The following is a 144,179-nucleotide window of genomic DNA, read 5'->3' on the forward strand; positions in this document are numbered from 1 at the left end:
GTGACGAGTACAGGGACATTTCACTCATCGGCAGCCCATCAGACAGGATAAAATGTTGGCATTTGACATTTCTTCCAACCACTGATAGGTTCACATTTGTGTGTGACTTTCATGTTATGATGCGGAGGGAGAGGTGGTGAAGTCACAGGCAAGAGGGCTGCCAAGCCAATGACCACAGTTCAAGACTGTGTTATGTTTATATATATATATTTTTTAACATTTTATGTGTAATGTTTATAAGCGAGACCTCTGTGGTTGAGCTACAAAAGCAGGATATTTTTGATGGGGCATTGTGACATCTTCAGCTGTGTTTGTGGTGACAAAACAGGCCAAAACAGGATCTTTTCCAAACACATAATTGTTTTTGGTGCCTAAACCTAACCAGAGCATAAGCACAGTGTTGCCACAACATATCATTGAAAGTTTTTACATTTACATTTATTCTGCAGTTTAAATTGGATGTGAATGGAAGTGAATGGAAGTGACGCTATAACCGTATCACAAAGACAACACACTGCAACACAATAATGTAAAAGCTAAAAGAAGAAAGCAGGAAACGCAGCAATTAGCTTATTTAGCATCACATAAGGACTGGAAACAGGACAGATCCAACAGTGAAAAAATCTGCCAACCAGAACCTTTGAATCTCCTGTATCAACACACAACTGTTCTTTAAGCGGTGTTGGACAGTGCTAGGCTAAACGTCTCTATGCTAAGCTAAGATAAACAGCTGCTGTTCTTCATATTTAACAGGCAGTTATGAGACTACATGCATCCACCAACTTTGCTGTGAAAATATATTGTGTGATGTGATAACGGGACGGATTGTTCTAGCTGAGGCTAGACCGCATGAAGCAGTTTGATCAATTGTACAATCAGTTATTCTTACATTTTTTTTTTTTGCATAAATACTTTACCGCACTGCACACAGAAAAAGCTGCAACTTTTCACAAACTACTTGTCGATTCTATCCTTAATACTTAAGTTCAAATTCTTTTGTGATGTTGTACCAAAATTGTCATAGCACCAGACACTTTTAGGAGCAAATCGGACTCTGTGCCAGAAAAGGAAACCTAACACAAATGTATTTTCGTCAAGTGCAGCCTCCCTACCAGTTTGCAGTATCATGTACTGGGGCTGTCTGCATTCAATTTAATGATTTACTCCCACCAAACTTCAGTGGAAACATAATATTTAACATCCCTTTGAATGTCTTGTGTAGTGCAACGGAGCGTAATGTCGACTCTCATTCCTTTTTTTTTTCCAAAGAGTAAACCTTGGAGTTTGTCTTGACGGCCGTGTTGAAATTTGCTGCGTTGATTAACATTTTTTTTTTTAAAAGATGTTACTCACGGTCATTGTCACCACCAGCGATAAAAAGCGGAGCCCAAAGGACATTAAGTGGAGGATTTATGGCCGCCATATATTTGAGTGGAGGGCTGCTAAACATATGAAGTCTGTCTTGGCACTGTGAGGTTTTGCTTTCTCTGTCTCGCTCTGTTGGTTTTTTCCCTGTTGCTTCAGAGTGCCTACAATTTCCCTCTCTTTATTTTCATTGGCATTTAAAGAGCTCGGCGCTCTGTTGAATGTACTCATTCAATAGTGAGCTTTTCAAGACACACACACACACGCGCGTACAAATACATCAGGACGCACACACACACACACACACAAAATGAAAGCAGCAGTGAACATACAGAGAGTAGACCCTGACTCTCCTGCTCAATGCCACAGAATGTTGGAACCCAGCAAGTTTTCAGACGCACGCCGGGTCTGAAAGCATTGCTCCCCATCTATGCTCGTCATTGTAAGGGGGGCATTAATTGATTGGCTTGGTTTCTATTCCCTTTTGTGAAGTGGCTTCAGTCGTGGCTTTATGAAGGTTGCTGAAATCTATTCAGACCATTCTCTTTGCCTGGTGGAGCAGAGCACAGCGGTGGAGCAGCCGCCGTCTCCACCTTTATTGGGGAAATCACCCTTGCCACATTTTAATCTGCCATCTCCTGGGGTCTCATAACACTTTATCGCTTTATATGTCTCATCAGGTTTTATATTCTTCAGGTACAAAAATGACTCCTTCAATCTTCTTTTTGGCTATTCGGTCACCCTTTTTAAAAAATGTTTTAACTCTTGGATATTTGAGCCTTGAGTGGCGTTGAAAGTAAGAAAGACACATTTATGTAGAGTCGTATTAACATAGAAACACCAGTCCTCTAGGCACTGTTAACAAACAGCAGGTTTTCACAGGAAACTCTCACAGTAAACCACTGAACTTGTGCTTTTGCAATGAATGACAGGTCATTTTTTTCAATGCTGAACTGCTGTGAATTTGAATCAAGCAACACTCTGCAGCAGCCATAAAAAAATTGCACCTTATAAGGAAATACTGTACTTAGGGAACAGCAATAAAAGTAATTTAGCAATAAAATATTATAGTTTTAAAACAAGGTATACATGCTGAAATGCTAACAAAATGCTAACAGCCTAACAAGTGTTCCAAAAAGTTACACAGGCTAACATGCTAACAACAGGATAACAGCCTTACAAGTGCTGCAACAAGGTACACAAGCTAAAATGCTAACAACAGGCCTGCAAGAGGACCAACAAGGTGCACAAGCTAACCTGCTAAAAGGCTTACGTGCTAACAAGCAATATGGTTGTGTTAATGTGAAAACACAGCACACTGGTGTAATATTACTGTAAGCTTACCGTAAAGTTGTGTGTATTACAATAACTAAAGATGTTTACTACAGTATCAAAATGTTATTTAACATCAAAATACTTTAAAAATGTGTCTAGTTTACTGAAGAAATACAATATGATTTTATGATTTCCATCTATAATATTGTTAAGTAATGACAGTATACTACTGTGACTTTACTCCAACTACTGTCCAGTGATTTACTGTAAAATGACGGTAATAACTCATACAGCATGTCTGACTATGAATGGAGGCAGTCTTCAGGATATAATTGACCACACATGAGATCAAAGTGTGTTTGTGCAGCAACATTTTATGAATCCGCCTTTTTAAAAAACATTTTTTTTTTAAATGCAGAACTGTGACAGGACGCCGAAAAGTGTATGTACACACTCCAAACTGTGTTCCAGTAATTAAACATGTCCCATAAAACCGTCAACATTCACCTCGAGGCCATCGGGAGCTACGGTGATCCTGGCGGGGGGTAATTGGAGAGGTGGGTGTCAGAATCAAATCATCAAAAATAGAGACATTACTCAGTTTGACTCAACGTACACCGCAGCTTTCAGACACAGTCACACATACACGGACAGAAACAGCTCATGCAGATGGTCCTACATCAACATCTGGCAACAGCTGGAGTTGCGAGCACATCTGTTCCATCCTAGGTGGAAACAGAAAGGGCTTGCTGCTGCTTTAATACTGACCTTCCCTTAAATATTTTAATTTTTTTTCCTCGATACACTGTAATACCACGGCAGCCGAAATCCAACACCAGTGGGGTTCTCTTGCGTCCCCCCCCTCCTTCCCAGATTCAGACAGAATGGCCTATCAAGCTCGCCTGAGGGGAACAAATGTCTGCCCAAATCACATCGTTTACACTCTCATACACATCGTTTCCCCCTCCTTCTTTGTGTTCCTGCTTCTGTGACTTCGCAGGCTTTCTGTGCTGCTCCTTCTTTGTTCTTCTCTCTCGCTGCACTTTCATGTCTGTCTCCTCTCCCTCCTTCACATGTCCGCGTACTATCAGGGCAGCCGATGAATCGCCTTGAACTTCTTAGCTCTGTGGACAACAGACAGCTCAGATCAGAAGCGATGTGTGGGAGATAGACGTCAAGTTATAATTCCTTCAGCTGCGAGCGGGTTTGTGGTCATTTTGTCGACCCCTTTTGATGATGTGTTGCCTCCAGAAACCATCTCGGTGTAACAGACAGTAAAGCAAAGAGAAAGACATACATACAAAATATATTACTAAAGTATCTGATATGACGTGAAGTGTTATAAGTAATTTACTGGCAATAAATGTACTTAAGTTTCAAAAGTAAGAGTGAAAGTAAAGTAGAAATACATTTGCATGCATGATTAAACTGAATGTTGACTAGACTAGTAGTGCTGGCTTGTTGGTGTTACTGGCATTGGCATTTTTGGCGTTATTGGCAGTGGGGTTATCGACATTGGTGATATTGGCTTTGCTGTTATTGGCATTATTGACATTAGTGTTGGAAGTGCTGACTTTGCATCTGCGTTATTGGCGTTGGCGTTTTTGGCATTGACGTTTTAGCTTAGCGTTATCGACCTGGTCAATAAGCGGATCTGTTATTGAGCATTTTTCTGATTATTAGAGACTGTTTTGTTTTGTTTGTGTTTTTTTTATCCTGATTGCGAGTACAATACATTTTTTAAATAAATGTGCTACTTTGGCTCTGATGCAACATCCAATCTGCAAAATCACTAGCAAAGCAACATTTGCCTCCAGATGGTGATGTTGATGTTGAGTGGAGGTATAAAGTAGCATAAACTTGAAATGCTCAAGTCAACTAGAAATAACTTAAAGTTGGACTTAAGCACAGTACTTGAGTAGATGTATTTAGTTACATTCCATCAGTGATAACAGATACAGCTGTCTGACCTCAACGGGCCTGTGCAGGTGGCAAAAATTGATTGAAATGACATTAAAAAAAAATTTTGAATTTGAAATACAGCCCAAGACACATGGCCTGTCTCCTCCACGTTTAATTCCACTCTCCCATTCCTCTTTCTGGAGATCCATGAGACCTATTTCCTTTCTCCTCCATCACCTTCTACTTCTCTACATCTTACTTTTTACTTGCCCCCCATTTTGCAATCAATCTGCTGTTCATCTTATCTAATGAGCTCATTAGGGTGTCTTAAGCAATGGTGATTGATAATAATGGCTTAGAAATGTCCCATTGATTCACTTCTATATCAGGCCCGTAAAGTAAAGGCTTCTCTGCATTAAGACCATGGGTCAACAGAACCCTGTCGCCTATCCGTCGCCTACGTCCGGGTGTCACTTCCTTTGTTTTCAACGCACGTCAGATTCACGATAAGTGAAAAGCTGGTTTGCAGTGAACACATCTGCTACAAATTTCTGCAACAAAAGTGTGAAAAATCATTACGGCTGCGAGGATGAATGACTCCCTTTTGCAGCGTTTTTTTTTTTTACCCCCTTCAACATGCTTAAATTCCGCCGTATTTCACATGTTTACAGAGAGCGGTGAGTGAAACCGAATGTTAACAGTAGACATCGCATTATTCCAGCCAATCAAAACAAAGGAGACGTGTTACAGTTGGTCAGTTTCGCTGGAAGTCTTTAATTTTTATGGCTCGGGCTTCTTAACAGCCATGACTGATGGAGCCATTCGACTTTAAAGCTGTAAGAGCTACTGTTTGTGACGCGGGCCAGTTTGTGAGGCCACTGGCAATATGTCTGAGGATATACTACAGCTTTATGTACGCCATTTGTGGTGTTTGTATGTGTGTGTGTGTGTGTGTGTGTGTGTGTGTGTGTGTGTATGAAGGAGGGAGAGATGGAAAAAAAGAAAGAAGAAGAAGAAGAAGAAGAGAAGGGGGGGGGCAGGGCTGCTAATGATAATTTGGGAGGGGGGGTGTGTGTGACAGAATTTGCGCCCACATGAATAACGCGCAGTCAGCCTGCAAGCTCAAAATCACTTCAATAGTTTCACATCAACCAATTTAATGGCACAATCCCGGGCCAGTGAAGTTTTTATTCCAAATCCTGTCCATAATCTAATGGCCTTTGAAAGTCTGCCACTTCCCCCTGGCTGACAGGTTGTGCATTTGGATCTAATTGAATCCATTTACATCCTGCACAAATGGAAAGCACATGGAGGCCTTCCCACCTGGTTCTGATCAGCTACTGAGTTGGGAGAGCCACACTCCACTCGGAGGACGCCCAGTGCCAGCAGGGGTTACTCTACACAGCGCAGCGAGGAGGGAGAGCACAGAGAGGGAGAAACACCTTTTGATATTACTCTTGGCTCTGGTTTAATTCGGGTTCACTTACCCCCGTCACATTTCCGTGCACTCCTATCCGTCTGCTGCTCTTTTTACAGCTGTGTAATATTTTACCACAAGGGGGAGTCGAGCAATAACCACTCGTGTACAGTATCAGTGTGTCTGCTGAGCATTCACCTACTGTACAAAAGAGAGGAGAGTTTTAAAAAAAGGATAGAATTAATTAAGCATTACAGGTTACCAGCTGGCATCTGGGCCAGGTTTTTTTTTTTTTTTTTTTGTGTTAGAATATTAAAAACATTTTTAGTCAGACAAATTATTCACAGGGGGTTTGGCAAAATACTGCACCAACCAATAATATAATTAAGTGAATGAATTCCTTAATTAACATTTTTCAGGTTGCAACAAAGGTGTAGGGGAATTAGTTTGAAGGCTAATCAGCAGCACTTGTCAGAAACTGAGATTTGACAGCCAACACTTCTGAGTTTTCAAAGCAACATGAGGCGACTTGTTCATTCGTTCCTTTTCATGTTGAGGATGACTGGAGTGTGTGTAGTCTTTAATTCTATCAGCAGCAGTGCTTTATCTTGTGTTCATTCTATTGCATATTTCTGTTTTGTCTTTTGTCAATGTTGACTTGATCACTCAATCGCTGCTGTAACAAGTGGATTTCCCCGGGGAAGGATCGATAAAGTCGCTGTGTTTTGCTCATTTTAGTGTATTTTTCAAAACACTTGATGCTAAAATACTTAAACACATTCCTTAAATGAAACAGGGCCAGGAGGATGGAAAATGTACATTTCTGGCTCCTTTCTTAATAATAAAACACAATACTGTTGATACAGATGGACATCCCTGTTGTGTTTACTCTGTTCTTTTCATAAGTCAGATGATGATACAATCAACATAAATGTTGCTCGATAATTACTATCGTCTCCTGTTTTTTTTTCTATATAAATTCTATTTAAAGTGAAACGTGTTTGAGCAGCATTTCTAGTCATCGTCCAGAGTATTCCACAGTTTCGCTCCATATTCTGAAATACACATCCACCTCAGTGTAGTATGACGTGCATATGGACTTCTAAAATTAATGAATGTACATGTACAATATATAGACAGTCTTTCTTAATCATTAGCATGCAAACTGATATCATGTATTTTGCAATGCATGCATTTTAAATCTTTATCTAGTACGTTAAATGTACAACAAGAGTGTTCAACTAGTTATGAAGCAGACTCAGTTTAATACTGACGCCTCTATATGACCTGCAAACCAGACTGTTATGAGAATACTGGGTGTATTCGTGTGGTTTTTATATTTGTTCTTAATGCCGGTCACCGGGTCAGATTCTGACTTATTTTGGTTTGATAAGTCAGAGTTCAAACTATTTTTCATGGTGGAGTGCCGAGGATCAATTAAGGAGTCTCGCAGCCTGAGAAAAGGAGCTTGTCTGTAGTCGAACAAGGTTCTCTTTGTTTCGCCGTCATCATATTACAGCTATTAATCTTATTAAACTACAGGCAGATACGTCACGTCATCGCCACGCATCCTGCACAAAGCCGGGTTTACAAAAAGAAAAACAGAATTTTAAAAATATCTTTCGTTCGGTTGCTTCCAAAACAAATGCACACGCTGGCCAGTTCAAGAGCTTCACAGTAGGAGGCTGAGGTGCCCATTTTGACCACAGGGGCCGCCAGAATCCATAAAAAAACAAGAGCTCCTCGCAGCTGCTTTAAAGCCTCTTTTCACAAAAAAGAGTACTTTGACAGAGAGTTAGATCAGAAGATAAACACTAGTCAATAATATGCTACAGCCAGCAGCCAGGTAGATAGCCTAGCGCAAAGACTGATTACTCTAAAACGACAACATGTAATCTTAATGTGTAATTTTTATATAACATATTTATCAGTGAGCTGTAGATGTGTTAATATGCATGTTTTTAAGCGAGGCTAGCTGTTTCTACCTGTTTCTGGTCTCGCCTAAGCTAACCAGCTGCTAGCATTAGCTTCCTTACTGCACAGACATGAGGGAGGTATGAATGTTTTGATAGAAGATATTTAAGCTGTGCATTTCCAGGCATTATCCCCTTTATTTTTATATCATTATCATACAGTGTGTTGTCTTTGTGATGCCAGCACTGTCATGAATTCTAGCAGATCGGAGTCCTCATTATGACTAAAGTGTTCCTGGATGCTGGTTGGTGAAGACGTGTGGAAACTTGCCTTTCAGGATTTATTTACGTCTCGGTACATGGCCAACACTCATGTGTGTCAGCAAATGGATATGGTTAATGGGGGCGATGGGTAACATCGTGACCTTCATCAGGTCTCCCTCGCAGTCCATCCCAGCTCCACCTCTCACCACATCTGGTTTGACCATCTCCATCCCCAAACCCCTGCTAGCCACCCCCACCTGCACCTCATCAATCCTCTGTGTCATCGTTGCCACACTTCTGGCTATTGGCAGAGTAAGCCGTGACACGAAGACGTGAAAATGATGAATGGACTTTTCCGGTCAGGAAGCGGCGATGGTTGAGGAGACACCCCACCCTCTCGCTCATCTTTCCGATCCATTTTTCACTTTCTTTCCCCCACTGCCACGTCTCTCCGTTGTCTGTCCCTCTTGAGTCAATATGAGCCGAACGATCATGCTCCACAAATAAAGCCCTCCAAAGTATGTGGTTTCCTTTTTTTCATTTTGTAGAGAAAGTTGAGCCTCCACAATGGCTTCAAACGGCCGACCTTTTTCATTTTTTCAGTTGGTTATGAGCAACTAAAGAAACCCCAAATCTTTTCATGAAAACATTGATTGGATGAAGGGAACACATAATATGCTAGATACAATGAATTCACGTAATCATTTAAAATAATTTTTATTGAGTTTTAAAGGACGCTTGTTCGTTCATACAGCGCTGCAGCACATAACAAAACTGCTGTGTTCCTGAGCATTAAAGCATGGAAACGTATTCTAGTAGTTACCCAAAATTAAATGATGAATCTAAACATGAGCTTTACAGTCTCCTTTATTGATCAAAAACATACTGGTTCCCTCCGTGTTTACACAGTTCGATCTGCAACTACTTTAGCCCTCACATCCCCGACCACAAGAGTTACAGTGAACCTTGAGTTGGCGTCTGTATACCGTCCATTGTTGTGTCTGCCTACCCATAACGTGTCTATTCACTGCTGGACAATACTGTCCATTAACTATTATACGACTTGCTGTAGTTTTATTGGCTGCCGATGTGAATAGAAGTCCCACTGTGTTCTGGAGAGACATTATCATTCTCGATCGCCATAACTATCGGCTTGCGACATGCACTGCCGAGGTTCTCATAATGGCTCATGACTGAGATATTCATGTGAAACTTTGGTCAGACATGGTTATTACCTTTATAAATTGTAGTAATTTTCTCTGTCATATGTCATATGATTTTAATGTTTGTGTCAGGGTGTGTGTTAAGGCTTTAGGGGCATGTTTTCGAACAGAGCCGGCTCTTAAAATCTTTCCACAGTCATCACTTCGCCTTCGTGAACTCTAGCTCTGTAGCTTCCAATATCAGACCAAAGAAACCCTCCCTTGTTTCGATGCTCCCTCGGGGCAAAGTGGCACTGGTAGATATTTAAGAGATTTAGGCCTCCTATGTTTTGGGGGGGACTGAAGCCACTGCTTCCCCTCGCCCCTTAAAGCACAGTGACGCCTCAATATCTTCATCAGCCATGTGTCTAAATTAACACACAGAAAGACTTTTGTTTCGATGAATTGAATTTGAAAGTTTTCCTGGGACCATTTGTTTTCCGGGCCTTTCAAAAAACAATCCTCCGAGGAGATGCACAGTTTGTCTGACATCAATTATTTTGGAATAAGACAAACAGCTCTCGTTAAAGCCGCTGTACACAGCAGGACAGATTTGAATATTCAATAAAGAAAAGACGTAACACTGCAGGTTAAACACTTCCTCGAAGTGGAAGTTTTCTGGCGCTTGTATTTCATTTTCAGACGTATAGAAAAACTTAAATCCCCGGTGTGAATATATTGAGAGATTCTCTTGCATGTAATTTGATTAGTGGACCAGGATTACAGCCGGCCCTCCCTCATTTACTTTGAGTGAGGAGAAAAACAATTAAGCTATACATGTTGGCTATCAAGGAGACAGCACACACACGCACAAGCACAAGCACAAGCACAAGCACATACACACACACACACACACAGTCTCATTTAATCCTTTATGATGCGCCTGGAATTTGTAATGATTTTAATTAGGAAAGGTGCAATAGGAGTCTACTTCGTGGCAATGCTGACACTCCAGGGTGCCGGGAGCCAATTAAAAATATGTGCTGATCAAACAGCCTGCCCTCGCCCATGCACGACTATCCCCGGAGCCTTTGCTGCAGCAGAGGGACGGCCAAGCTCAGGGCCTCCAAGCTCCCACCGAAACAGGCTGCAGAGGAGCCGACGGAGAGCCACAGCTGACGCTCTCCGCCCCGAGATCTGGTTCAAGGCTCAGCTACTCCTCGCCATTAGCTGCGCGCCACTGTGGGCGAGTGGGAGCCCCAGAAGAGGAATCCTCCAGCTCACAATCAAACGTCTGTGAGGAAAATGTCACACACCCCATTTGATCCCCCACAGAGATCCTCCTTTCTTTTCCACGAGGGAACTGGCTCAGCCGAATCCCCCCCCCCAACCCCTCACACACACACACACACACACACACGCGCGCGCACACACACACACACACACACACACACACACACACACACACACACACACACACACACACACACACACTCGGAGTGAGAACGCCACATTAAATTAGAATTATATGACAATTTAGAGTGACAATTAAGCCTGGTATTAATTACACTGTTCCTTTTGTTTCGAGCAATCCCTGCGATGTTGCCAGACCCAGGAGTGCCCAAAATAGACAAATTTAAATGAATCTGAGAAAGCGACTTATATTTTTCCAAATGTTAATATTCATCTCTGTCACATCCACCCTCTGTGAAGTCCCTCCTACCTCTATCATTAGACATCTCTGTCCCCGGTGATTAATGATACTAATGAGCATGTGCAGCCATTCACTCTGCCACACATTATTCTACTCTCTGGCCTAGGCCATGTGTCACGTCCTCCTGTGAGCGGAGAACATGGCTCCCTGATCACATCCAGCCAAAACAATAATATTAACTTATATCTTTTGCAATATCTATGTCAGAGTGGCACACACACAGACACACAGACACAGACACACACACACAGACACACACACACACACACGTGTATTAAACTTGCAGAAACATGCAAACAGCCACATTTCGACGACAAAGATATTAAAAAATCATAATGAAAATGATATTTGCATGCACTGGAGACGCAGACTAATAATCAGACATCGCATTACCGCATCGAGACTATATTCAACGTTAGCTTTATGTTTCTGCCGTATAATTCTCAACACATATCTGCTAGTTTAATCAAATGCGACAACCTACAAGACAGTGAATTAGTCTGAAGCCTGTAGTGGAAAAGGGATGGATCCCTCTTTGGGTTTTTTTTTTAACAGACTTTTATTGGTAGGAGTTATAGAGGACCTTTCGCCATCATATCAGTAACACACGGATGGAAATGAAGAAGATAAAATGGGAATAATAAAAGAGGAAAGTACCATCCATCCTTTCTCAAAAGAGCGATCTCCCCGCTGACCACCCTCCTCCCTCCCCTTGACATCATGCACAGCAGCTTTACTCCATATTGTCCTGCATATAGACATATCATTGATTAGCTATATATACTAGTCACATCATCTTTGACATTTTCCAATAATATGCAGTGATACCATAATAAGAATTAAGTGGAGAAACACAATAAATAGGGAACAGAGTTTATTTTGGAAGGGTGTGGCCTGCAGGAAGTGTTGACCCCTTAAAGCTAACCTGGTGACACTTCAGTACAGTACCTCTCATTACTCTTCAGAGTTGTATTGATTCCTTTTTTTGTTTTTTGTTTTCATCTCTTGTTTGTGACATCTATCTGAAGTTAGCATGCTAACGCTAGCATGCTAGCACTAGCCATATGCCATCATACAAATCACGTAAACACCGACTCCCCCCGTATGCTCAGGGCCCTAACTCTGGGCCGCTAACTGAGCTAACTAGCTAATGGTAGCTACGATAGGCAGCAGTTAGTGGCTACTCTGGTGATAACCTGCCTCATATCGAATTGGACTAAAAAAATTGTCATGTCATGATACGATACGATACGATACGATACGATACGATACGATATGTTATTATATGATATGACGATAAGATCCATACAAATGATATTTCCTTGCCTAATAGGATCACTTTAAGCCTTTGTTATGATTGGTTAACACTTCCCATCTGGCAACTCTGCACTCATGTGTAAATGTTCACATAAAAAATCTCCTGTGTATAAAAATCCACCTTTTCTATGTGAGCCGGTTTCACTTAGGATCTTGGAGCACATGTTGCTGAACTGACTGCTCCCCGCCGCTGTTTCTTCTTCGCTCCACTTCGACTCTGTTGCAGTGATGCAGCATTGTTAAACTTTTATCTTTGGCAGACGTTGCGGGCCTGTCAGGTGGGCAGCGAGAGCGATTACTGCATATTTGAAGATCCATAAAAAACAGGCCCCCGTATCTTTGGGAGTCGCATCAACCGGGACGCTGAAATACGGCTCATCACTTTTATGTCGCGACCACAATCGGCTGTTGGGATGTGAAATTAATATGACGGAGAACCCATCTGGTGAGGGGGGGGGGGGGGGGGACACGGCGGCAACCAGGAAAACTGTTTTAGGCCTTGCACAGGACGTTTTTAATTGCGCGCTTTGTGTGACAAGCATATACATGTCATATAAAATGATTCGCTGGTCTGAAGGCTGAGCTGGATTTATGGCAGCCATCGACGAGAGTTGTTGGGGAGGAGAGAGACGCTTAGAAGAAAAATAAAAGTAATGCATTAGTTAGTTATGAGTTTTCAATGAATGCGAGGAATCAGATGAACCGCAAAGGAACGCTGAGCTTGATTGTGCAAAAAAGTTGCTTGTTATCAGAGACCTTTCAACACGCTCTGACCTCAGTGTGTGCTTATTACTGTTGTTGTTGTTGTTGTTGCTGTAGATAAGCATCAGCAGAGAAGGCTTTTAACTACCTTTTAAGTAAGCCATACATTATAAGTCGAGGCTGCAGCCTGCTGTGCTGCGAGTCCCAAACCCCGACTGATCATTTAACAGCAGGCCCCGGCCTCAGCACCTTCTTGATTCAGAGGGGGGATGATTGGAGGACGTCATTGTTAAACTCCGATTCCATTTTCTGGCCACAAACGACTGTTGCTTTCCTACACTATGGTTCACAGAATTAGATTAATTAGATTTCTCAGAGTGCTCATGCAAAAGTTTGGAGGCGATGATAAAGTTTGAACATCTTCTGTAAAAGTTTATTTTACAGCTGATTTATAAGTTTTACTATCCTCTTTCATTCCAGCGCTTATATGGAGAGGTGTTACTCTTTTCTTTATAATAATCGAGTGTCATCGAATTCATATTGAATAATTTGACTTTGTAGCTTTTTTTCTCAGAAGACTGACTTTTCGGACACATTTGAGAAAAAGAAAGAAGTCAGAACTCCTCCGTGGACATCTGAGCTGTAACTTTTACACATTTTTCCCTCCATAATAATAATCCGCCCTCCATCGCTTGAACTTATCTGCAAGCGGAGGAGTCGACTTCAAGCAGAAGCACAACACCGCTCTTATCACTATATTAGCCGGACAAATACAGAAGCCTCCTTTTGCGCCAATTGAACTGCCTACAGGAATCATGTGTTGTTGTTTTCTCTATCAAACTGGTTATAAAAATGAGGGTCATCCTTATAAACCAGCATTTGACGTGGTGGGAAGAGGAGGCTGAAGCGTGAGTCTGGGACCCTGAACTGATCTACATGATCGCTGCTCCGTCCGGCCATGTGATGCTTATGCAATGCTCCTCCAACCTGCAGCTGGGGGAGAAATCAATCACACCACAGACCCTCTTTCTTCTCTCAAACAAGAGCTTTTTAGTGACAACAGCTATCTTGGTCACATGACCGATGGAAGCATCATGCAAAGACACCCCCCCAGCACCCCCTTGGTGCAGATGTTGGGTAACAACATGGCTGATGAGTTTAACAACGGTGGCACAATGTTGCTCTTGTGCTGTTGACCTCTCACAGTTGTGTTAGACGTCCACCGTCACGAGACTTGGTCAGGGAGCATAATTACTTAATGTGTGATACAGACTCGGGCAATTATCAGTCAGGCTGTTTGAATTGAAACTCAAACAAAACTGCTTCTTGGTTTCAGAGTCATGCCCTTTGTTGCAACACACATGATCACAAACACACACAGAGGTCACCTTTTTTTCTGAGACATTTTCCACAGTGGAGCTGTGGCTGTCAGCCTCTCGCCGCTGATGAACTTTGCAAATGTTGTCATTTCCATTGTGGGCTCACAGGACTGTGAGAGGAAACAGTCCTGGCCTGCTGTAATCCCCACTGAGGTAATGAGGGGTTAAAATCTGATGTCAGGTATGTTCTTTGTGAAGCTGACCTTAAAGGGACAGTTCACCCTAAAATCAAAACTTTTTTTCCCCCCCTTACCTGGAGTGCTGTTTATTCATCTAAATTGTTTGCGTGTGATATTTAAAAATTGAATATTTATATCGTATTAATAATGTACATTTGATAATATTGTTCAAATAAATATCTTAAATAATTTCTTTAAGCTCTCTCACAGTCATAGTATCTAGTGATAATGTACCTTAACCCTGGCTGCCACCCACCATAACATGGGAAAAGACAAAGAAGATGCAGTAATTGACAGGCTGGCCACTACCCGTGTAGTTATCTGGATAATTTTGCTATCGTGAATTATTTTGGCCGCAACTGTATACAAATCTCATATAGTGATAGCCCTGGGAACTATATGGCTTGCTGTCCTCAAGGAACTATTTATTTCTCCGACGAACTACACCGTAACACTGCGCAGGAGGAAGCGTGAAAATGATGTACAAGAGGCTAGCTAACTGAGCTAACTAAGCTAGCTAATGTGCACACTCAGCTGAGGAGGACGGCAACTAATCTTTACATCCCGCAACGCCAGGCGCACAAACCTCTCGTCCAATGCGCAGGCGCACGCTTCCTTCTGCGCAGCGATGCGGTCGGCTGGTGTAGTTCATTAGGAAATAAAACAGTTCCTCCATGAAAAACTGCTCACAACAAGGTCTGTGGATTATCTTGAGAGACCGGGTCATGATTTCTGGACAGAGAAAGAGTTTTTCTAAAAATGCTTTTTTTTTTTTTTTTGGACTATGAGCACCACAAGCCGAGTGCCATCTCATTCTATTATAGTTGAGAGAAAGCAGACATCTCTACGGCGGACATCTCCAAAACTCTGCAGCTCACTCCAAAAAAATCTTGATGGATAAACAGCACTGATGATAAGAGGAAAAAATTTGTATTTTTTATTTTGGGGTGAACTTTCCCTTTAAAGGCGAAGACAAACAAAGTAGCAGAGGATGTCACAGGATTGTAGGCTAGTGCTTTTTAAAAACCACTGAGCATTAAGTGTTATGATTGAGGAAAGTTGTTTGTTTTCTTTAATGCAATTTAATTAATTTGTAGGAGATCAACATGTATTTATTTATTTTGGTGCTCCATTATGCTACAGGCTCTGATGCGTGTCACAGTTATTGTCCGTGCCTATTGTCATATGTATCCACTCATGCTTCCAATGATCTTTTGTTTTTCCGCCGTAGGAAGTATCATGTGAATTAAGGCCACCTGGGTTTTTTTTTTTTTTTAATTTAAAACAAGACTTTTCACTGGCTTGTTGCTAAAAGAAAAGAAGAAGGAAAAAAAGAAAACCTGAAATGTGTTTGAGCTGCCCTTTAGCGAGAGTTACATCTCAGTGAGAATTATCTAAAAATAAAATGAACAGTTTTATTAGTGTGGTGAGATCAGATCCTTGAAGTGAAGACAGATCCGTGTAACAGCGCCAGCCTTCAGGAGGCTTCTGGTTATGCCATATGCCACTACAATTCAAGCAGCAGCACCCCCCCATCACACACACACACACACACACACCACGAGTATGCCAATCCACCCATGATATTCAAAAAAGTCATGTTTTTTGTATTCTTTAAGACCAATCAATGATATTATGTATGTAATGTATTATGTGTAAATATATATCTTAAATAATACATACACTGATAATCAAGCAGCTCATGCCTCCACCAATGCTCTCTATCTCTAACACACACACACACACACACACACACACTAACACACAGAGGTCAAAGGCTAACCTAGGCCTCCTCCTGCAGATGATTTCGTACACTGCGGTCTTAACTCGACCTAACTACATGCATAAAACCAAGCTCAAGTCACGCATTCCCTTGTTAAATATTAAGTGACATTTTCAGCTTTTCAAATATGATATTATCTAATTTAAGATGCTCGTGCATCGTGCATATAAAGCGTGTTTTGTTCCAAACCTTAAACATCCACAGATACATACATATAAATATACATATTTCTAGACAACATGAATCCTCGCCGTCAGATGATCATGCGTGCTTTATGTTTTTTATGTATGGGAATAAAAATCATATAGACGATCGGTTGATCTATCCTTAATACATCCAAGGGCCCTTTCACCGTCTGTAGACGTGGGTGGGAGGCACACACTGTCAATCATCAACGCTTCATTGATCAAGGACAATCCTCGCCGTACAACCGGTCTTTTTCATAAGAAATCACTCACTCTGCATTAATTATCACTCTGCCTGGACCGTGTGTGTGTGTGCGTGTGTGTGTGTGTGCGTGCCACCTCTTTAACTATTTCGCATTGCTTGTGCACTCACTTGAGAGGAGATGAGATGAAATTCCAGCACCCTCTCTGCTAAAATACAAGTTGGTATCCAGGCACAGCAGCCCGACCTTTAGTCGGATCTCACACTGAGCAAATAGCGTCGAAAAAAAAAAAAAAAAATAAAATACAAATCCATTAAATTTATCGTGCAAAAAAAAAAAAAAAAAAAAAATCACAAAAGTATTTTATTCATTTCTTTTTTTTTTTTTTTTTTTTTTAAATAAATGCTAGATGTCTTCATATAAACGTTGTGAATTGATAAATACCAATGAGCCAGTTTAAGGTTTTAATCTGACAATGATTTTTTTTTTTTTAAATCAATAAATAAAGATTTGTATTTTTTGTGCTGTTTAAAAAAATCTCATGTGGGTCAGGGGTCACATCCAACACCAAAAATGTGGTAATAATTTAACATAAATCTTTTTTTTCCCTATGTCATAAATATTAATACCCTCGTTGTATATTTTATTTTCCTGTGATCTGACAGTTAAATAAAACATTTACTCAAGAGTTTAAAAAAAAAGAAGAAAAGGTTGCTCAGTTTGTACAAACAAAACAAACAAATGTGAAGTAATCGAAGACATGTATTTTTCTGACACACTTGGAATAAAAAAAATAAAATGTTTTGTTTGTCAGAGAGTGGCAGATGTTTATTTAGCGGGGGGAGGGGGTAATGGAAAATGTTATTAAATGGCTGCTTACATGGTAAGAAAGCATTCAGATCATGTGAATTATTTGTTAAGGGGGCTGCTGCACATTCACGATCAGTCTCCGCGTCGTCCTCACACACGATCCGTCCGCTACCAAACCTTTCACAGCCTCATCTGATAAACGTCTAAAAACATCCACAACTATTACATACACAGCATCGTCAAACTCCACGTCAAACATAACGACGCTGTTTTTTTTAATTTTCTTTTTCTGACAAACCTCTTGCAGCCGCACTTTTTAAAAGAAAAAAAAAATGGTGAAAGGCTCGGTGCAGATCCTCTCCAGTGACGCGGACTTCTCTCTCAGCCTCCTAAACGTGAATTGTCTCGACTTTACTCGCTCTCGTAAGTTTCTCGCAACGCTCTGCTCCGCATTTATCCGAAAACTAACCTCGATTATTTTGAATATCCAACATATAATTTCCCCCTCTCTGCAGTATTCCCTTTGATTCACGCTTGACTCATATGGCTTCGGGGCCAATAGGGGTCCGCCTTTGGGGCGCCTTGAAACCGGCCCCTTCTTATCCCCTTTCATCATCTAACCCGGGAAGCCTTGAAACCGCAGGGCCAGTTATTGCCTTTTTTTTTTCAGACAGCCCAATGCGGACTGGCCAACAGCCAATCAGAGTCTTGTTTACATTATGTGACTGACAATGCTCTGGCGCCGCGCCAGCCAATCAGAGCATCGCATACAGAGAGAGAGGGGGGTGATGTGGGGAGGAGGGGGGTTCATTTGTAAACATTTAGCATAATGTAATAACCCAGAGTCCATAGTAATAACACCAGAGAAATATTGGAATTACTGTCCTGTCTGCATGATTCAGTGTAGAGTTTCGTGAAATTGGCGTTGAAACCATTTGTCAAAAAAAGCCTCTGGTGGCTCTAAAGAAGGAAAAAATGTAGACGAGAGTACAGTGAGGGTTTGACGTGTGACTATAAATGCCCTGAGACGTTTGCTAAAGTCTTAAAAAGTATATCATATGTATATTTTCTCTTGTGGCATCATTATTTAGCGCTATTTGTGACTGGTTTGAACCTCCTGTTAACGTAACGTTTGTTAATAAAGTATTCTGAATCTGAATCTGAATCTGAAGTTAAGGTCTGTATCAATTTTTCAATGGGGTCTACTGGAGAGCACACATAACTGGAGGACCTTTAAAAATGATTGGTAACGTTTTATATTAACTATCATTAATTAATGGTGAGTTATATGTTAGTTAATAGTTATTTCACTGTTAACTAAAAATGAAATGCTTTACTTACAATTTGTTAAATGATTGTGACGGTTTATGAACATCAGCTGCAACTTTATGATGACCATCGAAAAGTTTATGAATAAACTATTGTAAACATGTAAACAATTGCTTCATGAATAGTTTATAAAGCATTTATAAACAGTGAAATACCTATTCATAATTAACGATGATTATTATAAATGAGTTCCAATTGATTTCATTTTTGTTTGATATTTTACGGGAGCCCAGTGAGGCCTTCATTAAATTGGTAATGTAAAAAATGAAAACTGAAATGTAATACCATGATAGCTTTACAATTTTCCAAATATGTATGTGGAGTTTGAGTTAGGGAAAAAAAAGAAAATATATATATAATATTTTTTTTGTCACATGCCACATTCATATTTGGAAAATTAAACGCTATTGTAGAATTCTATTTTAATTTTCAAGGAGATGTTATCATTTTAATAAAGTCCCATATGGGCTTCCATAATGTGCATTGTTATGGCCACTGAATATATAAATGTTGACAAATAAATTATTATTATTATTTTCTTTTTTTTTTTTTTTTTACCACTGTGCATTTCTGAGATGCAGCCAAAACAATGCAAAGTATGGAAGCTCATATGAGACTTTATTAAAATGATAATGTAAACATGCTAATCAAAATGTAATAACAAAACAGCATTGTAATTTTTTTCAAATATGTGTTATTTTGAATAAAACTAGGATGTTGTGGTCACATTACATACTCATATTTGTAAAATGAAAATGCTACTGTTGAATTTTGTCCCATAAGTCTCATATAGGCTTCTATCATTTGCCTTGTTATGGCTGCTGAATATATAGATGTAGGCAAATAAATGACTTTTTGACCACTGTGCATTTCTGAGATGCATCCAGTCGTAAAGCTTTTCGCTGGTGTCTTATGGGAAATATGTTTGGAGCTTCACCTGAGCTGAAATGTTAGCTCAGTTTGGGTTTTCTCACAAACATGCATGCAACTGATTTGCAATTTTGACAATTTCCCTCTTATTTGAACATTATTTACATCATCGTGAGAACTGTCCGTGTTGATTTCCATCCGGTATCCATTCGAGGCTTGTGCTCAGGCTGCACTGAGCTCCATTGTGAGAGATCCTTCGACCATCCCGTGCTTTAAAATCTGGCGCTTCTCACTCTGCTCAGCGTCGCCAGTCACCACACCATTGGCCTGCGCTGCCGGCCAATCGGAGCCGTGCGTATCTCCGGGCGGGGCGGCATGAGCTCATTAACATGCAGGTAGCCGACCAATGGGAGGGCGTGTTTACCCTGCCCCGAGACGCGAGGTACGCAGTTGCACCGGGAGAGAAACCGCTGCTCGGAGATCCGAGCCGCGATCCAGCCAGGCCGGAAGCCCTGTAGTCCCACTGCTTCCATAGACCGAACCAGAAGGCTACTGCACAGCCTCAGATGGAAATACTGTAGGACCTCACTCTCTGAGCCACATGCGTTATCTCACGTTTTGATTTTAAATGGGCGTCGCACTCGGCCTTGCTCCTTCCCTCCCCGTGTTTTGTGATTTTATAATTTATTGTTATGCAAGGATTTAACATACCAGTAAGTAGTGACATTTTATATACTTTAATTTTTTTATTTTAATTTTTTAAAATCTGTGGAATAAAAAAATATTTCGAGGGCCTGTTTCATTGTTGGGAAATGATAGCGGCTGTATTTAAGGTGACAAGAGAGGGGGAAAAAAAAATAAGATGCTATATGTGACATGCTGTGCATTAAACACAGTACAGTGATACCATTTACTTACCAGCACAACAAAAAAAGCAGCACTTTTGAGGTTTTAATCCTGCGAGGAATGAATGGACGATTTAGCGCGGTGAGCTGACAGAATTAAATTAAATTAAAATATAATTATTATCACTATCAGTAGTAGCCTTCCAGGAGTAGTATCGATTATAATAATGCATCAGCGTCACCGCGTTTTGACGTTGGGAGCGTTTTTGTTAATATGTACAATTTTAAATGATCGACGACTCATTTGCTGGTGTTTTGTTTTATATTATCTTATATTTTTAGAAACGTGACACGCTACGTATTTATTATTTTATTTCATTTTACGATTTGAGATTTAAGAGCCCGTAATTAATTCAAACGTGGTTAATTTTTTGTGTGAAGCCGGTCAGACTTCGGTGCATGCAATTAACACAATATGGAGAATTTGCATTGAAAGCACAGGGTGGTGGTGGCGATGGTGGTGGCGATGGTGGTGGGGGGCGTGTGTGTGCTCTCGCTCGCCCCGGCCGAGGCGCACTCCCAGCCGGCCAGCTCATCCACGGAGGGCCGCCCTGCCTCCTCGCCGGCGCGGGTCCGACCTGCGCAGCGTAATCTGATTTATTATCCGCGTTTCTGCCTTCGATTGGATTCGGTGGATGCAATTGACAGCCGCTTAATGAATTGCATTAGGGGCGTCGATTATTTTCGGACGCTTTTGGTGTATTCGTGGAGGGCTTTCGCGCATTTAAAGGCAGAAATGGGAGAAGGAGGAAAAAAAAAACCACCCGACAGGCGGTGGTGGAGGGGATTTAAGGCTGCTGCACTCACATTAAATCGCACGATTCGAGCGTTTACACGGCAGCAGTGTGTGATCCCCGGCCTCGTGAAATGCTGGATAATTTTTTAATTTTGGGGGTGGGGGGGCAGTGTGAGTGGGCCGAATGCAACAGCATGGCGAGGGGGAAGGTAATGGCTGACTGCAAAGCACTTTCTCAGTACGGAGACAAAGGCAGTCCTCCTGACGGGCGGCCATTCACCTTGGGTCTCTTGCACAGTCCCTCAACCTGGAGACTTCAGCTCTCATTGCATGCAGGAGCAGAATACAACACATACACAATGAAAAAAGGCTTCTTAGCTGTTTCACGTGAAGGGGTCCAGATACAATGCAAGGTTGCTCGGGAAGCCTCCGTTGATCAGATTTGGTCCCAGGGAGCTCCGTATGGAAGGCTTTTTCTTTTTTTTTTTTTTGTATTGTTGTGGATGTAGCTGTGAGTTGTAGGCTGGGCTGTAACCGGCTGCATGTGGAGATAATAGCGCTGAGAGTAAAATAGCACATATCATATACAGCTACCTGTGCATTCGTGCACATTTAACAAAAAAAAAAAATTCTAAAGAGGCTTGTTATCACACCGAGGTACCCTTTTAACCCTTTTCGAGAAACCCTGTAGGGCCCCCCACCAAAAAATTTGTGAATCCATAATGTGAGACCAAACATATAGCCCTTGTGTTGTAGAGAGAAAATCCACTCATGCAGGATTTATTTATTTATTTATTTATTTCTCTATTTGGAGCTGTAGAAATTAAGCTGCCTTCTGTTTGCCTGCTTCATTTTTTTTCTTTTTCAATCACTGGCACAAAAAAACAACAACAAAAAAAAAAAACAGGCAGTCATGTTCAAAAACAAACATTTGCCCACAGTGAAATGTCGTTTAATTGTAATTTTCTAATTTAATTTGGACCTTCAATAATGCTATTTTTTTTTTTATTGTAATTTATATATATTTTTTTGGTGGTGGCATGGCAGAGGATGTAGCCTGTAATGTATTTACTACTCTCATTTGATTACCTGACCTGAAATAGGTCAAGGCAGATGAAGACAGTGAGAGTGCAGTTATTCACACACACACACGGGCGTGCGCACGTGCACGCGCGCGCACACACACACGAAGAGAAAGAGAGAGAGAGAAAGAAAGAGAGGCTTTCAGGGTGCATCTGTGTTTTAATCACGCTCTCGTTTTGAATGCGATTTGTTTGGGGGGGGGGGGCACTTTGCAACTCAAACATCGCTCGACGCACGATCGATATTGCTGCGATTGTATTGTAGTCTGCGAAAAAATGTTCCATATTTAGTGTGTGTGCGTGCGTGTGTGTGTTACATTTTTTTCTTTTAATGCAGCTTGTGGTGCAAAAAATAAAAATAAATAAAAAATACATACATGTTAATAAATACACAAAATAGTGCGCGAGGTGGAAATGAGAGATGGATTGATATAGGTTAGGGGGAAGGAGGGGAGAAAGAAGAAGAAGAAAAAACGGTGGAGACAATAGGACGAGCGAGGGGAGAGGGGGGGAGAAGAAGAAAAAAAAAGAAAAGAAAGCAGGCAGCGTTGTTCACCTTGAGATGTAGGCTTCCATCATCATCATCATCAACGCACAGGACAACAACACTTCCTGCTCTCACACATCACGGTTTCATATACACAACATGTAATAATGGTATTTATGTGTTGCATGTTAATAAGCAGGGAGACGGACAGACAGAGAGACAGCTGGTCACTGCTGACGTGGTATTTGAATTAATTGTTTGGATAAAATATGATGTGAGCGCAATTAAAGAGAGAGAAGAGAGAAAGAGAGGGGGAGATGAGGCTGTGGAGAGAAAACCTAAACATGTGTCAATGTGCTCGTCGTGTCTGTGGAATATGAGAGTGCTCTCTCCTCCATGTGATGTGTATCAGGGCCTGATCAATAGAGCTGAACGTGAGCCCGGCTCCAGTGGGCTCCTGGACGCCTTTGCTCGCCGTTTTCTACCCGCGGTGACTTATTTTGCAGCAGCAGTTTTAGCTGGAAGAAGAAAAAAAAAAAAATAGTAGGTGGGGGGAGAAAAAACCTGGATATGACAGAGAGGTATCACAGCACAATCCAATGGGGCGGAACTAATGATTTGTTTTCTCTTACATTTTATTGGACTAGTCAGTGTTTTTTATTATTTTATTTTTTTTTGCATTGTGTAAATCCAAACCGAGCCTGAAAAAACATGCTCTGATTTTTTTTTTAATTTTTTTTTTTTACATTTTTTTAAAAACATTTTTTTTCTCCCTCTCTTGACAGAAAAGATGATCGGGGGCTTCGTTTTTGGCTGGGGAAGCCTGCGATCGACTGAATGCAACACATAGATCTGAAGGAAAGGATTATTATATGGGTTGCATTTGATTTTCCTGACCTGCCCTATCCGGATTTCGGATTACTCAACATTCTTCGGGAATGGAAGGACGGGATTTCGCTGCTCCGGCGCACCTCCTCTCAGAGCGGGGCGCCCTGGTGCACCGAGCCGCCTCTCGGATCGCTCCCTCGGGCCACAGCTCTGTGCAGCACGCCGGTCACTTCCCGCCGGGAAAATATTACCCCTCGCACATACCGATGGCTCCCCACTCAGGTAAGTCAAACACTACAATAACGAAGCTGTATGGAGATGTCTGCTCTTATAGTATTGTTTTAAAACGCTCTGTGGATGCCAGGCTGTGGCCTGCCTGTGTAGCTGTCCTACAAATCTGACTATTTCCGCACAAACCAGAGGAGCAGAAGCCTGCTCAGGTGTGGCTGCTGACAGACTTTTCAAAACACCAGCTGAAATTTACATTTCATTATTTTATTTTATTTTATTTTTTTTGATTGAGCTGAATCAACATTTTCTGGCTTGAATATCTCGGAGGCAACGGAGGAATCGTTGCTAAAACAAATAGCCATTTGATAAGTTAAGTAAATGCCACGGTATTTTAAAATGGCATTTAGGATCTGTTTTAGCTTGCACGATGGGAGAGTTGGACCCTGATACTGGTTGGCCTCCCATTGGCTGGGAAGGTTGGGGGTTGGGGTGGTGGAGCTGCATTAGAAATGAGATTTCGTCACTTCACGTTACATTGATGGGTGTCACACGGGTGCCATCACTTGACTAAAACCCCGGGCCAAACCCAAGAGCCACAAGCAAAGCAGAGAGGAGGGGAGGGGAGGAGAGGGGGGAGGAGAGGAGGGGAGAGGAGGGGGACGCTGGATGAACAGGTCTGCACGAGTTACAGTGGTAGAAAATCCCACTCCTATATTGGGCTTCAAAGTGTTGGGGTGCAAATGTGTTCACAGTGCATGCATCAGGTTTAACAAGTGACTTGGGTATCTTGTGTACCCGAAGTGAGCACACAGACAATACAAAACAGTGTCAAACCTGCATCATCTAGAACAGCTGATATATATAGATATAATTTTTTATTTTTTTTTTAAATCCAGGAATGACCCTTTAAAATCCCAAACCCTTGTTGATGTTTTACAATGTTGTCATGCACATTTTTTTTTTTTTTTTTTAAATGATGCAGATGCTGGATTAGATTAAATAACAGAAGAAGAAGATAGAAGAAGAATAATTATATTTGTTGTTACATCATCGTAAAGGACTTGGATCACAATTTGTGAGAGATTTCAATACGTCACACCAGTGGCATATTGATTGCATCAAACAGCTCACACATCTGCAACAATGTCCTTTGAAAATATGTTAATGTGCCCGCTCAGAGCACACGTTTATGATGCAGCAGCTGAGGAATCTTGGGTCACCGCACTGCCAAGAATATTTAGCCCCTTTAAAAGTTATTTTATGTAACGGATATCAGCTAAAATTATCACTGTAGGTGGCCGTCGTAGGCGGTTAAACGCAGGATCAAAGTGACCTCTGACAATGCCCTTTTTTATCTCTCCTGCGTCACATTTTTATTAACTTATTTACATTTTGCTAATATCTTATTGCACTACTGCTGTAAAGAAAAGAAAGAAAGGCAGAAGTGTTGTGTTTGGCGGATCAAACATATTTTCCTTTTTGCCAAATTCATTGTGTTCGTAGGGATTCTGAATTCATTTGCAAAATCATGCTAAACACGAGGTATAATTAGGCATTCAGGAGGATTCATGGGCGCCGTTCGCCATTCATCTCTCACCATTCATGTTTGCTTTTGGCAGCGCTCGCACACACACACACACACACACACACACACACACACACACGCACGCACACACACACACGCACACACACGCACACACACTCTGCCGTATGCTTTTTCTTCTTCTTATAGATGTTCTGTTGAGAGCATGAAGGCTAATGTTGGCTACAGTGTACAGGCCCACCCCTTCAACCACATTGCTTTTGTAGTATTGTGCTGCACCAACATGCAGACCTTCCCTCCAAATGTCATCACTGTTCAATGATCAGCACAGGTGGTTTATTGTTCTCCCCCCCTGCTCTCGTCAGCAACACATGGGTGTGACTGGAGAGAATATCCTCAAGATTTTTTTTTTCATTTGGGGGGGGGGGTGACTTAATTCTTTGCGTTTCAGGATTTAGGGAATCATTTCGCACGATTTTCATGTTTAAAAACCCCTCCAGGCGCCGTTAGAATTAGTTTGCTGTTGGGCGCTGCTGATGTTTCAATCTTTGATTTATTGTTTTAATAATATTTGAAAATGTCAAGCATGTCATAACGCAAAAAAAAGGTGGATTAGACGCGAGGCATAATTCATAGTTATTCATGACGTATATTTTCAGGATGGTAATTTGTCACAACAACGCACAATGCACATTCATAATCTGCCTGACATGAGAGAAAAACATTGTTTTGTTTTTTTTAGGTTTTTCACAGCCACGTTTAAAGGAGCACTGTGTAGATTTTGGGAGGACATTTTAACAGGGAGAGAAAAAATCTTATTGATGAATTTTTTACGCTTGAACAACCTAAATTATCAAACAGGTCTACATTTTTAGGACTGATTACGCTGAATAAACAAACTGACCTTAAAGGGCGACACAGTTTCAGACTGTTTTACTTTGTTTATATGTGGCAGACCCTGCCACCTTTCTGGCTTCAGCCAGTGTTCAGGGACCTTATTTTCCTATGAGAACAGCTTGTTATTCAGTTATGGAAAAGATAAATACATCTGAGTTTGTATTATTACCTCATTATTATGTAAATTTTGAATTCTGAGATTTAATTTCACCTCCAAAAAAACTACATAGTGCCCCTTTAATATGAGCAAAAAAACCCCCCCTGTGATTTTCTTTGTAATTTATTTATTTGATCACGCAATCCGTTTTGTCTTTTGTCAGCCAGTTTACCCAGATGAATCCAGGCCGGTCTCTCTAAGTAAGAACAGTCGAGCGCTCGCACGCTGTCCGAGCAAACCGCCGTTGTTTGTCTTGACAGTCCGGGTCATTAGTGTCCCCCCATCAAGTGTCCTGTGCGCTAGTAGCATTAGCACAACTGAGCATGTTGTTTGCTGAGTGTGTTGGATCCCTTCAGTTTTCCCCTGCACTCCCCCCCCCGGGGACTAACTCGCACACTGGTTCACATGAATACTTTACAAAGAGCATGAATATTTCAGGGTTGATGTAAAAATGCATTCAGAGGCAGGTTTCTGATGTGGCTCCTTGAAAGGGCTCCTTCTGACTTTGCAGAGGTATTTATTGTGAGCGCTCCCCGTCACCCTCGCAGCTGAAAAAAGGAGTGATGGCGGTTGCGACACCCTCCCCTTCGCCGTTGCTCCTTGGATTTCGACAGATTTTTTGGAGAAAATTTCATTTTTTTTCTTCTTTCTTTTCGCACACGCTGGTGAGTTTGGTTGCAGTTGGGTAACGACTACCTTCTCACCCACTGAACCATGTTAACTCAGGAGGCAGCGGAGATTCTGTCAGCGTGCATTTGCCTCTGTCCGTCTTCACCTACTACAAGCCAGTCGTTTGTAATGCATGTCAGGTGGTCGATTTATGGTTTTGCACTTGCACTGCGTTCTGGGAATGTGACATTGGAGCAAACTTCTCGCTGATGCAGTGAGACGGAGACCTGGAGACTCATCTAATGCTGCTTAATTCAGCCAGTTCATTTACGAGGGCTTTTGAAACAGAAATTTTATCTTCCGCTGGCTCCGGCGCGGAGTTGGAGGCAATCTTCACTTGGCTGTGAGGCTGGGATTCAGATGTTGGATAGTGTCAAAGGAGGAGAGACAGTGGAGCTGTCTTTACTGCTGGCATTTACGGCGGTGGGCTCATCTTTCAGCCATATTGTTCTGATCAGTGTGCTCCGGCTGAGGTGTGGCTGTGTGAAAGCAGCAGGGGGTTTGGAGGGCCTGTCCGCGGCTCAGCTCTGGATCCAAACACCCCACGTAATCAAAGGTCATATTTGTGTCATCTCGCTCGCTCACGCCTCTCTTCTGTCTCCCCCTTTTTTTTCCATAAGCTGTCCTCTCTCTCCTCCCCTCCATTTCTCGCTCTCCCTTCTTTCCCAGCAGGAAGACCCTTGTGTCTGGGAAGCGGTGGTCCTTCCTGCCATTTCTGTTACAGCCACCCTCCCCTGCCCCGGGCCATTGTTGCAGACCCCAGCTTTGTGTGTGTTTTACGGCTGCTGTTAAAGATAAAAAACAGTCCCTTCCACCCCCTTTATTGTTTTCTGGTAGGATGTCCCTGTCATTCCCTTGGTTTTTATGTCCTAGCTGGATATCCGAGCAGCTTCCCCCTTCAAAGGTTAGCTATGCTGTCTGCCTTCTCCCATTTTTTTTTTTTTCCGAAGGGGAATAAATAACTTTACTGAGACTTTTATTGAACGTCTCATTGCTGGAATATCCCATGGGGCTGTGGTTGTTAGGAAGACGCTTCAAAGACAAACACAGGTGTTTGGTGGAGTTAGCAAAGGGCTGGTTACAACCAGGGTCTTTAAAAGAATAAACCTCAGTGAGTGGGTGAGGGTTGTTTGTGGGAAGGGAGGCTTCTTCTTCTTCTTCTTCTTCTTCTTGGCCTTGTAGCTCTCGTGTTGTGAGTACTCACAGTTCGTACCCGGCCTCCCCCATCGCTGTTGACCCCAGACAAGAGCGGTGGCTGGAGTGTGTTGCGTGCTCAGGGTAATTATTTAGCGAGACAGAACCCAGAGCAAACTGAAAAAAGCCCTGTCCTTTCCCTCCGAGTCTAAAAAAAAAAAAAAAATGCAGGCCGGTGAGAGAAGTTTAACAGCCTCACCTGCCTGAAAAGAAACCTGATGTGTTGAATAAGCCATCTTAAATATTACATTAAAAGGCTACTTGTATCCGGGAGCCACCGTGGTGGAAGTACAGTGACAGAACGTGGGTCTTAGGCCAAGTTCCATTTGGCTCGGGCCTCGTGCGCTCCCTCCCTCTTCTTTTTTTTTTTTCTCTTCTCCCCGCTGCAGCTCTGCAAATCAGAGCGAGAAACCTTGGCCTGTTGTCGGGCTCGTTCGTGGATTGTTGTGAGATGACACAGTTCAGACGCGATATCACAGGAGTTCCCCTGAATAGTGGAGGTGTTGCTTGGCATCGTGCACCTGGCTGAAATAGCACTTCTCCCGGTGCTGCAGCCATCTGTCACCTTCCCCTGACATCGCTGCTGGAGACCCAAATGACTCGCAAGGGCAGTCAGGCTTTTCTTTTTTTTCTCTTTTTTTTTGAAATAGCAAGAAAAATAGTTTTTGGTTTTATGGCTAATGTGAGCTCGCCGTGTTTTCAAGGGGATTCAGGCGTCAGTATCTTTAAAGCCTTTGGTGGTGACGGGACCATCACACCAAATAATTACCAGCATCTGGAGTTCATTATCAAACCGATCTCAAGAATAAATGATAGCAATGCACATTTCTGCAGATCATGTTTCCAATGGGCTACGTACAGTTAGCCACTGTTAGCCGTCAGTTTATCAACGAGTAAAAGCCAGTTTTGAATTATGAGGCTCTGTAAATCACAGAGGGTTCAGGCAGAGCAGCTGGATGACATTAGAGGAAACAAACAAAATATGATCCAGTTTCACCCGAATCAGTGAACAAAGTTATAAATGTGTGATTTTTTTTTTTTTATTGGAGGCCTAATCCCACAAACACATCTTAAATAAAAATAAATATAAATGCTAGATTTTTTTTCTACTTTCTTTTTGGCATATCTTGTCAAACGTGGGATGTGGTCGACCTTTCATTCTTCCACAACATGATAGAGATTATGAACCCATCTGCATTGTCTTGTTGTCCTAGTGGTTGGCTGTTGCTGAACTGGTGAGTTTATCGCTGGTTATGGAGTTTGATATTAGATTTAGGTTTGATTAATTCAAAGGGCACTGTTGGGCTCTGGTGGAGGTATGCACTCTTATGGTCTGGTTAGGTTTTGGAAAAGATCGCATTTGACTTACCTTTGCTCTGCCACACCGCAGGAAGTAGTCCGTACGTCTCAGTAAAAATATCAAACTGTTTGGCGCTTGCAAATGTTGAAACGCTGTCCTGAACAGCGGTCTCTAGCTTGGCAGACATCTTGCCTGGCAGTCAATGTCAGCATCCTCGTCCTGACATTGAGTTCAGCTTGTACATGTTCAATCCGACGTGATATGACATGTGTTGTATAAATGCTGATGTTGACACTGGTGCCAGCCTGTGATGAGACTTTTGGAGCCAATTACAGAATTTAATGTTTACAATATTAACGAGGTAATAATACAAAAACAGGTACTTTTTTTTTTCCATCACTGAATGAACAAGCTGGAGGAAAACAAGGTCCCCAGAAGACAGTTTGAAGCTGGAAAGGTGGCAGGGTCCGCCACATATAAACAAAGTTTAACAGTATAGAATTGTGTTGTCCTTTTGTTTATTCCATTCATTCAGTCATGGAAACGAAGAGATTTTGTCTATTAGGTATAAAAAAATCAGTCACTTAAATTTTTTTCTCTTCTGATTTCTTCCCGCAAACTACGTAGTGCACCTTTAAGTGACACGAACGATGCGTTTGTGTTTCTTTGCTCATCAGCAAAACTGTCCACAGAAAAAGTAAAAGCCTGAGTGAGGGAAAAAAAAAAAAAAAGGATGGATCTGGCTTTGCAAGAGGAATTTGGCTGGTGAGTGGCCACGCTGCCTCAGAGACGGGCTCTTCAAACAGACCGCCACCCACACTACACCGTGTGGCATGGTGCCACAGAGCCCTCTCGTCTCGAGCACGGGGCGTGTACACAGGACGAACACAAAGGAGACCCACGGGTGAGAGTGACGGGCAGGGTAATACCTTCCTGTATCAGATTCCAGGGCATTGGATTTCAAAACCTTTGCCGTCTATTTTTACGCCCAACGCGAGGAAGTGAGAAGTTGCATTAAGAATCCGACGAGGCTATGAATGTCTTTTGTTCGCTTCCCATGACGAACACACACACACACACACACACACACACACACACACCAATGCTTGCATACACACACTGACACTGAAACTTGATGAGAAAAAAAAAATAGCTGGACTAGAAATATATTGTTGTGAGATTGAATTGAATGATACATTTGCCCAAAGTCGACCGCTGCTGTTTTGTTTGTGATTTGGATCTCTCTCTGCGTTTTGCTCTTTCTCTCTTTCTTTTTGTCTCCCTCTCTCTCTCTCTCTCCCTCTCTCTCCCTCCCTCCCTCTCCCAGTATCAGGCTGCTTCTCATCAGGCAGCCCCGGGCCCACCTAAGCGCATGGCCCTATTGCATGTGACAGCTGTTAGACGTTATTAACGGCTCAAGCAGAAAATCCAGATTACTTGTTTTTTAATTTAAATTTTATGATTGTAATCGTTCAGTGAAAAGAACAAAAAGAGGGCCGTTGCCCTATTGTTGTTGGCGGATTTGTGGTCAGCGACAATACTGTATGCACATGAGTGTGTGTGAGCGCGTGTGTGGTTATGTTTGGGTGGGTGGCTGGGTTTGCACGCATGTGTGTGTGTGTGTGCTGGGCTGTGTTCTCCAGGCACCCCCCACTAGAGCCGAGGCACCCTACGGTTGGCTGTGAGGCCTGAGACAGGTGCACCGTTAACCCTCTAACGTCTGAGTCTGTCCCTGCTGGATCTGGATGACGATGGTCCAGCTAGTGCAGTGGTCCCGCTCTGTGTCCGTTCTAATGACGTAAGAGGAGTTTTAAAAATCACTCTTTTCATCCATCGGACCTTAAGAGGCCCGAAATTTGATAACGTACAGACAAAGTTTCTGCTGCTGTAGCACCAACATGTTAACCCTCAAAGACAGAGAATAATGTTGTGGGTGTCTGACTATCTGCTATTTATTTTGCTGTTCACCTGTTCTAGCAGTCAGAATCAACTCCCAATTTCACATTTACTTTGTCTGAGAATGAATGAATAAACAAGAAGAAAAAGAAACTCCAGTTAAAACTTATTTTCTCTGTGAACTAAGACACCGAGAAGACATTCAGACTCAGTATTTTGTTATTTACAATATTAATGAGTAATGATTCAAACTCCAAATGCATTGTTTCCATAACTGTATCAACAGGCTGTTCTCAGAGGAAAAAAGGTCCCCAGAACACTGTCTGAAGCTAGAAAGGTCCGCCACATATAAACAAAGTACAACAGTATGAAACGGTGTTGTCCTTTAAGGTCAGTTTGTTTAGTTTATTTTGCTTTATTGAGTGATGAAAACAAATTTGTTTGTTTAAGTTTGTTTAGACATAAAACAATCAGAAAATGATTGCCTTCAGAATCAAATTTCTTCCACAAAACTGTTAAGTGCACCTTTAAAGTTCTAATTTTACATTAGTTTTGTCTGAGAATGGATGATTTTACCAGAATAAAAAAAAAAGAAAAAGAAATACACCAGTCAAAATGTGGTGCTTTTTGCAGACAGGACCTCAGGAAGTTTCTGTATTATTATTTAAAAAGACATACCTGGATGTTTTAGGCTTCCAAAACGATTTTTTTGTCAACATCTGACACTTCCTGAGCAAGTTACAGCCGTTTTTTTTTTTTTTAAGATTATCCTCAGCGTTTTCTGGAGAAAAACATGTGTAATCCTATTTTTTTTCTCTCCTTTTACTGACCCTTTATCTCACTCACTGCCTATGCAGTAATCCCAGAAAGTTCAGAGAGTAAACAGAAAGGTTATTAAATCAGAACATAGGACACTGACGCAAAACTGACTAGTAAACGTGAACAACAAAAAGACGCGTGGCCACAAAACCACTACCCGTTGGCCCAGGGGAAGAAACTACATGGGCTGCCTTGATGAAAAAATGCTGCGGAGCGCGATGGCGCAATCGACAGAGTTTACGACAGAGTCTCTGACACCCAACAAGTCATGTGTGATGCCACTGAAAAGCCGAGAGACTCCACTTTCCACATGGATGGGATTAGTTCAGAAGTTATTGATCATTTTAGAACAATAGCCTGTCGATGTCTTTGAGGGCTCACGGCTCGGGATTTGTTTTGGAGAGAAAACAATCAGACAGCTCAGCGCCTCCTCTCCGCTCCCGTTTTCTCGCTCCTATTTCGCATCTTCCGAGCTTCCCCCCTTTTTTCCAGAATAGCGCACGGTGAGCCATATGTGTAGATGCCGTGTGGCGGAGGAGACGCAGGACTGAGAGCAGATAAACTCAAATAATGGGCCACAGTTCGGTGACTGTCAGCGGAACAGCGGGCGGCGGTGACACAGTACCCGACAATGAGGTGCGCCGCTAAATATATGCAGAGATTTGCCATTAAATATACATGCAGCATGCCTCTCAAGGATGTGTCAGCCCTTTTTTTGTGAGAAAAACAAAGATTAGCATCAGGAATTCCATTTTAATAAGTCTCTTGGGACCCTCCAACCAGCTGCCTGGTCCTCAATCCAAAGGGGACTTGTTGCTCTCTCCCTCTCCCTCTCTTTGCGTGGATTTCCTGTGCTCCTTCTGACATTGATTAGAGCAAAAAAAAAAACCTCCCCTCTCCCTCCCCTCCTGTCTTTTTTTTTTGTCAAATCACTTGTTTTACACCACAAATGTCGACATGTCCTCCTTTTTTGATGATGCATGTCCGCGCCCTGTCTGCTCCTCCCGCCCTTCTTTTTTCACATTCATTGTTTCTCACACTGGGTGCTCTCTGCCCTTCACCTCGTCCGGCAGTTTTTTTTTGTGTGTTTTTATCCCCGTCCCCTCTGCCTGCAGTGACCACTAGGCTACACTGCCTCCTCTCTCTGATACAGTACGTGTCCTGGGGATGTGGGGCAAACGACTGGCTCCTCGGCAACAGATGTGTGTTTGTCTGCCGGTGCTGCATGCATTAGCTTCTCCGTGCTCGCCATGCACGACCACTGACCTACCCTCTGGTGAACGTTGTGGGGGGTGGGGGGGAGGACTGATGCACGAGAGAGGAGGAAAGAAAAAAAAAGAAAGAGTGCGACAGCGAGACTAGATGCACACTGTCACATGCTGTCATACACTTACTGGTGCATTGCGAGCGGGCGCGCGCACACACACACACACACACACACGCACGCACGCACAAACACACTGGCAGGCGTGCGCACACTCTCACGCGTCTTGCTTCCCAGGAGGCCACGAGGCCAGTGGGACAGAGCAAGCTTGAGAGTCTGGTTGTCTGTTTACATCTAATTATAGAAACAGGACTATTTCTGCAACCGCTGCTCCAGCTTTTTTATATTCTTACAAGAGGGAGAGAGAGCGAGAGGGAGGGAGGGAGGGAGGGAGGGAGAGGAGAGGAGAGAGAAAACAAAGCTTTGACAGCCTTTTCTCACAATGGTGAGCGGTTATCTCATCCCCTCAGCGCTGCTACAGTCTGCAGGCTCTCAGTACAGTACAACAGGAGACAGAGGGGGAGGGGGAGAGTGTCTTGTATCGTAAGCCCTCTCATCCTCATGTAACATGAATGTGCAAATTTACGAGAAGTGAGCAACGGGCAAATAAGGAGATGTACTTTCCCCCCATTAGGGGCTCGCTGATACATTCAGTTGACAATCACCTCGATAAAAAGAGAATCATTCCTTCACCCCTGGCCACCAGGCTCTCGCTCCGGCCCGGCTCAGAGCGCCGTCCATCACGCCAGTCAAAACAAAAGGAAGAAAGAGTTGATGTTGGGGATTAGCGTTGTATAAAATGTATCTAGTAGTAAAGCGACGGGGCCGGTGCTGTGGTTAATCCTCAAGCTTGGTGGCTGATATCCAGCTGAGTGTCTGTTGTTAGCCAGGGGGGCCTGGAGGGGGTGAGCTGTCAGGGAGCTCGGTTGCTGCCCGCTGGCCCGCCTTATGGGGTGCCAGGTGAGGGCCAGGGTTCGGCCCGTGGAGCGGGGCCAGACAGGCTGTAGCCTCTCGCAGGTGCTTTCATAAAGAGCCCCCGAGGCGGAAAATGCACGGCAACCTGAGCCAGGTGCTCCCCATCCCCCCGCCCAAATACATAAACCACTACATAATGTGTGCTCGCATTCACCCCGCTGCCACCGCCCACTCCGCCCCCTTTATTCAGAGACATGGCAGGTAAATTAATTGGCCGTGAGTATGTAACGTATACGCCGAGATAAAGGTGCGCTGTCTGGCCGAGGCGTAGCGTAACGGCCGTAATGATGGCTCCATTGTGTTGATGTTGAGGGGGGGTAGTTAGCGGCACAGCCAGCGGGGCCTTTGCTGGAGGGCTGGATAGTCTCTGATTAATAGTGGGGAATGCTTTGAAGTGACACCCAAGTGCACCGGCTCACAGGCTAATAGCAATACCATCAGTATAGGGAGAGCTCCCTCTTCCTCAGTCTTCATTAGCCACCGTTTCCCCAGCACCCTCCTCACACGCCCGCCTCATCTACAGAAAGCCTTTAGGAGCTTCTTTTTTTTCTTTTTGCAATTGTCTCATGATTTCACTGCCATCTCTCTCTGTCACGTTTGGTTAAGTAGGAGATTTTTGTTTTTTTTTCCTCGACGGCAGCCTCTACCGCTAAAGGTGAACTGTGGCAGGGCCTGAAAGACCCCCTGGGATTGATGTGGCACAAGTGGGACATGACCGGGGACTGTTCCCAGGATCCATTTTGATCTCCCCTACTGACAGACGAGCTGCAGCCGTGGGTGTGTCCGCGGGAGTGTGTGTGTGTTGAGGAAGCCGAGGCGAGCAGGCAGGGCTGGGTCTGTCAGCTGTTGGAGTAAAGTAAACTATTAGCGGTGGGAGAAGGCAGTGTTTCCAGTGAAGAATTAGAACCACTTCTAATTGCAGTGAGGTTGGGCTATGATTACATGCTGGCTAATGCACTGACAGACCTCTCACTTGGCTGGCTCTCAGAACACTGCTGAAATGGCTGAATGCCTTTTGGTTATACAGCATAATGGGAGGGTGTGTGGATGCACGTGTGTGTGTGTGTGTGTGTTTGTGATGTGTGGGTGGCTGCCTGCCTGTGTGTATCTGTGATTAAACTTGCTTCTTAAGTGTGGTTCTCTGTGCTCTTGGCGTGTTTTTGCGAGTTATGCATTTTGCCCGCATACGTGTGTGTTTTTATTCTGGGGTGCCTGTCGTTATTCGTAGCGGAGGTAACTTTTCTTTTCCCCCCAAATCAAAACTCAGCTGGCGCAGCCGTCTCTGAACAGTACGGAATAAAGTGTGTGTGTGTTGTTTTTTTTTTGTGTATGCATGCGTTGTATTCGTGTGTGTGCCCACGGGGGAAGAGCAATCAAAGGAGCTGTGTGGTGGAGAGATTGTATAAAAAGGAGTGAGAGAGGAAACGGAGTGGCAGGCAGCTGAGAGGGCAGCGTGTGGGGGTGGACGGGGGGCTGATGCAGGTGCCTAATTCTACCTCAGCCCTGGGCGTTTTATATTCCATCCACCGCTTTCCTCGCCGCTTCTTCTGCACAGGCCCGTTGTGGTATATGCAGCAAATCCACCTGCTTCAATTACGCCGGTGATTAGCCGATATATCTGTGACAGTAATCAGAATAATAACACACCCAGATGGATTTATAACATATTTACACTGTAAGCCTCCTACATAAATAACCAGGTAACAATTTTAAGAAGCTGTGTTCAATCTTTCTATTTTTCTGTGTGTGTGTGTGTGTGTGTGTGTGAACAGTCTGTTCTCAGGTGTGCAGACGCCCCTGTTTGCAAGAATCTGTTGGTTTACTGTTTTGCAGTTAAGTGCCGTAAATCACGTCACATTCCCAGCATTTGGGATGACAGTTATGGCAGTGTATCGGCTGTTTCCTCATCAGGCCCTCAGGCCCGAGTTATCTTGCTTTTAATGAGATGGGAGGATGAGATCGCTGCGGTTTCTTCTGGGGTCAGGAGGTTGGAGAGAAACGACACAGCAACTGGAATTTTGTTGGTTGCATCACTGCTGGTCACAGATGAGGCCGAGTGTTTCTAGGATTACTCATGGGATTACACAAGAGACCTACACAAGGCATTTTCATTACCAATTATTGTCACGATTAATCACTTAGTCTATAAAATGTAAAAAATAAGTTGTGATAAATGCTCATCACGATGTCCCTGAGCACAAAGTGACGGCTTCAAATCGCTTCTTTTGTCCAACCAACAGTCCAAAACCCAAAGACTCGTCATTTACTGTCATAAATGACAAAGAAAAACAGCATATTCTCACATTTAGGAAGCTGAATACAACAAGTGTTTGATATTTTTGCTCGAAACATGATCGAAACAATTGATTGATTATCAAATCGACTATTTAATTAACCTTCTAAACTCTGCCAACCAATGATAGTTTGGTGTTGATCCTGTGCAAGCGGTGTGAATACCAACTGTCACCCGAGCTCTCAGTCTTAACTGCTAGCTGCATGGCTAACTGAGATAACTAGCTGGGTGCAGCTACAGTTAGCCACAATAAAGTTACTCTGGTGAAATTCTGCCGCTTCTGCTAGTTTAGAGTAGAAATTCATATTGCACCTTTAACTTCTAGTGGAGCTCCAGATAAAGGGGATGGATCCAGAATCTTTTACATTGCATTGATCTTGATACAAAAAAAAAGGCATATTAAGCTGACTGGTGTCCATGAGCGAGTACAATTTGACGGGGATCTAAAGATATTAAATTATGCTAAAGCAGTTTGAGTGATACAGGGCTGTCGATTTGACATTGAATGGAGTCTTGATTGAATTGAAAGGAATCTGGCCAATTAAATGGTGCGTCTCTAAAAAGCATAGCGTCTTTGGTACAAAAGTATCAAATAGCTTCAATGAAGATTTTTCCAAATTGAGAGAACCCTTAACTGAAGACTTCAGGGGATATATTTAGGAGTTTGTCATTATTGTTGCAGCTCTAAACTTCATGCAGGAAGGCTTTCGGAGGTCAGCAGTCATAAATGGACGTGGTCTGGCACGTGTTTGGTTCGTGTGCGGTTGTTAGGGAACAAAACAGGACACATGTTTGTTTTATTTTGGTGATGTCCAGGGCTTGTAGCTTCCTGGCTACTGTGTGACCGAGCAGTGAGGTCTGAGGAGAGAAGTGGTCATTACCCAGACCAGAGTCGTCTGTGCACATGGAAACTGGATGGATCAATACCACTGGCATGGAGGAGGTGGTGTAAACTATGCAGCTGCGTGGGAAGGAGAGAATAGTTTTGCATACTGGAACATGTGATGGTGCTGCAGATGTCTGCTTTTCAGGGGAATTTTTTTCAAGCTATGCGGTCCGAGGCTGTATTAACGCCTTTTTTGTAGGGGTTTGTGTGTGTAAATGTGTGTATCCGCATTTGACAGATCGTCTTTCAGAAAGTGGAACTGCTTTGAGGATCAATACTGACACACTGTCTGCACAAGAACACACACACACACACGTACACACACCCTTTTTACGCCCGCTGTCTCATCTGTCAGTTGACAGAGTTTTCTCCAGCTCTGTGGGTTTTCTTTCCAGCCAAGCAGATGGTGAACATTCAGAATGAAAGCAGATCCTAAGTCTTTTTGGATCTCCATCAATCCGGCAGTCTCTGGGACCGTCCTGCACGGGGCTCAAGTTTCTCGCCACTGACTGAGCCTTTACTGCTCTGCGACCAGGCCGCAGTCGCTGCCTTCCCCTCTGCTGCGCACATATGTCCAGTCTGTGTGCACTGCTTTTAAATCTCACATTCGATCGACGCTCCGAGCTGAAAAGAAGCTGACAGTTGCTCCCGTTGCTCCCCAGCAGATACCTTCAAACCCAGCAGGGTGCCTCTGCGCTCTCTTCTCCCATATCCTCGCCCAGTATGTGGCACCCCTACTGTGTGCGTATAGGAAATGCTGTGAAGAGCTCATTTCCCTCGTCTTCCCTTGTCTGTTTGTCCCGCGTACCTGCAGCAGCAGCAGCTGCACCAGCCAGCCCTCCTCCCCCAGCCCTCCACCCGGTGTGTTTTTATGTGACAGAATGAGCAGGATTTATTTCAGTGCGCGTGCTTGGACCCTTTAACGGGGCTGGTTTTGAAAGCGCGCCACTTTGAAGCCCGCACCGCTCCTCAACTGTAAGTGATTTTATGAGACGTGTTTTCTGTGCCAGTCAAGCAGGCCACCGCGCCACAACCAGATTGGTGGAGAGCAATGTGGATGCCATTCCAGCATACAACCATCTGGAAGAAAGAGGAGCGGAGGAAGTATGCGTACTTGTTCGCATATGTTTGTGTGTGCGTGCATGTGAAGGGGGAGAGGTGGTTAGCGCTGGCTGTGAAAGGAAAGTAAGTTTGGCTTTTCGGAGGAGGCCTCATACTGCCCCGGCCTGCTTCTACTGATTTATGAGCCTGTGAAGGAAATCTCTCATTTGTCACTTTTCATCTCTTTTCTCCATTTCATCCTTTTTTTCTCTCTCTCTGTCTTTCCCACTCGCTCAATGGAAGTTTTTCCCGAAATCTTCCACTCGCTCCAAAAGGCTGGAGAGGAAGAGGGAAGAGAAAAAGGAAAGCAGCCAGGAGGGAGCTGCTTTCTTTCACGTATCTGCTTAAACCATGTTGAACCGACGCCTTGTCTTAGTGGATATGTTTTAGTAAATATTCATAGATGCTGACATGTCAGCGTAATGTATTTTGTTTGCGGTGCGGATGCGTGTCATTAGGCAGTGTATACTTTCTGCCTGTAAATAATTCAAAGCACTTGTTATGGTGCTGTTCCCGCTGCAATGTGGTTTGAGCGTTACTGTAAAAAAAAACAAAAAAAACATTGGGACTGAATCCTCCATAAAAACACACTCAGGTTTCCTGCTAATACCTGCAAACCAGTACATTACCACACCGGGGTCACAGTCAGGTCAACTGCAGTCTGGAGCCTGAGCACGTGTGTGTGTGTGTGTGTGTTTGCACATGAATGTGCACTAATCATGTGTTTATGTGCTGGTGTGCACCTTACTCACTCAGGTGCTAGCTATAAATCTGCCTCACCCTTTCCTGGCCTGCTGAGGACCCGGCAGGGGCAGTTGGGGTTTTCGAGCTTTTTCAAAGCGGGGGAGGAGAGAGGAAAGGGAGGGAGAGTGTAAAGGGTTAGAGGGGAAGAGAGATAAATGAGGGAGGGGGCTTAATGAGAGCCCTGGCTCACATGATTATGGGACTGGCTGATAGAAATCAGGATCTTTCTCAAAGAAGTCAATTAACCCCCTCCCCCCTTCCCTAATTATGCATGGATTGCTCCACTGGCTCTGTACTGATAGGGCTGCTCGGCTCAGCTCAATATGCAGACTCATGCTGCCTCAGTCTACACAGGGTTGTGTGTATTGTGAGAAGCATTCGTCAACCTTTTTTTCTAGAATCTGTCGGCAGTCTGCTTTAAACTGAGGCTTTTTTCAAAGTCATTAGTTATCCCCAGCCCCCCTCATCTTTCTTCTCACCTGTCAAGCTTGGGAGCCAATACCGCACTGAGCCAGGAGGGGGCTCCACCCCGGGAGGCCTCCGGTCATTAGTGCATTAGAAGCTAGATGTGTGGTCAGAGTAAATAATCAGTGTTGTAGAATGTCAACACGACCAGGCGGCTCCTTCACAGCACCCACTGTTGACATAACTGCTCTCTTATCTGAGAAGTGCAAAGCCCAGCCCCACAATAGAAGACTGTGCCAGAACAAATACAGTTAGGAGATAGAAACTGCACACACACAGGCGCACACACACATTTACAGTGGCTGCGAGGGAATGTGTCATATGGCAGTGCAAGTCAAAGCTCCTGCTGCTGCTGCTGCTGATGCCGGCATCAATATGGCACAAAGAATCCTTAAAACAGTGGGGCGTTTGGATCTCGATAATCTGGGTAAAGGACCTGCTCTCACTGCTCAACATGGCAAAGACAGAAGGCCGGCCTGGCGGTCATGAGACATGCTTTGCTATCGGTAAATAAGCAGTTTTTCAGAGTCAGTGTGTGAAGTAATTGGGGAGAAAAGCCATGTTTACACCCAAAGGACCCCCAATTTTGTCCCAGGAACTAGTTTTATAGGAACTATTGTTGCCCCAAGGCTAAACACAGTAACTACGCTGACTGTAAGTCTAAGAAAAATGCCTTTAAAATTTCTTGACTGTCCAGTTATAGTTAGGACAGTCGTGTTCTTATTGAATATGTATTCTTCACATCCTTTTCATGTCTTTAAAATCATTACCTATGACCCTAAAATATTAAAAATGTATATATATACATTAAGCTTTAGTTATTGCTTTGATTTTGTAGTTGCTACATTTTTTACATCACTTTTTCCCTAAAATAGGCCAAGATTAAAAATTTAGAAACATTGTCACAAAATAAAAAAAAAACATTTAAAAGCTCAGTTTCAGTTAATCATATTTACTAACTGATTTGTACCAAAATTGTAGTTACTGTAATTTGGTTTCGTAGGCCAGATTTGGTTCCCTTAGCCCCAGTTTCAGAGATCTGGTAAATTACATCCACTGACGTATGAAAAACGCAACGGCTGTTTTTACAGGTAATTTTGGCACATGACTATAAAACAACAACAAGTTCCTGTGCTTCTGAAAACCTGAGGGGTTAAAATAATGTCCCCAGAACTTGATTTAGATCCTGCTCCCTGCCATGGAAACACACTGAGTTCCTCCAAAGGTTTCGAGCCCTCATGTGAAAGTTCCTGCGGCTAAAGGAAGGAAACAAGGGACAGAGGCTAACAGAATGAAAGATGGCGGTGGTTTGCCTTTCAAACCCTTGTTTAAGTACCTGTGTCACATTTGCTATTTTTCTGTGTCAAAACATTTCAGTAAGCTCTCTTCCCTTCATTGCCTCACATCACCCTAATAACTCTTCTTTATTCTCCTTCCCTGTCCCCCCTCTGCCTCCCCCTTTCTCTCCATTATGGCCTCTGCCAGATCTAGAGTAGGCTTGGCTCACACTGGCGTTGTGATAACCTGCTGAAAGCTGTTGCCCTCCTGCGGATACGAGGGCACCCAGCTGATGTTTCTCTCCGCTGCGTCTCCTCGTGCTTCCTCCCCATGACCCGTTGTCTTCCTTCCACAGACTCCCCAAATCGTTTCCATGGTCAGGCCTGTCACACAGCGTAGCTTCGAGACTTTCTGGCCCAACGCTTAGGTGCTGACATGTTTTATGGCCGGCAGAGCTAAGCGTATATTAAAGAAAAATAAGAAAAGCCAACATGTGCACTCATAGGCACACTGTTCAAAGTCAGTTTAATGGTTACTCTGGGATGTCGGGTTTTTATTTGAGACCCAAAACACTTGGACCACTTGGAAAATGTATGATTTAAATTTCCATGCTGCTAACATGTACATAGTGGTACTTTTGTGGGCTTTTTTCGGTGAGTGCGTCTGCGTGTGTGTGTGTGGTATGGGGGTCTGTTGAAGGGATGTGCTACGGCAGCTGCAGCACATCTGTTAACTTCGATCAGTTGCCGCAAGCCCTCTCATAACCCCACAAGGCCTCCCTCCTCCTATGCCGGTGCTGAATGCGACCTGCAGACGAATACGGAGCGAGTGGGGGCATGGCACGTGACCGTCCGGCCCGCCCCCACCTGTCCGGTAGACTCGATGTGATCACCGCGAAGGAGATAGACGACTGCAATGGTAGCTGTGCAGCCAACCAACCAGACGGACCAGCCATGAACAGTTGATCAAGATGATATCCCTCCCATCCGTCTCCCCGGTCTGACCTTGAATTGTGCCTCCTCCTACCACTAGCTGTTAAAGCCTACATCAAGCTAACCAGCTGGAGAGGAGAGGCGAGGCTGTTTTTATGACCGCCCCGCTCCGTGTTACACTTCATCTGCTCATGTTCGGCTGAGGATGACCTTCTCTCCTCTGTGCAGATTGCAGGAAATGCTCCTAATTTTACTCGTCTCTGCTCAAGTGTGTTGCTGCAGATGTTGAACAGGCCCCAGCAGCAGCATTCCACGGATGACCAGTGTCAGCAGTTGGGAGACATAACTCAACTTTAAAGCCCAAGATTGTCAGATGCGTTTCGCAAAAAAGAATTTCGCTTGTGTAATTTGGCTGACCTCGTTCGCACTTGAAAGTGTAGGCTGAGGAAGAAGGTGGTTACGTGCATGGGCCAGCCGGAGTGTTGTCCTTTGGCTTGGAGGCTTTGCAACAACAGAAGTCAAGGAGATGTACCTCTTATACAGTGTGTTCTTTACAAGGTAACATAGTATATCGTTTGGCCTTGGCTACCCAGGTGCCTTCCCTCCCCTTGTCTGTAGGTTATCAGAACAAAACTGCTTGCATTTGTCTTGGCCAACGCTGCAAGAATTAAACATATCTCCTTTGTTCCCCTCGTGAACCAGCAGCAAATTATATTCAGGGCTGCAGAAAGACCTTGGGCTGGCTGGCTGGCTGGCTGGCTGGCGCGGCGGCTCTCGGCTCCGTTATCTGCACTGTTCTGTCTCTGCGCCTCTGACAGGCTACATCAGACGGAGAGAAGCCAGAGCAGGGAGCTGCCTTCTGTTTCTTTCACACACATCACTCCAGGACTTTATCATATTACGGGCCAATCTGACAGAACTCGGAGGACAACAGCAAAGCAGTCTCTTCAACCACCAGGCCCCTTCACGTCCAGCACTGCTCTCCATGACCTAAAGGAGGCGCCGGGCCGCAGATGTAAGAGGGAGGACAAGAACGGGACATTCCGATGAGCCCCAGTTCCCAGTTGAATGTTGGGATGCTGATTTATGGGCGGTTCTGATGGAGGGAGGGGTGAACCTGTGACTCCCCATAAAACAAGACGTTCATTACCCTCCCAGGCCTCGGTATAACTGATGGACGAACAAGAGCAGAGAAACAGAGCCAAAGTGGGACGAAGGAGTGGGAGGGAAAAGCGGTTTTTAAAAACCCCAAAAATGAAGAGAAAGTGTTTCCATTTTGAAGCAAGCGGATGACGGCAACTGAGGGAAGAGAGCGAGGTGATGAGGGAGGACAGAAATATGGAGCCGAGCAGCAGGGGAAGGAGGCAGAGTGATGGAGGGATGATGGAGAGGGTGTGAGGACGGAAAGGGAAAACTGAGAAGGGGAATGAGTGATGGGGCTCGAAGGAGCAAAGGGAGACGAGGGGATGAAAGTGAAAAAGGAAAGACAGCAGGCAAAATCTGCCCAATGAATCGAGCTGCGTGCAGATTTATGCGGTGTTGTGGGTATCATTATACATCAACCAGAGGAGATGGGGGGACTCGAGCAATGTGACGCCCATGGGCTTGTGTGTGTGTGTTTATCTGTGTCTGTATTGCACCGCACTTTTATTCTCCATCCTCACGCTGCTCATGTCTCCTCCAAAGCAAACTGACTTCTGAGTTCGACAGAACACACTTGCCTGTGGTGAGGTAACATCCACCCACATCCACACTCCACTTTTCCGTAGCCTATCTATCTAACACTGCCGGTTGAGAGAAGAGAGGTTCAGACCACCCAGGACTGGGTAGTCAAAGGACTTCTTTGATGTGGCACAAGCATATGTGCAGTGCATGGGTGCAATCTCTGCTAAAACACACTCGCAAAACACAGTTTTACTGCCTCCTGTGCGGCATCATTACTCCTCGTCACTGGAGCAGTGGGATGCTCAGAATGAGGGAGAGAGTAGAAGAGAGAGGCAGCCACCTCCTGTGCCAGGCGGTGCCAGGCTGAAATACTGGAGCCGTATGGTCACCCTGAGGGAGGGGAAACCTGCCCAGCCTAACCACATCTCAATTAACCAATTAAGTTCAAAAGTTAACAGGGGACTAATTAGAGAGAATAGTGCTGAGCACTTGTTTTAATCTGTCTTTTTCCCACTACCAGGCATGTCTGTGTCCGTGACCTGGCTGGCTGAGCTCTGGCTGCGTCGGCAGAAACATGGCACGCAAGCCGGTGTTAGTCACCCATCCATTCCCATGGCCAGAACATAAAACCAATGGATTTAGACAGATCAGTCATCAGCTGTAAAACAAACCAGACCCCGAAACATTCCTTGTGATGTTTTCCAGTGGAACAGGAGAACCATGAAAATCCCGTATTTGAATCTGGAGATTGAGAGAAGGTCCAAAAGTGGAGGACGGTTTTTAGTCATATCTAACGTGGCTATTTCCTGCTCGCCCCCTCGTATTTGGCCCTGCAGATGGGTTTTAATGGATGCCAAATGGGAGGTTTAGTGCCTCACTACTGGCCTGTTCGAGTCTCCTTTTAACACCATCACATTAAATGACTTGTGTTTAGGACTTGAGGCTACGGCGTGCTCCTCTCGTTGACAATATGCCTCAGGCGGGAAGTGTTTGTAACTTACCACTAAAAGTACACATTTTATCCCTGTGTTCGGGAGGAGGAGGGGGGTTGTTATATTGGCTGCTACCACCAATAAAAGATATGTGGGCTCTATGACACAATTGTAGCGGGGCTGCTTTGAGCCCCGGAGCCAAATGCAGTGTGTTTGGAATCGGGCTGACAGCTAGATAGAGAGAGAGAGGTGAGAAATCCCTCTTTGACTCTACTCGTTTTCCAGCGAGGATATCTTTGTGCTGTGATTTTTTTTTTTGGGGCTTTATTTGAAGGCCGTGACAATTTAAGTTCCTGCATGGTTGATTAGCTGTGCGCGCATGTGTTCCTGCGTGTGTGTGTGTGAATGAGGAAGAGGGTGAGAGAACTCTTGGATGTCAGGATGCAGTTTGAGGGGTGAAGGACTCCCCTGTTGTATGCAAGGCCCTAGAGGATTCCTCCCCCTTTCCTCTCTTCCTCCTCCTTCCTTCTTCAACCCCCCTTCACATTCATCTCTTCCTCTGTGAGATCCACAATGCTGGGAAGAAATGTGTCATTAACAGGGGAGACCAAAATAATGTTTATGGGCTCAAGCAGCACTGAAATCATTTTCCATATCAGTGCAACTGCATGGGCCCTGTGGGGGAGTAAATCTGATTTTCTCCTCCCGGTGCCAATGGGAAACATCATGGGAAAGAAAACAGATTGGATTGTTAGAGAGATGGCCTGACGCAGCTGTGGGCGGCTCTTTTTGTGTTTGGGTGTGTTGCTGTGTGTGTGTGTGTGTGTGTGTGTGTGTGTGTGTGTGTGTAACATGCACGTATGTGTGTGCATCAGGAGGACAGAGACAACTATGGGGAGAAAGAGAAAGAGAGAAAGCAAAATAAAAAATTGCGGATGTTTAGCGTGTGTGCGTGCGTGGATGGGAGAATGAGACGGATGAGCCCCACTATGGTAATCGCAATTTCACGCCTCAGGAATAAAGAGCCTGAACGCAGCAAACGGCCCTGAAACGCTCTCATGTAACAATGGGTCAGTTAACAAGCACACTCACCAAAGTTTGGACAGATAACAAATGGTTCTCCTTGAGGAGTGTGTAGCTGCCCTGTATACAAAGAACAAAGTGTGTCTGGCCATGCAAGCACTCAGCAAAATGTCAGGCCTTTATTGGCCATTTCATAAGAAACACTAGCATTTAATCTGAACCAAGAGACAAAAAAGCAATTGCTTTAGTCGGTCGCGTGGAGGGGGATTTAATAAAGTAAAATGCTGATGGAAATAACAAGGAGGTGCTTGGAGAGAAAACACTCCATAATGAGAGTCCAGTCCAAGGAAAACTGCGTTGGTCTGGTGTAATGTGCACTTCCTGTTACATCATGAACGTTTAAGTTCTCAGAGAAAGGATCGAATGGGAGGAACCGAAAGCAGCGTTTGGTAATTTTGTGTTTTGACATTGCTTTTCTTGTTAAATCCGTGTTGTGGGAGTAGGGAATGCAAGTGTGCATGTGTGGGTGGGTGTAAAAGGAAGGTAATGGGCCTTGAGCTCATTTGTCCTGGCCTGGTCCTGCTGTTGTTTCGAATCTGTCCTCCCACCTTCTGTGTCCCAGCCTGGAATGTCTGCTTGTTGTCCACAGATGAGGCCTGTGACTCAGCAAACTACTGCACTTTCACATGGATCATAGCAAGTACACTTAAACAATGGCGGACAGACCTGGTTCTGGACTGGCGCTAGCGCTGGTTCGGAGTTGGTTCAACCTGCGAGCCTTTTAATAACCGGTTTGCTTTTCCACGGGAATGAGAGTTACTCTAGAGCCACATCATTTAGTCACTGTCTAAGAATGTATCCAATTTCCCAGCATTGCTAGGAACAGCTATGGCGGACTACATCGACTTTTTACCAGTGTTGCTCCTGGCTTTGCACGACTACATTGGCATCCAAACATGACTGGTTATTGGACCACCTTTGCTTTGATTTGGTGTCCATAATGAAAATCTTTTTTTCACTTGTAGATAAGTCAGGACACGGTACACTTGCTCTGTTCCTTGGCTGCTGAAATACAAAGAACTGGCTCCAAAGTAAGTACTAGCAGCTTCTGAACTGACTTGGTCAAAAAGGGGCACATGTTTAGGGGTTTTGCATTGACACTCCTGCCCACGTTGAATCACACCATACCGCATGGATTTGCGTTTCCAAGGGTTGGGTCAAAGCACCTGACCGACCCTACGTGAGTTGCAGTGACATCTGATGGGCATTACCATCATTCAAGGAGTTCCCTTTTCCACTTCTACAGCCATTTTGTCACCCCATCGCCATTTTTCTGCCTGAATATCCATCCAGATAGTTAGCTGGCTACCATTGCACAATGCAATAGTAAACAGCACTAAAGAGCACATTCTTTTGAATGTCCAGTTTTTGTTTTTTTTTAAGATTTTTTTGAGGCATAGACACCTTTATTTGACAGTGGATAGATCAGAAATGGGAGAGAGATGGGGGGTGTGACATGCAGTGCAGGTCCTCCGGTCGGATTCGAACCAGGATCCACTGCGTTCGTGGCATGCGCTTTTACCACTCGACTACCTGTGCGCCCGAATGTCCAGATTTTAAGATCCAGCTCAGGTGGTCCACCAAGCGGCAATACTTGACAAGTATTTGACAAGTTGGGGATAGGACTAAACAATTAACTGCCTTACAAGTTGGACCTCTACATGTCATAGACTCAAGACAAGCAGGTAGCCCTGTTGTAGTGGAAAAATAAACACCATGTGTATTGAAATGGGTTATAGGTCCAGTTTCCTAATAGTACCATGCCATTTGCTTTACCCATAGCCCCTTCCCCTCTACCCCAGCATCTTCTTCCCCTGTAACCTTCATCCTCAACCCTTCAGCCAGCTCTTGCTTTGACAGTCAGAGGTCTTATAGTCTCTTGAACGACACACTTCCTGTCCGCTCTTCAGCAAACAACTGCACCGGTGCTGTGTGTCCAGCCTGTTATTTACAGTGCCCATAAAACGCCTCTTCAGCAGGAACTCTTCCAGACGTCGCTATCTCTTCCTGTTGGCCAGCCCCTGCCCCGTTACACCGCTGTTGGCACAGCAGTGATCTGATTTGAATCGGAGCCCCTTTGTGATGATAAACCTCAATGAAAAGGAGGCTTGATGAATGATTAATTTCAGTAAAACTTGGGTAGAATACCTCTTGAGGAGGCCGGTCAGGAAGTGCCTCATGTGATACCTGCTCTGCCTTGTCAAGAAAGCTGATGTTCTTGCAGACCATTGTACAAATTGTAAAAGAATGTGAGAAAAAAAACTAGATGAAGGGAAACATATATTGGTGGGATGCTCTTTGACATCACTCTCTTCACTTACAAGAACAAAATATCCCTCAGAGACATTGTCTTCTATCTGTTCTGTCGGTTTTCTATGTAGCATCACGGCCTGTGAAGATCCATTATTGTTTTCAGGCTTCCTGCCAAGCCAGGACATGCCAGTTGGACTAATTTGTTTAGGATTAGAATCTCTTATCCCTATCATGTCAACTTGTGTATTGTATAAACAGCTGGGGTGCAGTGGGCGGAGATGCTTCAGCTGACCTCTCCTAACCAATTTTATTTGCATAGCACTTCTGCAAAAATGAAAATGAAAAAAAAAAAATCCCAGATTCCCTTTTACACTGCCATCCCTTCAATCGCGAGTGAGTGGCTGACCACAAAGCCACTCAGCAAACACAGTCTGTCAACTTCAGCGAGACGACCACCATACGCACACACAATCGCACACACAGAGGCTCGCATATGCTCGGCAGCACACACACACTCCCACACACTCTCTGCTGCTCTTGCGCTCTCGAACTTTCTCACAGTTCCTCACACCCTTATCTACACTTGCAGTCTAAACTCTCGCCCCTTACCCCTCCTCTGGATGTTGCCCTGTAGTGCAGACAATCTTTCTCACTCTCCTCCTCCATCCATTCTTCCAACTGCTTCTCCCGCTCCCTTTCCACTTCTCCCACCCCCGCGCTGACCACATCCACTAAACTCACTCCACAGGCACGCAGTGTGGAGAGTGTCGGAGGCGTGCGCTGCTGGCACTTTCCCCCACCCCTGCACTGGGCCCAGCTCCAGGACTGGACCGCCTGCTTTCTCTCTCTCTCTCTCTCTCTCTCTCTCTCTCTCTCTCTCTCTCTCTCTCTCTCTCTCGCTCTCTCTCGCTCTCTCTCTTTCGCTTCAGTATGCTTCTCATCAGACGAGCCTCTGACTACAGCTGTAGAAGGGGCCGACTCCCTCAACCTCACCATAAAACCACCCACCAACCCAAAAAACTCAAAATCAGGGCGGGAGTTTATAAAGCAGGGGGGCAAACAACGTTTAAAAAAAAAGAGAAAAAAAAAAACCTTCTGCTACAGTTGTTTCTGAAAGTGAGGAGGAATTTGGCTACCAGTTCTGCTAATGTTTTCAAGATGACTTTGACTGTTTGAAGGAAATCCCCCCTCTTTAGTAGCCATTTGAAATTCCTTCTGCGTTTTATTGTGAGGAAGTAGGCGCTGGGTTAGTCAGCGGCCCTCCAGGGTAGCGTGTACAGTCTGTCTGGGGCTGCTGGTGTGTACAGTTGCCCAGTCCAATACAGCTTCCCTTCTGCGTTACTAGACAGGGTCAGAAAACCTAGTAATGTGTTTATGAGTGAATATGTGTGTGGAAAGTCTGGCTGGCTTCGTCTTGGGCGTCTGAATTCTTGGGCAGAACATGGATTTACATCGGTAGGAAAGTCTGATGAGGAAGACGCTGAAGTGGGAGTGAGACTCTCACCGACAGACACGCCGCTCAATATGTTTTCACTTGGTAAGTTAACATTCAAACGTCTATCGCTTCATCGTTTTTAGTCTTTAGTCTTTACTCCTTCCTTGTGTGAAAGAGCCAAAACATTAAGAATCACAGCTCAGGCCACATAAACAAAGAAAATCTTAATAGATTTGAAGTAAAAACAACATGTCTGAAATTGGTAATCTCATTCTGATGTTACCAACACAAGGTCTGTTATTTTGTCTCGCTGTGTCAGAGTCAAAGCACTGCCAGTAACAGCGTCTTTGACTTTATTTTAAGCAGCTCTTGGAAAAAAGAGAATGTTTCTTGTTCTCCCTTTGATCATCTAACTCTTGCTGATATTGATTTAACTTATTTGAGACAAGGAGGAAGGGGATGTGCGTTTTTCTCTCAGGACATGACAGAGCGGGATAGTATGCGAGCTGAAATCATTCAGCTACGGAGCCTGGCTGCCACATGGCACTGACCGCTGACTGTGCAACCCCAGCCAGCCTTTTTTTTCATTCACTCTTTCTGCGATAGGAGGTGTGTGCGTGCATGTGTTTCCATCTCGTGTGGCATTTCTTCTTCTTCTTCCTCTTCTTCTACTTGCTGATCACTGAGCTGTGGAGAACAGGTTGATGCAGTCACACCTGCAATTTTCCCTCTATCTCCCTTCTTCTCTTGTCACCATCACTCTCATTTCTCGTTGTCTGCCTGGTGTCCTTGTCTAGACGACACGTCCATCCGTCCCTTCAGGCTGCCGTCTGCAGATAAGACGGAGAGCTCCAGACTACCTTGGCTCACTTTTCAAGAGCAGACAGGGAAATATGATGCACGGTGAAGTAATTGCACATTATCTCCTCTTAGACAATAGGCATAGTCTTCGATCTACGCTCGCATGTGTGTGCGCTTGCGTGTCCAGGCACACACATGCGTGTGAATGGGTGTGTATTTCTCCAGGAGGAAATTTTGATCTGATTCCCAGCATTCAAAAGAACAACGTGTTGTGGGCGGGTGCTTGTTGTCAGCTTTTTTTTTTCTACCCATCACTGCTTGGCCCACACTTAGATGAATCCCTTTACATCCAATTATTGTATAATTCCTTGTTAAGATGCCAAACAGCTCGCCCCGGAGTTACATTAATGGATAGAGGCGCTCATCGGAGCAGATTAGTGACCCAAGCAAGGCAAAGATTATGACTCCTCCCTCCTCGCAGCCGAACAAATTAAACCTGATTAAATCGGCATAAAGGTGTGTGTGTGTATGTGTGTGTGTGTTTGGATGGGTTGGGTTACAAAGGTAGGTTTGGAGGGGCGCTGTTGCCGAGCAGCACACTGACCAACTGCATCTGCCCACTGCTGTTGTAATGGCGAGCGTTCAGCCTCCTTGCCTCGAGCGCTGTTTCTCTTTCGTTCCCATGACAACTAGGCCTTCATCCTCCCTGCTCCGCCTCCCCGCCTGCTGCTCACTCTGTGCCGTCCGCGGGGGCCTCCGCCTGGGCCCCCATTTACTGTGTGTGCATGCATGTGCACAAACTGGACTCTTTCACCCTACTCCACCCACACTGGAGCGTGGGTGGAGTAGCGCCAGTTAACACCTCCACCTCCGGAGCCTTTTGGATATTTGTTAGTTTGTTCCTGCGTTTTTTTGTGTGTTTTTTTTTAATGCATCTGAATACGACTGTGTGAGTGAGGGTGTCAGGGTGGGATGTATAGATGTCAGGCAGGGAGGTGGTGCTCCCCCGTCCCAATGCTCCCCTCCACTCTAATTCTCTAATAGGATTAATCTCCATCGCTGTCAGGGATCGGCGCCGATTAGGATGCACATGACCCGATTTTCTTAAGAGCCCATACAAGTGCACTGCTGGCACTACTTAAGAGCTGGAGAAATAAATATACAGGGTTTAAAATTAAAAAAAAAAACACGCGGGCAGAGAAAACACACAACTTTGACAAAGAGCTGGTGTTGCGGTGGCAGGCTCCCTGGATCCATGTCGCTATTTAATAAGCTGCTAAATAAACAGTTATGGTGACTCCAGCGCCGGTGCTGTCATTCCTGGGACCTTCGCTCCACTTGTTCTGAACTGCTATGGTTGGCACCCAAACTGCAAACACAGAGGCAGACCGGCCCACTTTTACAACCTGTGTGTTTTCTCACCGACACCTCTGATTCATTAGTGTTTAAATAAGTTTAGGGAGGGCGACCATGTTAGATTCCTTGGCTTTAACAGTGGTATGATGAGGCTTGAGCAAACTGTATATTTTTCAGCCGCAGCTACACAGCAGACATAACGCAGATGGAGGGGTCCTTTATAGTGTGACAGGCCGTGGAGACAGAGGTGAAGGCCGCCGCATTAACGTTCTGTACCTACTACGGCTCCGGCTACCGACCCCATGGCCGAACTGGATCCCTGAGATCTAGTCGTGTTGTGGGAAGGGCCTCGCTTATGAGGTTATAAGGTATTCGTTCAATCCCCTTCTCCCCTAACATCAGCTTAAACTTCAAAAGATCCCCTTGCCTGACATCCAGACATCCCCTTTTTATGTGCTGTCCCTCTCCTCTCCTTGTCTTTCTGGCAGAGGCTCTCTCCTCTCGCGGTGTGTGAAGCGGGGCTTCGTGGCCTCTCTGTCACTCTCTCTGTCTCTCTTACCCCTCTCTCTCTCTCGCTCTCTCTCTCTCTGGGGCGAGGCTGTTAATAATGCAGGAGGATTAGCTGATTTATGTGAGCCGGAGGCACTGAGGAAAGCTGGGGTTTCTCGGGGCGACAGGCAGAAAGAGAGGGGCCGAGGAGTGTGCAGCGTGGAGGGCGGTGCCATACAGGAGCCCTGGGTGTCTGGATGATGGGGACTGGATGTCGGCCTAGCAGGCACGCTGGCCACAATCCTTACAGTCCACAGAGCTCTGCCAGGAGGGCTCCGCAGGGTCAGGGGTGATGGGAGGTGGCAGCGGAGAAAAAAAGGAGGCTTCCTCTCAGAGGCATGTACTATGATGCGATAGCAGCCATTACTGGGTAGCGTTCTTCTAAAGTCTTCCTTGGCATTTCAAATGCTTGTAATGGTAAATTAACTTCTCCCACTGTTTGTTTGCGTGTGTTCTGTGTTTTATCCCGCTGGCGCAACGGCAACCAGATCGCTTTGCTTTCTCCACAGAGTAGCAGCTACTAAGAACACGGAACAGAAGAGTTTATTCATTCACTTAGTCTACAATGGAGACGAGAAAGCAGACAGATATGGTGCCAGGCTGCCAACATGGATGGATTGCCGATCAGGTTTCATTTTACCTGTAGATTTTGTGCCCGGCGACAGACAGAACTGGATAGGGAAAGTGACATTTATCGAGAGCAAATCTAAATGTTGATTCATTATTCTGTTGCCATTTACATTGTGCATCTACATTTACTTCATGATGATGATTTAAAGAAAATAGATGGTATACTGTCAGTTTGAAAAGTATTTTCATGGCAAGGCAATCGTTTGGAAAATGTACTTTCAGCCAACTTAAGTATGACTTAAGAAGAAAAACATGTGTAAGTGGTGATCAGCCCCTAAAGCCTTACTTTGACCTGGAAAGTCTAACATTGATGTAAGTGATTTTCCTGCTGGTTATGTAGGGGTATTGCACCCAAAACCTTTGGTGAACTTTGAATGAGCTTTATGAACTATGTGCAGCAGTGACACACTCCCAACCTGCATGTCTGGCTTTGTCAACTCACTATTTACACCACCGGAGCCTGGCTTCAATATCCTCTGTGGTATCGCTGTAAACTCGTCTCCCAGAAAGTTTGATTTTATCTGTTTGTCCATGGCTATTTCTTGTCTAAACCCTGACTTTTGCTGTCCTAGGTCTCTTATTGCTTCAGACGATCCATTACCAATTACAATCAAATGAAACATTCGACAAACAACAAAAAAACACCATCAATAATTACCATCACTGAAACAAGGAACATAACACACTCTTCTTTTTAGATTTCCTCCTGTGGCCGGATTTCGGAGGCTAATTTGTGTTGCAGCTATAAATGTGCCAGTGAAACACAAAGGAGTCTGTAATTGCTTTCCTATGAGTTTGTGACAGTGTGTCATGTGAGCACACGCACACACACACACACACACACACACACACAGGGTTGGTTTTAAGGTAGTTTTCGAGGTAAAGCTCTGTGAGGTTGAGGATTGTGGGGGATTTCCACCTGTCTGGGGCTGTGGTGCAAAGTGTGACGGCGTGGTGTGTCTGGATGTGTGCGAACACATGCCTGTTCCTATTTCTACGTGGGAAGTGTACGTGTGTGTGTGTGTGTGTGTGTGTGCCTCTGCATGCTCCTGTGCTCTGGCCCATGAGCCATAGGCTATTCTGTGCAGACTGATGGGTTTATCCCTGCTGTCTGCCAAGCGGATGTGCTCACTCACTGCCGGGCTGATTAAGACTTCCACACAATTGTTCTCACACTCCCAGAAAAGGATCGATTCATGTTCGGACTGATTCATGCTTAAGGAAAATCAAATCAAACAGCGTTGCTTGTTAGATCAGCTCGTCATCAGAGGCTGATAATGAATTTTTACCATGTCGCTCTCCCCTCCGTTTCCTAGCATGCCCTGCGCGGCACAATGTATGCTGCACCAATGTGTGTGTTTGTGCATGTGTGCTCTCATCCAGGCATCTTCATACATATGCATGAGACTTCATGGCAGTGTGACTTGGGGGAAATGAATGTGCAAAGAGCCGGGCACCCGGGCCCCTCGCTCAAGTGCACTGGCGGGCGCGTAATGGGAATGTAATTTAAGCAGTGGTTAATCAGTGTGTTTTCTCCGACTTGCCCAGCAATGCATAATAGACAATCAGCCCCCAGTCACACGGGCGTTGCTACGAATGGTCAATTACTCATCATAGTCTTGTTAAACACACAGTTCAGCCAGCCAGGGACAGATTGCTCTGCTGGTGCCATCATTATGGTAAAGAACAAAGCAAAGTAATGCTATGTGTCAAAAAGAAAGAGGGACAAAGGGAGAGAAAGTAGAGACAATGAGGGAAGAAGCATGCACATAGTGTATGTCAGCTCATCTAGATGGGCCGCGGAGGAGAGGAGAGGAAGAGTGACAAAGCGGGGGGGGAGGAGAAAAACGCCGAAACACAACCGAAGAAGAAAGTACGAGAAAAACGGGCTGTCAGAGTCACACGGCGAGAGAGAAAGAGGAAGAATGAAAGAAAACGAGACAGAGAGGGTGAGGTGAAATGGAGCAGAGCCATAAGAGAGATTGAGGGCATGAAAGTGAGAGATGGAGAGCATAAGATAATGGAGGGAGGGAGAGAAATTGAGAAAGGGACACTGGGGAGCGAGAGCAAAAGTGTGTGAGAGTGAGAGGGAGAGAGCCTGAGAAAGTGTGTACTCAGCTGTGAGATGAGACCTCTGTCTGCCCATAGGGAGAGGCAGTGTGAGGGGAGAGGAGGCGAGGGGAGAGAGGACTCTGCTGTCAGTGAGGGGGAGGAGAGTCTCACACTCCTCTTCGTCACACACACACACACAGACTCGCTCATTCACCCTCTCCCCAGGGCAGCGATCAAATCTGCCTGGCTTAATGATTCACCTAGAGGACCCAGTGGGCTCCGTCCTTTTACATCTTGATCTGATTGCAGTTTTCTTTTTGGTCACAGTGTACTCATCTAATGCTAACCATGTTCTCTCTGCTTACCTTTGTCCCTGTGGGAATGCAGGCAGTGGATTGATGGGCAATTCCTCCGCCTCCTTCATGGGGACCTTCCTGGCCAGTAGTCTGGGTACCCCCCCTTCCCACCCGTCTCACCCTTCCCGGCCGCCCTCCTCGCCCTCCTCACCCTCCTTCCGGGGCGGACCCCACTCCAGCGCCTCTCAAATCTGGTTCCCCCACTCGCATGAAGGTACCTCAGATCACACACAAACACATGCCCACAGCTTCACTCTGCTCATTGTCTGGATGAGGATATTCATATCTTGGCAGTATTGGGGACGGAGCTTTGCGGGGTGTATTGTTACTCTGATATTGTGTATTTTTAGTGCTGTGTTAGGTTTCTACCGAAGCACGGCTTGTAATCATCCAGCGAGCGCCAGGCTCCGGGCCTTTTATTTGTGCACCAAAATAGGCATGAGCCCAGCGAGTTTGGGGACGGATCACTGTGCCATGGTTTTTGGACGGGGACACAGGGGTTAAAAGTTCATCCGAGGAATCTTGCGGTATTCGGTTCACGTCAGCAGGAATGTCACTCAAGGCTCTCTGAAGCAGCAGGCGCAGTAAAAAGCTGCAGTGATTGCAGAGCGTTCAGCCAGTGTCACGGTTTAAAAGGGTGGTTCCCACCCAACGCTACATACACGCACCGTCAGGAAAATATAAACACACACACTTAGTTCAACACCTCACATTTCTGCTGCGAAGATAGAGCTGGGAAGTCATACAAGGATAGAGAGATTAATCTGCGAGGGTATTTTCGAGAATTCAACAGCTAAGGATGACACGCGAATGTAAAACCTATCCAGTACCACCCGCCGATGTATTAACGCGAGGTCTGCTTTGCTGTGACTCCACGTCTGTCACTTTTTTTGCATTTACATGCTCGTAATCTTTTGCTAATTACACGACACGATACCATCTAGTGAACCGCGGGCTTTTGAAGATGACGGACTCTTGTTGTTTCAGCCCTCGCGCGTTTTATTTATTTATTTTCTAAGAATAGCCCAGCTGTTAGTCCATGGGGGGACGCCAGTGGGGAGTGTTTGTTATTTGTGGTCACTGATCAGCGGCGCCCCAGTTGCGTGATGTGTGGCTGCAGCTGATTGGGTTTAGTGCAGCTGAGATGCTGTGTGTGTGTGTGTGTGTGTGTTTTGTTTTGGAGTGCATTAAGCCATTGGATGCCTCCAAGCTACCTCCCCCTCCCCTCACCTCGCTCTTATGTCGTGGCCACCAGGGGATGAGTCAGTGGACAGCTGCTACAGTGCCGAGACTCCTTCAAATAAACAGTGAGACAGGACGAATGAATTGGAGAAGAGATATCAACTCCGCCATCAGATCGGTCCGAAACGTTTTCCCTCAGAGCTCATTTAGTAATCATCTGTGTTTCTTTTTACCTCATAGTTTCGGGGTTTCATTGTCAAAGATTTTCTTCTTGTGGAAAAGTAGAATAATATTAATAAGAGTGATGATGATAATGCCAAGCCTAATAAAAGTAATGGAGGTGATTATGACTGGGATTATTACTCAGTTGGCAATGGAGGCCATTATCTCTATTGCAGTTTAATTGCATATAACGCACTAAGAGCATGATTGAATCCAGACTGTTCATCAACCACATTCAGCTGTTCCCTCCTCAAGATAATTGCATATTGTCTTTTTCCTGTTTTGCATAAAAAGCAAGTCATCAAAATGAGCGGCACAATTACCCAGACTCTCGCCTTCTCTCTCCGGGTGTCAGCAGAACCCCACCAGCAGTGGAGCAGGCACTGATTCGAGTGTGCGAGTGTCGGCACATTAGTGTGTCACTTGTAACCTTAAAGATATTCTCTGGATTTATCTTTCGTTTTCTTTTTTTTTCTTTTAATGGCTGCGTGCATGCAAATCGAAGCACGGCAGCTCAAATTTGTATACGAAGATTATTGTATGATCCAGATGTATCTGGCATATACCTGTCATGGGGCGGGATGTCTTTGTCTTAGCTGTTCCCCTGTCACAGCGTGAAGAGCCCAAATCCAGCATGTAGCATTTTTCACTTGCTAACCAGTCGCTTAGATAAACAGTGTTTATCTTACCTTTATTAGGTGAGTCAATTAAGAACAAAGTCTTCTTTTTCCATGCAATTACCAAAGGCTTGAACAGTGATAATAATTAGAAAGCACTTAGGGAGCACCTGCAAGTCTGCACAATCCTTTCTGAATGTTTTATTTTAGGTGAAAAAATGTTTAATCATCATTTGAATGTACACCTGCAACAGAAAGGTGCAGGAAGTATTCTGATCCTTAGTTTGGAAAATACTGTAAAAATACTGTTTTACAAGTTAAAGGGGCACTATGTAGTTTTGAAAAAGAAATATAATACTGATTAGGTAATAATGCAGACTTAGCAACCATTTATTTCTTCCATAACTGAATAAACAAGCTATCCCCCTAATATATACTAAGTAAATCAGTATGAAATGTGTTGTCCTTTGAGGTCACCTTGTGTATTCAGTTTACTCAAAACTACATAGTGCTCCTTTAAAGTCATGCATTTAAAGTGTTACTTAAATGCCTAAGTATAATCAGGAAAATGTACTTTCAATATAATATAAATATTTTGTTAAAGCAGTCAATGCAGAAAAATTGGCTCCTGTGACTGTTACGCTGTTATATATTACATCAATACATTATTATTACTCATGCATTAGCAGGATTTACTGTTGCGGTCGGTTGAGGTGCAGCTCATTTTTTTACTATTTTGTATCGACTAAGGATCTTTATGGATTAATCCGCTTATTAGTCAGTCTTGATTGTTTGTTTTGCGAAAATCCCCAAGTTACACCTTCACATTGCTTGTATTGTTGAGTCAAAATCCAAATAAATATAAAGTAACACTGACATTATTTAAATATTTGTAAAAGAAACGCTGCTAATTTTTACATTTGAGAGTTGTCGCCATTGGAGGTTCTGTTAATCTACTGATCATTTCAGCTGTACTTGTATAAACTGTTCATGTGGTTTATTTATAGCACAACATCAAGATCTTGATTTGTAAAGTAACAAGTAACTAAAGCTGGCGAGATAAATGCAGTCGAGTGCAATATTTTTCTCCCAAGATGTGGTAGAAAGAGTCAGAAACTCATAATAGTTAGTTACTGTCCACATCTGCATAACCATTATTAGACAACCAAATCAAAGGATCCATATGGCTGATATTCTTTAATCCAGTAAGTGCAGAAGTGCATGAGAATAAAAAAAAAGAAAAAAAACTGTGTTTCCCTGCAGATAAATCTGAATCTGAGGAAACATTTCACTCCAATTTGGAAAGAGCTGTCTAGGCTTAGTTTCTGGGGATTGAAGGCCAAATATGGGAGAAAAAGATGTGTTTTCAATTGAATCCACATTAGTGTAGACATGGTGTGAGTATGTTTACAGAGACCCAGTGAAGTCATGCATGCAGACCACATTTCTATCGGGAGCGTGATCGACAAACCATTAGCTGAGTGACACGTTAAGCAAACCTATAAATAACATCACCACATAGCAGTGGTGGCGTGAGGCCTGCGGATCAGGCTAACTCTGGATACGATTCTGGTTACAGAATAGTCTTGTGTTTACTTTTGTTTGAAGATTTATTGTGCTGGGAAAAGGAAAAGTGTGCACGGTTGTACAAATGCCGAGATATTTCTGCGGGGTGACAGTGCCAAGAACCGAACCCATTAGTGGCTTTCATGATGTCAGAGGGTAGCACGGATTAAAAGGGGTTTTTTGTTTCAGATTCTCCCTTCAGATTGATTGCCAAATACAGTAACAGCCATTGTGCTGCAACCACGCATTGGGATTGTCTGTTGTTCATTTGCTGAAGGAGAGACGTGGAACTCGCTGACACAGAGGCAGGCAGAGAGGGGCGGCAGTGTACGACAGAGACAGATGCGCCGTAGTGACCGTTTTAATAAATGTGATGTAAAATGTTTTTTCATAACACCTGGGAAAATGGATTAGGCCCCTCTGAGCTTTTGAAAGATTTATTATCATGTTTGAATGAACCCCGGCTGAATCAACTGAGTGGAAAAAAAAAAAAATGGACCAAAGAAAAAAAAAAAACCTGCGGCCTCCTCACAGGCCCGAGGCCAGCTGGCTGCGGTCCAAATGACTTCTTACGTTATGCCAAAAACAATCGCAGTCTCATATCTCTGTCAACACATATACGACACACATGCGCGCACACACGCACGATTGCCCGCACACACCTGTCTAATCCACTTCTGTTTGATACGCCTTTCCAAGCCTATCTTCAGTTGTCCATCTTTTCCTTCTGTTAGCAGTTGCTAGCTTTTTCCTTTTGTGGGATTTAAGCTGCACCCCCACCTCTCCTCTCTTCCATACTCCTGCCTCTTTCATTCTCTCTCTCTCTCTCTCACTCTCTCTCTCTCTCATGCCAGCCTGCATCCCTTCCTTTCAATTAGTCAAACCTGAGGAGATCCACCACTGCGCTGCCCCTCCTCCGCCAAACCCCTCCTCCTCCCTCCCTGTGTCTTGATGGTTCTGTCACTTTTTCTCAATTAGCGGACCTGACAGGCAGCTAAGCTTGCTCCTCCTCTCCTCCCGGTCTTCCTCTGCCATGCTCTCTCACTCTGTCCTTCTATCGTTCTATCTGTGAAGTGTTACCACCATTTCCCCCCGGGAGACTATGCAGAATGCTGCATTTATGTTATTTTGCAAGAGTGAGGGGAACTCTCACGAGGGGTTTTCGGGGGCAGGTGTACGAGTAGGGGATAGGAAACGAGAGAGAGAGAGGACTGGAAGCAAAACACTCGTCCTCCTCTAACTCAGCGGGCTTAATTCTCCTCTGCCTCTAGGTGCTGTTCTATATCCAGCCCCCTTCTTTGTCCTCCCTGTCGGCCTGCTTCTCTCAACCCACCACGCTGTGAGAAATACCTTCAGAACTTCTAGAAATCCCTCCCTGGGATGCAGCTCTGTTTGTTCTGCCTCTCGCCCCTGCTCCGCCCGTGGGAAGGAGGACATGCGCTGCGAACTCCCCTCTGTCATTCACTTGCTGATGCGGACTTGTTTATGTGTGTGTGAGTGTGAGTGTGAGTGTGAGGAGGGTGTGAGAGAGCGAGGCTGCTGTGCAGTCAGCAGACTGCACTAAGACCCTGCTCACGTCGCCTGCAGCAGCAGCAGTAGCAGCAGCAGCAGCTTCCCTTGTCCTGGCCAGATTAATGGCTGAATGGGCTCTGCCGTGCCCAGCAGTCCCCCTCTTGCCGCCCCAATGGAGGGCATGCTGAAACTGAGCGGGCTGGCATTATCGGGCACAGCCAGACCACGCTGTGAAAAGGGATTACGCCGTCAATCGTCACGCTCACAAACAACATGCTGCCGCAGAAAAAAAAAAAAAAAAAGCCTTTCTCCCAGCTTGGATAAAGACTGCCAAACAGCTCTCTGCTTTTCTCCCTCCCAAAATCAGAGAAAAACGTCTTGCTTAAACAAAGGATCCCCCCCTCCTCCTCCAACTGTAGATGAATTGGCATAAATGTGTGTGCTTATTAATCATGACAGCAGAGAAAGAGACAGAGACAAAAGGGGGAGAGAGCGAACTGAGTAAGAGGTAGAAAAATTGGCAAAACAAAGAAAAAAGAGAGGAAAAAGTGAGGGTATGTAATTATCACCCCATTGCCCTCCTCAGAAGGCAGCACCTCCTGTGTTATTGCAGGTCTGTTTGCCCTCTCTGTGCATTTCATTAATTAAGATGGGAGCATGCGGAGGCCGCTCTGAGACGGGGTCATTAAGCCCACCACAACACTCCTCCCTCCCCAGAGCCGGGCTCACAGCACCGGCCCCATTGTTCCACCGGCAGAAAGTGAGACATTCAACACTCAGGGCTCCTGTAAAAACCACTGCGCTACACACACACACACACACTAACACACACACACAGGCCAAATGAACTGCATCTGCGCTTTCCAGGATCAGGTCACACGCTTGCCAACACAAATACGTCTGTCTTTCATTTAGCTCGTAGAGCCGTGTTTTCCTCCCTTTATCCCCCTCCTCCTTCCTTGACTCCGCCTGTAAGTCGTGTTTGAAAGTGAGGCTGGAGGGTGAGACAGGTGCAAAAGAAGACGTGAAACACCTGGACTTCTCTGGATGACTCACAGGTCACCGAGATGCTCGTAGGCTATGTGGTGCTGGTGGATAGTAGACGTCCTGTTTGTCTGGATCACAGTCAGGTCTCTTCTCTGTACATCTTTCCCCTTTTTCTTTCCTTTATTCTATTTAGTCTCATGGTGCATGTAGGTTTCTTGTTTTGTTTCCTTTACTTGCTCTGTGTGTAGCTTTAATCAAGGCTGTTTTTAGTATCACAACACATAATATGCTCAGAAGGGAATAGTAACTGTAGTTATAATTCACTGTCGTCAGTTAAGAATTTCATACGTTCATACTGCCCTATTTTTGTAATTTGCAGCACTTGAATGGTATTATTAAATATAGTCCATGCAATTGTATGAAATAATTAATTACACGCCAGTAGAGGAGATAATTCAATTCACATTGATTGTTTAAATGTTATCCAGTTTCAGCGGAAGTGTGTTGTCATAGAGATGTGTTTTCTTTGTCCTAATATTGCGATGGGCTTTCATCTCGATCCATGTTTTCTCTCCTCCACCTTCAAAGTCCTTTGTGTTTTTCAATGTCCCAGTGCAAAATTAGTTCTGTGCTTGGTTGTGGTGTAAATTTCCTCCAGATGGGCTTCGATGGTAATAATAAGCCCAGGTGTGCCGGCTTACAGGCACCAACATTCAAGTGACCTTTAACCCTAGCAGAGGTTGGTAAAGGTCAGCCACTCAACTCAGTCCTCATTGTAAATACAAGCTTAAAATCCATCCTTATCACTCCATTCAGATGGATGGAGGTGTCACTGCCAGTTCTCAGAGAGATAAAGAAGGAACCATATGTTTAAAAGACAAATTTCATACATTACAGCAATCCCCATTCTTGTCTCGTATTGTTTGCATTCTAAACTCAGGCAGGAAAGGCAAACATGACAGGCAGAGCTGGTTCTTATTTGCGTATGAACACCACCAGCTGCATTGGACCTGAAGGATTATGCTGGGTTAGTCTGGATAACTGCATCTCGGTGGTTATTGTCCTGTCTCATCAATTCTCTCCCTCCCTCTGCTATCCATCTCAGCAGCTCCAGGGTATCCTCGATTCTCAGGGAGTCTGGCCCACACTTTCCTTCCCATGAGCCACTTGGATCACCATGCCAACAGTGGAGTTCTCTACGGGCAGCACCGTTTCTATGACACCCAAAAAGGTGAGGCGTGAGATGATTAAAATTTAATCAGACAGAAGTAAGACATTTAAATCCAATTTATACAACATAGTATGGTGTAATTTGATGTGGGATATTGATATAAGGATGCCTCAGGACACCATCATGAAGGCTGAATAATCTAATTCTGTAGTTGCCTTTTCCTTTCTTGACTAATGCATTTGTCTTTCCTGGCCTGTGTCCTTTCCTCTTATAGAGAACTTCTATCTTCGAGGTCTCCCATCCCAGCCACCTCTCATCTCAGCCAATCACAGTCTGCCACCAATGTCCAGGGCAGGCTCAGGACACTCTCAGGGGTCCTGCAGCAGAGACAGAGACCCAGGAGTTGGGACGGGTCTACATAAGGGTCTTAAAGAGGGTTCTGTGGAGAGAGGAGTGGTACCTGTCAAGGACAAGGAGAGGTCCAGTAGCAAACAGGAGGCAAAGGAGAGACAGCAGCAGCACCAACAGCACCACAGCCAGCAGCCACCCCAGCCCACACACCACCACCATTCCCACTCCCATCAGCAGCACCCACACTATCCACAGCACCCACTGCCCCTGGAGGAGGTTAACAGTCGGGCCCTGGAGAGGCACAAGGCACCGCTTGCAATGGAGTACAGCAAGGAACACCCTCAAAGTATGGGCAAGCCCCTCAGTGCCTGCTTGCACAATGGCAAGATGCAAAATGGAGATGCAGGAACTGGGGCAGGGGCTAAGGCCTCCATGTCCAGCTGTGGTGGAGAGGGCACAGCACTTGGGACTATGGGGGGTGGAGGGAGCACCCAGGTTCGACATATGGGGTCCAGTGGCAGTAGTCGCTGCACTAAAGAAGGAATTAGTGGGGAGATGAGGATCAGTGAACAACCTTCGGACTGTCTAGAGAGGGGTCAGGCACCACTCCACCACTCTCTATCCTATTCCGTACCCCCACCCTTACACATGGGTTCTGCTGCTGGAGGGGCACACCCCCATCCGCATCCTCATGCTCACGCCCATACACATCCTCACCCAGGGGGCTTCCACTGTCTTCAGCTCCACCCCAGCCACCCACACCACCCACATCATTCTCACCACACACACCACCACCCAGACTTCTTCTGCCCACCCCCTCCACTAGCCAACCCTGCTTCTCATGAGAGGGGGTCAGCCAATGTGGGGCGAGAGCCTAAAGTCACAGGGCCGACATTTGTGCCATCTGTGGCAGACCTGGGGGACAAATCTAATGGGCCATTCCAGCTTGGTAACCCTGACTGCCAGGGTGTGGGTGGTGGTGGTGGAGGCGGCAATATTAAGGACAAGGTAATAGAAAAGAATGGAGGTGGTGGGCATCATAGTAGTTGGCACAGAAAACAGCAACAACAACAACAACAACAGCAGCAACAACAACAACAGCAGCACCCATACAGAAAGACGGAGAAGGCTCCAGACTGGATGCAGTCACACCATCAACACCTTCAGCCCTCTCAGCTTCCTCCACCTCCCCAACTACAACAGCCCTCACATCCTCAACAGCAGCACCAGGTTGTACGATCACGCAGTGCTGAGTGTATCAACAGTGGTGTGGACATGGATGTGTTCAGGCCCTCATTGCCGCAGGGGCCCAAGGCTGGACACTCTGTTCCCCATTCTGTCAACACTTCTCCTTACAGAGACTGTTCCCACCCGGGAGCCCCACCTAACGCTTCCCCACTTGGAAGTAAAAGCATGGGTCAACATGGTGGGGCTGCAGCGGCCCATGGTCCTGGTCCTGGTCCTGGAGGTAGCTGCTCCTTACAGAGGGATGGACAAAAGGTAGCCAGGATACGCCACCAACAGCATGGCCGACCTGGCCCAGATGCTCCTTCTCCTGCTGAGATGAACCAGGGGGCTAGCCAGGAGCTGAAACGAAAGATGGAAATGTCTCCTTATGGTTACAGCAACAATAGTGGGCAGCACCACCACCAGCAGCCCCCTGTGCCACCATGGGCCATGAGGCCTCCTCACCACATGCCACAACCTGAGGAGGAGCAGAGGAAGTCCTACATGGAGTTAGGGAGCACTGGTGGGCAACACTCCCAGCAGCAGCAGCAGCAGCAGCAGCAGCAGCAGCCAGGAATGAGCCTGCCTCCTCCCCAGCCTCCCCCTGCACCTCCTCTCAGTCAGCAGCAGCAGCAGCCACAGCAGCAACCTGAGCCCCAGGGCCCAACTCAGGGGGAGAGCAGTGCCATGAAAAGCTTACTTAAGTACAGCAACCAGCAACAGCCACTGCTACTCTCCCAGAAGAGCCCGTTTGGGGGGCTTGGAAGCCTTAAATCAGGTCCTGCTGGGGGGAGCTGCGCCCTGCAGGGCAACAAACAGACTCTACCTTCCAGAAAGGGCCCAGCCACTGACAACGAGCGCCCTGATTACAGTGGGCGCAGTCGGGATATGGGAGAAGCAGGTCATGGGGAAAGTGAGGTGCGGCAGCCACCCGTGGGAATTGCAGTGGCTGTGGCCAGACAAAGGGAGCCACCTTGTCGTTCAGCAGACGGTCATCCCAACAGCCGACAGGGCAGGGTACATCCCTCTGTTAAAGGTAAGCAGTGTAGGTCACTGCCTCAAAAACGGAGGTGAGGGAACAGGCACACTTGTTTTATTATCTGTGACCTGTTAGTAACCTTTCTTGTGAAAAGAAAACAGAATGACCTAGGCTCCACACCTGTATTTCTCTTTTGCTCTGACAATACACAACGGTCTTGCCTTTTATTAAATGTATTCTGTAGCATTATTATTTTTAACATAGCAGCAGTACACAACGTAAAAGCAATGTGTCTTTATTTTGATCGGTACTCACTGTCCACTCCTTTCATTGTGTCAGTCTGATTTCATTTCATTCAAGAATAGGCCAGAAAACAGTTACGTATATAAGACGGTTGTTATAGCAATAAAAGGTATGATATAAAATCTGTAAAACTAATAAGCACTGTCAGCGCTCTAAATCTCTTGTGAGTAATGGTAGTGTTTTGAGAAATAGTTAGAGGCTTGGGAATATGCCCTCACCAGGGGACACAACGGTGGAGGCTAATGTTTGAGCTTATGTTTGTCTCACAGGACCGCCCCGCTCCATGTATCCCTCGGATCCCACAACTGAAGAGGAGAGGAAGAGGTTGAGTGGGGAACAGATAAGTCTGACTTGCTTGGACAGAGAAAGAGATGCATATATCAGGTAAGCAACCGTAAAGCTTAACTAAAACCTGTCACTGTGAGATACTTTCAGGACACTGGTCTTCATTTGTGTTCCCTTATCCTTGTCTCATCCTGATGCCAGGGATAATAAGGAAAGGGTGGAGTTTGCAAGAATCCACCCCTCCAACAGCTGTCACGGAGACCTCACCTCTCATCTCATGGTCCCAGGCGGGACTTCCCTCCAGTCTGGCCAATTAGGAGATCCTTCTGCACATTCTGCTCACCATCATTGGATGCCAAGAACTGGAAGCCCATCCCTCTGGATGACAGGACACTCTTATGGTGAGAGAATATTAATGGGAATTACGATTCTAAAATAGTATGCATTGCAGCTTGTTGACAGATCAGGTAAAGAAGGTACCATCCCCATTAATCAAAATGTGTCTTTCAGATCATTTTTGCTTTTATGTTATTGTATCAGCAGCAAATATTGAGTTCAAGGCTACAGGAGTACCGTAAAAGGACTTTTTTTGTAGAATTTATCTTCGAGGATTTTACATTGTGCTGAAGATATTGCATCATTTCAATTTAAAAAATCTTTTCACTGGTTCCCGGTCAAGTTTAAAGTTCATCTATGGTGTATTTGTAACTGGTTTTTTTTTACACATCATGTGATACCTTTAGAAATCTTAACTTACATATTTTCTATGAAGCAGGTATAGGTCATACAGCCCTGCACCAGAATCTGCCCCCAGGTTTCTCTGCAGCCATGCCAGGCCCTCTGCAGCCAGTCCTGCCTCTGCCTCAGGACCCTTCTGCCCAGCTGGTGGTCCTGCCCACTGAGCCTCCCTCCCATCCTGCCACCCATCACCTGGGTACGCCATGACTTTTGCTTTCTCCTTTCTCCACTTTTAACAAACGAGTCTGCCAGTGCATGCAAAAGCTTTTACAGTCTAACTAATGACTGAAGTTATAATTAACAAATTTATAGTTGTGCTTACATTCCTTCACGGGTTATCCTAAATGTTGACAGCAAGATTTTCATTTTTTACTGAAAATGTGTATCAGTTACAAATATTGGTTATTATCAGTCTCCTTGATTACTTGTAATCATTATCGGCCCTGAATGAAAAACACATCAGTCGATCCCTTGTTCATACAGTATATATTTGGGGCTAACATAAAAAGGACTGCTGGTAATCACAGCGATCCCGTGAACACTGCTGATGATTATCCTTTTAATGGGCTCATTTACAGACACAATTCAAACTTTTCCTGCACACCACCTGCTCGGCCCAGCAGGAACAGGGCTCTCAATGGGTCAGTGCACTCGTCTGAAGCTTTACAAACAAAATAAAAACATGCATACACATGCATACACTGAGAACAACACCAGGGGAGGAGAAAGTGTGAGAATTAGGCAAAAGATCACTTCTCAAAACTCATTGTAGACACATATTCAGTGAACAGGCTGTGACATTTAATTAGCTCACAGTTTTTAACAGTTCATTTCCTCCTGTGCTCCATGGGAGTTTCAGCTGAGAAAGGAAGTTCATCCACAAAGCGTTCCCACAGGAAACATTTGTGTATCCAAGTTTGTGTCTCCCAACAAGGATTTTGGTGTTTCAAAAGGAGTGGAGGGGCGAAAGGTGAGAGAACAAAAAAATACCAGTTTTTTGGTTCCTGTAGCATAGGCCCACTACCCCCCCATGGGTCATCTGTCATAGCACAGCAACCACATCAAGTTGTTCTGGTTCTTAGAGCCACATCATGAGAAAGCTTGTCCACAGACATGGGAACCAAGCCTCCTGCTGGGCCCTTCAGCAGACCCTTTCCGTGGTTTGGCTGGGCAGGTGGGACTTTTTGCCGGAATGTCCATGCTGAATGCTCCGGCGAGACAAAAATGCATTTCAAGCCCAGTACTTTGACCTCTAATCAACTTAGAAGAGAGATCATCTGTTCGCATTTCATCATTGTCATGACTTTTTTCCAGCATTCCAGCAAATTCTCAAGGCAGTTCTTAAGAGAGAGCTTTCTGTTCAGAGCGGGGGAGAGTGTGGGTTTGCTGCTGCCTGGGGAGATGTTGTGCTGTGGAGTCAAAAATCTTTTTTTAAAGAGATTTGTCAGTATCGTTGCTTTAAAATGTGAATACAATGATTTTTAAATGATCCATAATGGTTTCACTGTTTTGAAATGTGTGTGTGGGAGGTAGATAATGAGAGATATGGATAACACAATGTTGTGTTTGTGCAAAGTGTTGATGTGTATGAATCCAAAAGAAGTGTGTATGTGCATGAATGTCTTTTTGTTCTAAGGTAGCCCCCTTTGTCACATTCCTCCTCCTTTTTCTCATTAGATGTGATGGAGCAGCAAGGGCTGTGGCCCCCTGTGTACGGCGCCCGGGGCCCACCCTCCCACATGCAGCATCCTGCTGTGTACTCCCGATCCCAGTTTCTACGGCAACAGGAGCTGTATGCTCTCCAGCAGCACCAACAGCTTCAGCATCAGCATCAGCATCAGCACCAGAGCCACCAGTCACAGCAACCACAACCACAGTCTCAAACCCAGCAGCAGCAGCAGCAGCAGCAGCAACAACAGCAGCAGCAGCAGCAGCAGCAACAACAGCAGCAGCAGCACAGAGCTGCACATGGCATGGACATGCAACATCATGCCACTCACAATACACAGGTGATTATAAACTGTGCAAGAAACATTTAGGTATCAGTGTGAAGAGAGTCTAATATGATCTATCAATCCAAATGACAATTCAAGCAGAGTGGATGAGTCATGGGTCAGCTTAACTATTTAGTCTATTTTTAACTCCCCTAATATTTTTCTGGGATATGCTGATTTTCTCACAGGGATAGAGTCAGTCTCTGAAAATAGACCGTTCAGCAAGTAGCTTTTGCTTCAGGAACTAGTTTACAAAGAATGAATTATTACATTGCTATTTACCTGCTTGAGAAATTTAAATAACTTTATTTAAATTGCCACAGATGCAGAAGAGGCCCGATGAGCCCTCGGTTGAACTCGAGGAACTCATTTCAGAACCCAGAGCACCTAAACCTGCCAAGCCGTACTCTTACAACCCACCTCAGAGGAACACATCTCCCCCTGGGGCCTGTGCTGCTCACCTGTCCCCTTGCTGCCAGTCCCCCTCACTACGACCGCATCCCAAAAGCACTCCCTCAACACCCTGCCCTGCTCCCAGCCCTGCTGCAGCAGCCCCACACTCACCTGCCATCAGCCCTGCCCCACCTCAGATGCCCAAGGGGCTAGAAATCCAGGACAAGAGAGGAGAGGGACAACCCCCACAGGATTACCCAGAGTCTCTTGAGCCTGGTAAGCAACAGCATCTACATGCAAACAAAAACATACACATGTGAGGCAGTTTTACAGCTCCTTTTGATGTACTGTGTGCAATGGCTTATATTTTTAAACCTGGACCCTAATTTCACTCATTTTGTTGTATAAAATGACTGGGCAAATGCACTTGTCAAAGTACTACAGCTGGAAGTGGACTGTCTCTATCAGTTAGTTTGGTTCTGTGACTTCAAACCAGCATGTTAAAACAGGCAATAACAAAAAGTAATGGATCAAGACAGCAGTAGACCAGTAAGTCCTGCGAGGAAAAATGACTGTTTTTGTCTAAACAGTCTGGTGGTCTTAAACAAAAAGGATCTTACTCTTTTACAAAAAAGGTCTTTCTCTGTAGGGATCATTTCAATAATGTTGTCAGAAACTTAAAATAACAAGCGCTTGCAAAAACAAGCACTTTTAGTGGTCATACATTTAAAGGGCGCAGTTGCCCCAAAGGATAACAAGGGAACACAAAGTAACAAGGTCATTTATTTGTTATTATACAACACAACAAAGTGAGAATTTGTAGCTCCTTTATGCTACACGAGGATAGAACGTATATACGTAAACAAACCCAGGAAAGAATTCTGTTGTGCATTTCTTTTAAATTTGCATCTGGGTGAATGTAAACAGCAGCAACAAGATGGTGACGATAATATGATAAAGGATAGTGAGTTCTAGGATACAGAAGCACCTTCATCATTGTACACAATGGTAATTGGAATAACCACTGTTGTTAATGATCCTTTTTTTCTGCTGGTGTTGTGCTGATATGTGTGGGTGGCTCTATTGGCAAGCCCCTGTTTGACTGAACAGCTCAAAGCTGCAGAAAATGGCTGCCGGTTGAGCAGGGGCTTTCCGTTACTGTTTGCTCTGTAATGACTGAGAAACACCTCAATAGCAGCCCTTGCCTGTACTCCACCCCCACGGGCCCCTGCACTCTCTTCATCATCATTAATGTCTGGCTAACGGCCGCCGCACGCTAGAGGAATTGTGTCAGGTGCTCTGATAAACCAACGGCCTGGCCCACTTCAAATAACACACTCACACAAAGTTGCATGTGGTCCTGTTCTCTTCCTACTGCTAGAAGATCAAGGCAGAGTGCCTTTCCTTTTCCAGGTTTTAAGCCCTAGTGACCTCAAAGGCAGCGAGAGAGTTAAAGTTAATAGTGGGTCTGATGTGTACAGGTGTTAAGATTTGAGAGTCATTTATCCAATATTGACAACTGATGGTTCCATTATCTACATTTCTTTCTCTTTTTAGACTTGCCTCCTGGATACACCTACCCTGCCATTGCCATGGGCTACAGGAGCGGCCCGTCCCCCCAGGATGTTCGCCTGGCTGAGCCAGCTGACCTGGAAGCAGTCCAAGTGGAGCCTGCTGAGCATGCTCCCCAGTCCCTCTCCGGCCTGGGGGAGGAGCTCGACTGCCAAGTGGCAGTCAGGCCTCTCCCAGAGCCTCTCCCACCCAAGGAAGTGGAGCAGGTAGAGGAGGAAAGAGTGGTTGAGAGAGTTCTTGAACAGAGGGAGGAGGTGCAGGTCACAGCAATGACAGCAGCCAACTATGTGCCTGGAGAGAAGGAGGTGGAGGAGCAGGGGCCCGCTGAGGAGGAGGTCCTGGTTTGCCTCCCTGTTGAGAGCCCAGTGTGCGAGGCAGCTTCCTGTCCAGTCCCCCTCTCAACAGAGGAGCCTGAAAGGCCAGGAGCTGTCATCACCTTGGAAGAAGAAGAGGATGATGAGGCGGTGGGTGAGGAGAGCCAGGTGGAGCATGCTCAAAAGGTCGACATGCCTGGAGAGCAGGATCCAGAGCTGCCCACCATCATCGAGCTTGACCCTGCTTCTCCTGTAGCCCCTGAGCCTCAGTCCCCGGCCCTTGAGGGAGCAAAGGACAGCAAGCAGCAGCACAAGAACGAGACGACCCCTGATGATGCCTCAGTGGATTTTGTCTGCCTCTCCCCTGCCTCAGCTTCTGCCTGTAGCCCAAGCCAAGCTACTACTGCCGTGCCCCACAAACCTATTGTGCCCTGCTACTGGAGTCTGGAGCTGCTGATTGCTGCTGCCTTCTGCACAGACGTACCCCCATTTCCCCTGTTCCCTCATAGCACCCCATCAGTTGCCCCGTCACAGCCCAACCCCCACCAGGGTATGGAGCTTCTGAGTGAGCTGGCTGATCTGGAGCTGCAACAGCAAAAGCGCACCTGTGGGAAAAGCCAGGGTGAGGGACTGTGGGCCTTCCACAACTCACACACATTAACATGCACACAAAACACACTCATATCAGCAGAATTCACGTCTCTCTTGTAGTTTACCCTCCTTTTCCTCTGCGTCCACTGAGACAAACTCCCACTCCCCCCTCAGGCCTAGCCTGTGTCGCTCTGTGTTCCCTCCCAGATCCTCCTCTCTTCCTGCTGGTCTCAAGAGCCCCTGGTGGATTCTAACATGTCCCCAGAGAAGCTGTCTGCATGCCTGCTTGCCGTTCCTCTTCTTTGGTGTGTTAAAGGCACTTTTATTTTCTAAAAGGCTGTTCTAATGATGCAGAGGCCTCAGGAGAGGGAGACGAAGCAGGAGGACAGGGCTGAACTACTAGCGGAGGGTGTGCACCTCCCTCCCTCACTCTCTCCCTCTCTTTCCTCCCAGCCTTCCTCAGGGAACTGTCTCTCTGTCTTACCATCCTGCCGCCGTTTGATCCACACGTGTGCGCAAATGCACACACATATACACATGCAACCGAAAGTACACACACTTTAACGAAAAGGTAAAAGGAGACACACCAATTGGCTTCCTTCTCTCTCACACACACAACGCGTTACTGAAAGTTAGTGTGTAATCACAAAAGCAGTCGATGTTTTCAGCACCCTGGAGCATTGCCTGGCTAATTAGACCCCATTGTTTTAAAGTGCCTTTAAAAGCTTCCTTGTTTTTCAAAGCGCCATGTGTTTTTTTTTGTTTTTTTTTATTCATGCAAAAGGATGTTTTGTGTTTACCACAGCATCCTAATGCATTTAACTGCTCCCAATAGAGGGTTTCTATAAAAAGAGTATCATCAACTGATTCCAGAGTCAGTGATGTTGTCTTTGTGATGCGATGCTGTTGACAGCTCAGGGAAGTGGCACATGTCGAGTCACAACAACAGTCTTCGCCAAAACACGCACTAAAACAAGTAAGAAGAATCAGTATTTTTATTTATATATAAAAAGACGTACAACACTGTGACTTTGTAAACAAAATCTGATGTTTCTCTGTGAGGAGACAGCAACCCTAACCCTGATATTCAGCCTTTAGCTCAGTCCATTAATGGCAGATTGTCACGTGAGTGCCACGGGCAGGTAGGGCTATATAGGAAGAGCTTGGCCCAGATGGCCACAGACGTAGCGGCATCTGGTGAGTCCACATTGATGTGACCTCTGAAACGATACGCTGCTGCTTCCTCATACTGACTGAATGTGCACAGATCCCCTCAATGTCTTCCTTCCTCGCCATTTATTCACTATATCACACGGTTGCTGCTGAAATCCAAAGCCACATGTGCAAGTTTTGATGCTGAATGTGCGCATGTAACACACACGCCCAAACTCCCCCCATCTCTCTTGTTTCTTTCAACACATTTTTACCAAAAAAGGTCAGTTCAATTGTAGTGTTGTTTTACAATGTGAACCAAACTAATGTTCTTTCTTTTGTACCGTAACAGAAGAGGAGTTGCTGATGTTCGACCTCCAGAGCCTTGCAACACTGGCCACAGCCCGTGCGCTGGAGATGGGCTCACAGGAAGGCAGCAGCACAGGTTCGGGGCAACACTTCCCAGCGCGCAGGATCCTCAATTTACGTAGGAAATGCAGCTGGACACCTCGCAATGAACCGGTAGGAATGCAACAAAAACAAGAAGATCCTACTGGGTTTTTACAGATAACCTAGTCAAGAATGTGTTTTGCTTTGACTTTATTTTTAATACTAAAAATAACCACCGATGATGTCTGTCTCAGGTGTGCCCGGCCAAAAGTACCATGGAAACAATGGACGGTCCGGAGCTCGCAATGCGTGTGAAGCTGGCTGAGCTACAGCGTCGCTACAAGGAGAAGCAAAAGGAGCTGGCCAAACTTCAAAGGAAGCACGATCATCAGTGAGTATGACCTTATCCCCTTTTCCCTTAAGCTTATCTCTACCCTTTGCATTCAGAAATTTCAAAAGCCATAAAACATTTGGCTCTGGTTTTCTTTGCTGCAACCTTTTGAGTTCAGACTTATCTCAGAGTTCCTCACCGCCTGCTTGTGTGTTTACATGTGCGTGTGCAAGCAGGAAGGAGGAAACACCTCGCAGCCCGGCGCGACGAGGACCAGGGCGGCCGAGGAAGAGGAAACCCACCCTCACCGCAGGTCCAGTGTCCTCATCCGAGGGCCAGAGAAAAGTCAAGTGAGTATCATTCAACCCATCTACGCTGGCTGGCTGGGGTCCAATCTCGCCTGATAAGCCCCTCCGTATCACTGGCATACAGGGACTGCCTCCCACTGGCATAAACAGGAAATGGGAGACCACAGCTGAACTATTCGAGGAAGTCCACTCCAGTCCCTTCTAATGTAATCAACACTGGCGTTAACTGTATGACAGCATAACCAGTGTCAGTGGAGTGTACGTCTGCTAGAACAGAATATTTATGTATGCTCGATTTATGGACTACACACTCCTAGAAAACCGCCCGTAGGCCTCATTAGGCTTCAGCCCAGCTAATCTTAACCCTTGGTGGCTTTACTGTAGTGCATGTTGAGCTTAGCTGGGCTGGGTTTTTTCGGGGGGGAGTTGGCTGCTGACCGGGGGGGATGACAGGCAGAGGATGTAATTAGAGTACTGTGAATTCTCCTGTAATCTGTCCCCGCAGCAGGAATGTGACACACCAGAGCCCCACAGGGTCACCAGGGGTCCAAAGGATAACATGATGGTCAGACAGTCCAGGCACTCAGAGATAAGCCGACATTTAGAGCTCTCGTATGTTGTCCGTGTGTGTGTGTGTGTGTGTGTGTGTGTGAGGGGGAAAAAACAATTAGAGGAATACTGTGAGCAGAACAGCTGTCAGTATATGCAAGAAACAAGGGTATTATGCCATCTTAAAATGTGTTGATGACATTTAAATAAGTGCAAGCCTCGGCATCAAAAATAGGGGTACCACTGCAGTTTGGTAGAAGTGAGTGAAGGGTCCAAGGGATATAGGTTTGCTGTCTTCAATTAGCCTCATCATCTGGATTTGGAAGGCTTAGAGGACTAAATGTCACCACGCAGCGTCTTCTCCTCGCCCTTCTCTTCTCACTGTTGTTTCTGGGCAGTGGTCCACAGTGTTCCCAGCTGCCCCTCTGCGATGTCACCTCCACTCTCCTTCCACCCATGTACCCCTGCCCCCTTGCCAGGCCAGCACTGATCGGAGTGGGGACGCTGATGCTGGGTGACAATGACACCCAAATGAAAGGGTAACGGGCCAGGGCCCTGCAGCGATGTGGAGTGTGTGTTTGTGTGTGTGTGTGTGTGTGTGTGGTGGTGGGGGTGGGGTGGGGGGGGGGGGGTCGTCTGTGGTCTGCCGGCCTCAGCACAGTAAATTGCAGACTGTCTCTCTATTGTGTTAAAATCTGAGCCACAGCTCTGGCACTTTTTACACCCTGCAGCCAGGGTGTACACCCTTTTGTTTCTGCAGATGTGTGTGTACAATGACATGAAGCTTTCGGGAACAAGAATCAGGCAGGCTGGGGACTGATTAGCCCCATGTTGCGTTACATGGCAGGGTTATGTAAAAGCATGTGCTGCACCTGCCACTCATTCCCCGACGGGAGGCTGATGCTTGGGTGCTATGATGGAGGGCAATGTGTCAGTCCTTCTTTAACATGATTTTTCTTGACCCACAGAGAGCGTGTGTTAGTCTACCAGTGCGTTCCCGTGCATGTATGTGGTTACTATCTCACTGTAGCTCACAGGCATTAACGCCAGCATTGTTTGCTTTTGTGCATGCCTCTGTTATTCCTGTGGGTAGAGCATTGGGGTCCTTTGTGGTGCTGCTTTGATTGGGAGGGGGAAGGCAGGAGAGAACTACTGCTAGCCAGCAAACCCTGCTAATCAATTCTGTTTAATTAGTCACTGTACGCTCAGCCCCCCACAGTGGGGAGGGACTCTGTCATATTGTGTTTGTCAGCAGCGGAAGGCAAGCAGTGGCGGGATCTGCCTCGCAGGGACGACTCACACTCCAGTGCCACCTCTGTCACTCTCCTGTCAGTCAGCAGGCAGACAGTCCCACTGCCCGACAATTGCCTTCATTCTTTTCATGTTTCTGTTACGGATGCATGCTGACACACTGATTATGAGATATACACACAATCTAACTAAACTGCGTCTTCATGTGATGTGTTCCTGTGCTGACTAAACGAAGGAGCTCATCTGATTTTAAACAGTATGTAGGTATGGATCTGTATGTTGGATGCTCCACCAACAAAGAACACGAAATGTCGAATGTACTTTTTTTTTTTATCCACTTCACATTCAAACCCAGCTTACTCTTAAAAATGTGACTGATTTCCTCGACTGTACGCACACCGGGAGAGGGGAAGTTAATCTTTTGTTTGAGCATGGCCTGGCTCATGCCGGTGTGGTCTATGGGCAGGCTTCCAGAGGGAAAATTCAAGGGCATTTGGAGTGGTTGGCCTGTGATGCTGCTCAGCGTAGGGGAAACAGTGCGCCACGGTGATATGAAAATGCAACTGGAGAGCTATGATATTCGCAGAGAACAATAGAGCTGCATACAAATGCGATGCCTTCCAACCATTGCCGTATCTTTCAAAGCTATGCAGTGCTTCACAGGCTGGGAAGACACTCCCTAGATAAAGCGTTGGGGCTTCTTATGCCACACTGCCCTCAAACAATCCCAGGTTCCTTGTTAGATCCCAATTTTTCAAGTATGTGGTCCAGACGCTGGGCTCTCCATGTCCTTTTTTGTCGTTCTGTTCATCAGACAGAGAAAGGAGAGTTATTAGATCCCACAGAGAGGTGACTCAACTCTGTTTTCCCTTGTGATGTCCTACCCTCTCTTTTTCTTTCAAACCACTGCCATTCTCCTCTAATGAATGCCTCTCCCTTGTTTTGACTGGCAGGTCGATGGGGGCGGGGCTTGCCCTGTTGCCGGAGGACCTAGGAGGGGGCGGAGACAGCCAGAGAAGGAAGAAGAGGCTGTCCAGTCGAGGCTTTGAGCGACTCAGCAGCACACAGGTCAGGGTCCCCTTGTCCTCCTCCCTTTTGTCCTCTATGCAACTAGAAATGAAAGAGGCCACTCTTTGTTTCTCTGCGTTTGATATATTCCTTTGTTGCACACTATTTCTAATTAGGTGCTACCCTCAGGAGTCAAATCCTCTGCTCTCCATATTAATATCTTTTTCATTGGGGCTTCTACAATTCCCTTTTCTTCTCTGTGTGTGAGCAAACGAGAGCCCCTCTTTCCTCTGACGTTCTGATGCTTTTGCGGCTGCTGTGACCGGGAGTGTAACTGGCTCTCTCTGGCTCTCTCATCTCTCTCTGTTGCAGCAGATAAAAGCACAGGGCTGCAGAAAAAGCAGTCTTCACAGCATGCTCAGCTCCAAGCTGGCCGGTGATGTGACTCAGCTCAAACAAAAAGCCCAGGGTAAAAAGAATCTCTCAGGGACAGGCTCCAGGGACAAGGAAGTTTCGCCCTGCAACTCCAACCCCAAGTACAGACACAGAAGCCAGGGCGCGAGCAAAGCTGAGTCCAGGCGGGAGTCTGGAGGACAAAGTGACACAGGTAGAAAGTGGCAATCGCGGTACTGATTGTGCCTGATGCTGTTTTTGTTTTAATAAAGACAATGCTGTGTTTGAATCACTAAATATTCCCCTGACAATTTTTAACCTACATTCGAACTGTGATCGGTTATCCAAACTTTCCTAGCAGCCAGCGTGGATAGTGGCCCTCAGGAGAGCTGGACCGGACTGGTGCGCCGCGGACGGAAAAAGGGATGCACCACCCTGACACAGGGTTCTTCTCGTCTGAGCCAGCCGAGAGCGAGGGTGCTCCGTGGCCACAGACAGGAGGCAATGGAGGAAGGGGAAAGCTCGCCTGCAGAGAGCGACTCCTCTGATCAAGGTGAGGCAGTGAATACTGAGAGCCAGTTATCAGAATAGCCACAGCAACCCAATATGGCTCAGTGGTAAACATTGCCCTCTCAGCGCAAGAAAGACCTTGCCGCGATTCCTGGTCCTGACCGCACGCAGTTTGCATGTTTTCCATTTACTCTGTTGACTTCTGGGTGAACTGGGGATTTGTAGTTGGCCAGCGATGAGAGCGCTATCTGTATCAATCCCATTTACACCCGGGCTTCAGATCTTAGTAGTCGTTAGGTGTAAACTCAATCCACACGACTTGCTATTTTTAGCTAGATAAAATATAGTTGTTTTTTTTTTTTTTCAATGTAGAGCAAACACCTGAGAAGGTTGGAAGAGACACCACTCAAACACACCTGTTCTGCGCCATGAAAGCACAAAAAGCAGCGTTATCAGCAGAACATGAGAGAGGAAAGCAATAAAAATGGGAACCAAATGATATGTAAGAAATAACTGTGTTTACAGTGTTGTGTCTTTCAATAATCCATGCAGCTGATCTGCTGTTAAAAAGGCACAATATATCTGGACAAAGACACAATGAAAGGAACTTAATGTGTTACACTGCCAAATTTACAAGAGGGGACTTTGTCATAGACAGCTTTTTATAGAGTTCAAAAAGATTCACCTAACTCAACAACTCCTAAAAATATGAGACTTTTCAGGGTCTGGGGCTGATTTGCTGCCAGGTAACATATCCACAAACATTTTAATTTGAATCTTAATTACATGTATAAACAGCCATGGGACAAGGCTGTTTTTGGATGATGTAAAGTTTTATAAGCAAATATTCACGCCATGCGGTTTTGCAATATTACATAAAACAAATAAATAATGGCTGCAGGGCTTTGAGCACATTTGACCTGCTTCGAGTTAAAAATAAAGCAACAACCCGTGACATATTAATGTCCAACCAGAGTATCACTAACACAGCAAGGCCCAGTCCTTTTGTTAATTTGTAAAACACTTTTAAAGTAATTAGATGCGAGTAAAATAGGTGTCGATGAATGTCCTGTAACAGACAGGGGTGAGCGTGGACATCGGACACCTCGGTGATCAGCCTTGTTGGCTGGTCAGACCTAGATGTGCAGCCACAGCTGTGGACGCTTTGCCTTGCGAGAGGCTCTGACAGCCCTGGAGACTCTCAGACTGGGTCAAAGAGCTGTTTGAGAGAGCGCAGTGATAAACACACACACACTAACTCACTCCTACACTCCCTTGCACACTAGCTCTGTAGCATGTGGGTTCGCACCAGGAAATACCGCTGAGGCACAGCACTTCATACATAATTTCTATGAACAGTTAAGCTATTTACTTAAATGCTAATGAAGTGCCTGTGAAATGATGCAGAGAAAGTTGAATAAGTGACTTTAAAAGATGGATCTGATAAGTCACAGAAGTTCATAAAAACCTACCCAATAGCAACATTCTGAATTCTTTTCTATCTCCATTAGACGACGAAGAAGAAGAAGGCAGTTATGATACTGATGAAGGTCAAGACTACAGAGCCCAACCCCCCAGAGACATCACCTCCAGCTCCTCTGTGACGGGTCCGAGTCCCTTGTCTGTTGTAAAACTGGAGGCCAATCAGAAAGCCAGGAACAAAAAACAGAGACAGGAGCTTTATGGTAAGGCTGTCCTTTGAAACTGATTCGTAAGTCAACAAAGCTGCCCCACATCTTCACGGGAAGCATCTGTTTTGTGTTTCTCCTCCTGGCTTGTTAGCCTGGTCTAAATCTGTTTCTCTAATTGAACCATACAGGCTCCCAGAGTCTGTCTGGAGCAGAGGGGGAAGTCAAAGTCAGGAAGAAGCCCCCCTGCAGGCTGGGCTTGGCCACTGCAGTCAAAAACCTCCACGAAGATCACCGTCCCGAGGGGGTTAGAAGGCCATGTGTGCCCAGGTCTAAAGAGCCTCGGTGGGGCAGCCTCGGGACCAGAGGCAACCGCTACCGGAGGAGCATGGGACTGGCCACCTTCCCCACCACCAGTGAGAGGCTAAAGAGGGCGACCCGCAAGAGCACCATGCTGAGAGGAGCAATCAATAAGGTTAGTAGAAACATTAGGAAGGAAGAAAAGGCATCAGAATCAGTTGTATAGTCGCAGCACGATGTGCTCAAAAATAGCTCCGTCTCATTGCACAATTCAAAAGTGGTTATGGGCCATCATATCCTCCCAGAAATGTCAGATGATTTTTTTTCCCTCAAAGCATAAAAGCTGCCACACATAATAGGCACTCTTACCATTAAGCGGTAAGTGCAGTTTGGTATGCTTATCAATTTATCATGATGGTAGCAAAAAGAGGGGCGATATAGAAGTTATAGAAAATTGTATTTAGTTTAGTTTGTATGCACGTTTTTAAAGGTGCAATATATAACAATTGACCACCTGCCAAATTCTAAATAAATGAGGGACACCTTATCACTTGAGTAATCCCTAACTGCTGCTGACTGTAGCTGCTGTTAGCTGGTTAGCTCAATTAGCTGTGCAGCTTGCAGTCCGGACTAGGAGTTAAGAGAACCAGGGGAGTGTTTGTTCAGATGATTTCAGCTAAGATTCTCACACATTGCACCTCAGTTTAATAAGTGGATGTTAACCGAAAACTTGAATTAATAAGGCTCACAAACTAAAAATGTGTTCCCTCAAATGAATAATTCCTGCCCTCAGAGGACTTCAACAATGCAAATCATTTTCTCACATTAATTATTATTCCTGGTAATTTATGTGCACAAACTTTGCACCCATTTCCTGCTACACCTGCACTTTTCCTTTGGAGATAAGTCACACGCTCACTCCTCATCTCGTGTATCGCCGTGTCACTTTCACAGAGGAGAAGCTGCTGGTCGGTCGGGGCGCCTTCTTCTCAAAGTGAGGAGGGCAGCAGGGGACGAAGGAGCAAGGACCAGCAGGTACCAGTGAATTCAAAAAGCCCCTCCATCCGCATACACATGCAAACGGCCGAACAGAATCCAACTCTACAAAAACACGCCAGCCTTCATACATTCTGTTAATAATTCTGGGTATGTCTTACTGTCCTAGATTTCTCACCCTGAGGATGGTTACTGTAGAACTATTAAAAGTACTTAGCACATCGCACATCGCCCAACCTCCTGCTGAGTAATCTTAGGGGAGGAGAGGATGGGAGACGAGATGTGGGAACGGGGGGTGGCTCACACCTTCTGCTGTGACAGAGTGAAAAAAAAAGTTCGAATGAATGGCTACTGATAGGAGACTGTACAGGCGCTGTGAAGCCCCCTGTGGCTAATTCCTACTTCGGGTTGCATGCGAAACAATTTCTACATTCTTCTATCACACATTCCATCTCCAAGTTTATTTTTTTATCCGTCCCTGCATCCATTTATTCTTCTGGCCGTCCCTTCTGTTATATTTTTGTAGCCAAAGGGACGAGCGGTGAGCCGGCTGCTGGAGAGTTTTGCAGCTGACGAGGGCTTTCAGATGGATGGCAGCAGCTTTTCAGAAGAGGAGGAGGACAGCAACCACTCGTACAGCAACAAAAGCCCTGAATGTAAGAAATACTGCTTGTCTTGCAGCAGTGTTTCAAGCAAAGAGATGCGTTTACGTGGTGAAATATTCATTTTGATGTCTGCTTTTTCCGTATGTAGTTCCTAACTGTGTCCTGACCAAAGACCTCCTGACTGATGGGCTGAAGGTGCTGGTCTCTAAAGAGGATGAGCTGCTATACGCCGCCAGGGTCCACACCCTCGAGCTCCCAGATATGTAAGCAGTCTGGGTGTTTTCTGTTTGCAAATGTCACCTCAATCAGGTTAGCTTATTTTTTTTAAGGAGATTAAAGTTTAAATGAAAGTAAGGATAATACAATAATCAGACTTAGAGAGTATTTCACCAGCAGAAAGGTTACCTTGGTATAAAACTGGGCTGTCTATACAGTAGCTATGTAGTTGATACAACAGTCCTTAAATGAATGCTGGCAAAAGAATTTGGTGCCTCTGGGTGCAGGTAAAATGGAGAGAACTTTACCTTTGTTCGGTTGCATGCAATCTCAACACTGTATCATTACAAACCCGGTTGAATATCGATATAATTTAATCATAGCGCAAACATATGATGCATGCTGCAGTGCATATGAGTCCATCCAGCACTATGTACCAAATAATCAAATACAAATCAACTCTTTTTCTACATTGCCTATTCGTCGCCACAGTTGCATCTGAAACATACTGTATGTGTACTATTGAGTTGAACTACAAGGAAGTTCGTGAGCAGGTAGCCATTGTTTCCTGCTCGGAAACAGACAAGACAAAGCCAAGCACTCGGCCATCTCCACATGACGTAATCGGCCAGCCAGAGCTTTTAGTGATCCGGTCTGTTTCCTGCTTTAGTCTTTCAAATCACAGTGACATCTTTAAACTTTTTTTGTCGGCGTTCACAGCGTGGTATTACGGAGCAAACCATGCACAAAGTGGGCATTTCAATGTAGAAGCTTTGGCTAGGAATCAATGAATTTTCCTGCAGGCTAACACATGCTTTCGTCGTAAAATAAATCATGCAAACGAGGTTTATCCAGAAAGGCATCTTTAGGAGCATAAAATAAGTAATTTTCTCATAAGTGGACGAGAAGTTATCACCAGTATCAGCATATTTTGCAGCTCTTTATCCCGCTCTCTTATCTCGCTTCATATCGTTTCTTCCTAACATTACAAGCCCCACACCGTCCCATGCCTAGCTCAATATCAATACGGCTCCTCTGGCTCAGGCAGCAAAAAAGATGCTATAACAACAGCAGAGTGGGAGTAACATATGACATGAGAGCCAGGCAAGGATAATACAAGCATCTGAAAATAGCCTCATCTTTCTCTCTCTGCTGTGCTTTTTTTTTCTTCCTCTAGCTTTAGCATTGTTATCGACGGGGAAAGAGGAAACCGCCCAAGAATCTATTCATTGGAGCAACTGCTACAGGAAGCTGTAAGTTCACCCCGCTGCACTAAAGCATTCTTTGTTACAACAACAAATCACTTCTGGGTCACTCAACACTTCTATTTCTCTTAAACATCCTTCTCGCCCTCTACTCCATTGCCTTCCAGCATTTCTGTAGCTTCGCCAGTCCCTTCACTCTCTCTCTTTCAGCCTCCCCTGGCTGTCTTTCTGGGTCACTAAGAGCCATCTAAACCTCTTAAATGAGTATGAACATATGGGAGGCAGGACCTTTGGGTTTTATGTGTTTGTCTGTGAATGTCCGTTAAAACCCAGCTCTGTGTGTGGGTGGGATAATCCCGCAAACACCGGGATCCATTCAGGTTTTGTAGTTTAGACGGCAGATGACGCGGACTTTACATCCCTGCTGCTGCCAAAGTAAGGGAGTTGTTTAAAGGCTCAGGACATAACAGCGTATGACGCCAGCTAATGACGACCTGGGCTGATCCAAAAGCACTCAGCTATCATAAGAAATGTAATATTTCAGGGTGAAATTCTTCATCCATTTAACGTTTCTCAGTTGCATCTGGAGTGGTTGAATTTATTTTATTTTTTACCTAAACCGCAAGATTTGTAATTCTCACTCAGTTTCATGTTGAGACGAATTATAGTTTACCTAAGTCATCCATGTAATAAGACATAATTATACGTTGTAGAAACCACAGCACATTCTTGGCTGCTGTTCATTTGTGTTTAGGTAACATGTGCTTTCCGACGTGTTCTGCATCCAGTGAAGTTTTAGCCCCAGCAGGTGACCTTTGTCCCAGTTTTTTCCCACTGAGAGGATGCTGGTCTCTCTGAACTAATAACAGCTGGGTCACCTAAAGCAAAGTCATCAAACCAGCAGCTTCTCCAACTACGGAAAACAAGCCCGGACTATTGCCAAACAGGGCACAGGACGTTGGGTTTGCACACAATGGAGTTTCCAGAGATGATGGCCCTGGAAAAGTAGAGCAGAGTTGAACTGGCACGATTGCGCCTTTGGTTGATGGTTTTTTGCTGTCATTTCTCCTCAGCACGATAACTGTGCTGGGAGCTCTTCTAAAATGGTTTTGTGATCATATTTCATCCAAGGTCGTGAATGATACAGTCACGATAATTAAACATTTACTCAGATTTTACTGTACACGTACATAATTTGATTTACCTTTTAGTTGTGCTGAATGTATGGGATGTATAGTCGCCATAACTAGTCCCTGACCGGTACTAGATATTTGATGCCGATACCTTTCTTAGGGAGTAAAAAAACGTTTGTTATCAATATATCGACCGTAGGGTTGCAACAGTATGAGATTTTCACAGTACGAGTACCGTCTCAGCAAATAATATAATAAAAGACTTTCTTAGTTGATTCATCACTTTATCGTAATTTGATATTATAATTCAAAATATTGTGCTCTCCGAGGACTATAACTTGAAATAATGTTTAGATAATATATATATCTTGAAAAACAATAGATTGCTGAAGCCTTAACTGACTGATATTCTTTCCAATTACTTATACACAGAATTTATACAGAAACACAAGACTTCCTTGGAATCATTCCCTGAAAGTGGTTATCACACTTATGAAAAACATTATTGTCCATAATGAAATCAGTGTAAACTTCCCTAAGAATTTTATATTTATATCTTTTTCTGACTTACGTTCTGTAAAAAAAACTTTTTTTTTAAATAAGCTCTTTCACCTCTTGAAAAATGCTTCTAAAGATAGCTGTGATTAATAAATCACGTGTGAACAAGTCATGATTGATTTAATCACACTTCTTTAAAATGACATCCCCTTTTTGGCCACAGCATTAGGTTTTCTGCTTGTTTGTTTGTTTAGGTATCACTCCAAAAGCTCTCAAAAGAAGTCCCCCATGTTATTATTATTATTATTGTTGTTATATCTCTCTCTTGGCCACAACTTGTCCACAAAGTCTCGCTCATACTGATAAATGTTGGTAGTCCCACAAAGCCTTTTCACAGTGCCATTTTCTAATTCTCTAAGCAGTGTTACACCAAACACTTCTGGCAACTTTTTTCTTATCTAAACACTCATTGGAAAGCAGCTGGTTCTAATTATGCCATAGTTCCACTTTCTTGTCTTTAAATGAGTCCAAAAGCCATTTATTTGACTCTGACACCAATACCCTGATTTTCACTGCGCTCCCTCTCCCTTCACCGTGCACGCACACACACACACCCACATCCACACCTCATCAGTCAAAGGGTCCCTCGCCATGGCAACAGTAAATGAAAGCAACCTAAAAGAGCCCCCAGTGAGTGGCGGATGCTGGGGCTGACTGCATTGTTGGAGGGAGGATCTGGCAACCTGCAATCACAAGCCCTCTATTCAGGCCCTCTTTAGTATTACTCAGCAAGTCAGGATTTACTGCATCATGGCTTCCGTTCTTTTCAGCCCTGACTGGCACATTGGCATGAGATAAGTGCCGCTTGGAAACGTGGCACAGTGGCTGCCCATGCACAATGCTCCGTGGGTCTCGCACTGTTTGTGTGTGTGTGTATGTGAGTGTGTGCATACATGTATGTCTGTGTGTGCAGCCTGTAATGAATCTTAATTATGTTTTGGTCTGGCCTGCAGGTCCTGGATATACGTCCAGAGTCGGAGACCATGCTCAGTGAAGGAACCAGGGTGTGTGCTTACTGGAGCGAACGCTCACGCTGCTTATACCCGGGCTATGTTCGCAGAGGTATGACATCAGCTTCTTCCATCTGTTTTCTTGTGTATTCTGTGTATCTTCAGCTACATATCTGACTGTATGTACATACAATCATTTAATGGCATTTTGCCTCATTTGTCTCTTGCAGGTGGTTCATCTGATGAAGGGAAGCAAGGAGGAGTGATGGTAGAGTTTGATGATGGCGACCGAGGGAAGATTTCTCTCCCAAACATCCGCCTCCTGCCTCCAGGATACCAGATTCACTGTGAGTATCTCCTCTCAATATAACTGGAAATTCTTCCTCTATTGTCTAATAAAATGCTAATAATCTTCAACTCCCTTGTTTTTTAGGTGCGGAGCCATCTCCTGCCCTGCTGGTACCCAGCGGGACATCAGCCAAGAGAAGTTCTAGTCTGGAGCAAGCCCCCATTAGTGACAGACCGTCTGACAGACTCAACACTCTCAATAGTGTAATCAACAGTCAAACTCTAAATGTCCATAAAAGAAGACCAGGTAAGAATTAACCCTTGAAACTTTTATTTTCATCTAGAATTATTATTTGCTAAAAAATGTCAATTAGAGATAACACTGGGTGAAATAAAAAAAAAAATCTTTAAGAACTGCACTTTAGCATCAAATAAAAATAGTCCAGATGTCTTATGTGTAATTTTTTAAAACCATATGTTCTTGACTAGAATTCAAATACATTTGCCTTCCCTGTATCCCAACACAATAGCCTTGCAAAAGATCTTGTATCACATAAACTGATTGTTCTATAGTATGTACACACCAGACATAATTAGGTTCCATCATTTGTAATGTTTTGCTAAAACATGATTTTTCTTCACTTTAGGGAGGCCGAAGGGTTCTGGGAAAAAACAAAAGCAGCAGCAGCAGGCTGAGAATGCCAATAAAAATCTTTCACCTTTCCTGGGTTGGCCTTCATTGGCCAACAACAGGAAGAGGACTTCCGACAACCTATTTCAACTCAACGGGGCTCCCAGGAAGGCCCTGAGAGGAAAGGAGGATGACCTGTTCCCCTTGCCTCAAACCCAGCCAATGGCATCCACCCCAGCCAAGGGCCTTTTCAGCAGCAGCTCTTTTGAAGTGGACTCCTTTAGCAGCATTGCAAATGGCTACTCCTCCTTCTGTAACCAGTCTACAGGGCCAAGTCCAGGTTTATCTATGGGTCCCAGAAGTGGGCTGTATGGCCAGAGGCGTCGGCAAGATGAGCTTGTTATGCCAAGGGATCGGAAGTCTGGACAAGAGTTCCTGGTCAAGTTAGATCATGAAGGAGTGACCTCCCCTAAGACAAAGAACAGCAAGGCTCTGCTGTTGAGAGGTGGATCTTCCAGCATCAGTGGTATGCCTAGGACAGAGGCTTACTCTCACCCTGTCCTTTTGGTGAAAGACAACAAAAAAGGTGGTGCCTCCAGGGTAGAACTTCTTGTGAAAGGAACCACACAACAAAGAAAGCCCTCCAATTCTCTGCGTCTGGGTGAATATGGTGACTTAGGCTTCAGCTACCGCAGAGAGTGTCACAGCCCCTACTCTGATCTGGAAGATGAAGAGGAAGAGAGGAGGAGAGCTGCACTGGTTGCAGCCTCAGGAGGACTAAGGACGGCTGGCCGATTCCTGTCTCGTCTCTCTGTCTCCTCTTCCTCTTCTGGTTCTTCAAGCTCCTCCTCTTCGGGCTCCCTTTCCAGTTCCAGCCTGTGTTCCTCTGACAATGATTCCTCCTATAGCTCAGACGATGAGGACAGTTCTACATTGATGCTACAGAGTTGTCTGTCTTCCCACCGAGGACTCCTGCAACCCTCTGAACCCTCCACTTCTTCAAGGTCGCACCAGCACTCCTTCGTGGCCAAGGCTGTGGCTGTTTCCAACTCCAAAGGAGGCCCCCCTGTCCAGGTCTCCAACAGCAAGCCCTTGAAGAGGAAAGAATGCACCAGCTCCACCTCTAAACCATCTAAAGATTTCATGAAAAAACCTAGGATGCTTCCAGATGACACCTCATTTATTCCAAGGCCCAAGATGTCTGCATTCCTTGCAGGACGACAAATGTGGAGATGGTCAGGAAACCCTACTCAGGTGAGAATAGTAATAATGTTTCTATTGCATATCATGATTGTATCTGTCCTTCTTTTCTTATATACCATAAGGTCAGTTATCTTAAATCATTAGTAGTCAAGAGAGATAACAATCACAATCATCAAAGGAGATTGATCAAAGTGTCTGGTTCTCCACAGCGGCGAGGTCTAAAGGGCAAGGCCAGGAAACTTTTCTATAAGGCTATCGTGCGGGGCAGAGACACAGTGAGGGTGGGAGATTGTGCTGTGTTCCTCTCAGCTGGACGCCCTAACCTCCCATACGTAGGTCGAATTGAGAACTTCTGGGAATCCTGGACCTCCAGCATGGTGGTCAAAGTCAAGTGGTTCTACCACCCTGAAGAGACCAAGCTAGGCAAGAGGCATCGAGATGGAAAGGTGAGCCATGATGGAGGTTACAATTTTAAAGAGATTTTTGGGCATTTTTGTAGCATATTGAACTTCCACATGACTGTACTCTTTCTTTGATGGATCTTACATTTAATGATGTAGCTAACCCTGTCTTTTTCTCTGTCCAGCATGCCCTGTACCAGTCGTGTCATGAGGATGAGAATGACGTCCAGACAATCTCTCACAAGTGCCAGGTGGTGAGCAGGGAGGAGTATGAGTGTCTGACTCGCAATCAGAAGCCGAACAGTACCTCCCCAGACCTCTACTACCTGGCTGGGACGTATGACCCCACCACTGGTCAGTTGGTCACTGCTGAAGGAGTTTCCATCCTGTGCTGAACCTTAATGAGGACACTACTGAAGGACTCCTTTGGAGGAAGGATAAAAGTCAATGACTTTACCTACAAGACCCTCCAGCCTTGGAAGACAACAAGTGTTCCTTGGGTATGCTTCAAGGACCGATGGACTTAATGTCAGCGCCAAAGCAGGGCTGTCAGAGTTTACACACTGGAGTCTATTGGCGTCTTACCTTTGCCGAAGTGAAGGGTATGTCCATAACTGGTTGATCCTTTCAAGAAGAATCGTATTCTGGGTCTTCCTGGGCAAATTCAATAAATGGCGTTTCAGTCGTCTAACTAATCTCTTTTTAATGGATCCATGTGATTGACAGCTTCATAACTGGTTTTAAGACTCATGCTTCCAGCTCCTATCATATGTCACCAAAGGAGAGCTGAGAATGCATTTGACTGTGCGAAGTACCATGAGGCTGAGTAGTCTCTGCGGACCAATTCTTTCAAGGTAGCCTTACCTAAGGGAATGGAAACGAAAGTGAGGCGTGGGGCTCTCCCTAGACCTCTTCATTCCAGGGAAGTTAAAACATGTAAAGGATGTAAAGTTGATGTCTGTAAATATTTTGAATTTTTCCCAATCAAGCCATACACTTCAGTACCTCTCGCCTGTCTTAACTGTTCAGGTGTACATTGTACAGTTCAATTATTGTATTGTTGTCTGTTGTCTATATGTACATAAAAGCTATTTTATATAGGAGTATATTGTATATATGAGATGTATCTTTCCATGTTTGCGATTGATTTATTTTTATATGGGTGTAGAATACATTACGTTGTTTTTTCCTTTGCTTTGGGAAGTCAGGATTTGAGATGTTAGTGTTGCACTGCATATGCCCTGCTGAGACAGACAGAGACAGACAGAGCACAAACAAAGACAGAAGGATTTAGTCTATAACAGGACAACACTCCCTTTCTGAGAGAGAGGGGTCTTCCTGTTTAAAAAATAGGTCAAGTGGCTTTTTTGTAAAAGTGTTCTGTTATTTCGCATTTTTGTTATCCTATTTTAGAAACACCTTTTTATTTATGTACCTCTCAGTTGTTCATCATCACGAGGCAGATCCCACTGGACTGCAATCACGGGTCAAAAATGATTTAAGATTAATGATATGAGTATACCATTTTGACACAATATTTGTGTGAGGTGATGAGTGTCCTGGCATCACTATAATCATGTCAACACAAATCAATTTCGAAACAAGACTGGGTCTCTTAATGAAAATTTGTTAAATGTGCATTGCACTCATGAATGCATAGTTCAGCACATTATGACCTACAAAATACCAAAGTGTCTTTAATATCTTTATTTCCTTTATTTAAATTTAACATATGTCGAGCACCTGTACTGAACTCAAATCAGAAATCACTGGTAACTTAGAGAATACTTGTCCTCCACTATGTGCATATATATTGGCTTTGCATTGTGACAATGGTTTCTTGCACCTGCAGTTTTGTTTAGTGCAAACATATGCAGCAAAAGGCCACCTGGGAGTGTGATTATGAAGGTCAAGGTACTGACAAAGTAAGATGTTGAGTACTGACAATTTGTTGGAATTAGTCTATTATAGTTTCATCAGCCATCTGTGTCTATTTTGTACAGTACACGCACATACTCAATGCTAACTGTGAAGGACAATCAGATTCACAAAGCAATGGACATAGAGTAGGTTCACTCAATCTGAAAATTACTTAAGTTTATTTAATTTGTGCCAAGTACATTTTTGTCTATTTTGTCTTGTTTGATAGGCAATCCTGAGTATTTTCTTTGTTCACAAAGTTTTATTTTGTTCGCCAACATTTTTATTTATTGTCAATGTTGCTGTTTGTTCATGCCAAGAGCGCTTTATGAGAATGTGACATTGTTTTTCTTGGTGTGATGTCGCATTTGCATTTCTTAAATAAAACTGGTCTTGTAGAGGCCATCTAGTGAAAATGAAATAAAGCAACACTGGATTCTTCTCATCCACAAAACCTCTGTGAGTTAATTATGTTGTTCTGGCTGCGTCCCCTTGATCTTCCTGCACCTGCCATTTCCCATCAACACATTTATGTTAAACCCAGAATTTTTTGCACCTTTGCTTTAAACACAAAAATCCTCAGAGAAGTAAAAATGTTGGCACACTCAACAATTATAGTGTGTAGATATGTGTGTATTTGAATGTGCTGGAGTTCACATAGGAAAGCAACTCCTTGCTGTCGGTGACAGAAACAAACAGGTTAAGACATTTCAGAGGGACTTCTTTCTTCTTCTGCAATAAACAGATTGAATAAAGTAAAGTACGGCTGCAATATTGCTTTTCAAGGAAAGAATAAATTGGATTTTACTATTCAAATGTGACAGACAGACACCAAAGAGACAATGTTTTCAGAGGAGACTAACCAAGTGCATTGGTGTCCTTTTCCCACAAGTATCTAAGGTAGATTTGTTGGTGTTTTGAAATTAATATAAAAGAAAATGTTAAGTGCAACAGTTTATACGGCTGAAAAAAAATGGAGTAACTAGTTCAGGCAGAGCACTTACGTTGTGTATTTTATGATGGGTATTATTTGTCAAACAATCACTAAGAAGGCGAGTCAACAAGTAAATAAGGTGTCTTTATGACAAACTTGCCTTTCATTCTTTTAATCATTTGTGCCTTCTCTGCTGGTTATACTGTTTATTCCCATCTATATCACACAGCCGATTTCTCCCTTAACCATCCCCCAGCCTCCACCTGTTTTAGTTTCTTATTACTGGATGCGGTGACGGCAGCTCTTGCCTTGTTGTGCATTATGTATATCACATATCTCATTTATATGTGTGTGTGCTGGGCTTTGTTCTTCATGCTCCTTCAGGAGTTTTAATGTGCTCCCCTAAGAATTTTGAGGCTACTCGGATTCATTTGTAAAGCACCATCAAGAACAAGGCCCCTTTTTCTGCCAAACTCTTTTATTTGTTGCGATAAATCCTTTGATGTAAGTGTCTCTGGCTGCACTAAGTTTATGTGAGCTTTGAGTTCCTTGGTAAATAGAGACAGATCTGTCACAGCATCAAATAAAGCCTACTGGGTTTAGCTGCCAAGCTCTGTAAATATGATGTTGACTGATTCAGAGATAGATGTGAATTTTCGTGATTCGTGAGATTGCCTATTTTTAAAATGAATTGTTCTTTGTTGGTGTGTCTGTAAGGGTGGTAGAAAAAGGAGATAGACCCACAAGCTTACCAAAAAATACTATTTTATCCTAAACCCTTGAAGAAGTTAATGTTCTCAAGATTTGTAAATGTGTATTTCTGCTTTTTTTTTAAATTAAGTAGTATAGGATCAACATATTCATAAATACAAACCATGCCAAATATGTTAAATATAAGTCAAATTGAATGTTTGTTTTTGATCAGAATAAAGGGATTTATGCATTTTTTCCCCCCACAATCCTTAAATGGAGGATACGTGTAAAGGAGGGTGCTCTCTAGTGGAAAACAAACCACACTACATCACAACAAATAAGCTTACGGACTGAAACACCTTGTTGTCTTTTTTTTAAATTCAAAGACAGAATGTAGAATTATAAATTTAAAGTGTACGATAGTGCCCAAAATGCCAGCAGTCACATGAGCCCTTCTCCATTCAGCGCCTGGAGCAGCAGGTACCTTCCTCTATCCCACCAGACCGAGCATAACCTACAGCATCTGTCCATTTGCATACATGCTCATCAGCTCCTCTGTAACCTGAATCACTGAAATAACCACTGGCGAGGCCTGAAGGAGACACAATATGGGTCAGTGACCTTTCGCTGCACACCCAGGGGTCTTTTTGTCCTGCATGGAGCCCGAGTGCCGCCACCCCCCTCCCCCCTAATGCCCAGACAGGGGCTAATGGGCACATCAGTCATCTCCAACAGCGGCCCAGTGAACACAAACAGCTCTGTTTACCACCACAACCTTTAGTGTTGACTATGGCCACTGCCCCAGTGTCTGAGCCGTGGCCCTTCCTGCATCGGCAGCAGCGTGGGGGCAGGACGGACTCTGCTCACCACCGGAGCTGAGGATGAAGTAAGAGGGGGTGTGTGGGGGTGTTTGGGTTACGGTCTTTTGAGATGGTTTTGCGTCATGACTGCTCAGTCAAAATAAGATTGCTAAGGGATCTAATGGGAGCTTTTTTCTTTTAAGAGAAAGCATTTTTCAAGCACTTTCAAGGTTCCAAAACCAAAGAATTCTAGACAACCTAACTGTTGCTATAAATGCATGAATTATTTTCTACCACAACAAAAGATTCACAGTGTCATTGTGTCTGATTCACCAGCTGTTTATTTTAAATGTATATATATGTTTTGATCATGATTATTTAATGCCTGCTCCAACCCAGTATAACAACACGATATTTCAATTTTCAATATCTAACGATTTTCTGTTATTCGTGTGTGATTGTGTACACACTACACCGTACTCACTCACTGATACCAGCCACCCGAATACACCTGACTGTTTTCATCAAGAACCATATATTATTCCCTGAGAGGAACAATAATGTCGAAAAATGCCCTGTCTTGCAATGTAATAGAAAAGTGAGGAAAAAAAAATTTGGATCTGTTCTTTTTTCCGCAGAGCCATCCTCCATCCGGTTTTTGTGGAAATCCGTTCCATAGTTTTTCTGTCATCCTGCTGACAAACCAACCAATCAATAACTAAAGGGACACGGGTGAAAAACAGGACCTCCTTGGCGGGGGTAATCTGGCATTTTCCAAACTTTCGAGACTTTGTACAAACCTCGTAACTAGAACAGTTTAAGTTGTGTATTTCTGACGAATTACGCACCCGAAATTAAGCCAATCAAATGTGCTGTATCTGCGGCAAAGACAATGTCATTTAAATGGGACAAAGCACTTCAGGGGTCACGTTTGGACCCGCATTTTTAAAGCCAACCTGGATTCTCTTACCTCTCACTCGACAGTCAGCTCTGTCAGTGGCTGTCTGGTTCGGCTCGTTCAGTATCCAGACTGTGTTGCTCAGTGTCAACAGGAGGAATGCTTTCCTGCACAAATATCTACACCTCATAAATGTTTCGCCCTCTGCTTGACCCTGTCTGGCCTCTGACTGTGAGGGGGTTGAACAGGGGACAGACAGCCCGGCGTGTGTATTTGTGTGTGTGTGTGTGTGTGTGTGTGTGTGTGTGTGTGTGTGTGTGTGTGTGTGTGTGTTTGCAGCAGTGAGGTTGAGGTGAGGTCTTGGGTCTTAACAAGGTGCTGGGAGGAGAGAGCAGGACAAACAGATCACTCAGATGCTGACTGCCTCGTTCTTAAAGGGCACTGAAGCCCTGATCGTTCGCTTTTTAAACATATCAATTATGGAGCAGTTACGGCAACTGCGGAATAACCGAAACCGTACTGTTACACAGACGCTTTCAAGCAATTCCTCTACGGAGTGGAGCAAAAATGAGGCCTCAGCGTGAAAACATAGAAACGCCTTTGATGTCCACATTTGGATTCACACAAATACTGAAGAGTGGGACTTGCAGATGAGAGAAATACGGTGTTGTAGTGTATATAAAAAAGAAAAATTACAGGCAAGTTCAAGACTCTTTCAGCAGATCTGATGGTAAACAACATAATTTTGTTTGGTGACGGATCCAAGACTGAGCCTTTAAATAACTTTAAGAGCATGAGACCTCTGAAAAGCTAAAAAGTGTGTGCACAGTTGCAGCATGCATTATGAAAGGCTTTTAAAGGCACCTGCTGTTTCCAAATACCTACACTTCATCAACGGGACGCGCTGGACTGCTGCACAACTCCTGTGTTGCGCACACACAGTCGGTTCACTAACTGTGCAGCGTGTTGTTGCCGTGGCCCAGATCCAGCCGTGCCACCCCTAATCCATTTCTCTGTTGCTCATTATTAGTGGCTTGTAAAGATTCTGTATCAGCTATGCTAAAAGAGCTTTTCACAGTATTACATGGGATTACGGTTGCTGCTCGCTACATATGTTGCTCACAAACTCTGCCGCCCTGTTTACATGGCGCTAAAAAAAAAAATATGCATGACTCATCATCTTCTCTCTTTTTGTTTCTTTTGTTTAAAACGTCACGTATATCCAAAACTGATCCCTCTCACACTTGTCCATGTCTTTGCATCTGTTGTCTGACGCAGCAGTAGTGTGTCCGTAACAATTTTGTTCACGTGCTATTGACTAATCATTCATCGATTAATCGCCGCTATTTAACTGATGACAAATGTATGAACAGACAGACGGATCAGAGATGGGCACAAATACATCAAGAAAGTATCTTGTTGCAAATTTACAAACAAGTGGTTATCAAATACTGTTTATCAAAATAAAGTACAAAAAGTGTGAACGAGCAAACGCATTTGATTAAAACACCAGTCATTTGTAATGCAAAGGCAAAAAGACATTCTATACAAACTGATGTTATTACTTTTTCGTCTTTTAGTAAGCAAAATATGGGTTGGATTTTGTTGGCCCGGTCTTTGCAACAGATGGGAGCTCCGCAATCAAAATGAAGTCATTATCTTGTGTTATTTAGTTTGTCATTCGAGAAACTCCTGTTTACTTTATCCGTTTTCTTTTAAACATAACTTACTCTGAATGTGAGTTGAACATAGATCATGTCAGTGGTTTAAACCGTTTTCTTTGGGAAAAGCGTCCAACATATTTCATGTATTATTAATGATTAATGGATAATCCACTATTAAGGCAGCTGGCTATCAATTAAAAGTATTACTTCAAATTTGCACCGAAGATAATAAAACGAGAAGGGAAAAGGACGGCCCCTTCATGGTTAATTTCCCCACGAGAGTTTAGGTTCAGAGAAAAAGAGGATTTAATAGTCACATCGCCTCAAACTATCTCAGATATGTATCTGGCCCAAACTGCTCACTCATAATGTTTTTATCCAGCTTGGCAGCAATCACAGAATGCTGCGTAATCAGTGGATGGATGCTGTTTGTAAATGGGTCTGAATCCAAAAGATCAAAATCCTTTTCCCGGCACATGACCTAGCTGGGAAAAAAAGGGGAGCGAGCTGATCCTGTCTGCCAGTCTGGCTGTCACTCGTGGCTCCTAAATCGACCGCAACACCTGCATGAATATGGGTTTGGTCTAACACGTACGGATGTCTTCCTGCGTCGCATTACAGAACGATACTGTGCCAACAGCAGCAGTTGTTCTCTCACTGTCCACAGTACTCCACTGACCCAACAAAAGCAAAGTTACAGCCTGTCATAAAAGGGTCAGGCGCCTTCTCCTGCAATCCCATTTGTGAGTGCAGGACAGCTGGAAATGCTCTGTATCTCATAAATAATAAAGAAGGGCCTTTGGCTCTCGATGGTGGGAGATCAACTCCAAGCTTGATTAATCTGCTGCACCCAAAATTAAATATAATTTACATTTGGCTAAAATTAAGATTCGAAATGTGACAAACTGGGCTTGTTAGCAGGTCGATGCTTATCTAAAGTCTTGCAATTATCTCTAAAAAATATAGCGGTCAGGTATTATATGGGAACACGAAGCGAGAGGAGAGCAGCAGTGTTGCATTCTTTCTTTCCACACCTTCCTGTGTAGTGCTGTTTGTGCATTCCAGTGTCGACAACCCCTCTGTCTCGTTCTCTGGGGTGTTTACCCCCTTTCACGGTAGCAGGGAAGCAGCTCCCTCCATCCCATCTCTGTTTACATTGCTCTTCTCCTCTATTTACTCTGTGCTCCGGCGCCCTGGCGCACCGCGCTCCGAACAGCTGTTCCATTATGGAGAGAGCAGGCGCTTCAACCGCACAGCGCTGCCACACAGCTCCCTCTGACAGCCCACCGTGGTCGACACCACCGATGACTGCCTGGCTCCGCTGGCACGCCTGCCATTGTTGCCATAAAGCTCAGGCTCCTTCAATGCCAGAGTGGCTTCTGGGTAAAGAGTGAGCCAGGGCAACTGTCAGAGATTGTCTTCAAACCGCAAGACAAATTTGCCAAGTTCAGCTTTTGATTAAGTGTTTTCGTACTCGATGCAGCTCTGTGGTGATTTAAACAAGCGACAATCATATCCAGATGATCTACAATAAACACGCACAAACATCTTTACAATGAAACAAGGCTTGTAAACTATGTCGTTACAAAACGAGCAGCATTTTCATCATTGTGGCACATTTTCTCTAAGTACCCTATATATTCTGCTCCAACATGACATCATCCATAGGGGCCATTATCCCACAGAGCACGATGATCCTTCCTTGCTGTCAGGTAAAAGAAAGACTATTGTCTAACTGACTGCCTTGGGGTCACACCATACCATGAATCTCCAGTGAATTATTTTTACCCTTTGCATGTTCTTTTTCCTGCTGGTGTGCACAGCTGGTGCTGAGTCAGGAGACAGGAAACCAGGGAGAAAGGCCACCAAGCATCCCCGGGCTCCCAGTGGACCGCTGCAGGGCCCCGTGGCTACAGGGACAGGAGACACTCCATTTATCACAATACAATAGCTGCTGCACAGGGCCGGTGGAATATGGGCCTGTCTGGTTCTATATGTCCCTTCATGTCTGTACAAGTGCTCATATGTGAGCTGGCATCAGTGTCTCTTAATCCTCAAGTTGAGCTTGTCCATGCATGATGAGGGGTGTGTCATATAGCAGCGCCTCTTCAAATATCAAATGATTAACAACGGCAGCAACACAGTAGGTTACACAATTAAAACTGGCAATAGACAGCCTTATTGCTTTAAAAAAAAAATGAAGCAGCAAAAAATGAAGCACAAATTACGGCGGGAAGGAAGCACCGAAGCCACTGCGCAAGTGAAACAGGAAGAGGCACTGGTGTTCCAGGTAACGGTGGATTAATGGAATAACAACTGGAATGACTGTGGAAGCTCTACACTACAAAAGAAAATGAACCACGCTGATGGCGGTGGCATACAGGGTGAAGTGGTAGAGGTAACGACGTTTACGACGGGAGGAGAGCTCAGAGATTACGTTTTCCTTTCGGCAATAAAAAGTGGATTTATCTCCACTGCCGTTTATCAGGAGACCTCCTTTGGCGGTGTTTATGCCATCCGGATTGTTGGGGTCAAGTTGGGATTCTTACGGTTGTTTTTTCTTGCTTTGGACAGGAGTCTGGCAATTAGAAGTAGCCATATAGCTGACGCTGTCTTTGCGGCAGCGGCGCCAACAGTAATACCACAAGATAATTCTAGGGCCTGGTACAATCTCAACCTTTAAATGCATAGCCATTCGGATAAGGTGATAAATGATGAAATGGCAAAACTACACAAACATCAGGCCAGAGCACCAATGATTAAAGGCTTACAGATCCCCCCTCTCGCTCCCTACATGGACATTTTTATTTTTGGGGTTTCATTTGTATGTTTTTTCATCAGATGGTGCAGGCGAAATATTGCTAAACTAATTGCCTCATCCCCGCTTCCCTGCATCCGCTCGACTCCCTTTTAGCTAATTGCATTTATATGGTGCAACAAATTATTTTGACTTAACACTAACATGGATATTTGCGCTGAAAAAGTCACCAGGACGCCAGTAAAGTAAAGGCTCCCTGTTTTTAACAGACTTTTAAACACAGACTGCGAGGAATAAACTCGGGGTATGTTTGATTGACAGGTCGGGCTGATCTATTGTTGCTCTCTGATAAAAAAAAACAAACTTCCTGATTTAAAGAAATGTACGGAGAGGAAAAAATCTCCCCTATCCTGGGGTGCAGGTGGTCGAAAACAACTGATTCACTGTTGCACATTCACTGCAAAAACCTCTCAGGGTGATGAGGACACATGTGTGCAGCAGTTTAAGCCGCCGCACACACACACACGCACACACACACACACACACACACACACACACACACACACACACACACACACACAGAAGCTCTTTCTCTTATCTGGCCTTGCTCTGTAGTAGCCTCGCCCACGATGAAAAGGGATATCAGCGTGTATAATGGCACGAGTGGTGAGTGAGCGTATTAAAGAGAGAGACATACAGAGAGAGAGGGAGACAGAGCATGCACTCATGCATGCATGCCTGTGTGTGTGTATAAAAGTGCCAGTCATAGCAGGATATAAAAGAATTTTGCCCAGCTGCCAGGTCCCCAGCACTGGTTGCCAGAGCCCTTAAACACATCCATGTCCTTCACTGGATGGCTCCACTCTCGTCTCCTCCTCAAATATATCTCGCACTTTAAAAATATACAATCTGCTTAGATACTAGGCAGTCATAAGCTCCATGACTGGCACTTGGACATCTTATCAACATGAGTTGAGGCCCCTGGGCAACTAAGCCAAGCTTTGATCAGACATTTTGGAGACATCGCTCATTTTTCTTCAAACAAATCCATCGGGGTTGGTGTGTGCTAAATTGGAAACAAACTCAAAAGCGCTAAATGTACCTTGTGATGCAGGAAAACAGAGGCGCCGCCATATACGGCTTTGTTTAATAAAGAGGTGAGAGGATGCAGAACAATCTGCTGCGCATGTGAGCGAGGAGGAGAAATTAGAGAATATGTCAAACAGAGGCGAGGACAAGAAAAGGTGTAGCAAAAACTCTGCCGGAGAGAGAAGGAGAGGGAAGAGCGCAGCATGCATGGGCCGCGCTATGAGATCAGCTGACAAACACCTCTGCAGCCTTCGCAGAGGCAGATCAGCATCCATCCCCCCTGAATGGGCCTGTGACAGTTGTTATGTACAGAGACCCAATCTCACCTTTATATCTTCTCTTGAATGTTAGCCCTGCTACCTGCCAGTGGGAGAGAAAGAGAAAGTGAATGAATGAAAGAAAAGAGACAGAGAAGTCGGGGCTCGCAGCCTGCTGCTGAACAGTGGGGGAGAAAGTGAAAGGAAAAAGAGAAAGAGAAAATATGGACAAGAAAGAAAATGAAACCCATAAATGGACCAATTCAGCTGGCGGAGCCACACGGAGACTTCACCTGAGGGCAGTCTCATGCCCTGTTTGTGTCTCCATGGAGACGGGCCTCCTGAGTGAGCGCTTCTGTAAAGACTGACAGTGGTCCAGCTAGCTAGCCCTGCTATTGATTTCCACACAATTTCCTTGACCAGACCAGTGGGTGAAAAAAAAGTGAGTATTCTGCTGCAAAACCCAACTTGGGCTGCTGTTTCTCAGAAAACGTTTAATTTTGTGGACAGCGGTATTTTTAGCGCTTCAAGAGCCATTTCACATGTGCACAATGCATTCTTTTACTCAGCCCTAATGTATAGCTCCCACCAAGATCAGATAAAGTGTTTTTTCAGCTGCCACCGGGCATTTGCCCAGAAAATCTCCAGCTTTGAATATATTACGTTTTAAAGACTTCAACCAACTGGGCTGAAGGCTTGATAACATCTCCTCGTCTGGTGACTTGAGATATAAATACATCTACAGTGCGGGGCATATCTGTTTAGTATCCTGCATGGTTTGGAGCCCCTAGGCAAGGCTTCTCTGTCATCTCTCCCCGCTCAGCTCCACTTCCCTCGCTATCCTGACCATAGGAACCAGATCAGAGGCTCAAGATGGCCTTTATCTGGAGGTCTATTGGCCAGTGTCAGCTTACAGGCCCCACTCTGTACACACGGCACATTATGGAAGTTTTAATAGGTGATCAGAGCAGCTGTTGCCGGCACAGCGTTGATTTACTGTGGCTAAGAGAGGGCTTAATGACTATAGAGGCAGACAGCGCTTAACCCTTTGATGTGCGTCGGATAATGTAATAGGATCAGGTAGCCCCTTGGGAATCTTGCATGTACGCTCATGCACTAACATAAGCACACACTGGCACAAACGCTCTGGAATACAATTACACCATCTTAAAGCTCCTTAATAAGAGTGGCAACCTCTTACCGTTGTACAGTAGAAAAACAACATCTGGGCCCGACTTCTGCCACTAGTCATGGCTTGTAAGGGTCCGTGAATGAACATAGAAACACGCCCACAAACACACATCGTCCTGTTGCGCGCTGACAGGTGGAGCATGCACAAGGAAATACAAGCTTACCCAGCACAAACAGCCCCCAGAAGGCTTACCACTCCAGCAGAGAGCAATTGGAGGACTTATGCAGAAGCTAGCACTATTCAGACCACGCAACATCCATTTCAAGGGTCAAAGGGCGCAAATTCTGTTTGCACCATGAAGACACCAGTACCCCCTCTTTTACAGTGCGTCTGACATCACAGCTGGACAAACATCCCGGGACAAGCCAGGCCAAACAGTCATGAGATGGATTAAACGTCTGATGACTTATAGCTTTGACAAAACAAGCTCTGCTGCTGGCTCTGAGGAGCGCCGCGAGGCTGCACAGCAGGGCTATGAGCTAAATGCAAACGCCAGCATGTAAACATGACTATAGTGACAACGCTTACATGCTGATGCTATAGCTAATTAGCACAGGCGATATTCAGGAATCCTTTTTAAAGACCCTTTACATTTTGACTTAATCGCCACTTCAAGTTCTAACCAGTTGTTATGATCAGATCAGCAACACATTTTAATTATTATTATCTACTATGCAACGATTTAAGGCTAGCGCAACTGAACTATTATACATATATTATACAGACAATCTTTATCTTCTGATTAAGATTCCTTCCCCACAACTACACAGTGCACCTTTAAAGCCCCTGTACGGAGTTTTTAACTGGATATAGAAAAGTCTCTGGTTTCTGCTGATGTGTCTCTGTTACCTACAACAGCAAATGAGCCCATCAGCGTGAAGATACGCTTTTTCTAAGTAGTCTAATTCTATACCTCTGAAAGGCATTGGTCGGGTCGGACCACTGACGAAACGATTTACGGCAGTCAGACCGGAACTGACGACATTCAGGATACGGCCAAAGTGATACGGCATAGCTGTTTTGTTGCTACGCTAGCCAGTGCTAACCGAGCTAAAACTTTTGTCATGGCTGATAATGAGACAAAGAAAAGAAAAAGAATTAGAACCGAAGACCAACGAAAGGCAGAGAGGGAATCCGATCGAGCTAGGGCTAAAACACGGATAAACATTGGCGATTCCTTCCAGAGATGGAGAGAGTTGCGGGGCTTGAAGGGAGGGTCGGATCCATAATTCGCCCGATTCCTCCTAGACAGGTTTGTAAATTTTATTTCATTTATGAAATGTAATGCGGGACGTAGTTTACAGCAATACATGAATTCATGTTGTTACAACAAAGCTGGCTAACATTACCACTAGATTAGCTCTAGATACTACACTCGTGAAAACGACAACAAACGTCTTAGATCACGCATCCATTTCAGCTGTGTGTATCAGCCCAGCCGACCTGCAACGATGCATCGGTAATATCCTCTGTCATTATAAATGATTCAGTTTCTTACTTAGAACAAAACATCCATCACAATCACTGTGACTTTGCTGTAACGCTAGCTCTGTAGCACCGTGGGTAATATATATAGCTGGGAAATTGCAGTGCAACAGCAGCATTACTTTGTTTCACCGGCGGCATATTATATTAAGTAGAAATACAAATAGACACATTACCTCGTCCATATGCACGCTGCAGATAGCTGCTAAAAAAAAAAAAAGTTTTCAAAGCAAGTCCCGTCGTCTTTCCGACGTTTCCAAAACAAATCTACACGCGCCGGCCAGACAAACGTCTTCACGACAGTGGGCGCTAGTGCTCATGGGAAATGCAGTCTTCATTCCGGCAAAACACTACCGCTTTCGTCCAGCGGGGCCGCCAAAATCAACACTAAATGAAAAGTCTGTACAGGGGCTTTAATGCAGCTATTGATTATCTTGAGAAACTGTCTGTTCGAGATAAAAAGATAGACTAACCTGTTAACACAAGAAAACAAAAAACTTAATTCATTCTTGTCTCATAATAATGGCACTAAATAAATATTAAAGACGCCAATTTGTCAAAAGATTACGCTTTGGGATTATAGGACGGGTCGGCAGCCAAAAACAATCAACTTTTCTCCCAAAAATTGCACCTTTTATACTCCTTGAAGGATTAAAATAGCACTAAAAAGATGTATCTATTATATTTTCAGATACTGCAAACACATAAAACAAAGTTCAGCCAAAGTTGATGGAAATGTGATTTTGTAGGCATTTTATCAAAAATCAAAAGGAAGCTAGAGCAGAGTTCCCCTCTGAGGGCCAAAACTAAAACTCAATGGTTGCTTCGAGCCAAAAGCCAACACCTATTGTATTGTATTATTATGATGCATTAATAGTACTATGAATCCACTACGCCTGTGATAAAAATAATAAGGGATCCTTTTTAATGCTACAAAACAAAATAGAATAGCAAAAACCAACTCACACTCATATTTATCTGATTAATTTAAAAACACATCTGGCGGGCTAAATCAAACTTTATGGTGGGCCAAATTTTGCCCGCAGACACCAATTTGGGTATTTCGGTGATCACCAAAATTATTACAATTCATACTGGGGGAGTCATGAATGTGTGGCCTAAATTTTTATGTCAATCCATGCAGTCTCACTTCTCACCTCTAGGCACTCGTCAGAGCTCGCATGTTTGCACACATACATGGAAGAGAGATACCACACAAACATTTGTGTGCAGCACTCATCGCTGTAACAACTGAAAATCTCAGCCAACCTACTGTTTTGAACCCCAACATAAACCTCCAGCCTGGGCCCCATTAACCCATCTAGGAATGATAGCTAAATTGTCCACTTGCTCTCCGAGGCCAGCCAGGATGTAATCAAAAACAGACGGAATAATCAACAAAAATGCTCTCTATTCCGGTAAGGATGTCTCCCAAAAGCACATGAATTACACTGAAGCAGGCACTGGGACTGTGAATGATGTTGGGCTACCAGCACCAGCCAAGTCACTGTCTCCTAATGCCAAGTGAGAGGATGCCAGGCACTTCCTGCTGTAAACAATCAACCCACAGACGGAGAAAGAGGGGAGGAAACCTCTGAATGAGAAACAACAGGAGACGGAGAGAAGACCCAGTTGCTCAATGAAAATTTCTCCAGTGAACAAATGCGCTCAATTTGTCAGACAAGCTATCGTAGTCTGTTTGAGGGGAATGTGTGTGTGTGTGTGTGTGTGTGTGTGTGTGTGTGTGTGTGTGTGTGTGTGTGTGTGTGTGTGTGCAAGGACAAATGGCATTGCTCGGTGTAGATGAACACATAGCAAGTGCTCAGGGCTTATGGAGACAGACGTTGGATATACAGCTTGGCTGAGTTCACACTACATAATAAGGGCTCCCTCTCCTTTTCTTCAGACTGTCTCTCCTCCCACACATTGTCCCCTCTGTTCCAACTGCTGGTCCAAACTGCTGTCTCCTGGCCAGCTTCATTAGCTAACAGCGCCAACATTGACCCCGGTATCATCTCGTATGACAAACAGGTGAACATTTTTGTTTTAATTTACATACTAGCAACGATCCCTCAGGTTTTGCACTTGCACTCTTTTTTTTGGGATAACTCCACATTTCTCACCCCCTGGGGTCCGTGCTAACAATCCTGCTAACAGATTTCTGCAAAACAAACATGCTCCTCTGACCCTCTTAAAGGAACCCGGGACTAACTTAGCTTTCAAACCGGTACAGTAGGGGTACAGTGCATTGACTGTATTTACGCACATGTGTGTAAATCATCTTCTTTTACAGTCTCTTCGTGTGGGAATGCAGTAAAAAAAAAAAAAAAAAAAAAGCAGCAAGGGAGGAGAATTTGCAGCTTGTCGTACGTCTGGCTCTCGCAGAATGGCAGAAATTGTATATAAACCTCTGAGTGAATGGGCAAACATGTGGAGACGCTGAAACACATGTGTTTGCACATAAATTACCATGTATGCATGCACCTGCACGCACAGGCACAAACACAAAACACACACGAGAGCCGGTGTCTGCCACGCATGCGAGCTCACATCCGCCTCCTCACACACGCGGAAAAGCACATTTTTACAGAGGGACACACACATGCCTGTCATTGTAATTCACATGATCATTCTCTTTATGTGAAAGAGACAGGGAATTGTCAGAATGACAGAAGCTGAGGCCTCATATTATCCCTGCTGTCAGAGCCGGTGAGCAAAGGATGACAACATGAGCGCCCCTGTCCCTTAAAGCTCACCCTGTCTACACCGAAAACAAGAGCCCAGTCTGTGCACGGCTGTACGCAGTGTCCACCAGTCTGCAGTTTAATCTATGAGAAACTGCTTTTATTGCTTACCTATTCACAGGCTGCTTTCGTTGAGAGCTGAGGTGTCTTTGTCAATAACGTATTGAACTGACAGTGATGTAACCTCCAATGAAGTTATAGCACCTTCCCTCTCTGCATGACCGGATCCCTGTCTTCACTCCTCGGAAAAATTAGCAAGGGGGGGGGCGGGTGGTTTAACAAGTTTGGCTCACTCTAAAAACAAATGACAGGCTACAAAACAAATGTGGCATTACAACTGAGTATTAAAAGGCTTGACATTTACCAAGGCTCATTTATATGGCTGCCCATACTTAGCTCATTGGCAGCCCCCCATTACATTGGGTAGAGCAGGAGTGAGAAGGCCGGGGCTGGGAAGGGTCGGGGCTGGGCAAACACAGTGGGGTGAGCCGTTAACGGCCTGTGGGAGGATCGTCCTGTAGATGAATGAACACCTGGATTAATGGGGTCAGTGAGCACCAAGCTGCTGAGGAAGGAGAATCCCAGCCAAGGCAGCCATTTTACATTTTATTTTTACTGCGTGTCTCATGGACTGTTTTCCTCTGCTGGTTTTAGAGGGGGCAGCAGGAGGCTCCCAGGGGGGCAGGAGAGAGCAAAGAAAGGACATCTTTTGGACCTGTGTGGTGTATATAGGACATGAGCAGTGGAGGTGTTAGTTAAACAGTTACGATTTTATTAACCCACAGCCGTTTCAAGGACATAGCCCCATAAAAGAAACCGCAATAGGTTTGCAGTGAAGTACAACCACTTATACAAATGTTAAAGACATCACATGCAAGACTTATACATTAAAACATCTAAAAACAATACAGCCTTTGTTTTGTTCTTTTATTGTCACATACGTTTCAATCAATGTTCAAACCCAGATAAATACCCAAATTAACACAAGGTAACAGTGCGTTTTATTTTATCGCCTGTCATCATGGCTTGCGAGATAGTGTCATAGAGTGAGGAAGGTAGTCTGCTAAGAATACTGAACATCTCAGAGTTCAATGACTCTGTAAGGACACACCCACACAGGGTTTAAATAGAGGTGAATCGTCTACAAGAAACTAATACAAGCCTAATAATACTAATACAAGCCTAAAATATAGCACTTGAATTACCATGACCTGGATGACTGAGAACCTTCATCAAGACCAAACAAAGCATGAATAAAACTTCAAACATTACCATGAACCATTTGTGCCTGAGTCATTTGGCATTTCTTGTCAACGGTGTGTACACCACTAGCGGAGCAAGTTGGCCTTCAGGATCATTTGTTTGTGCTCTTGTTACTTGCACAAGTGTTTATTCTTCCCAAACAGCCACATTAGTTCACTGTACATTAGCCATAAGCTGGTCAGCAACGGCACGCACCATAGATGTGTCTGTGTATTTAAACTCAGGTCAACTCTCAGTGAACTCAGCACTCACTAGATACTCTGGTTAAGGAGATCCCCACCCTAGATCGCTGCAGCAGTCAGGCTGATATACAGGAGTGAAGATAAATCCCCTTTTTCATCGTGGTCATAGCAGATTTTTCTATAGAAACCAACGTATCATTTTTCTGTTTCTTCAAACACTTGCACCTTTATTGTTGGGATTCAGATGCACCCAATATACCATTGACAGCCTTGACTCTTTTCTGAAACAATAAAAGCTAACAAATTGGGATGGCGCTGGCCCTTTAAATGCAGCTCCGAGTGGTTGGCAGGCTAATAGATGCAGTCCAAAGGTGCTTGTGGATGGCAACCTGAAAAATGGTCTTACCTGAAAAGGTCCAGGACAGTTATAAATGAAATAATCACGCCCGTCACATTAATCCATGTTCGTGCCCTCGGGGGAGACCTCGGATCATCATTTGATTTGTGTGTGAGTGCATGCACATGCATGTCTCTGTGTGTTTGCAAGTCACCACCCGTTTTATTCATATTTTTTCTTCCATCATTCATTTTCTTTTCGAGCAACAGCAAAGGTTTTATTATTCTTTCTGACTTGCATCCAAGCTTAAGGGGAACGAGGGAGGGAAAAGAGAGATAAATACAAAGACAAGCAGACAACCGGAGAGAGAGAAATGAAATACATTTAAGTCACAATATGCAATTTGGCATGGCCACTGGACCACCACAGTTTAAATGAGGTATGGTTATTGCTCATAAGGACTGTGGAGTGCCAAGCAACCCAGAGTGGCAAGGGAGTGGGGGAGGATCTGAAGGACGTAAGAACGACTGTCCTCATATGTTGAATATTACTTCCATCATCAGAGACTCGTGGCCTATTAGCGACAGTATCTCCTCAGAACAGTCACTTGGTTCTGTTATGTTTAGTGTAGAAAAAATAGAAATGTAGCTGATTAAAGACCTGAAAACCAGTAAGTCACTTCAAACCAGCAATATATCAATCATTTATATTTCTCTAAAAATGATCGTAACACTTTCCATCTGTATCATTCTGTAGGGGACCCAGAGAGCTGACACAAGTGTGTTTTACAGTGCCACAACTCATTGTTGCGTGGTCATTTTTCCTATTTTCCATTTTTCCACACTTTTCCCTAAAAAATCAATGACGTTTAAACTAATTTATAAAGTTAAAATACTGTTCATTATATTTGCCCCCTGTTCTAATAGTCCAAACATTATTCAACAGACCTTTCAGGATCTTTGTCGTATCCAGGAAGGGAGCCTCTCTTCAGTACACTCTCAGAAATCACTTTCATGCACTGTATCGAGAATTAATTTGGCTTTTACTTTGTGTTCAACCAGCCAAGCAGCTCCTGTCTATTAAAAAGCTTAAGAAAAATGACTGACATTCTTCTCAAGACATGTTTCTCATTTCACATCATAAACCAGTGAACACAGGAATCCAAATGAGTGGGAGAAAACAAATACACTTTATAGTCAACACTGCCATCTACTGGACATAAATCAGCTGCAATAACCACAGAGTCACCAGAGCACGTGTGAACAGAGCTGCACAGTTAATTGAAAGCTGGGCCATGTCACAAAAAAAAATACATGGCTGTTACATTTGGCATCCAAATAAAAATATCCTTCACCTAGGGTTTGTACTAATTATGGTATTGATTGTGATCTCACTATTGAGCTGTGCTCTTCAGTTTTCACTGGCAAACAACATTCTCATAATGGGTAAATAACGGGGACCTCGACTGAGTATTGCTCTCCCATGCAGGTAGAACATTTGTAAGATGGATTAAATTTTTCAGTTTCAGTGGCATCTATGTAAAATTGTACATTGTAGCCACCTGAAAACACCTCATCTCATTTTGGCTTATAGTGGATGCTAAAATGCAGCAATTTTTTGAGGATTTCAACTACATCAGATTCATGTGATGCAAAGCAGCGGTGATGATGCAGCAGCTTGACAGCCACGCTTTCCCCGGTAAACACACCGACCTCTTCGGCTCACAGCTCAAAATCTAAATAAATCCAATTAGATGCTGACATAATCCTGACTTTAATTCCTTGTAGGAGTCAAGCTTCACAAAGACTGGATCCCAAACTTGTGTTTTGCAATTCAGTAACTATGAATGAGAGGCTTCAGACTCTCCCTGTCACGTCTTTTGACTTGTGGTCTCCAAGTCCCAAACCAAGATAACTCAAGTGGGGTGGCTGTAGTGGCATTCACAGTCTGTGTAATACTCCTTTTGACATTTTTGAGACTTTTGACATGTAAACCTGTTACAGTATCGCTTCAAGAAACTCTATTATTGCAATTCCTCTAGTTGCTCAGTTAGTATTTGCTGATAATTTGATAAACATGGACTGCAATATCATACTACATATACTATTTGACACAATTATCAATACTGTAATGCTCACTATGTTAATAAACAAAGCTGGATATATGAATGGGAAAATGGTTGGATTTGGGATCCTGCAATAGCCTAGATTTGACATTTTATTACATTAATTTAGACCGCTTTTAATAGTAACACTTCATTCACATGTAATTGTAAACCATCATTGTGCACTGGTACATGGCAATGCTGCCACCTAGTGCGCATGGGGTGAAAACACATGTAGAATTATGTATACTGCAGGTTTTTGAAAGGCCTCTGAATCACACAGTTCAAGGCAAGTAAGAGCAGAATAGCCAAAGTCTTTAGAAAATAAAATCAAGAGTTTATTTTGGCGATTTTAGTTGATTTTTGTTCGCTCAGGTTTTAAGAGATAAGACTTTACCCAAAGTATGACAAAACCTGAATTAGGCTTATTACTTGTGACTGAGTAGGAAAAGTAGGAGAACAGAGTTGTTTCAAATGACAATTAAGAATCAAAAAAATCTCACCTTAAGTAGCTGGAAGGTAATATAAGCAATATTACAAGAAATTTAAGTTAATGGATCAAACAATAGCCTGAGGAACATATATCAAGATTGTGATGTCAATAGTGTATGTTGTAGGAGCTCACATTGTTCAGTATGTTTCAGTAAGATTTACTTACACATCAACTTTGCTGAGTAAAAAGCTGCCATCATAGAGAGATAGAAGACACAATATAATTTTAAGTATATGGATAACAGTGCACATTCACAATGTTGCACTTCATTGTTCCCATGAAAGTAGTGAAAAAAGTGCTGAAGTTCAAACCTCGGTTCCTTTCTTACCTCCACACGGATCTGTGTGCAGTCAGTGTGAATGCTGAATTGTCGGTTTTGGAAAGTTACAGAAACCGTCAGACACAGCCTGATGTCAGAAAGGTGTGGTTGGCACAGTTTCAGCACATGGCTTTCAACACATAGGAGCAGAAGTTCTATTCAAATGTCAGACCTCCACACCCTGTGTGACAGTGATTTAAACACTGAGAATTTAATTCCAGCAGAAGAGACAACGTGCCTTAGCCACTTAACACACATCAACATCACATATGTTTCTGCTTCGCACACAGCTTCTTTTTGGCTTTGGGATATTACCAACCTTTGTCCTTATTACCATTAGAGCGTTAACCCCCTTTGGTGGTCTGGGATCACTATGCTAATCACTCTTACTGTCAAGGCTAATAGATGAGAGCTCTTGCCTTTAAAGATTACCGAGTAGAAATAAAACCCTAAGGATTTTGTTTCGTGCTATAGTTTAAATCACTCAGTTTTGTGGTTTTGGTAGTGTGTTCTTCTTGGCATTACCCTCAACATCCCCAGTCAAGGGAGTGGTAATGCTCTTACAAAGGTTCATCTTAGCGTGCACTGTGACAAAGGTCATGTGGCATTGAGTTTGTCCTCTGTTATCAATTGCCTGACAGAAAAACAAAGATGGGCCTGGAAGGATTAGAAAGATGAGGGTAAAGAATAAACAAAGGTGAAAGTGGAGAAAAAGCAAATCAGCAGCACATTCAAATGTGTGTCATTCAAATTCCTCTTTGCTTAGCTCACGGACTTCACAAATTTCAATATCTCTGAAGACTTGCAGCAAACAGAACATTGCTATGTAGCTTCTTCTGGACCTGCATGCGGCAAACTGCAATAATAACCTTTATAAAGGAACCTTTGTTCTACTTTGAGCATTAAGACTATGCTTCTAAATCAGCCAACCATACACATTACCCCTGGTCCAGTGCCATGTGAATGGGACTTTTTGTGAATACAATTCTAATCTTTACATCGAGCCTTTAACAAGCACAATGCTTCTTCGTGGGTTGGAAATGCTATTCAGAAGGTGTTTATATGTTTAAACAAACTCAATGATAATAAACTCAGTCTCAAGATAAAAATCTGTTATGAAAAGGGAAGCTCAAAAGAGAAGGAGAAGCAGTGGGGAGCAACCAAGAGCACCTTTCCTCTCTGGACACTTTCCAATTAGGCTGTGGCTCGCCAGCAGATCAAAGCGAGGATAATCCCACTGCCTGGATGGCATGGCTACTAGTATATGGACCTAAATATGAGGGTAACAACCAATGAGTAGTCAGGTTGACAAGTTAGTGTGCTAGTGTGAGATACAAAGGGTGAAGGAGAGAAGGAAGAGGTGAGAGAAAGGGAAAGATACGGAAGAGCAAGGGAATGAATCCGGCTGAGTGTGTGCCGGAGAAGGAGAGGGAGGAGGGGAAGTTCGCGGTTGGTGCACGGGTATGTGACGTCAGCGGCTTGTTGGATTGAGGTGCTGTGTCCTGCTGATTTTAATCCTAACTCATTAAGGAACAGAGAGCAAGTGCCTGTGGAAACTCTCTGGGGGAACAGAGAAAGTGACAGGAGAAGGAAGGACTGCTACACATTTCATCAAGGGAGATCAGAGGAGCTAATTTACAGCTTGAGCGACAAAAGGGGGGAGAATTCAAGCATTTTTACATTTGCTTTTAAGTCACATGCCTGCTATCCTTCATTACCCTTTCCCTCGTCAGTCCTAAACCTCTTTGCTTGCAACCTTTGCGTGTGGCCTGTTCAGGCATGCCCCCAAACGGAATTAACAGGGCCCTGAAGCTGCAGTTTGGCCTCATCAACTATGAGAACCGCTACCTGACGGCTGAGGCGTTCGGCTTCAAGGTGAACGCCTCGGGAATCAGCATGAAGAAGAAACAGATCTGGACCTTAGAGCAGGATGAGCAAGATGGCCAGGCAGTGTTCCTCCGAAGCCACCTGGGACGCTATCTGGCCTCTGACAAAGATGGGAAGATCACATGTGGGGCAGAAAAGCCTGACCCCGAATGCCGTTTCCTTATCGTGCCCCAATCTGATGGTCGCTGGGCACTTCAATCGGAGCCTTTCCTGCGTTACTTTGGAGGCTCAGCCGACTACCTGTCCTGCTTTGCTCAAGCCATCGGGGAGCAAGAGCTGTGGGCTGTCCACTTGGCTTTACACCCACAGGCCAGCCTGCTGAGCGTGGCACGTAAGCGCTATGCCCATCTGTCTGCCTCAGATGGAGAGATCTCAGTGGACAGCAACATTCCCTGGGGTGTGGACTCCCTTGTCACCTTGGTATACCTGGACGGCAAGTACAGCCTGAAGACCTGCGATAGCCGTTTCCTCAGCAATGATGGCAAACTGGTCAAGGAGAACACCAACACAACCAGCTTCACATTGGAGCTGAAGTCTGGCAAGTTGGCCTTTAAGGACTGTGATGGGAAATACCTGACACCGGTGGGTCCCACAGGAACGCTGCGATCTGGCCGATGCTCCAAGCCTGGAAAAGATGAGCTGTTTGATCTAGAGGAGAGTCATCCACAAGTAGTCTTTCAAGCCGCCAATAAAAGATTTGTCTCGGTCAAGCAAGGTAATCAGCATCCACTCTTGAAAAAAAGCATATTTTTTTATAAAAACACCTCTTTATTTAGGCAAGAGTTTGATATTTACAAAGTTGTATACAGGGAAATGAGTTTGAATGCTGCGCTTATAATAGAATGATGAGGTAATGTAACACTGAAACAACTTTTCATCGATGAAGGTAATAGTTGGTAAAAGAATGGGATTTGATAGTTTGTCAGTACATTTGAAATTAACTATTCAAAATCAGGTATGGTAAAGGTGCCATCAACGTAACAGTTGTAAAATATGGCTAACCTGTGAGCTAAACATAGCTAGAACTCCTTGCAGAGACTCCATGTTGAGCTCACACTTAGGGAAGGAAGCTCCCTAAGTGTACAGACCTAGCATTGTGGTCATTCGATCGCTTTTAGACAAAATAAAGTAATGTCCTCCACTATGATTTCGCATTAATATGCAGTCTTTGTGCACTTGACTACAATGTTAACATGGTAGACCAAGATAAGATAACAATTTTTCCTAGTATGATGCTAGCTTTAGGTATTGAGGTTAGCTAGGAGTTTAGCCCTAGCCCATATGGTAGAGTACACAGACTGCCATTGGACAACTTCATACACCTTCTTACTGAATCGAGCAGTACCACTTCAGAATTTTGCAAACATAAAGTGAATACATTATGATTATGAACCAGAAAAAAACATGTAACATTCATCAGCTAATAATAGAAAGCATTGCCTTTCCTGTCTACACGCTGGCTCCAGACTGGCTGACAGTCGTACTGTGGAGGTAATTGTGGTAATGGGCTTTGTCATTTCCACTGTGTGTCCCTTGAAGATTAAGTAGCGTGCAAATTACTGTAGGGCAGGTCTGTGCCCCAAGGGTGTCGATTACCATCAATGGTCTGTAAGCCTCGCGGCTACTTGTTTTTTTTACTGTCAGCCATTGACTCATGTTTTCCAAATGATGTGCCATTGTCCAGGGTGGCAATGAGTAACAGCCAGGCCTTATCAGACGGGTCGGTTACAAGGTCTATTGTCAGCCTGCATGATGCTGCATCTGCTTTGCCTGGTATAATTATTTTAGAAAACAATATTAGAGGACGAGAGAGCAAATTCAGATAGATAATTCATTAACAGATGTCACAAACCAAGTCTCGACTGATGTACATATAAACTAGTAGAACAATGTACATGCAGTACCATATCTGACGAATGATGTCCTCCAACGTACTTTAGACTATAGTCATCATTATGTATATGAATAAATAAAAGTCAGGGTAATACTTCCATCCTCAGAATAAGGTGGTAAGAATTACATTTTTAACTGTAGTGTTGGCCTTGTGGCAGTTCCACGTTTTTTTAGGAACAAGGCACTGAAAGCTGCTTAGTGGGCCCTGCAGTGCAGATTTGCATTTCACCACTCAGGGAATTACAGCAAGCGAATGAACGAGAAGGGTGGAGGGGTGACTTCGGGGGATTAGGGTTGTAACAGGCTTAAGAGAAAGGTTGAAGGATATTTCTGTGGCATCTAATTTGAACTACAGCAGACACAGTGAAGTTATACTGTCTGTGTGTTCTCCACCACCTGACACACCCCACCAGACAGAGTTAATACATGTGGATTAAGTATATAATACTAGATGGGCTGACAGTGAGGCAGTGGGTTTTAGAGAACGGTAACTAACCAACTGGAGAGATTGGCAAAACTCTAAGCCAATTCTGGATGTTATTCAAGTTGGTTTGAGCTTAATTTACACAATTGCTTTTGAACACAAAACAGATCACACCAGCTGATAACATAAAATCTTCTTGAAAGCAAAGGATCACAAACGAGGCATGTAAACATTCACAGCACGCAGACAGCTTTGAGGCAGGTTATTTGTTGAAAGTGATCCTAAAAATCTATTTCCTGTGTATGAAACACTTACTAGATCCTACCTTTTGTTGTGTTTTGGATGTTTCTCTTGCTTCAACACACCTGATTCAAATGATCCGCTCGTCCATCGAGCTCTGCTGAAGCCTTGTAACAAACCCTAGATTTGAATCAGGAGTGTTGAAGCAGGGAAACATCTAAATCATGCAGGGTGCGGGGGCCCCCCGGATAAGAATTGAATACCACAGTTACAAATGATACGTACGCAAAAATAAAAAAATGCATTTCTCGCATATAAAATAGCCCTTATAAAAAAGAATGTGCATTGAGGATGTGTGCACCAGTGAAGCTAATTTTTTCTGTCCAAACCCAACTTCTGTCCAAGAGAGTAGTACCTGAACTCAACAGGCGTCCTGTTTTTTACATCCTGAGACTGAGTCTAAGTTTGTGTCACAGTACCCTGTCATGCAGATTTTACCATGGTTAAAGACAAGGCATTGTTCTGCGCACAGATTTAAAAAAGCGTAGATACTATACTAACAAACAGGAGGCTATTTTATGTCTATGGTAATGCACGTACACATACAGAACTGGAGTTACATCTCGGCAGTAACGACTTGTGACTTGACCAAACCCGACATAATTTCCAAATTTATGTCTGAACCCTGTCTGGCCCATCTGGTCCCGATGGGCCCTGACGGGTTCAGGTCTGGTATCCTTGCTCTCGTGTACACCTCACACATACTTCAGACCAGGCATAAACGGCTTTCTTTAACATGTCAACGGAAAGTTGCATTGATAAACTTAATCAAAGAATTCAAAGGTAAATTGAAATAATTTATTAGTGATGATTTTATCACCTTTATGCTCTCTTATCTCAGTGTTAATATTTTTGAAATCTTGCCCCGACTTGTGAAGTACTTTTTAATGTCTGTTTCAACACAAGAGCTTTACATTAATCACTGATCATTCAACTTGTGGCAAGGGCACCAAAAACGGGCACAGTCTGTGCTTAGTGACAGCTGTTCTGGTGTGTCAAAGAACTCGTCTATGTGAAAAAAACAATGTTTACTTCTATTCTTGTCTCTCTTTGGCGCCTTGGTTGAGTCACTGTAGGCAGCACAATGTATTATGTGATGTAAACACAAGGCATGGATGTAATTAAATGCTGGATTACTACTACGCATACAAGTCTCCTTGGCAATGCCTGAGAGAGTAAATGACATTCAGAGGGAGGCAGATGGCATTCAAGAGGATGCAACATTGTAATCTATAATTTCTACTGAATGAAGGCGCAATTACCAAGGCTGTCTTTTCTTTCTGTTTTACCAGGGGTGAGTATTTCAGCAAATCAGGATGTGGAGACAGACATGGAGACCTTCCAGATGGAGATTGACAAGGACAGCAAAAAGTCCATGTTCAGGACCAACGGTGGATCCTACTGGACTCTAGTGTCTCACGGAGAGATCCAGTCCACTGCCACGGAAGTGTAAGTAGCTCTTTTAGCTTTAAAATAGCTATTTTTGTCCACGTTTTTTCCCTATCTCTTAGTTTTCAGCTCATTCATGTCTTTCTTCCTAGAGAGGTCAACACAATGTTTGACATTGAGTGGCGAGGACAGAGGGTCGCTCTCAGAGCAAGTAATGGAAAGTATGTGTGTACAAAGAAGAATGGGCAGCTCTCAGCCGTCAGCGATGCAGTCGGTAAGTGCTTTCAGGCAAGCCACTCAAGTTCAAATGTCTGTTTGAAAATGCCGCCACAGGTTAAACCTTTGGTAACCTGTACATGACAGATGAAAAGCATTTGTTCTTCATTGCAGGTGACAACGAATTATTCCTGATGAAACTCATCAACCGCCCGATGCTGATCCTCAGTGGAGAGAACGGCTTTGTGTGCCACCACAAGAACTCCAACACTCTGGACGCCAATCGATCCGTCTATGACATTTTCTCATTGATCTTCAATGATGGCGCCTACAACATAAAAAGTCAGTGTTTTCATTTGTGCAAAAGAGAGCAGAGCGATCTAGTCAAACAATAAATGCAATCAGATCAAAATTTTTAAATGACCTGTAGACTGTTACTACATTTGAGATCATCACATTAAAAGTTCGACATCAGGAACAACAGGAAACACTGTCCATCAACATTGACTCTGTGTGAGTCCAGCTCTCCTCATCCTCTCATAGTCTTGCGAACACAATCGGTCCATTGAGTGCAACTGCTTGATCTGGGATGTTGTGGTGGAGAAAGGTCTCTGTAAAGATGTGGACACAACAGTCTCTAAATTACCCTTGCTTGGTCAGTCACATTCGTCACACATCAGTCATCACATTTTCCTATGACCGGACATTAGAGAGCATTAGATATCAAGATCTATTTTATATGTCTGAAATTTAAAAGGCATGTAAGATTGATCATGATCCAACATCGTTAGACCGCCCAACCCTAGTGCACAACATTCTAATTTTCTGCATAACAAGCAGTATGTTTTAATCCAGTCTGAAAAGCAATGGTTGTTAATTTACATAAATTGGCTTATATATAATCGACTGATTTCTTTTTGCAGGTGTTAATGGAAAGTTCTGGTACGTCTCTAGCAGTGGCCTTGTGTGCTCAGATGGAGAAAAGCCAGAGGACTTTTTCCTTGAGTTCCTGGAACATGGACGCGTCGCCATCAAAGGCTCCAATGGCAAATACCTTCGTGGAGACCAGGGAGGTACACTTATGGGCGATGGCACAACCGTTGATGCATCTGCTCTTTGGGAGTACTGATCCCTTTCAATCGGGGTCAGGGCACAGGACCCCCTCTACCAGCTCAAATGAAGCGGACTAACGGCTAGCATTTTCCTGCCTGTTTTTATACCAGCTGCCAGGTGCCCGATACCATGTTTTGTTTTGTTTGTTTTTTTAATTGGGAAGAAGTGAACACTTTAGGAAGATACGTATGTGTGGTTATGCTTGTTAATGTAAAATGATTTGTCTTTTAAATGACAATGCCAACATAAAACGACACATAATGTGTAAAATTGTTTAACTTCACAAATACGGATTAAGACAGTGACAGTCCTTATTCTTTTAAACACTCCTTGTTCTTTATACTGTACATTTTCCATTTAGCCTATTCAGAGAGCATGGCCATGAGAGGAACATTGAGTCCTTCTGTTGCTGCTGAATTCCACAGGCTAAATACAGTAAATATCTCAGAAAGAAAGAAAATATTTCTGCAAATTTGTCTCTCTATCAAAACTGATCCACAGCTGGCGGTGAAGGACAACTTTAGGCCTGAAAAACACTGACATGTTCTTACTGAAAATCAAAAGAAACAAACAGATGATGATGGATCAATGGCAATGCATCTTTTTTGATTTTTCTAAAAAGAAAAAAAATGAAGAACAGCGATACGATACTTACACACACAGAATTAATTTACTTTGGCTAAAATGACAATACTTGAGTTGACTATCGGACTTTGTTAAACATCCATCAGCAGTCACATTACGTGTTTACAGTTTTAAATGACTACTCTGACATGTTCAATAATCATTGATTTCACTTGAAGCACCATGGTAATGTACCATTATCCTCAAACACCAGAATGGCTAGTGCCAATAGTGTTTTCGCTCATTTAAATCGACAGCTTTCTTTGTAAATGAAAATATACTCGACCAGATAGTTAGCACTGTCTCAGTCACATCTGCAGTCAGCATTGCTGCAAACACTGAAGTACATTTTTAGTCAGAGATGTGTTACACATGTAGGATCACAGAGATCAAACTTGTTCAGGAACAAAGACTATTAGTAGAAAATGTCAGGGACATGCAAGAAACCAAAAGGGGTGCACATTTAGAGACATTTTGATGGACTATATATATCATTTTTAATGTATCAGGTGTGAACTCAGAAAGTGCTTCTCTAGTGTTCTGCCTAGGGGCCTTAAACTATACTGCACTCTACATCCCTTTATGCCCTGTTCTACTCTTCAGAGTTGGGTGTTAATAATAAAAGAAAGAATGGATTCATAGAACAGATATTTTAACAGATTACTGACTGGAATACTTATAAGTGAAAAAGACGAGTCCATCACAGCAGTGACGTTGTGTAAAAAGTTCAAGCAGAAGCAACTGTATTAGGATACAAATCTTAAAGTAGTGCATGTTTTCAACCACTCAGATGACAGAATGCCATGTATTTCATTTGTGAAGTGAATGCTATGTGCCCCATTATTTAGTTGTCAGGGAAACCTATCTTCAATTTGTCAGGGTTACTTGAAAACATGTAACAGAGATCTGCCTTCCCTCTGCTTCCCGTCTTTATGCACAACTAGGCCAAGAAAACCCCACTGAAACTGATATGATTCTTCTGATGTGACAGCTAACAACTGTATTTCGCAAAAGTAACCTGTGATCGGTAGCCTCTAGTATAGCACAGCCCTTTTTCAGGGGGCACTTTGTATTGATTACAGACTCCTGAAACCCATCAATCAAACTGTTAAAGGGTGCAAGCTGCCCGGACTTTTTTTGGCCCAGACGTTGGTGTGCAGCACAGACAACAACCTGAACCTGTCCACAATTATTCTGTAGATTTTTTTTTTTTTGTCAGTTATTTCCCAGGAAATACTAAAAATCTGCTGTAGTTCAAGTGTAATGTCTTAAGCAACGGTTTTGTGATGTGTGCAATTTACAATAATTAGAGAAACATCTTAGAAAAGCAAAGTCTTAAAGGCTTGGTCACCCATGCATCCTGTGTCAGCTCTTTAGAGAGCCTCCAGCCATATTGTAGAATGTATTGAATATGTGTAGATGTTTTAATATCGTTGTTTTCTGATATGATTTTTGGAAATGTTGACGACAATAAAAACTTGACAATATCTTGGTTGACTATGGGACTAGAGTTGTATGCCGAGCTATGAAAATACAAGAGAAATCTGTGATTCAGTAGTGTAGATGGTAAAGGGGTTGTTACTGATACTGATTTGTCACATCCATGAGATTTACTAGCAAAATAACCACATGACACAGTAGGGCAGTAGATGTATCGTCACGAAGGTATTGCAGCATTTTTTTTTATTGCTATACTACGATATTAGGTCTATTGTTAATTCTCTAAATTCTGTATTTTAGGACTTATTCCTGTGGCACTTGTTGGGAATCGTTATTGATTATTAATTATTAATTAATATGCTGTTATTAATTAATCACATTTATTATAGTTGATTAATGAAACCTAGGTAACTATGAGTCATTAATGAACACGGGGCACCACCCTGAAATCAGGGATCAATAATCAAATGATTTACCTTTGAGTCTCATAGCCTGAAAGATAGTCAACTTGTCAATATTATGGACTTATCAATAATTAGACAAGAGGGAAGGCGTGAATCCGAGCACTGGCCATCTCAACCAGCAGTTATTACAATATGGGATTGTGCAAAATAATCACAGATGCTGCTCAGTTAAAGTCAACAGTGTTTATTAAAGCTTTCTCCACAGAACAAACCACTTACTTTAACAAACAACAATTTCCTTCACAAAGCTAACAACATCGAAGCATACGCAAGCCAAACAGGTACCTGGGTGGAGGCGTGTGTGTGTGTGTGTGTGTATGTGTGTGTGTGTGTGTGTATGTGTGTGTCAGGAAGTCCCCAATAAAGACTACAAAGATGGCCGAACGTGGCTTGGAAAGTCACGTTCGCCGGACTACAAATTGGTGGGCGTGACTTGGGAAGTCTCGTCTGAGAGACTACAGGGAAACACCGGACGTGACTTAGTGTCACGCGAGAGCGCGAATTCCGAGATGATGAATTCAGATTCACTGATTCATATACCTGGAACTCAAAATGGCGGCTGTAACTGTATCGACCAAAGGTGATCACTACACGTGCGCGCGAGGTTTGAACAAAGTCATCGGTTGCGCCGTCTTTGATCTCGTGTGCGGTTTGGTCACACAAGGGGTGAATTTACAAGGATGATAGCCACTGTCCCAAAAAGGTAGCCGTGCTACCGGGGGAGTCCGTCTTTTCAGTCAATAAAGGGAATATGCTGGACATAAGTCTTATGTTATAGCGGGGTTGTTAACTATGAGTTCACAACAGATCGCCAAAGAGTACGTGTATCTCGGTGTGTGTGTGTGTGTGTGTGTGTGTGTGTGTGTGTGTGTTAGTAAAAGAGCGAAGAAGCTAAGCGGGCTTAGCAGACGACAAAGAAACAAACACAACAACCATGTGGCGCACAGCGGTCGTCTCTCCCTCGAACAGTGGCCGGCAAGCGAATCGAGGTTCGTTTGGCGTCCGCTGATCGAGCCGGAATACGACGTCTTGTGGTCACACACGGCGGCAAGACTGTACAGGCTGGATTAGCCTGAATGAGCTCCTAGCGAGCGTAGCAAACACAGTTAGCACACAGTGCGGGTAACCATAAATCGGACTAGGCGGTCCTTTCACACCAGAATAAAAGCACAACAAAGAAAAAACACGCTATATACTATCTGTTTCTGCCCAAACAAAAGCCTCTTACTTGGATGCCGCTTTTTGCGGTAGCGTGGGGTCCGTCTGACCCGAAGCTCCAACTTGTTCGGGAGCGCGGGCGCGGAATCAGCGTTAGCGTCCTAGCGACTGATGGCAGGCTGTGTCACAGCGATAGGTCGACTCGTAAAGGGGACAGTTTTGTCCCCTCTGAAGATTCTTACTTCCTTCTGCAGGTAATGAGGAGACGGCTGGGTGCCGCGTTCCTGGATCCAACGATTATGACGAACGTCCGAACAAAAGTGAAAGTGAAACAAAAACAGTCTCTGTCTCGTCCAGCGAGGAGGGAACTGAAATTAGCTCAAGCAAAAGAAAGGGGGAAAAATGGAAAACGTTTCTCGGAGTTGTACCCTTATGGCAGCAGTTGCGTGAAACCGAAGTCTCTTCACAACGGACGCTGCCGAGTAGAAAGAGCAGGAGGGGTGCGTGACCTTTTAACGTGGGGATGACGTCATTGTGATCCTGGCGGAGCTTCCGGGCTCACAGCCAATAGGGGCCGGGTGACGTCTTGGGGCAGGTCAATCTGGTCAGGTTTTTCACACCTGGTCGGTCTTTTTCCGTGTTCTTTGTTTGGTAATTCCTCGTGTGAGGCCCTAGTAGTTAGGCTTCTGGTTTCAACTACAGGCCTCTCTTGGTCTCTTTGTTTGAGACATGTACATGAGGGCATGAGGCCCAACAGTCCCCCCTTTGGTCCGAAGGGCGGGGTGCTGGCCACGGCCTTCGAAGCAACCCAAGGGCCTGACCGCCTTGGAGTCCAGAACACATGGGCGGTCCTATAATCCACATGTCCTTGAGATGAGAGAGTGATTATGATTTCACAATTCAGTTCAGTTCGGTTCAGTTCAGTTCAAAGCAGTTCAGTCAAGAGCGAAGCAGTTCAGAGCGAAGCAGTTCAGAGCAAAGCGGTTCAGAGGCTAATGTCTGGGCATTGACAGAGAGGCAAAGTTTGGGCAGAAGGTTCTTAACTGTCCCTAGCTTATCTAAAACATTTTCACAAACAACACATTCAGCATTTCCTTTTAAAACACCAAAACACAAATAGGAACAAAGAAGAAAGGGAAAGATAGGTGAAGAAGAGGAAATGTGGTTGTTAGCAAATGATTAGTAAGCTCTTCTCAGTCCTCCAGGAGTACTGAGGTCATGTGTTGGCAATGTGTTGGTCTGTCCTGAAATGTTGTGACGTACGTTAGGAGGACAGACCTAGTCTGGCCTAAAGTAATTGCCACCCCCCTGGTTCTGTTGCCTATCCTGCGGGTCTGGTGGTCGTCCTGGGGGTTTCATCCGAGGAACAAACTTGGCACGAGGCCTCTCGTTGCCTCCGAGTCTCAAGTTCGTTCCCTCAGGTGTTTGGATCCCCAGGACTCTCGCGTCTTGGCTCTTCCAAAACGGCCTAAACTTTCTGTGGCTGCTACAGTGTGGGTCACTATAGCGGGGGTCATTCTGTAAGTGAGGCTCCCCGGTGGGCGGCACATGTTGATCTGGCTGAAAGAGATCACTAGCTGCTCTGAGAGGGTCATGGTCCCCCCTCGTTAAGTTCGTTGGGTGTTCTTTGACAGTAGCACCCACCTGCTGGCCAACGTCGGACTGTTTCTCTGTCTTGGCTGCCTGAGGGTCTGGGGGCTGATGCCTGCGAGCGGCATCGTCAGCCTCTATTAACTCTGAGTGATACTCAGAGTTCCCATCCGTGGGCTGTTCTTGCACCAACTGTGCTGGTGCAGCAGCACTTGCTTCCTCCACCGAAGCACCAGCGGGGGCTAGGGTGCCCTTTTCAGGGAGACTTGCAGCGTTACCTGCTCCTCTCTCCCAGCCCACAAGGTAAACCTTGGCGGTAGGGGAGGAAGCAGTTACGCCTAGTCATTGTAGCGGGGGCTTGACCTCTGACCCTCTGGGATCTGCAGGAGAAAGGCCATTCGCGAATTGTTGCATTGCATCTCTAACGCATTGCTGGACCATGGCCTCCATGTCTGGCTTCAGACTCTCCTCTTGGGCTTGGTATGAAGGTTTCGCATGATACTTACCCTTCTTGTTTCTCCGATCAATCCGGTTCCTGTGGCCTGCAAAGTCTTGTGGTGCTGGCCTGAACCGATCTCCGCACCCCTGGTGCTGTTGCCTATTTTGTCGGAACTGTGGTTGTTCTGTGGGTCCCATGCAAGGGGTATACATAGGAGGAGGGGTATACCTAGGAGGAGGCGTCTCATTGCCTTCTAGATGTAAATCCCCTTCCTCGGATGTTTGGATCCCCAGAACTCTCACGTCCTGGCTTTCTGGCCTTCGGCTTGGGCGAGCCTGAACCTCCCACACCATCATCGAATATCTCTTGATATCGAGCATGCTGAGGTGCCTGGTCCTACAATACAGGTCCACTTGACTGCGGATGCTTTCATGGAGGTTGTGAATGAAGAGTGATTTAAAGTGAGGTTCCTCTTCCAACCCAGGTGTATTGCGGCCGTGGAAGTACGCCGCTCTCAGGCGCCAGTAGTACTCCTTGGGAGTTTCCTGTTTCTTTTGAATAACGGCGAAGGCATTCATGGTGGAAGAGATGGGGCTGGTATACAGCGAATACTCTTCTTGTAAAGCTCTGCAGGATGCAGAGAAACGCTGATACCAGGCGGGAGTTGTTCCATGAAACCATGGACACCCCTGGAAGTAGTCTTCCAGAGAAGCTTAAGCTTTTCACGGGTGGTTGGGTTCGGCAGATCAAGGAGAACACGTTTGAGCTCTCTTATGTAGTCGTGGACATTAGAGTCTCTACTGCCAGGATCGAAGCGTTCGATGTCCCTGGCGAGGGACTCTATCTGACGGGTCCGCATGCCGTATTCCTGAGGGGAATAAGCGTCATCTGAGTCATCTGATAACATGTCTCTGTAGCTACCATAGTATGGACCGCCATAGCGTGTGACACCATGGTGTGGGTAAAACTCACCAGTAGGCGGAGGACCAAACCCAATCGTCTTATGCTGGGACTGGTAATACCTGTCCCCATCCCTGTAGGCTGGTGCCAGTGGATGGTCAAAGTGTAGCGGGCTGCGATATAGGCCTGGCGGAGGAACACTACTACCCGGGGGCGGAGCCCGTCTATCTTGGAGGCGGTTTCTGGCGAACGGCCCATAGTGATCTGGTGAACCGAGATCAACAGACGTTCTGCGGGTGGCTTGGCCCCCCTCCCCCCTTGTTAGGCTTGTGTTTGAGGGTGGCTGTCTGTGAGACTGTACCGCCCTCATCTGTCGCAGCAGGACGACCCCTTTGTCATGACACTTGTTAATCTCCGCATGTATCTGTATTACCTCATCAACCTCTGGTGGTTCTGAGTCATACTCAGTATCCTCATTTGCTGGCTGGTCCTGCACCATTTGTGCCAGTGCCGCAGCACTTGTTAGCTCCCTGGCTTCCTGCTGCAGGCGGGAATTCTCCTGCCGCAGGCGGGAAATCTTTTTGGTCTGTAATTCCCCTGCACGCTGATACAACAGCGTGAGCTGACCCAAAACATCCACCTTGGTGCGCGTCTGCTTCCCAGCAGGGTTATTGACGTAGCTTATGAGCTCCTCGATTTTTTTAGCGCACATCTCGATGCTGTAACTATCTAAATAGTTTCTCTCCTCTACAGAGAGGGATATGAGCCCAGCCACTGCATCTTTCGGGGCTGGCTCATTAGAAGCTTCCGCTTCTGACTCATGGAGTCTAGTGCTACTCATTTTCGTCTGGTAGCAAAGATTAACCCTCCGTGGGTTAGTTGGCTTACGTGTGACTGGTTACACTGGTGCTGATGCACAGGTGAGAGGTGTACCTGCGACTTAGGACCTACAGACAATAGGTATCTATGCTAATTGCTCCCACACAGTACTGACCCTGTGAATGGTCGGTGAGGTGATCTCTGCACCTCTGGGGCAATAGCTACATGTGTTTAAAACGAATCTTGCAACAGGCCGTTACATTGTTGCACAAACCAAACTTACTAACACCACAACAACAACACTAATAACAACAATGCACACGAATTGTGCTTCACACACCACAGTTGGCTTTATCTGGCAGCTTGAAAAAGAGGAGGGAGAAAAAAAAAAAAAAAAAAAAAAAAATTATTAATTTTTTTTTTTTTCTTAAAAATTTAGAACTGGATTTTTGCACAAATATTGCAATAAAGCTGGTAATAAGATGGCCTCACACGGGGCACCATTTGTTGGGAATCGTTATTGATTATTAATTATTAATTAATATGCTGTAGTTAATTAATCACATTTATTATAGTTGATTAATGAAACCTAGGTAACTATGAGTCATTAATGAACACAGGGCACCACCCTGAAATCAGGGATCAATAATCAAATGATTTACCTTTGAGTCTCATAGCCTGAAAGATAGTCAACTTGTCAATATTATGGACTTATCAATAATTAGACAAGAGGGAAGGCGTGAATCCGAGCACTGGCCATCTCAACCAGCAGTTATTACAATATGGGATTGTGCAAAATAATCACAGATGCTGCTCAGTTAAAGTCAACAGTGTTTATTAAAGCTTTCTCCACAGAACAAACCACTTACTTTAACAAACAACAATTTCCTTCACAAAGCTAACAACATCGAAGCATACGCAAGCCAAACAGGTACCTGGGTGGAGGCGTGTGTGTGTGTGTATGTGTGTGTGTGTGTGTGTATGTGTGTGTCAGGAATTCCCCAATAAAGACTACAAAGATGGCCGAACGTGGCTTGGAAAGTCACGTTCGCCGGACTACAAATTGGTTGGCGTGACTTGGGAAGTCTCGTCTGAGAGACTACAGGGAAACACCGGACGTGACTTAGTGTCACGCGAGAGCGCGAATTCCGAGATGATGAATTCAGATTCACTGATTCATATACCTGGAACTCAAAATGGCGGCTGTAACTGTATCGACCAAAGGTGATCACTACACGTGCGCGCGAGGTTTGAACAAAGTCAGCGGTTGCGCCGTCTTTGATCTCGTGTGCGGTTTGGTCACACAAGGGGTGAATTTACAAGGATGATAGCCACTGTCCCAAAAAGGTAGCCGTGCTAACGGGGGAGTCCGTCTTTTCAGTCAATAAAGGGAATATGCTGGACATACGTCTTATGTTATAGCGGGGTTGTTAACTATGAGTTCACAACAGATCGCCAAAAAGTACGTGTATCTCGGTGTGTGTGTGTGTGTGTGTGTGTGTGTGTGTGTGTGTGTGTGTGTTAGTAAAAGAGCGAAGAAGCTAAGCGGGCTTAGCAGACGACAAAGAAACAAACACAACAACCATGTGGCGCACAGCGGTCGTCTCTCCCTCGAACAGTGGCCGGCAAGCAAATCGAGGTTCGTTTGGCGTCCGCTGATCGAGCCGGAATACGACGTCTTGTGGTCACACACGGCGGCAAGACCGTACAGGCTGGATTAGCCTGAATGAGCTCCTAGCGAGCGTAGCAAACACAGTTAGCACACAGTGCGGGTAACCATAAATCGGACTCGGCGGTCCTTTCACACCAGAATAAAAGCACAACAAAGAAAAAACACGCTATATACTATCTGTTTCTGCCCAAACAAAAGCCTCTTACTTGGATGCCGCTTTTTGCAGTAGCGTGGGGTCCGTCTGACCCGAAGCTCCAACTTGTTCGGGAGCGCGGGCGCGGAATCAGCGTTAGCGTCCTAGCGACTGATGGCAGGCTGTGTCACAGCGATAGGTCGACTCGTAAAGGGGACAGTTTTGTCCCCTCTGAAGATTCTTTCTTCCTTCTGCAGGTAATGAGGAGACGGCTGGGTGCCGCGTTCCTGGATCCAACGATTATGACGAACGTCCGAACAAAAGTGAAAGTGAAACAAAAACAGTCTCTGTCTCGTCCAGCGAGGAGGGAACTGAAATTAGCTCAAGCAAAAGAAAGGGGGAAAAATGGAAAACGTTTCTCGGAGTTGTACCCTTATGGCAGCAGTTGCGTGAAACCGAAGTCTCTTCACAACGGACGCTGCCGAGTAGAAAGAGCAGGAGGGGTGCGTGACCTTTTAACGTGGGCATGACGTCATTGTGATCCTGGCGGAGCTTCCGGGCTCACAGCCAATAGGGGCCGGGTGACGTCTTGGGGCAGGTCAATCTGGTCAGGTTTTTCACACCTGGTCGGTCTTTTTCCGTGTTCTTTGTTTGGTAATTCCTCGTGTGAGGCCCTAGTAGTTAGGCTTCTGGTTTCAACTACAGGCCTCTCTTGGTCTCTTTGTTTGAGACATGTACATGAGGGCATGAGGCCCAACACACTCAAGTGTTGGCCTTCTGTTGCTATCACACATTTTTACATACCCTGTATTAGATGGTTATATATAGGCAGAAGTAGCGTGTCACAGAACTGAAGCTGAACCACAACTGGAATCAGACAACACCACATGTGCTGCACTGGTACTTTACAGGTTCACTTGTGAATATGCATCTGTGGCGACACAACCAGTGACTTGCTGAATTAATTTCTAAGGGACCTGTGGAGAACATGACATCAGCTGCACTACTGGTGTTTTTCTGAGGGCGGACGCGTTAACTGATACAATCAAATTCTTAGTAAAAGTATCAGATAAAACTACTGCTAACAAAGAATTTTTTTTCAGTTTGTGTATTAAAGCTTTTGAACATTCACTTATGTCAGCAGCCAAAAGCAGATGGCTTGCAAGTAAGTGCTATCTCTCCTGAATTTTAGTTAAAATTCGCTTGACATTCTGATGGATATCCAACCTCGACAGTAAGTCAGCATGTAGGCTAACGCTTGTGACTGAGGTGGCTGATATTCAGTTCAAATCATAATTAACATTTAAACTTTTCCTGCTGTATGTGAAAAGGGTCTATTATAGGTAGGGCTCAGCATATATATGATATAATGACAGGTAATGCGGACTAATTGATGACTATTCATTCAAGGTGTGCTGGCTCCAGAGACATAACTGGAACTGAGGTATAATTAATGTCATAAGTGGAGTAATGATTTTTCTGAGTCACAATGTCTGTACCATTCAAAAACTATATAAATGGTTTTCATATTCCAAAGACAGAACACACTAAAACCAAAAAAGATCATTAAAAGACAGATGGCAGAGAGGACTGTCTGATCAGCGTGGTTTTCCCTGTCACGACACTGGATGGCAGTGTGCACCTCTCCTACTCCGGTTCACCCTCCGTTACACTGATCGTACGTGACATGTGCTGCATATCTGGCTGCTATCAAGACAAGCACAAACACCTGTGAGCAGCAACCGACCTCCTGACATCTGTGCACGCTTTCAGCAACTTTGTGTTCTAAACTGCACCGGCGTCAGCTGTCACTTTCAGAGCGCGACACTTTCGGTAGCTGTGAATTTCACAGTGTGTACAGGAAGCCTTTGACATTCATCACCTTTTTCCTTCATTAACAACTCGGCGTAGTGTTTTTTTCTACAAGTTTGCAGTTGTTGCCTCTGTAATGAAACACACGACATGCACATTTACATACACCCACTCATAACTCTGCTCAAGACACATTATTCTTTGACCCTTTGCCTCTTGTTTAATTATAATTACTCTGGCAAATGTTGTCTTTGAGAATAACAGAGCTCAGAATTGCCCTGCTGCTCACTAGCCCTGATAATCACACGCTACTCACGCGACTGGAAGATGTTTTAATGGATTAACTTGCCATTATCAGGACACAGACTCTGCTTTTGGCGAAGGATCGTTTTAACATTTGCAAACAAATTCTAACAGGACTCTGAAACTGAGTTAAATGTATTCATTTCATGTAACTGAGTAACCAACCCTTCTGACCCGAGTGTCTTCTTCTTCCGTCTTATGCAAATCATTCTTAAATTAAGTTGGCCCTGAAAGACTCTTTCTAGATGCCAAAGTCTGGTTTTGTGCATCTGTGGGCCATTTTATTTTGAAAGACAAATGACTCTGTGGCATACAACAATCTCTACAGCACCAATATGAATCTGACTTCAAATATTCAAATCAATAACTTAACCTTAAGTATGCCAGATCTTTTTTCTTTTGACCTATCAATTGACGCCTGATTCATGTGATAAATCAGATGATGATCAGCTGTGACAATCTTCCGCCTCTCGTTAGATAGAGAATTTTTTTTATATCTGGTTTAAAAGTAAGAGGTGACTGCAGTGTTGGGATTTGGACTGATTAAAAGTGTCAGTCAAGAATCGGAGCCTCGTCGAGATGGTACCAATTAAAAGACCACAATTCAGGTATACGGCAGTGACGTGTGGGGGCATCCTGACAATACACGGCTATTGAAAACGGGATCAACAACAAACTGAAACCTTTCAAACTGAAATTGGTAAGAAACGCAATGTGCTCAGAGTCCACAGAGACGCAACACACAATCGATGCAGCGCTGAAATAGACCAATTTCCACTGTTAATTAGGATCTAAGAAAGAACAACGCAATCCTACAAACACCGTAAACCCAGTGAGCCGGGCTCCTTCTATTACACCAGCTGCGAAACAATGGAGACGAGTCCTTTAGCATGCTCATCATTCGGCTAAGCTCATCGACGATGCGCGGCATCAGCACATTACTCACACAAACTTGACCAACCCAATTATAGCAAACGAGACTGAAAAAGTTATAAAGTAAAAACCTGCAGCGTGGAACATTTCCCTTCCCCAGTGAAAGTCATTACATAAACACTGTTACGTGCTCATGATGCCACGCTCCTATATGCCCATTATGGTTGCTCTAGTAAATCAACTTTTGCCCACAGGCTCCAGTTCTGAAATACAGACAGATTTAATGGCAACTCAATCAGCAGTGTGTGACCTTGTTTGGGTTTGGCAATCACTTGAATGTCTTTTATATGTATTTACTGCACTGGAGGTTAAAAGCTAATACCGAGGCAGGTTATTTGGGCGCTGTGAGGAAAGTCACGATTGACCGGAACCTGGCCATTGAGACTGGTAGACACAGATAAACATGGCCACCTTTCAGCTTCAGGCCTGCACCGAAGAAATGGAGAGAGAGATTCACTTTTGATCCTACCTTCTACCTTCTGATGCTCAGTTGGCTCATCACGCTGTTCAAATGTCTTCATACCTGCTTCAACAGTCTGTGGCCATAATCTGTGGCCTTGTCAATTTCTTCCGCATTCTTCTCATGAAGATTCTGTGATCTATAAATACTTCAGAAAAGGGCTGCAGATATAAAAAAAATTTTAGTAATCGAGTACTTTACCAATTTTTTTTCCAGCAATTAATCTAGTAATTGAATATGAATTTTTATTGAATTACTTTTGCTTTTAAGAGTAAAAGTAATATACAGAATGTGAAATTATATGTGAAAAGCCTCTTAAATGAACAACTAATTGGTATTAAATAAATTTTTATTGCTCTGTTTATACAATGTGCACTTAAACAGCCAACAAAACGAATGATCCATCTGAAGTTGTTGGAACAGCAAAATCACTACAGACTCATCAATATCTCAGTGGAAACACACCTGAAACATAAAAAACAAAACAAAAAAAACACATTATATTCCTGACATTCAAGGCTTATCAATTCCAAAGTATTTCATAATCTAACCCACGTGGCAATTTTAATACCACCAGTGCCAACGTAACAGCAGTAATCATCCACGCAAATCACAGCGCGCTATAGTTAACCTGGAATAAACAAAGCTTCGAGGCATGTCATTTTCTTGAAGGCTTTTTAGTAATCAAATTACTTGAGGAATCGTTACAGCCCTACGTCAGAACTTAATTTGCTTATAAATGTATTGGGTTATGTCGGCAATGCTTTGGTGGCCAACGGATGGCTATAGGCGAAAGTGACTTCTGCTGCCCAGCAAACAGCAGGAAAAAAGATTGTAAACCCACTGAGACACAGGTGTGTGGTGCTTTTAAGCTGATGCATTGATCCCTCTGGGGAAATGATGCCAAAAAGAAAAAAAAAAAGAAAGACATGGCAATTCTTGTTCACCTTACAACAATATTTCAAAAGTCAGCTGTCGTGTTGTGCTGCATACACCAAGCATGTGGCATTTAAGCTTTAATATAATATCCTGTAATGGTTCATTTAAAGCAAGGCTATATTAAAACTTCATAATAAAAGTGAAATTAAAACCTGTGTGTTTGTGACTGTTGTTCAAGGTGAAAATTCTCAAGACCACAAGATTAAAAAAACACATCGTGCCATTCCGTTGCTGCTGTCTTTAATGAAGGAATTTATGAATTAACACAGGTTAACAGGTGAAGGCGACATTAATAAAAAACTGTTTTGTTTATCGGGCCTCGTCTTCAATGCAAGACATAATCTGTGTAGTCGTGATGGAAAGTCTCTGCTTAGACAGTCTGTAATGTTCAACAAATGATGAGGAGCAGACATTATTGGTTTGATTGATTTGGTTTCTGCTGTTAACTTGGGCAAAAATAAAACAACACGCCTTTCTTGAAATTGTACAACAGACTGGTAGACAATGGCAAGCGTAGTTTGTCAATAAAACATCAGTTGTCTGTCTTTTTTAGCTGCAAAATAAAAAAGTAATATAAAGCCATCACTGGCGAGACATAGTGAGACTATTTTGGTTAAATCATAATCAGGAGCGAAAACTGTTGTTATCAGTTTGTAAGGTTTCTTACTTCTTCTTTCTTTCTTTCTTCTTTCAATTTCTTCTTTCAATTTATTTGTGTGTACTGAGAGACTGACTGACATTAAAACAGTTAACAAACAACAACAAAATAAAGAAGAAAAAGAACAAAAACATTTTAAACATCTGTATCGGTCCAGAATTTCACAGATCCCTATTAAAAGTGCCACCTGTAGATTCAAGACAAATAGCGGGCAGCATATCACAAGAAAATCCGCTTACTGCTGCTAACGGAAGCTGTCATTAACTAGTTAGCTCAGTTAGCCATGCAGTTAGTGATCAAGATCTGGAGTTCCAGGAGAGTGTTGGTGGTTTTCCCTTCCTTAGCACGGGGGCTTTGGATTGGAACAGGGCTAGCTGGTTAGTATCGATGTTTCTATGCTAAAACAGAAGTGACGACATTTCTCTCATCAAAGACTTGGCACACTCCTAATCATGGCAGCATCTGCACGTCAATTAAACTTATCACTTTCACCTTCATGAAGACATGATTAGTTCGTCCCCAGAACTAAACACAGAACTGAACCTGATTCTTTTACAATGAATAGCCAATTCATTGCTACGTTCCGCACTCTGATTTCCCCACTTGTCACAGTGGATGCATTTGGGCGAACAGAACTGAGAGGCAATCTGTACGCAAAATAGGATGCCGAACAAGTTTTTGATGCCTCTGAAAATAGCGGCGATCAAGAAGAACTTAATTTCCTTTTCTGAACCTGACAAATCCATCCGTCGTTCTTCTTGCTTTCAGATGTAAATGTAAACATACAGCAACAATCAGGTGCAAATTATTCCACGTCAGATATGATTTTACTTTTATCCATCCTTTGCATTGATTGACAACTTCTGGGAACTATTGTTTAAATGTCTCAATGTACTTTTAGGCACTGACATACGTGGGTATTTGCACTATAGCAAGTGGCTTCATAGGCTGTGGATTTAATGAGGCACCCATTACATCCTCCTCTGATTGCATCACAGTGCCATACTCAAGCACAGCAAGCCCTGGGTGCCAAATTGTGAGGGAAAATGTTACATCATTCATCCTTTCTATTTGTGTGACAGCATGACAACTTACATAGTTGGTTATTATTGATTTTCCATGTCAGTGATTGTACTGCTAAAAGGGCAGTGTAATTCTAAAATCTTCATGCTTTCTTCAAGTCTTTCTCAGCAGGAAATAGCAGCATGCCCACGAATATAGCACACCGAAGGTGGTCATTAAAATGGTTTTCTTTTTCACCTCTCTTTTACAGACTTTCTGGTGAATGCAGGCAATGAGAGAACCTCCCACAGTCCGCAAGAGGATTTGGTAGATTTATTTTTCAGCAAGACAACAACACCACACATGCTGTGCAGTCATAAAGCTACACAGAAAAAATGGCTTCAAAATATCCTGGAGTCCTGGCCAAGTCAGACTCACAGCCTCAGTCCACTTGAGAATTTGTGGCAGGAAAATTGCTTTTCACTCACGGCCCCCATGGAACTTGACCGCCTGACAGAGCTCAGGCAGTTTACAAGGAATAATGAAGGAGAAAATGTATTAGATTAGCAGGTCCGCTCATGTGGCTTTTTCAGGGCCGATACCGATAATAATTATCAGAATTTGAAAACCGAAATCTGGGACAGTAAAAAGTGAAAATGTTCGTGTCAAAATTTAGAACAACCAGTGATGAAATAAAATAATAAGTAGTAATAAGTAATATGTACAATGTACAGTGTCTGACTCCTCTTTCACAGATTCTTAGCCGCATGAAAACATACCACATTCCTCTGTCACTTATGGTCACAGAAGCTTCTCTGTCGTCTCATCTGCATGTTTGACTGAAATATTTGAACTATGATTAAATTCTTATCCTGTTTTGATCATTTTCAGTTTAATGTTGATTTAAAAACAACAATTTCTTCAGTGATGAATCCTAGAATACCTGTCTCTACAGCTGGTTGTTTGCTTTACCCTGACTCTGAGAGTCGGAGCAAATATGACCAGAGTCATCATTTAATTGCACATCATGTGATTACGTGTGGAGGTTTATTTCAGGCATCATCGTACTTCATATTTTTTTATTCAGGGTGCTAATGTGTGAGTGAACCTGTGTGTTTTATTTTTTTATAATTGTCATGATGATAATCTAAGATTTGTGAAAATGCCGTTTTTAGTCAAATTGCATCATCCAATTTTCTCTGTGGAGACTCTGGGGAAACTGTTAATTTGTTAATAATTGCAAAATTTCCTTTTACTACATATTGGCTCGAAAGGGGTGAATGCTCATGCTGCTATGAAAGAAAGAAAGAAAGAAAGAAGAAAGAAAGAAAGAAAGAAAGAAAGAAAGAAAAAGAAAAGCACCTTCACAATCCATGTTCCGCTCTGGGTTTTATTTTGGAATCCTTTAGCGGAAGTTGGCTCTTCAGTCCTCTAACCTTGACTCTGTGGATCAGTCCAGATGCGCTGCTGCCGCCGTCAGCCACAGTTTGAATCTGGCGTCCAGAGAGACGCATCTCTCCTCTTATTTTACAAAAATCTTTTCCCCTTTCAAAGTACACTCAGAACAATAAACTGGACGTGTTTGTTTTTTCTTCTCAGTTTCCACCCTGATCTATTTTGGTAGTCATGGAGAAGCCGGGGATCCAGCAGGAGAGCTTTTACGCACCGCGCATCCTAGAGCGTCGATTCAAATCACAGTGTAGGAACATCTGAAAAGTTTGCTGCATATTAGAGAAGCTGTGCGCGGACTGTGCATCATGAGGTACGGCTTGGTGGTGCTCACTGCTGGGTTTACAGGTTTGCTCAGTTTTAGCCTCCTGGCTGTGGCGATCGGTACCGATTATTGGTACATTATCGATGACAACACAGCCGACCACACAGGTCCGGGCGACCTGAGTTCACATTCCGGACTGTGGAGGATTATTGAAGGTACGTCAACTCAACTCAAATCCTTTATTGTGGTCTGTTGTTTGTGTGAGATGTCAGTGACAGGGTCTTCAAATGAGTTGTGGGTGAGCTGTGATGAGATTTCGAAAAGCTTTGTCAGTTAAACTATTGTGCGTAAAAAAGCATTGGAGGTCGGAATTCTGAATTTGTAATCTCTGTCAGTCCGAGGCAGTCTTGTTCGTGATGCAGATGTTTACATGGGATCTAATGATGATCAGGGATTAGGTTGTCTGTGATGTTGCAGCGATGCTCGCCTTGACTCATTCCTCACCACCCTCAGAGAGGAGAACTCAGGTGCAGACGCTTCTCGCAGTGGATCCCAGTTTTTGCACAGAAGAGATGACATGCCAGTGCGGCTAAGAGGCTGAATTGTTTCTCCTCGTTCATCATCATTCATCAGACTAGATGTATTACATTTTTTCCCCCCCTTTCCCAGCCATGTGGCAACTCAGCCTCACCATGTGGTGAACAGGCAGGAGGCTGCAGAGAATGAGATAAAGGATTTTTTTTTTTTTTTTTTTTTTTTTGTTCGATACACAGCTGCAACACAGTTTGCTCACTGGCTGCACATCTTGGTCCCAGAGGGGTCCAGCACAGTTTACCCAGAGAGCTCAAACACACGCTGACATACGATTCTTATTGCAAAACCTGTCAACACATGCAGGGGCCGAACAAATATGTGTCTTCAATAGATTGGACTCATCTAACCATGCAATGTCTTATATTTCTACTAACATCATCTTCTTTTTCATTGTTTGGTCTCCAGTAACAATTTTGCCAAGTCTTGGATCTCCCTCCTGCCCGCTCCTGTCATATCTTGACCTTTTTCCTTGACATTTACAGGCGCGAACAGCAGCTCAGTCATCCCTTCTTTCACAGCCAATCTGTCCAGCCTGCCGCCATCAGACAGGCACCTTTTGGGTGAGTGGTGTGGGGTTTTTTTTTTTTGTTGGGTTTTTTGTTTATCGGCTGACATATGTTGCGATAATGAAGTGGATTTAAGAAAGTAGCGAGTCTGCCCGCAGATGAAATGACATTTACAAGGAACAGTTTGCTGTCTGAAATAAAATCCAATCCAATAAGCAACTGTGCACATTATGCAAAGGATGGCATATGTTCTGAAACAGTCCCTGTTCGCAGGTTTGTCAAGGAAATGGAACACAGTTGTCAGACGCCATCTGAAGCGAGTCTTAACACACTGCACGTTGATTTTCATACCCTACTTACCAGTGGGAGTGAATGGCTCCCTGGATGGCAGAAATCAGTCTGAGAATCTAAACTGATCTTGGAAGTGGTCGCACTCAGCAGCAATCTTGAATCCAACTGGCATGAAGTGAAGACACTGTGTCAGGCTCAGTCCTTTAAAGGTGCACCACGTAGTTTTGGGGAACGGAATTTTAACCAGAAGAGAAAGATCCTCATAAACTGATATTTTTATGCCTAAACAAACAAACTCTCTTTTGTTTTCATGTCTGAATAAATAAACTGACCTTAAAGGTCAACACATTTTCATAGTGTCATAGTGACCCTGCCACCTTTCTAGCTTCAAACAGTGTTCTGGGGACCTTATTTTCCTCTGAGAACAGCTTTGAAAAATTAAACATTTGTAGTCTTACTTCATTAATATTTTGGGTTTGCTGAACTACATAGTTCCCCTTTAAGATCTTTAACCACGCTGACCAGTGTGCATTCGTATGCGAACGTGTGTGTCTGCAGGCTTGCACAGGGTGGTGGTCATCATGTTGCCTCTCAGCCTGGTTCTCCTGGTGTTCGGCTGGATCTTTGGGCTCGTCAGTTCGTTGGCCGGCAGTCCAAACTTGCTGGCCGGATCAGCATCCTACGTTCTCTTCTGCAGTAAGTCCAGACAGATTTTTGATTTGATTAGTTCTACGGAGTCTCTAGCAATTATATGTGTGTTTCATGTAAGCTGGTCTGTTATGCAGGTGCCTGAGAATGTGCCTTTGTGTGTGTGTGTGTGAGTGTGTGTGCGCGCGCGTGCGTGTGCGTGTGTGTGTCTTTGCGTCAACCACATCACAGTAGACAACCTTGACGATTCATATTTAAATAATTTCTCTCTCACTTACTTGAAAGAACCCTTCATCCCCAAATTGATTAAGCATATTTTCCCTCCTACCCCTTGTGCTATTTATCCATTCAGGTTGTTTTAGTTTCAGTTTCAGCAGACCTTGTTGTGAGCAGGTTCTTTAGAAACTAGTTTACCTGTGTCACAATGCAGAAGGAAAGGTGCATGTTGTTGCACTTCAGTGAGATTGTAGGATAACGGCATTACAGAGACAGAGATTCTCAGAGGTCCTGTTGTGAACAGATGTTTCCTAAGATCTAGGTCACAGGTCATCAAGGGGCTATTGGGTGCACCTCTGATTATCTCCATCAACTGGCTGCAATCAGTCAGCTGGGAGGTTTTATGAGGGTGTTACAGTTCCCCTGCTCAGTTTGTTGTGTGTCTCCAGGGAGTCAACACCATCAGTCGGTTTTCTGTGCTTTACGTTTGAGTGAAAATCTGAGTTGAGTGTGACTCCGACTTCACCTTTTTTGGGGGGGGCGGGGGGGGCATCGACATCAGGTCTGACAAATTGTTGCAGGCCTGGGATTTGTTTTTTGTTTTTTTTGTTGCACTCAGAAACTGTGGGAGGGCCCAAATTGCACATAATGCGAATTTGCTTCAAATATATATATATATTTTTTTATGAATCATTCTTTTTAAAAGTAATGGATACAACATTTGCCCTGATAAGACCTGTTGTCTCCAGTGTATGTGACTTGCACAGATTCAGCATCCCCGCCGTGAATTCAACCTCTATATCAGGGGTACTCAAATACAAATCTTAAAGGGCCACAAAGATTTTTTTGAATGACTCAGAGGTCCATGTATTGAGGTCGGTCAGGCCACATGCAATAATACTGTCATATTCAAAACAAAATGTCCTTTTCATTCTAAACAACAAAATACGAACTAAAATAAAATGTAATTTCCATTTTAACATAAATTAAAATACGTAGTTGAATATTTCCTCTTTTGGTTTGTCTTCAAACATTGTGTCCATCACTTCAGTCATGCATTATTTTATTTCATTGTGACATAGATGTGACAAGAATCCTGCTTGCAGCTTGATATGACGATTTCAGTGCATTTATTTGTGTTTTGCTTATCTCTGAATTTTAAGGAAATGTCTCTTCAAAATTCCTATGCTTCGTCTCGTAATGCCGTCAAATTGGAAATCTTCATCACAGCTTCTCCTGGCATATTGTAACGCCACTTGTTGACTGTGGCGCAATGGATCTTGGGTATTCTGTTGTTGTTGGTGTAATTATGGTTCGTGAATGTGTTTGTGAATAAGATGATATGTAAGATGGTTGTGGGTTATTTCACGTCATCTGTTCTGTGATTAAATGGTGTTTTAACAAGGATGATACAAATTTTCGCACCGTGAGTGAAAGGGTGTTTGCCGGGAGAAACTGCCCATCCGTTACACTTTTTGCAACATTGAATATACATGAGGTCGCTAATATTAGCTAAAACTTGTCAAACTGCGCAAGGCGGTAAAGTAAGACGAATTATTTAAAACCGCTGCATTGTCAGATACGTGGAGATTGTCGCGGTTGGAGGCAGAATAAACGCAACTTTGGAGATCCTATTTCTGCGAGTTGCCGAGTATCACTGTCCACTTTGTCATAACAGTTTACTTGGAAACACGCCATATTCAATCTCTTACCACCAGCAAAATGTGAATACGCGAAATGCTCCGAAAACGAAAGTGAAAGTTGCGCTCTGTCTGTGTATCGTTGGCATGGAGACAAGTCCCGGTATACACGTGCTGACCCAACCAAAACACATAGTGAAGGAATAATAGAGCGGGGGCTATTGAGGACCGCTGCTCTATATGGTCACCTTGACACCGGGTAGGCGCATGTGTTAATTATTCTAATTTTAATTTCTAATTTTGCCCACTGTAGTAAATCAAATCGGAATTGTGTTCGTGGGGGTAGTCCGGGTATTGTAGTCTCTGTTAAATGGCGATTTTTTTCTCTTAATACCCTACAAAGCTTACTATAGGCCTAATACAGATAGAAAATGAAGAGAAGAAATTATAATAGGGAATGTTCTACCTGCTCTAATAGCCTATGCACACTGCACAGGTCTTATTACAGGTTAAAATATCTTGAACGTAAACATTACTCAGTAGGCCTGTAAGTGAGGGAAAATTAGCTTTATTCATGATTAAAATATGATAATGAGGACCCCAACGATTGGCCTTCCTTTCGTTCTCAGTCTACACTGAAATTGCATCTTTAACAGCCAAATTTTAGCGACGCCCCTGCCTATGATTCAGATGGACAAATAAAACGACAGGTAAGAGAGAAAATATGCATTTTTCATTTTAAGGCAACTGCTCTTATTGCTCTCAAATCCTCATTGCAGTGTCCCTAGACTGAGGAGTATTACTGGCGCAGGCCGAGGGCTGATGAGCAAACAGCCATTTGTGTTGTGTAAATGTTGTACCTTGCCTTTGGCTGCTGTAGCTAGAATCTGCGGCTACACTCCACATTCCTCTGTGTGGACTTTCAGAAACCCATTCGGCTAAATTGAGTCAGGTAATGATCTTTTCGCTCACTCTGTTATTAGAGTGGCTTGACGATGGGGATTATAAGGTATTAAGGAGGAGGAACACCTTCAGACTGGTGTTATTGCGCCGTGCACGGCTGTTTGTCAGAGAAGTCACTGATCAACTCAAGACCGTCAGTTCTAATTATTGCAGAACTGTGTGTGATGGTCGTGCTGCTCTGACAGAGACTCCCCATATGCTAAATTAACAGTTTTGACACCTTTTTTTTTTTAACACTGCTGTTCTGCAGAATTGTAACTCAAGGCCATGATCTACCAGTTCCATGTTTTTCTTACACTTGCCAGTCAGATTTGCATAAAACAAATCAAATCATAATCACAAGCTGGTTCCTGATGAGGCTGAGCATGATTTTAGACAACAAACCACCAAATGTTCTCTCTACCGATCTGGACATAATTAGCAGTATTGATCACAGCATCCGCAGTAATTGCTGATCCTGATGAAGTGGCATAAAATTGCAGAGGACCTTGTCCCCGATTGAAAGATTTGGTCAGACTGTGTCCTTTTTGTACATTTTGAGTGCGATGTAGACTGTATAAATAGAACGTTTAGACCATTCAACCACAAGGCTGACGCATGTGTGGTTTTGAGTTAAGTGTCTTAAAAACGTTTGGATGTATTGCCATGAAACTGGAACACATTGATGTTCAGGACACATTTTAATAACTTATTGTGAGCATGTTGCCATGTTTGCATCCGCATTTAGACCAAAGCACCCCAACCAAAGCCTCCTGTGTCTCCTTCCGTCTTGCCCACCCTACACCTTCACATTCTGTGGTCAAGTTAGCAATAATGAATATAAGGGATGGTAAGATTCCACGATTCGTATCAGTACATCCTCATGAACATCGGTTGCATCAGTTAAAATCCGGATGAACTCGAGATGTATCGTATATAAAATCTCTGCATCGATAAAAAACAATACGTAAACTAATTTAGAGGTAGGACCAAGTGCTTGTTTGCGTTCTCTTCACCACGGCCGTCATCGGCCAGTTCAGCCAGAGTCCTGTCTAGCGTGAGTTTGAGGTGGGTTGAGCAGAGCACCAAACAGCATGCTTGAAATCAGAGGCGGTCAGAGAGGAAGTAAGCCTGGATGAAGAAGAGATACACTCGCCGGTCACTGCCATCTGTAAAATGTGCCATGTCGCGATTAAACACACAGGGAGCACAACCAATCTAACCTCTTACCTGAAGCGGCGACATGGCGTTAATGTGACAGAGAGGTCCCCTTCGGCTCCAGTGGTTAGCACCAGCGGGGGTGCTGCTGCTAACATGATGACAGGTGAGCAAAGTAGCCTTATCCCAACTTTTTTTCACGCCCCACAGGCTAGCAATTCGGTTCATTCGACCAAAAAAACAGACGCCATCTTGTTCTTTATTTGCAAAGACATCCAGCCCTACAGTGTGACTTAGAGCTTTTGGAGGAAGTTATGATACCTGTGTGAAAATGTTTTGTTATTTATCGCACTTGCTCACAGGAAGAGCAGTACTGTTTTTGTTTAGGGCTGAGTTGTCCCTCCTGCAATGTGAAGCAAACTGTAGAAATGGAGAGTATAATCTGTTTAACTGTACAGCAATCTGTACAACTTTTGCATTCATTCAGCAGCTTGGAACTGCCAAAAGGCACCACTGCTTTGAGTTTAGGGAATTGTCCCATTGTCCCTGTTAAAAGTGTAAAGCACAAGGTAGAAATAAAGAATGAACATAAACTATCTGTACCACTTTGTATTCCATTGTACAGTATTCTTCTGCATCGCATCATATCATATCGCATCGGATCGTATCGCGGAGAATCGTATTGTATGTTATCGGTGGTTGTTTCATATGAGTCTTAAATGTATCGTATCGTTGGCAGTGTATCGAGATGCGTATCGTATCGCCTCAGTGTTGAAGATGCACATCCCTAATGAATATGCAACATTTAGATACACTTTAAAAACAAAGGCACAAAACCACTTAAGAAAAAGATCATTGTTTGGCTCAGAAAAACTGAGTGTAAGGCTGAGATATCAGAGGAATTGGGCCTTTCCGATGTTGTTGTCTTGCTCAGATTGTGCTTGTTTAATTATTTTCTGCCTAATTTGTGTGCTTCTCTTGTGAATGAGAGGATTTTTGTCTATTTTAATTGTGTTTAATTGTGTTCCTGACTTTGTTGTGTTGTAGTCTTCAGCTCAGTTATCAAAATTACTTGTGAGCTGCTCATTTATATCCATCATGGATAATCCTCTCCACCCTCTCCAACTCACACTGGTCAGACAGCGGAGCACCTTCTCCGGAAGACTGCTTCAGCTTCGCTGTCGTAGCAATAGATACAAGAAATCTTTCCTGCCACAATCCATCACTTTATACAACAACTCTCTCACCTCTGCCTGACAGAGAACTCTGGTCTCTCTACTGTTTTGTTGTATATATTATTATTGTTATAGTATATTTTGCATATTTTGTTTTGTTGTATATATTATTATTGTTTACTGTTTATAGCACACTGTGCACTGTATATATACACTATGTATATATTGGATTCTATTTATGTATGAAATGTTTTATTTGCGGACCCACTACTGCTGTAACAAAATAATTTCCCAGTCTGGGATCATTAAAGTAATTCTATCTATCTATCTATCTATCTATCTATCTATCTATCTATCTATCTATCTATCTATCTATCTATCTATCTATCTATCTATCTATCTATCTATCTATCTATCTATTTGAAACAAAATCCCAAAGCTGAAAAGGGTCATTTGTCTTTAAAATTGACAAGATGCTCTGTGCTATTCCTGTGTCTGACCTCCTGCCTGACTCGATCTGTTCTGTCTGCTTCTGTAAAAAAAGATGTTCTCCCTGTCTCTACAGGAAACAGCAACAGAGCTAGTAACCTGCACGCTGAAAATAGCAAGTCACCCTCATATAGGTTACGCTAATATGCTTGCTGGAGCCTAAACAAGCTCACACTTGCAACCGTTTCTTAAGCGGGGATCTAGCCACTTTAATGCCATGGCGTGCTGTGCGAGGCCATGCACGACGAGTCAAAAATAGAAATCAGAGATGCATTTGAGAAAATCTTTAAAATCACATAATAAGCCGATTTGAACTTTTACCAAGGTTAAGAATTATTTCACCGTAATCAGGTGGTGCTCTTTTTATTTTATCACCCAGCCAGATAAGAGTCTGCCAGATGAAACTGAGTATCAGCCTATATAATGACCCTGGAGACAGCCCTTTGTGCAGAAAACGTCTACGATTGCTCTATACAGACCTGGATCTACTGTCACATATTCATCAGCAGCACAGTAACAGAGGGATGTTTTTCTTCCTTCACCCTGACAGGTTCAATGGCCTTGTCGCAATTACACAAGAAAAATAACCACCAATGGATGAATTTGAGCTGAGGTGGGAACTTAAAGGGAATGATCTTGAATCTTGATTTTGGTCAGGCTGAGAGTGAACGCATGAATCTGTCACAGAAATAGAAGGTATTATTATACCTCATCATCTGCGCTGACAGGCCCAGCTTCCTGTGTCACACAAAAAAAGACAGCTAAATTCATGCTTTGCGCTGAGTGTCATGTCCACTTCTCGCCATAAAAAGATCTATCCGCTCGTCCAAAAACCTCCTCTGACAAATGAAAATGGGAAATGGACTGAAGAGTTTTCTTTTTTTACCTATTTCCCCTTTTGAGTTTGAGAGAGATGGTAAGCTGAAACACAAATTTTATGTTGATCTATGCATCAGTAGGACCGTGAAATCCTACTCTGAGCTCTCACTTCACGTATTAGAGAGCTGATGAACTTGTCTGAGTCTCTTGGAATATGAGATTGGGCTAAACTGACATTTTCATCTTTAACAGCTTTGACTCTGCACCTCAAGGTTGTTTTACAAAACAATCTTCACCCCATTAAAATGGTTTTGCTTTTTCTGAGTGAGCACATTAGGTGTTCAGCAAATCCACCGCAGAACTAAAGGTTAAATCTTTCCATGCAGAGGTCCAATCAGGTCCAAGGAAAAAACTGTAATCAGGTGTACTAATCAGTGGAGGTATTTTCTCTGATGTTCTCAGGCAGACTTCCACTCATCTATAATTCAACACGTTTTAGTCCATGTGAAATTGGTTTGCCTGTAGAACCCACAGTGCCTTTCTTTCTTTCTTTCTTTCTTTCTTTCTTTCTTTCTTTCTTTCTTTCTTTCTTTCTTTCTTTAAGATTAATTCCCTCTGATGTAAACCAATGAGGAAATGTTATCTATATAACCATAGCTAATGACAACGACCCATATAAATCATGTTGTCACACAAATACATCTATCCAGGCTTTAAGGTGCCTATTTGTCACCAGAACAAGCTGGCATTGAACCAATCAGTGTCCTTAAGAACAACCGGTTGCTAGAGACGCTAGAAACGGCAAGAGAAGCGACTGTTTGTCAATAGCAGCTCCTCAAGAGGTGATTGGAGAGTATGTTTCATTGAAAGAAGAACAAAAAATGAGGGTTGGACTGTAGTCGGTGTTCCATAATAATATGGATAACATGCATAATAATAATAATAACAGCAGCACTACAGTCCATCATGTCAACTGTGTCACATCATGTTTTTTTTTTAGAACTGCAAGAATTTAACTTCATTTTTCTTATTCTAAAGTGTAACATTAAAATAATAAATAAATTAAGTTGAGAGAAACTGGAAAAAAAAAAGTATTTTTCCACAAAACGTTTGAGCAAATGTTTCACAATAAAAGCCTTGTTAGAAAATGAGAGAAGGCTTGAAGGCTGTTCTTGACTGACAGATGTTTTCATTCCTCTCCCCTGTCTGGCTTTGGTAAGAGGTTGTTTACCAAATGGCTCCACCGGTGGTAAAGCTCTCCGTCTGTTATAGGCATGGACAAACAGATGGTACATCCAATTATCTGCCAAGCATTCTTTGAAAGTGCCTGTCCTTTTATAAACCCTTTCTGCTGGCTTCTTTCCAGATATGATTCTGCATTACAACCCATCTGGTGAATCATGTCAGAGAAGTCCAAGATTGTGATTTTTAATGATCAGAAGTAAATGGAGGTTAACAAGAGCATGGAAAGGTCCAGGGTTCAATGGTTCCGCCTTCCATGTTGCCACAGTAAAGGTCAGTCTGAATAGTGCCTGTAGCAGTGACTGCTCGATAGTTAAGGGGTTTGGGGTTTGACAGTCAGTGTGTTATTCCTTCCAACCATCCTCTGTGCTGTTATCCAAGATGCTTCATATGTCTTTAAGTATGAAAAAAAAAAAAGGAAATGAACATTTCTAAAACTTGCAGTTGAATCTTGAATAATGTGATTTAATTCAGAGGCAGCTTGCTGAAATAATTTGGACTTGAAAAATTGCTTTAAATCTTTAATGCTTTCGGATAATACTAATTGTTTCCAATTATCGGGCTAAGGAGTCTATATCATCTAATAACATCCACAGATTTGAATGAAGACAATTATGTTTCAATAGGATTATTTCCTAATTAAACTAATCAGTTTTTACAACGAGGTCATTAAGTTACAAATCCATTAATAAATGAGGGTGATCCTCATGTTCCAGGTGCAAGTGAATTTGAGATTTTCTTTCCAATGGTGCCATGTATCTGTTTTCAGGTCTTTTCACCTTGACTGGGCTGTGCATCTACATCAAATACTCCAACCAGGCCATGGAGGACTTCAAGCGAATCGCGCCCCCGGAGAGCTTAGTCGATGTGGACATGTCCTACGGCTGGTCCTTGGCCGCAGCTTGGGTCTCCTACAGCCTGGAGGTGACAACTGGCCTGCTGCTTATGCTGGCTGCCAGAATAACTCAGATGAAGGGACACTATGAGTCTGGTGTAGCCATCGCCATGTTATAGGTTAATGATTTTATTTATTTAACAGTAAAAAACAGCTTTGGCGCTGTCAAACGTATCAAGGGCCAAGGCAACAAAATGTAGATGCACGCTCTCGTTTTCATGCAGCCATAGACGCACAGATGTTGAGTAAGTGACGCTGTTTGCACACGTGTGTCTTTGTTCTCCCCAGCCTGTTGCGAGCCCTGCTATCTTGTGTCCATTGTCCCAGTCCTCATGATGGTAGAAATGTGTCTGCACAAAAAGAAAAAGACGCACTATTAATTTAGAGTATAATAACTGCATAGATTAGCAACCTTTTTTTTCTTTTTTCTATGTCATTGAAGTGTTATTCAGTCATTTCAGCCTTGTATTACCAGTCAATATACATGTAAAGCTTATCACCATTGTGTTATGTATGAGTTTGTGGGTCACATTTTAATCACTTTTGATGTGAGATGTGTCTTGAACAATTTTTTTGTAATTGACAGAAAACAGCTTC

The 144,179-nt window shown here is 44.1% G+C and overlaps 3 protein-coding genes across 12 annotated transcripts in view; all 3 read left to right on the plus strand.

The window, feature by feature from the left end:
- Positions 1-20,171: 20,171 nt before the first annotated feature.
- Positions 20,172-89,927, plus strand: bahcc1a (BAH domain and coiled-coil containing 1a). 10 transcript variants are annotated; one of them, XM_030407254.1, is made up of 29 exons: positions 20,172-20,462; positions 23,745-24,069; positions 55,575-55,757; positions 62,735-62,860; positions 63,075-65,414; positions 65,930-66,044; positions 66,147-66,346; positions 66,718-66,879; positions 68,361-68,692; positions 69,001-69,346; positions 70,628-71,578; positions 73,052-73,221; positions 73,344-73,480; positions 73,657-73,770; positions 76,482-76,596; positions 76,909-77,143; positions 77,288-77,482; positions 78,951-79,124; positions 79,259-79,542; positions 80,322-80,402; positions 80,890-81,019; positions 81,117-81,231; positions 82,362-82,437; positions 85,034-85,142; positions 85,261-85,377; positions 85,464-85,625; positions 85,966-87,203; positions 87,362-87,598; positions 87,739-89,927. In XM_030407254.1, the coding sequence occupies exons 2-29, from the start codon at positions 23,898-23,900 to the stop codon at positions 87,946-87,948; spliced, it is 8,826 nt and encodes a 2,941-aa protein (XP_030263114.1). In that variant the 5' UTR covers positions 20,172-20,462; positions 23,745-23,897; the 3' UTR covers positions 87,949-89,927. The 10 variants fall into 10 exon arrangements, with proteins under 10 accessions (XP_030263114.1, XP_030263117.1, XP_030263120.1 ...); XM_030407257.1 differs by having other exon boundaries at positions 77,291-77,482; XM_030407260.1 differs by having other exon boundaries at positions 76,912-77,143; positions 77,291-77,482.
- Positions 89,928-110,062: 20,135 nt separating this feature from the next.
- fscn2a (fascin actin-bundling protein 2a, retinal) lies at positions 110,063-118,018 on the plus strand. The gene is made up of 5 exons (XM_030406435.1): positions 110,063-111,287; positions 114,482-114,638; positions 114,731-114,852; positions 114,969-115,136; positions 115,718-118,018. The coding sequence occupies exons 1-5, from the start codon at positions 110,465-110,467 to the stop codon at positions 115,921-115,923; spliced, it is 1,476 nt and encodes a 491-aa protein (XP_030262295.1). The 5' UTR covers positions 110,063-110,464; the 3' UTR covers positions 115,924-118,018.
- A 14,686-nt stretch (positions 118,019-132,704) lies between these two features.
- Positions 132,705-144,179, plus strand: part of LOC115574793 (transmembrane protein 235) — a 12,129-nt gene continuing 654 nt past the window's right edge. Inside the window, exons 1-4 of the mRNA XM_030406407.1 lie at positions 132,705-133,182; positions 134,044-134,121; positions 134,917-135,054; positions 143,457-144,179. The exon at positions 143,457-144,179 is cut by the window's right edge and continues 654 nt beyond it. Of these exons, the coding sequence (XP_030262267.1) occupies positions 133,011-133,182; positions 134,044-134,121; positions 134,917-135,054; positions 143,457-143,701 (633 nt within the window). The 5' untranslated portion in view covers positions 132,705-133,010 and the 3' untranslated portion in view covers positions 143,702-144,179. The remainder of the gene's footprint in view (positions 133,183-134,043; positions 134,122-134,916; positions 135,055-143,456) is intronic.

The sequence above is a fragment of the Sparus aurata genome, chromosome 23 (assembly GCF_900880675.1).
Source record: "Sparus aurata chromosome 23, fSpaAur1.1, whole genome shotgun sequence".
NCBI lineage: Eukaryota > Metazoa > Chordata > Actinopteri > Spariformes > Sparidae > Sparus > Sparus aurata.

What these genes read in the sequence shown, in the direction of transcription:
- fscn2a (XM_030406435.1), top strand. Translation starts at nt 110,465, where the DNA reads ATGCCCCCAAACGGAATTAACAGGGCCCTGAAGCTGCAGTTTGGCCTC. An exon ending in ATTTGTCTCGGTCAAGCAAG is followed by an intron (nt 111,288 to 114,481) that starts GTAATCAGCATC and finishes CTGTTTTACCAG; the next exon opens with GGGTGAGTATTTCAGCAAAT. An exon ending in CAGTCCACTGCCACGGAAGT is followed by an intron (nt 114,639 to 114,730) that starts GTAAGTAGCTCT and finishes CTTTCTTCCTAG; the next exon opens with AGAGGTCAACACAATGTTTG.
- bahcc1a (XM_030407254.1), top strand. Translation starts at nt 23,898, where the DNA reads ATGGAAGGACGGGATTTCGCTGCTCCGGCGCACCTCCTCTCAGAGCGG. An exon ending in GATGACAGGACACTCTTATG is followed by an intron (nt 66,347 to 66,717) that starts GTGAGAGAATAT and finishes TTTTCTATGAAG; the next exon opens with CAGGTATAGGTCATACAGCC. An exon ending in ACAGAGACAGGAGCTTTATG is followed by an intron (nt 79,125 to 79,258) that starts GTAAGGCTGTCC and finishes TGAACCATACAG; the next exon opens with GCTCCCAGAGTCTGTCTGGA.